At 41.2% G+C, this 111,440-nt stretch overlaps 3 protein-coding genes and 1 long non-coding RNA gene across 4 annotated transcripts; 3 read left to right on the forward strand and 1 right to left on the reverse strand.

Moving 5' to 3' along the window:
- The first annotated feature begins 8,916 nt into the window (after positions 1-8,916).
- st8sia2 (ST8 alpha-N-acetyl-neuraminide alpha-2,8-sialyltransferase 2) lies at positions 8,917-21,954 on the forward strand. The gene is made up of 6 exons (XM_080841604.1): positions 8,917-9,213; positions 11,880-11,936; positions 12,740-12,880; positions 13,003-13,260; positions 18,860-19,153; positions 21,137-21,954. Exons 1-6 carry the CDS (start codon positions 9,116-9,118, stop codon positions 21,423-21,425), a joined length of 1,137 nt encoding a protein of 378 aa, XP_080697730.1. The 5' UTR covers positions 8,917-9,115; the 3' UTR covers positions 21,426-21,954.
- A 13,096-nt stretch (positions 21,955-35,050) lies between these two features.
- Positions 35,051-42,774, forward strand: LOC308368371. Its single transcript, XR_013968728.1, has 5 exons — positions 35,051-35,213; positions 36,714-36,773; positions 36,925-36,976; positions 40,392-40,450; positions 42,453-42,774. It is a non-coding gene; the product is annotated as an uncharacterized lncRNA (long non-coding RNA).
- A 1,345-nt stretch (positions 42,775-44,119) lies between these two features.
- Positions 44,120-79,871, forward strand: chd2 (chromodomain helicase DNA binding protein 2). Its single transcript, XM_080842389.1, has 39 exons — positions 44,120-44,192; positions 44,544-44,652; positions 49,513-49,783; positions 50,455-50,541; positions 50,970-51,025; positions 53,734-53,856; positions 54,344-54,517; positions 54,781-54,920; positions 56,767-56,992; positions 57,202-57,302; positions 57,444-57,485; positions 58,764-58,933; positions 59,275-59,399; positions 59,693-59,909; positions 60,101-60,190; positions 60,327-60,517; positions 60,855-61,043; positions 63,113-63,272; positions 63,699-63,851; positions 64,694-64,765; positions 65,920-66,069; positions 66,254-66,411; positions 66,543-66,639; positions 66,778-66,870; positions 67,023-67,193; positions 69,004-69,173; positions 69,371-69,412; positions 69,906-70,045; positions 70,326-70,464; positions 70,779-70,929; positions 71,308-71,430; positions 71,751-71,873; positions 73,990-74,130; positions 74,608-74,724; positions 75,240-75,418; positions 75,984-76,083; positions 76,426-76,597; positions 76,863-77,145; positions 77,537-79,871. Exons 2-39 carry the CDS (start codon positions 44,591-44,593, stop codon positions 77,892-77,894), a joined length of 5,556 nt encoding a protein of 1,851 aa, XP_080698515.1. The 5' UTR covers positions 44,120-44,192; positions 44,544-44,590; the 3' UTR covers positions 77,895-79,871.
- A 333-nt stretch (positions 79,872-80,204) lies between these two features.
- Positions 80,205-91,450, reverse strand: rgma (repulsive guidance molecule BMP co-receptor a). The gene is made up of 3 exons (XM_080841493.1): positions 91,163-91,450; positions 87,349-87,872; positions 80,205-84,361 (listed from the first exon to the last, which is right to left on the reverse strand). The coding sequence occupies exons 1-3, from the start codon at positions 91,242-91,244 to the stop codon at positions 83,654-83,656; spliced, it is 1,314 nt and encodes a 437-aa protein (XP_080697619.1). The 5' UTR covers positions 91,245-91,450; the 3' UTR covers positions 80,205-83,653.
- Between the last annotated feature and the right edge of the window lie 19,990 nt (positions 91,451-111,440).

Below are 111,440 nucleotides of genomic sequence, written 5' to 3' on the forward strand. Positions count from 1 at the left end.
TCTGTTTATTAGAGGCTATTTTGGCAGTGACACTTATTGTCAAGAGAATAATTGGGAGTAGAAGTATGTATATATTTTTTTATCCTTCAGAGAAGAACGGTCAGAGAATATTGTTTTTCCAGCAGATAATGTGTCCAGCAGAATAGAAATGTATTTGAGTATAATTTGAATGAAATGAAACATGTCATTTTAATGACGTCACAGTTCTATGTATACATACAATATGTTTAGCCCTTTTCAGGTAAAAGGAAATTCTGACAATTTTGAAACATAAATTACATACACTCTCTGTGACATAGTGAGAAAGGATCTTTTCTCGTTAAGTCTTTCAAGTACAGTTGAGATACAGATATAGGTCAGTCTGCAGCAGCAGTATTAAAGGTACACAACTGTCTTTGGGATATAAAAGTAGTAATCATGCAGTCACTGTATTCATAATGATTGTTTTGAATACATCTTTAAGGCTTGATAGCGCACTCATTTTGTTTTACAAACTAAAAGTTTCTCTGCAGTAAAATGGTAGACAGTATCCTTTTTCTTATACTTTTTGTATGGCAAATATCTTTTTATTTTATTCTGCAAATAAATTATTTTTCAGAAAATTATACCTCAAGATTGACATTGTGTAGTATCATGCTTCATGTGTGTATGTGCATCCATGAGGGGTCGCGCTTGTGTATTTGTGGGTGAATATGTGTTTGTGTGTGTTTGTGTGTGTGTGTGCATCAATTTGTGTGTGTGCGTGTGTGTTTGTGTGTGTTCGTGTGTGTGTGTGCATCAATTTGTGTGTGTGCGTGTGTGTGTGTGTGTGTGTGTGTGTGTTGAGTGTGTGAGTGTGTGTGTGAGTGAGTGATGGAAAGGGTATGAAGCACTCTTAGACCCTATCTCCGCTTGCCATGAAACCATTGACCATTTCCAGTGGAACCTCAAAAATGTCAGGGCCATTGTTTATTGCAGATGAAAATACCATATGACTTTTCCTTGCAGTGCATCACCACTGTGATCAGTTATTAAATGTGGATAGCGTCATTATCTTTTGCACACAAGATGTTACGCTGTCTGATTTTTATCTTATGTGCACAAGTTGTTACTTCATAGTCGCTAGGAAATAAAGGAATTACCTTTAGGGTGCACCTCGTGAGAGCAAGTTCTAACTGTGTGTTATATTGTTGAATTAACATACAGTATGTTGTATTGCATTGAGCACTCCAGTTAATTATCTTGTGCGCACTTTATATTAGGTTTTGCACAAAGGACTAGTTTTTTATGCACTACAAAAACAAATTGCATGGAGATTTGGTGGCTGTGTATTAAAACGTGGTTGGTTGCTTTAATAAGTAACTGTTCATCACTTGACTTTGCATGTAGGAGAGTTGACTTTGCTTCGTCTCTAGGGTCGACTGTTGGTCTGTGTAAAGACCTGTTTGAAGTGTCAATCTCATTTGTATTTTAATTGCACTCACACAATTTATATCCAGATTATATTCAGATGCATAAAAAGGCATGTCTAAGCCACCGTACCATTGAACAAATTCAATTATTTAAGAGCTTTTCCCTTAACTGGACATGTGGGAATGGTTTCTTCCACATCTGACCCAACTAAAGATAACCTTGGAAATCACTGTTGCCCAGTAATGACACAGGGGACGGTGTTTCATCTATGCCGCAAACATGAACGCATGACTGGAGTGGACATCCATTTATGAAACGCAGGAAACGAGACAGAGATGGGCACTGTGCTGGAATAGGGCTCAGATCACTTTGAGATAAGATTCTAGACGTTGCCCTTTGCAGGAAAGATAATTTTTTTAAAGAATTTAGAGAATTCTTGAACACACAGCAGTTGAACTGATTCTATTAAGACCCAGAATGCCTCTTTCTTGTCTTGATTCCTCATCCTTTCAAAGCACGGCAAGGAATTGTCAAGTCATTGTTATTCAAGACATTTGTCGGTCTCTGAACGAATCAAAGTATGCCTCAGATGGGAGAGTCTAATCCTTTTCTAATACAATTTTTTTTTTTTTTCATTTTTAAGTGACCCACAAAGAGATGGTTCTCATTCTTTAATGACACATTATCCAGCAATCATCCACAATGAATGAGCTTGTATGGGAAGGTACATTCATCTTCAGTTTTAATGACCAATTATAATGCCATTTCTTACAACCTTAAGTATCGGTCTGAGATTGCCATTCAATTTCAGTATAATACACATTCAGTGCTTAAAACAGTGCATGTGATCGAAAATGTCCACAGGAGTGATTAATATGAGCAGTTGATGTGTCAAACAGAAGTGAGGCCCTTTACAGTGCTAGAGTGACAACCACCTCACACATTAATCTAGAATGGTTATAAGTAGATTATGTTCTTCTTTGAGTTCAGTGACGGATAAGCTGAGCTTTTTGGCCCTTTTTAGAGGAGAGACCATAGGCCTTGGGTCTAGAAGGGAAGTCTTTGGGTGATTCAGGTGGGAGAAGCACAGGTTTAAAGGAGAACCAGCAGATGCAACCAAAACACTGGAGGCTTATTCTGACAAGTTCTGACAATGTGAGTTTTTTCAGGAAAACAGTGTGTTGAATCTACCAGGGAAGCAGGTGTTCATTTATTTACAATAGCTATTCTCTCTCCTCCCCAACCTCCTCTTTTCTCTCCTATCCTTTCTGTCCCTCATTGATTCACTTTATTGTAGAGAGTGCACAGCCACCCTGAGCCAGCAGACATCTCAGCACCAAATGTCTTTCATATAAAGTCTGCACACAATGTACAATGTATTGTGATGATACTGAATATCTTGAGGAATCTCAATTGCATAGCAAACAAACAAACAAAAAAACAGTGAAAAATTGGGGACAGTGATAAAAGCAGTGTTATTTGTGTACCACAAATGTGAAAAGTTTTCTCTCCAGACCTTTTATTCTCAGTACAAGCCATATATCAATGCAGCAATTTTCTGGGCACGTGAATCTTGAGTACAAAATCCAAAATTAAAGCCAGCAGCCCTTCGCCATCTATTTACATCTGAAATATCACAAAATATCTGTCAACAACACAAAGAGGCTATTTCCCCACCTCACCACAGACAAAGGAAGCCTTACCCCTCTGCAACAGCAATTTCAAACTTGATTAAAATCAATGACAAATGATTACCATGGGCGGAGCAGCAGGCTCGGCTTCTGAAAGTAATAACTTAGCAGCGTAATGTGCATCTGTGTCCTACTGGCCTGTGGTCTCTATAGTTTCTCTTGTGTTGTGTGTGTTGAGGAGATAAGGGTAGGGAACTGGTTTGAATTAGGAGAGAATCTCTTGCAATCAAGTATGCTCCAGATGTTTGTTGTGTTGACATGGTTGATGTTGTAAGTCTAAGACATTTTGATAATGATTTTAAGAAAAAACATCAAGGTAGAGTTAACTTCAGTATTTACAGTAATATTACTCCATGTTGAAGTTTGTGGTTTGATCTAACTAATTAAACGAGATTCTGGATGGAAAAAGTGTTTTAGTAGTTCACATAAATACATACTTTAGAATGTAATGTTGCTTATAGTTTATTCATATAATAGCTTGTTTATGTTGAATGTATTATCAAATGTTAATGACGGGAGCCCTCTTGTAAAGCCTTAATATGATATTTTAATGCAAACTGTCGCAAGGTTTAGAGCACTAACTTTATGAGAGTCAGACAAGCTTTTGGACACTCTGTGAGCCTGCCCTTCATAACCCTTCAGTTAATGATTATGATAATGTATTCACTATACGCATCCAAGTCATTAACGCCTTTTGTGCTGCTCAGGCCGTCCAGGTGTAACTTCATTCAGCATTACCTGTACCGCTATTGTGTGATGTCAAGACTAAGACTCTATCAATTCAGCAGCCATGTCTTACACTGTCTGCCACTATGATAATGACTAAAAGTGCCAATCCTGACAGTCTAGTGTGATGGAGGGTCCCATGAGAGAATATCCACTTGCTCTCTAAATGCCCTTGAGGGACCGTATACTAAGTTCATCATTTGACATGTGCAGTGTGTGTCATAGTATGCATAAGTGATGTATGATCACGGCCATAATCAAGTCCATCACAGCTCATATTCCAGTGTATTAAGTCATGTAAGTCATTCAAATGACTGCAAAGAAATATGCATGACCACCAAAGAGAAGGCAATCATTCTGCTGGTAATTGTTTACCTAAGACAAAATGCAGGGAAATGAAAACTCACAACCTAAACAATGTAAGATTGAGAAGAATTTAGATGTTGGTGTTCATCTAGTAGATGTTATTTTTTGACTTTGTGTGCATACTTTGTGTGCATACTATGTATCTGTGTGTGTGCATTTGCGCATACTTGTGTGTATATGTGTGTGTGCATGTGTGCATACATGTGTGTTTATGTGTGCATGCTTTTCAGTTGCATCTGTTTTCCTTTGTGTCCCATGGTGATTGCTCTGCCATGAGGCTATTGTATAATACCGAACATAATTAATTTGAGGATTAATTGTGGAGTCTAATCACTTCTGGGAATAGTGACACTGGCTTTAGGACTACTATAGCTTATTTTTATCCAAACAAACCATCGAGGCTGTGGATTTCCATTTCTGGTCCATTGAGACACATTGCCAGATCCTTCATCGTTTAAAACAACCCAGCCAGCATCTTACATGAAGGCACCTGTTTGTTTAAGGATTCTCCGTATTCTCAGAAACATCAACCCAATTATCAAACACATTTCCTTACTGAATATTCAGTGATTTTTGTTTCACTGCATAAGCAATGTCATTTTCTTTCATCCATTTTAATCAGATTGCTAAAGGTCACATTAATTCTGCTTTAAACAACATTGCATAACAATGGTACTTTTATGACTGCTTGCCTTGTAGTGAGTACCTTTGATTTGCATCCAGAAAAGGTTCAGCATGTGTTACTTTAGTTTGGTGCAGAACAAATGTGGTTATAATCCTGTCATTCACACCTCTGTAATGCACACAGATATTGCTGCAAAGGTGTATGCAGAGATGTTTTTCAAGATCTCTAAGATAAGACCTCTCATCCATGTGTTTTGTCTTCAAAGAGCTACTGTGAGGCATCTTTGAGACCTGATGGGAAATACATGTCCTCTGCTGAATCCTTGGCAGCATCTCTGCAGAAGACATGTCAACAAAAGACAGAATTAAACATGGCAATATCACTGGTAACTGTATCAGTGGCACTTCAATTAGAGAGGCGGATTTCTACAAGATGCATGTCTGGGATACTAATCAGATAAACACAATTAGCATTCCACTAAGAAAGACACCCTACGGATGCAGATCAAATGTCATTTCTACAAACTCGACGAGGGAGCTTGAAGCTAAATCAGTCTTAGCTTTACTCTATCTTCATTTTCTTTGTTCATCTAATAAATGTGTCTGTCAGCCTGATGCACAATTCAGATCAAAACTCATTGGGTTTAACTGCTGTCAAACAGACAGAGAAGAACACTGACAAGGTCGCATAGTGGTTGTGTAGTGATTGTCAAAGTCATTTTTGTAAGGTTTCTCAGTCTTCTGATATTGTTTCTTATCTGAAAAACATGTTAGATAGTAGTGGCAGTGCAGTGTTTTGCATTGTATTAGTTGTAGTAGTAGTTTTTCAGTCTGTTTGCTCCTAAGCATACAATTAAGTTAATATCAGATCAGCCCAATTTTTCGGTGGATTTGTGCCTGGTTTGTAAAGAGATGGATGAATCTAAGATAATAACTGTCTGTTTCGTTTCACTTATACTGATCTCAGCAAAATACTTTTTTAATTTGCTGGGCATAATTAAATTGCTTTTGAGGATTGTGTGGTTGAGTTGACATGCAAATTCAAGCAATTAGACTCATGACTGAATGCTCCAGAGCTTCTCATTACATTTCTGGTAAAATTGGTGCAACATGGAGATTTCGACCCTGCATTCTGTAGCCTGCTCTCAGACTCTCTTAACAGCACTATACTGTCACATCGCAGAGTCTCTGATACCCCTCTCAGATGCGCGATTCATGGGAGGTGTGTTTGTACAAGATAGTACAGACAAGCATACAGAGAGGGTGATGTGCTTGCTTTAGAATCACATGAAGCCAGTTGGCTTCTGGGACCTAGCCTTGCTGTTTCCTTTAAAGATGAATATTCAAACACGTTTCTTAGCCAAATGTATAAACCTATGAAACACACTTGACATTAACAAAGAGGCGGGAGAGTGTCATGGGACCTGAAATATATTTGAATCGAAAACAGAATATGTAGATTTTCCTTATCAGATTTTGTACAAGCCGTGATGGAGTCTGAATATCATGAAGTTTAGGGGCAGTTTGCACAAGTGTGATTGCTTACCTCTTGTATATAGTGAGTCTATAGTCAGCAGTGTTACTGCTATGATTGTATGCAAAAAAACAACACTGACTATAGTGACACCGAGAAGATCATTGAAATCAGCATACAAGCACCACAGAATACACAGTATGTGCTGTATATGTATTCTCTGAGAGTATTTCCTCTTTATCCTTTTTGATATCACCTGCTATGTTCTGCTTTAAAAGCTACACTTCATACGAGGTACTTTCTTTTGGAGAGAGGATTGAAAAGCAAGTCAATAACAGGGAAATATCACACATATACACACCTGCTGGTGAATGATAACAAAACATTGCAAATTGACATAAAACAATGCAAATTGGCACTGTGATTCCAGATTTTAGGATTAAACACTGCTTATAAAGCTGTGCTTCAATACAAGATTATTTTGACTCAAAGCATAAAAAAATGTGTTATAGAAGTAAGATACACTTGATTGTTATGCATTGAAAACACTTATCTAGGTCACATTTCTTCACTTATTCAAATTGTTGTATGTGTGAGCTAAATGTCTTTTGCTCGTTTCACACATCAAGAAAAGCTATAGTCTCCTCTTACATTGACATTAATCCACAATCCCCAAGGAAACCAAAAGCCTGTTCTTCCAGCAGACCATAGCCCAGAAGGCTACCGCAGTGCATCTCTGTGGTGCACAGAATCCCAGTAAGAGAAGAGATATAGAGGATTTTAAATGTGGAATGTATTTTTGTTTCAAGCGAAGCGCATCTTCCTCTGTTACACAGTGCAGTAATACATCAACATCAAACTCTATCTATTCATCCATCTATCCATCCATCTATTTTTCCATCTATCTATCCATCTATTTATCTATCTATCTGTCTATCCATTTATCTTTAAACTATCTTTCTACTAAATTCCTATCTTTAAAATGCTTTTCCCGACATCAGACAACCGAATCCTCAGTTATCCTCACCTTCACTCTATAACTTAGCATCAGCGTCAAAAAAAAAAAAACTGAGCAGAATATTTTTGAAAAGTGTGTTCTGGGTGGTATTGAACCTGCCCAAATCTTCCTTTTTCATCACAGTACTTTTTGCCTCCGTATTTCAATCAGTGCAATAGATTAGTGTGAAGGCATTTGTTTGAAAGGGGCCTTTGATGAAAAGCTGTTGACATATTATTTTTCAGACTCATCCTTCCTCTTTTGTCATATTTTGTCTTGTCTGAAACATTATGATTGCTATCGCTTCCTATTGTTTTTCAGCTCCATAGGAATATAAACATGAACAGACTGAGTTCCTGGGTGGTTCTGTGGGTAAACGGGATACAGTAAAGAAAGGCTTTATGGTATGCTGGAGAGTGCCCTCTTCCATCTCAGGAGAGCTGATCACCCTTTTCTTAACAAGCAGACAGAGCAAATGTCAGCATGTTTTGAAAAGCATACCCTTTGCCGCGGCTGTCAGAAGTCCCCCTGTATCATGAGCGATTCACAGTGACCTTGCTTATTTTATGAACTTCTGTAAGATGTGCAAAAGGCTGGAAGGCGTATTTGAAATAACATCCCTATGCACAAACTGGTATGTCCTGTTCTCCTCCCATAATCAATAATGCTGTTTTTTTAGTCAAATCCTTCAAAAAGCATTAAACTCATAAGCTAAGCCCTCTTAACTGTAGGCCTATACTTGTGATTGTGTTCCAGCAAAAATAATGCAAAAATTGCATCCAGAGACCGGTCTTTCAGTGTGGAAAAAAACATTGCTTACAAATTATTTCCATGAATTGTAGCTTTGAACAAGAACAGATTTCAAACCACAGCTGCAAGCTCTCACTAGCTGGACAAACACAGATAATAGCTGACAATGGAACAGATCTTGCCCTGATTCCTGCCACGCAGGATCAGTGCCAACATATGCTGCTACCTGAGAGAAATGGCAGACTCACTCAACGAATGGAACCATGGCTGTAATGAAGTAAAACAATGTTTGACTGACAAAGTGAAGTGTGTTTTCCAATTTAGCAACACACTGAATTAACATCATTAATTAGTGGCACGGATTGACCTATAAAATGCAAACTAAGCTTGAGTGACAGGGATTTGTTACAAAAAACGCAAGAGAAGCCTACAGTATATACATAGCTAATCGGATTCTTATCACTTTATTCATAAAACTGCTTCCAATTAAAGAATACCAGCCTTGTCTGCTGTCCTCAAATAATGCCTAGCTTTTAGTAATTAAGGTGATTAGTCGTATTAAAAAATGTCGGTTGTAATTCTTTTCATTGCCAGGGCAGGTTGTAGCAGTGAATCTGATAATTACCGACCTAACACACGTGATGAGTTTATCAACGTGATTATCACGGAATACATTAGACAAGGCATGTGCCTTTAAGGTGAGGGGACAGTGTCATAGTATCGGTAAACCCTTGTGAGACTGATGTAGTTGTCTCAAAAGTTTAACTAGGGAACAGTGCTGTGGATGAAAGCAGTCCAACCCTGAGAGATAACCAGGCGAGAAGAAGGCAGCCGAAGAGGGGGACAAGAGACTGGCAATTGTTCCATCAGACTGATGCGGTCCGTTGAAGGGAACATTATCAGACATAATAATCTGAATCAACTAACGAACAGACCGCAACCACCCAAACTCAAGTCGATTGATACCAAAAACAATCGGAATGAGATATATGCGACTGACTTGCGCCCTGGAGATGAGAGAACACCGTGCGCTGTTAACGAAACGATAGTTGGTTTCTTTCTTCAAGGGGACTAGGAACCTTTGTTGATCTAACCATGCCTTTTGAATTTCGAGCGCTGCTTTTCGGAATTGTCACTATGTTGGTGATATTTTTAATTATTGCTGACATTTCTGAAGTGGAAGAAGAAATAGCGTAAGTATGTTATAATTAACCTTAAAATAAATCGTTAAACACGTTTAACGCCACGTGCAGACAAAACATTAATGGGATTTTAGTGTTATGTTTCATTGACTGCGTTGATGTGCTTTTAATGAATAAGAAATGTGATTAGCTGATGTATATTGAGTACTACTAAGTAATTAGACTGTTGCTTGTGGTTCCTCTAAGCATTAACAACTTCAGTGTATTATCATAAATGCCCTGCACCGTTAGAATCAACAGTGCAGGCGCCTTATTGCTGTGTGTGTCTGTGTGTGCGTGAGGTCTTGAACAGCTGCTTGAAGTTGACGTCTAACAGGAGCCCTGGGGTTAAACATGAACATGAAATTCACAAAGTATTTCTGTTAAATGAACAAAAAGAGTGAGCCTACATTTTTCAGAGCTTGTCAGCCACAGAATAACAAAACAAAGCATTGCTAGAGTGAAATTATGTATGCTAAGGACCTTGAAGATTCTCTATATCTAAATCAGGTAGGAACAGGTATGACAGGCTACTGCACACCTTGAGCCACCGTGACCTGTTCAAACTGCCTCCAACGCTGAATCAATAGCATCATGCAAGCCACAGTAACAGAGAAACCCTCTGGCACAGTGACAAATGGCAAAGGCAGTGTGTGGTGGTGTGGTTCAACACTTCAGTATTCTGTTTGCTCTTAGCTCCATTCAGTACATGCTGGGTTTGTTAGCTGAGAGCAGAGAGGGGATTACTGTTTGATTTGTTAGCAAGAGGGAGAGCAACAGCCTGAGGACAAAAATAAATAAAACTGTCAGCCTTTCACCAAAAATAATTGAGGCACTTCAGCTGATACACCCTATCTTGTGAAAAACAAGACGTCCTGCTGAATGAGAGATGCAACACAAACACTTGAAAAATCAGACTTCTGAGGTTTAGGAGAACAGTTCTGGAGAGAAAAAAAAGAAGAGTAACCACCTCAGGCTGTTTGCTGAATGCAGATTTAAGCAGCAGCTGGCTGCCAATATGATCCAAGGACAGTTGCTTGTTTATTTATGATAAAATAGTCAGACTCTGCATTGTTGTATTTGATGCCTGTGGTAATTGACCGGTTTTGTCTTATTTTTGCACAGATAATTGAGGAATGGCATGTTCCCGTGGTCTGTCACGAGGGACATCGAACAAAAGGCTTCAGACTGCATGTTTGCTTGCCAGAATGATTTGTAGGGCTAGATGCAATTGTACATTTCCTAATTAGGATTTTTACCCTCCATTGGGAACTGATTGGTGGATAAATTTGGAGCTAGCGTCATTATTCCCAAACAATCTTTTTTTTAATCATGCTGCTCGGTCATTCCAGGGCTTCAGTGTGAAAATATCAGGTGTGTTTGTAACTTTCCCCCTGGCAGTGCACAGCATGTTTTGTCATGAGGAAGTAAACGCATAATTTCCCTAGAAGATTCCATTTCGAAGGGATGCCTTGAACCCTGATTTCAGACAATCAAGACTGTCTTAAGAGAGAACAGACCATCTCAGCTTTGAGAGGGGAATGAATGGATAATCAGTTAGGTGGTAGTAGGTGATGTTATGGAGTTTTTCTGTGGCCATTTGTCTTGATCGCTCCAATCCGTGTGTCCAGTGTATAAATAATAGCCGTTTTGTTGCCCTGTGAGTATCAGACATGTTTAGCTGGGAGAAAATAGCCACCTGTGCCATATATTTCACATATATCAATGTCACTCAAAATATCCAATACCCAACTACCCAGCTTAAGTATAATTGATTGATTTGTCCTGGCTGTTCACCAGCTGCATGACGTGCAAGTGTACCAGGTCCTCCTTTATCTGTAGAAGGGGTACATCATGTGGTCTTTGGTGCTCGACCTGCCACTGGACTTCAACCAACAGACTTGGGCTACTCCTCAACAAGGGGTGCTCAGTGTACTTTTTCATCCAGACATAGTGTCCTCTATCCACATATACAAACCTGAAGAGCTTTCCACTCATCCCCTGAACTGGCCGTACCCACATTTATCCCATTTATTGTAGTCAAAAGCACATGCCAAAGACTAAAGCCAGCGGTCTGTCTATGAGTCATCCCCTCCCCTACTCTAGGTGTTAGTTTCTTAGTTCTTTTGTAGCTTAGCTGGGTACGTCTTCCTGGCTGTATTTGCCATAGATGCTGCTGGTACGGGTTGCCTGCCCAAAGTACAAAATGTTCTGTTCTTCTGTCTTATTCCTGTTTGTAGGTTGGGGTGATCTGCAACTGACTGTAGGTAAATGCAACCATCCACAGGTTAAACCATCTCCACCTCTCAAGGGAAGCCTGCTGCTGATTGCAGAGGCTGCACCTGTCCAGCACGCCTTTCAAATGATAATTCTGTCCTCCATCTTGTTCTGAAGTCTTACATCAATGGTATGGCTGCTCTGTTTTGTGGCGCCATCTCTGTGATGTAAGACAGTCAGTTCATATCTCTCATATCAGTCTTATGAGTGCATTTCTCATTTAAATACATATTGGGGGATACACAAGCCTCCGACAACCTCAGTCACTTTTGACACCTAGAATCAAACTTGGTTGAAAATCGGCCTTCACCCATGCCACTTTCTGTGATTGCTTTCCCAAGGCTCATAGCACAGTGTAGGAATTTTTCATTACCCTGACTGTGTGTATTCATTTTCCACAGGAACATTGGAGAATCTCAGAAGTACTATTTGCACAGTTCTGCTCCAAAACTCAACAGGTCTGTAGAGAATATTTCGTCCATTGTCCCAGCAGACTGGGGCACAAAACAATTGTTCATTTCTAAACGATGTAATTATATTTTGGAGATTTGTTAGGGTTTTTTATATTTAGCAGTAGATGGTCTGGAAGAATTTTCATAAAAGTAACTTTAAGTTTCTAGTTTCCATAGAAACATGTCAAATGTGCTTGCTATTGGGAATGCTTGGAGATTGTCACAATCCATTCAAGTCACCATTTGACCATCACACTGTCTTTATTGTAATCACCTTGATACGGTTAATACGGTTGCATGTAATTGTGATCCATATAATAACCTAAAGTATAATATCGTTCACTTGGTTAACAGTATGATTTGTCTTTTTTGTTGTCAAAATAATGTTTCTAGAACTAGAACAGTTATGTCATTCTGAAAGGACTAAAGCGTGTTTAGTAGCATTTCAAGTACACGTTGTACAGTTGATTACTATGCATTTGGATACATATTTCAAAACAGGAGTAATATGAACAGACAATATCAGGTCAGATTGGCGTACAATGCAATAGGCAAACAAACAGTCTGGAAAGCTAGAAATATTGGTGAAAATGTATGTTTTGTTGTTTTTACAACAAAACAACACATCGCACCATTATTTTACCTGTACATGCTTCAGATGTTCTTCTCCCTTTGTTAGGCGCTACTAAAGCAACACCTCCGCTCCGCAGCTTAGTGCAAGACTTCAAATTCCACACCATTGCTTGGCAGAGACCATAGTGTACTGCTAATGCTCGTTGACTTTTTCTCTCCTGTTATCTTGCCCTCAGAAGTACGGTGTTGGTGCCTAGCTCCGCTCCTGTCGTGAAATCCAAGGGAGACAACAGCTCCTCAGCTCAGCTTGCCAGAAATGCAACCTCTGCATCCCCTCCAGAATGGACGTTCAATAGGACACTCTCCAACATGATCAGGTACTCAAACTCTATCTCACAATTCACTTACAAATAGTAAACAGACTTGAATAAGCTGTAGTATTGTATGGATTCGTCCAGCCTCAAGAGATAAACTCTAAGAGCATATCTTTCTCATTCAGGAAGAATATCCTGAAGTTTTTGGATCCTGAGAGAGACATTTCTATACTGAAGGGAACTCTGAAGCCTGGAGACATCATCCATTATGTTTTCGATCGCCAGAGCACGATGAACGTCTCTGAGAACCTGTACCGTCTCCTGCCCACGGCCTCTCCTATGAAGAATCAGCACCACAAACGCTGTGCCATCGTTGGGAACTCGGGAATACTGCTCAACAGTAGCTGTGGGCCTGAAATTGATGCGCATGACTTTGTCATCCGGTAGGTTTTTAACACAATGCACAGTGATTTCAACCTCCCTACACTGTTAGGACCGTTAACCATCCTCTCTTTGATCACTGAACAGTTTTCGTTTTTTAAATCTGTCCTTTTTTCAAAAATGGTTCTCCAGAGATGTTGAGTGCAGTTTAAATACCTGCTAGGCGTATTTGGCATTTTCTCAAGCTTCTACAATCCTTTGAAAGTGTAATGAGTTGCCGATGGCAGTGGCACTTTTACTGGCACAATCCGTGTCAGTCACACACACTCAGCCTGGACTTGAAGTGTATGAAAAGACAGATGTTAAATGAATGTCGTGCCCATTGACAACCCTCTTCTCGTGTGCATTCTAATTAAAACAACCCTAGAAAAGCAGCCATCTTGGAGGTCATGCTGACTCGATAATTGTCCCTGTCTTTGAACAGCATATGAATGACAAGCCTGGCTGTTTTTCCTTCTTCTTTTGTACTGTAAAGCCTCACTGTCGCCAACCCATTCACATCCACCCTGTCAACCACCCCACCCCACCTCCCTCGCTCCCCCCCTCGCCTCTGCCTCCAGGGCACTGAGGTCGGTTCACCCAGGTCTCTCAGGGGTCTAAATCCAGCCACTGCTGCTTCAGTGTCTATCCCAGTGGAGCCGAGGGCAAGGAGTGGTCTAGTGGGCTGGTCGGAGCTCGAGCACGTGGTTTAGTCTGAGCAGCCAGTGGGGAGAAAGCGCATTGAGCTAATGGGGCTGTGGGGATTTGTAGGGGTACTCAGGCAATGAGATAAGGCCTGTGCCTGCGCGTTCTTCCACAGCAGACCAGCCCCATTCTCATTTTTACCCCCCCTTTTTTCATTTTCTTTTTTTTCTTCTCCACTCCATCCTCACATCGCCCTGCTTTGTTATATGCAGGCGCAGCTGCTGGTTCATCATCTCCTTTCTCAGCAGATGGTCATCTGTGTGAGATGAGAGGTAGGGGTGAGGAAAGGAGGAGGGTGATCGGGCGGTGTTATGGGAATCCTATTAACAGAGCTAGTAAGATACATGCTCAGTATAGTTTGTTGGTTAGTGTGTGTGTCTGTGTGTGTATGTGTATGTGTGTGTGTATGTGTGTGTGTACATGTGTCCTGTGTGTCGGTGTGTGCGTGTATGCGTGCTTGTGTGCGTGCGTGCGTGCGTGCGTGCGTGCGTGCGTGCGTGCGTGCGTGCGTGTGTGCATGCGTGCGGTAGGGGTTAGGGAAAAGAAATCAGGAGGTGTATGTGAATGAGGGTATTATTAGTAGAGTGAGTCTGACTGATTCCATGAAGCTGTCATGGTATGCATGCTCTGCTCAGTGTGACCCCACATGGTGTCAGTGATGGAGAAAGACAACTCATGTGACCAAGAGTGCTTTTGTGAGTTTGGATTCTGGTGTGTTCAATGATAAAGGTCAGCAGGGCCCTGGAGCACCTTGCCCATCCCTATGGCAATGGGTTCCTAGACAACAGCAGTGTCAGATCAAGGACAAAATTGATTCCAGGGTTTTGCATTCCGTCCCAGTGTGTGTGTGCTCAGCCCCACACTACATATGGTGTGTGTAACATGGATGACAGAGGTGATGGGTACAGCTTCAGTAGGAAGGTTGCTGTTGAAGAGTGTGGGGTGATGAGTTGCTGAACGTTTGCTTTGTTGTTGAGAAGCGTTGCAGGATATGCACCTGCTGTGAAACATACACAATACTTTTACCTCTTTGATATTCTTCACCCAACAGCTTTTTCTGTTCTTTTTCTCAGTCTCTCTTATCGCCTCCTCTTTCCTCTCTTCCCCCTTTTTAGTCTTCTCCCTTTCTCCTCACAGTACTCCTCTCCTTCTCTCCTCCTCCAGTTTTCCTCCCTCTGCCCCTTCCACCTCCAGGACTGCCCAAGGATCTTTCATGTTAAAAAGAGGAGTTTTTCCCATAGTGGACCACTGGCTGTTTTTTTGGAACAGATTTTTTTGGAATTGATTTCTAAACACCTCCATCTTGTAAACTCTCATTGTGAAAGGAACAATATGAACAAATTTGAATTGGGAATAAGCATTCAAGTAATTGTTTTGTTGCTTAATCAGTTGTATCTTCTCAGTTTCCCTGGACAAACAGTTTGTGCATGTTCCTCCACTTGATAGTATGATGATTGTATGTTCACATTGTTACCAGTGAGAAAGATTGTAATCACTATTACAGTTGGTAAACAAACAGAGAACAATGCAGTTGTACCAGATATTGAGAGGCTTTAGTTTGATCATTTTCATTGGTGAGGCACTGTAGAATTCTCATAGTTTTAATGAAAAAAAAAAAGAATAGATGAGGATCTCCCTCTGGATGCAATCTTCACATTGAAAAGGGCAAGTGTGACACTGACCTGACAATAAATGGATCTAAGTGATCTGCTTTAATGCCAAATGAAAATAGGACCTTTGATTTACAAATCTGTGTAAACAAACAATGTAAAAAAAAAACAGAGTTTAAAGAGTGAAGAATTTTTTAAGTTTGTCTTTTTTCAGGTTTGTAGCAAAGCAGTGGCTCACATCTGGTCTGGCCTTGTGACGTACAATGTATTCATAACAATATTAGCTACTTTTGTCCCTGCACTCATAGCACATTAGCCTGCGCCTGTGAGAAGGTGAAATCCCCCCCTTATCACCGTGACTCAAAACGAGTGTGACCCTAGTGTGGGGTGGACTCCCACGCCGCAATGGTTGGGTCCGGGCTGCCCCACAATAGTGGTCGGACCCGGTAGAACTAATTGGTTTCAATAAACCCAACCTGCTGCCCTATTTAAAGGGTGCTTCTATTTCAGGGAGAACTTGAGAGAGGCCTGAAGGTTAAGCGCTGACCTGCTGTGAGGTTTAGTGTTTCTGTGTCTAGCTGTGTGGACACTGTTTGCCATGTTTTGTGCCGTTAGTTTATGTACTAAGTTTCATGCTTAGTTTCTGGGCCTAGTTTGGTGCCAAGCAGGTGCCTAGGGTGCCTAATGAGTTACTGTGAGTACTGTCAGTATTGCGAAACATGTTGTTTATTTTGTGTGCACTGGTTTGGGGTTGATGTAGAGAATCCCCCATGTACGTAAATAAATAAGAGATATATTTTTATATGAAGTCACCGTCTCCTGCACTGTGTTCTTTGTGGGGTGGCCTCGGTCCCTCACAGCCTTACATTAGATTTAAAATAGATTTTGAGCTTCATATCATATTCATCAAATTTGCTTGTTATGCAAACATACATATTGACACCTACCTTCAATATAAGAATCCTCATGCGGGGGAGCACAGCCTGAGACACTTCAGCTGTTAAAGAACCCATTTCCAGGCGTTCATGAATGAGGCCCATTGTTCATATATTTTCTACAAAAGTTATCAAGGTTCTGAAGAAACGTAGACACTTTGCGACCCATTCAAAACGACTCTGCTACTCACTTTTGGCATACAACTCACCATTTGAGAAATCAGAATCAGAATCAGATTTTATTGGCCAAGTTAGTTTGAACAAACAAGGAATTTGACCTGGTGAACTGACTCTCATTGTGCTTACACATAATATACATTACAACACAATACAAAAACAAACACAACACAATACAATACAAAAAACTAAAACACAATACAATACAATACAAAAACAAACAGTGCAATGGTCTATGAAAGTTTGAGAAAGTATATACAGGAGCTGGGAATGTACAATAGTGCAAAGAAGAAGTGGAGAGTGCAAGAAGTGCAGGGATAAAAAATATATGCTACATGGATAAATATATATGTTACTATGAGTTGTTCAACAGTGAGACGGCGAGGGGGAAGAAACTGTTTTTGTGTCTGGAGGTTAGAGATCTGAGAGATCTGTAGCGCCTACCAGAGGGGAGGTGTCAAGCTAAAAAGGCACCGGATGCCAAAAAGAGCCCGGGTGACGTAATGTTGACTTTCGAACGCCTCTTGAGTGACAGTTTCTATGCCAACGTTAGCATTACGTAATCCGGTCACCACGTAGGCCGGGCGCTTATTAGCTTTAAGTCTCAGAGTCGTTCGAAAGCCATCAGCTACTTTTTAGTCGCTTAATATTGTGCCTTAACGGACACTACGCACCCGGACACTTTTTAGCTATCAGTCAGAGAGTCTCAAGAGTTGTTCGAAAGCCATCAGGTACTTTTTACACGCTTAATATTGGCTGCCGGTCTTTTGTAAGTAAGCACACATCAACAGGTTTCGCGCGCTAGCATCTATATTGCTAATGGCAATTCCTCCTTTTGTGCGACAATATTAAGCGACTAAAACGTAGCTGATGGCTTTCGAACTACTCTTGAGACTCTCTGACTGATAGCCAAAAAGTGTCGGGGTACATAGTATCCGTTTAGGCACAATATTAAGCGAATAAAAAGTTTTAGCTACACCTGCCTGCTGGTAACCTGTAAGTTAGCAATGTCCGCTAGCATGTCAAAGCTAGCAAGCCCCCGTTGTTCTTTAGTAAAATGTTGTGCAAACAATGCCCTGTTTTGTTCAAATTTAATTGTGGGTGCCGTCAGATATGTCTTAAAATCACAACACATTAAGGACTTAATTTCTTAATTTAAGCACAACAACAGATGAATAGCTTCAAGCTAACAAGATAGCTCGTTACACTAGCACGAGCTAGCTAATGAAATGTGCTTACTTTGATACTATAACCAACTAGCGAATCAACCACTTTCCTACCAAAGTCAAACATCAAGCACATGGTTGTTTTGGTTGGTTTATTGTAGGTCAAATACAAGCAAGCTGGTCTCAGGTAGCAAAGTACAATGCAAGATGCTCTGAGGTAAATCGCGTTAGGGTGACGTATTGGCGTTGGCATAGCAACTGTCACTCAAGAGTCGTTCGAAAGTCAACATTACATCATCCGGGCTCTTTTAGGCATCCGGTGCCTTTTTAGCTTGACAGAGGCGTTTGAAAAGTTTGTTTCCGGGGTGTGAGGGGTCTGCAGTGATTTTTCCTGCCCGTTTCCTGACTCTGGCGGTGTACAGGTCTTGGATGGTGGGCAGGTTGGCACCGATTATCTTTTCGGTAGACCTGACTGTCCGTTGGAGTCTGTTCTTGTCTAGTTTGGTGGCTGAACCAAACCAGACAGTTACTGAAGTGCACATAACAGACTCTATAACTGCAGTGTAGAACATGATCAGAAGCTCCTGAGGCGCAGGAAGTACATCCTCTGCTGGGCCTTCTTGATGATGGTGTTCATGTTGGGTTCCCACTTCAGGTTCCTGGAGATAGTGGATCCTTGAAACTCCCAGAAAAAAGGATTCAACAGCCAACACAGTACTGCTGAGTATGGTGAGGGGGGGAAGTGCTGGGGGGCATGCATGAGAAATGCTGCATTAGAAAACTCAAGCCAGGATCTCGCTCATAAAAGTATGATCTATCCTTGTCAGCAAGAGGTAAAATGGGAGATCACTACCTGGGTTTTTTAGTTTTGCCTGTAGGCCTGTCTTGCCACACGCCCTAGGCAATATGAATCAATTGCTAGGCTGTGCATATATCAGTTTATATTGTCTCTGGAAGTCACACACAGGTAATGCGGTTCTGCAGAGGTGCTGGATGTGACTGGTGTCTGTTCTGTGCTGGGTCTCTCAGGTGTAACCTGGCCCCCGTCAATGAGTTCGCTGCGGATGTGGGCCACCGCACCAACTTGGTGACCATGAACCCGTCAGTGGTGCAGCGCGCCTTCCAGGACCTGTCCAGCGAGGAGTGGCGTCAGCGGTTCGTGCAGCGGCTTCAGGACCTGAGCGGCAGTGTGCTCTGGATCCCTGCCTTCATGGCCAAGGGGGGAGAGGAGAGGGTGGAGTGGGCCATCCGGCTCATTATCATGCACACAGTGAATGTGCGCACGGCCTTCCCCTCGCTCAGGCTGCTGCACGCTGTCAGAGGGTAAGGAGACTCTGTGTCTGTGTCTGTGTGTGTGTGTGTGTGTGTGTGTGTCTCTGGACTCAGCCATCCGTCTCATTCTCATGCATACGCTTAATGTGAGCGCCACCTTCCCCCGTCACTGTGGAAGAAGCATGCTGTTAGAGTGTGAAGATAAAGAGAGTGACACTGTGTGTGTGTGTGTGTGTGTGTGTGTGTGTGTGTGTGTGTGTGTGTGTGTGTGTGTGTGTGTGTGTGTGTGTGTGTGTGAGTGTGAGAGTGTGAGAACCTTGATGATTACACACACCCTGGAGGGACATTTATCCCACAGCTTTAGAAGCTCTCAGCAGGCTATTTTTACCTGAGCTTAATGCTACCAGCCACCTGCATTCACCACAGGTTGCTACTGCCTAGAGTAGACCAACAAGTGAAACTTGCAGCTGCACACGAGTGCCAGACTTCAAAACATCAGAGGAGCCGAAAATAACAAACTGTCTCATAATGTTGGCGGTTCATTTTAATGAGACACATTGAGTTTTAGCTCTCCTAATCATTAAAGTCTGACCTCCCTTTTGGTTTATAAAGAATTAAACATCTCTGTATACCCCATGCTGATTGATATCTCTCTAACACACTTTAAGGCTTTAATGCTGTCCTCACTCACCTTTTGTCTGTGGTCTACACAAGAAGAGGAGGTTATTTGTTGCTGGATATCTTGCCTAATGCACAAGTATGGTTTAACACAGAGACAAAGTGGTATACATTTAACTAACACTTGCTTGATTCTGCCATAAAACCAGAGGAAGCCATTTCAGAGTCCTTTTCTTTCAGACATTTTGTTGCTCCCGTAATGGGGACCTGAGCCCCACTGAGCCGCACAGGGCCAGGACGAGCCTCATTTATATAGAATGACCTACAGTGAAAAATTCATATTTGTTCTCGGTCTGTGGCTATTCTTTGTTCACCTCATTATCTTGGTGTTATCCAGCAGGCAGTGCCCATAGAAGCCATTTATCAGTGATTGGAGGTGAAACGGAGGTCTTTCTTGAAAATGCAGACCTTACGTCTGACTGAAGCGAGTGTGGTAAAGGTCAGGCGTCTTATGCCACACATTACCCCAGGCGGTTCAGGTTTTTTTTTGAGTCGTCTGAATGCAAAGGTGCTCTTTAAATAGCTCAACCTTTGCCCCGTTCGGAGCAGTGAGATACCCCTTGTGCAGTGGTGGCATGGCTGCTGGATTGCTAACAACCACAGCCAGCTCTCCTCAGGGCCAGCCGCTGTTGTCATTATTGTGTGGGGGGCCCTATAGTTCAGGCTGTGAGTGAGAGCACCAGATGGGGGCTGTGGTGATCTATGCCCCTCTCACCAAAGGATTCTATTACCCCCACATGGAAGCTCTTCTCTCACCTCCCCCACCTCACACACTGCAAAAGACACTCTCAAAGACACTCACATTCTGGTGAGTGAAAGGCACCACATGGGGATAGGGACCAGGGTGTATTGTAGGGGTTTATTTAAGGATGAGTGGAACGCCATTGTGAATATAAGGCCAGTGAGGGTTCAGTGCCTTATAATGGATATTGTTGAATGATCATGGGCTTCTCTTTTTAAGTGGTCTGGCCACAGATGTTTAACTATGAGGCTTTGTCTGAATGTGTGTGTAAGCAAATAATTGGCGAAGTTATCAAAACAGGATGTCATCACATTTTGAGGAAAATATGCTTTGTACCCATAGGCTTTATTGTTCTTCTTAATAAGCTGTTGAGGAAGTCTGCCATCAGTTGTAAAGCAGTGTTTAATTTTTGCCGTAAGTGTAAATGTAAATTTGCGTAAAGTTTGAAGAGTTAAATTAGTTAAGTTATAGTGATTGGCTGACCAGTCAGTCTGAGACAGCCTGTGCCGACCCACCTATTCACCAACCTTCTCTCTAAAGCCACCAGTTGGCCAGTCGGGTCTGAGGCAGTCTATAGATTCCCTTACTTAACAACCAATCCCTTTTCTCCACAGCTATTGGCTGACCAATCAGGTGCAGATCAAGCGTCCCACCACTGGCCTCTTGATGTACACCATGGCCACGCGCTTCTGTGACGAGATCCACCTATACGGCTTCTGGCCATTCCACCGCGACCATCAGGGGAACGTGGTGAAGTACCACTACTACGACACGCTTACGTACCAGTTCACGTCTCGCGCCAGCCCCCACACCATGCCGCTGGAGTTCCGGACACTGAGCACACTCCACAAACAGGGGGCGCTCAGGCTTCATACCAGTTCGTGTAGCAGCCCTGCAGCTTGAACCCCCCCACCCCAAAAAAAACATGCATTGCCGTACCCAGAACTGCTGCAAGTTAAAAAAAAACATCACATTGGGGCAGTCGGCGGTGTTTTTTTTTTTATTGGGATGAGAGAGTGTTTTTTAAGGAGGAGCACCTGTTTGTATGCCAGCTCAGACCCACGTTAGTCGGATTTGGGAAGACTGTTTAGAATAGAGTAAATGCCAGCTTATTGTTCTGTCCTGAAATGAGCATTTTGGCTTAATATTGTGAAATGACTTTGGCCCTCATGCCAGGATATTGGTTTACATTTTGAGTGTACCGACTACCAAAAAAGGGATTTGCTTTGTTTTTTGTTTGTTTGTTTGTTTGTTTGCTTGTTTGTTTTTAAGCATTCCATCTTTACTGAACGTTTTAGGATGCCAGTTTGGTGCTGAAATTCTGTACAGGGTACACAAATTATATCAGCAAGGTTATGTTGTCTGACTGAAAATGTAGCCGTGGAAGTAAATGTGTCTGTTTGTAGGTACAACTAGGTTGTATCGGACACCCAGACAGGAGACACTTAACCCATCAGACGCCTGAAGTGTATCTGCTGAATATACACAATGTTTACTATTTCTTCAGTGTCGAACACAAAACAATGACAGAACTTACTTACATGAAGCAACATGAGCACACTTTGAAGGTTTGCTAGCCTCACAAAATGTATTATTTCAATATCAGTCATTTCACTGTTTGTTTTGTAAGCCACTGAGAAAGCTGTGCCTGCAAAGTTTACGTTTTCCCACTAGAGGGAGCTGTGTTAATGAAACACAAACATGTTGATGGTCCATTTGCCAGCAATGCTTTTAAGATGTGAAGAGTCGTTTTACAAGTGCCAGTTTTATTCATCTTTGAGGTCTCTCTTAAATGACACGGCACAGCAATGTATTGACAAAAGAGAATGTAACTGTATGTTCGAGAGCTTATTTCTAAATATGCCACTCCTACAATGCATCCTCATTGCTCACAGTGAACACAAACAGAGGTGCTCACATACCCACACGTACACACACACATTTTAATGCACACACACAAGCACAGAGACACTGACACCAGTCTTTTTTTGGAATGCAGTGTGGCGTGAGATGAAAGTCTGTGTTGCTATGTGACACCACTGAGTTAATTTCCTTCTTCCAGATTCCAGATTAAGATGGAAAAGCTAGACACGTCTGGTTGAACAGGTTAGACAGTTGGCATAAGGAAGTATACCACATCCAAACCAATAAGACCTATTGTAGCTCTGTGACTGGGCACCTTCGGAATATAATATGTGTGCTAACTGTGGGGCCATGCTCTGGAGAGCCCGTTTGTGGCATGCAAAGTCTGGGAGATTCAGGAGTCACTGGGAACACACCCAGCTGTTCACACAATGATATTTACACAGTCCTTCAGCTTTTCTCCAAGCTTCCTGCCACTGTTCTCTTAGGCACTTATTTATCTTTCAAAATATGGGTTAAGTTCAGTTTACTCTTACGCCATCGTCTTTCAAGAGTTTTTTCCCAGCAATTTTATTGTCTGCCACTGTGAAAATCTGTGACTTTTAATTTTTGAGCGTTTGTCATCTTATATTAAAAAAAAAAAAACAGATTGTCCTTAGATTGTCATGTTTATTTGTTATGTATCTGGCTTGGTGTCTGTAATGTCGGCTCTTGGAGACAATTCACTAGGCAAAACTGCATCAACAAGTCCCCACATTAAATGTTTTCAGTGAATTTTATTTCCCCCGGAGGCTGGCAACATGTTGCACATTCTGGAGTTTTCCTATAACTGGTGGTTTGTGTGTTTGCCTCTAAGGAATAAGAAAGGAACTGAGCTTCATAGAAATTACAACCAAATATCTGAAATATTTCAAGTGCTCACCAGGAACCCTAGCAACCTCTCATGTGCCCCCTACCATGCAATCTGTCCACATAAGAGGGAGGGGAAAAAAACTTGTTGTTTGGACATGAAACATCTGAAGCGTTCCATGTTGCTCTTATGATGCCTCCAGTTAAGCTAAAAATAGATAATAGACTTGCCATAGACGTCAGCAGACCATTCGGAGTAATGAACACATTTGTCCATAAAAAGCGCGTTTGTTTTTCTCAAAAATAGAAGCAGCCTGTGACCAATAGTACTAAACTAAATTAGAAGAAGAGCGCCAGCCGTCGAGGTCATAGCTCGGGAGGATGTACTGGAGAGATGTTCACATTTCCTGGTGTCAAAAAATGTTAGTCGTTACTTGAATGTCGTCTTTCAGAGAAAGCCCCCCCTTGTATCTTTGCCTTAAGAAAGTGCTTTGTGTGTTGGAAAGCACACACATAAACCTTTCAGATGGAAAATCAGCCCTAGTGAAGACTCCTTCATGGAGGTCTCAACAGCCCCTTTTGCGTTAATGCATCATTAAACTTCTACATGTGTAGATCTTTTTTGTATATTCTACTTGCTGGGGCATTTTTGGTTAATAATTTGCCAGTCTGCACACCTGAATGAACGAGACTAAGTAGACACTTGTTGGAAGATTTCTGATGTAATTTCTTGGCTCTGTAAGAAAATATGTGTTGATCATGAACTCTGCTAAAATAGTTGGGAGTAAAGTAATTTGAGACATAATGTCACAAATTACTCAGAATCTTGACTTAGTTTTGTAAAATAATTTATTTTCAGTCCACTTGTAGACACATTTCAAGCGATGTTTTCAAGGAGGGACTCAAAGGGCTCTCTTTTTTGAAATGCAGAGATAAAACGTTTTCCCCTAGACTTGTTTGCTACTTGGCACCAACATCGTCACACTGAATTTCACAAATGCCAACATCTCTGTCCTGTGGTCAGTCTTAAATTAAAAACCAGTATCAAATGCAACTGTACGGGGATGCAAAAACAGCCTAGTCAATTCTGTGGTGAATATGCCACTGCTACCTTATTCCCAGTACAAAGGAAGGGTGTTCTACAGGTGAAACTGTGTCACTGTGTCACTGTGAGAGTGTACGAACAGTTTTAAAACAATAGACATGTACAGGAAAATTACCTGTATCTTGCACATAATAACACAACAATACGAATGTTAGTTTATTACAATCTTTATGAAAATAAAATATTTAAATAAATGAAATATACAATTTTGAAGATTCCAGTTTTTAATAGCTATGGAGCACAATGATTTAATCATCTGACCTAGGTCAAAAATCATCTAAACGTAACTATATATATGTTTTATTTGTATCTGAATATCAAAATAAACACACAAATTGAAAGCTAGGGTGGATGCACAAATAAACAGACCAGGATTTTACAATGTGATATTCACTACCATTTAAAAAATCAAACATAAACAATATTCATTTAAAGAGTAATGCAATAGAAAAAACATAATGAAACGGCAATGGTAACTTGCATGTATGATCTTTACAACACCATTGCATTAACACAGGGTCCATATAACCATGACGCACCCTGGCCTAAAGTGCAGGAGGATGAAGATGAAATAAGATAGATTTGGTCTGAAAAAAAGAAGAAAAGAACACTAGGTTGGAAGTAAAACAACCTTTGAAGACTGTATTACCAGTCTGGGTCCAAATTTCCAGTTACTATGAAAGAATTCTGATAATTCTGAAGCCCACCACCATTAAACTCCACCATTAAAGACCCATACACCGAAAGAAAACACGTTTTTCCAACCCCTCTGATAATGCACTTGTACACACTTCCATTCTAAATTGACGCAGAATTGCTATGCACATGACTGCATGAATAACACAGATATGTCACTGAAAACATTTGTCATGATATATATATATATATATCTTTTTTAACAATACAACCCAAATACAAAACACAACAGAACATCTTGCTTCTTTAATTCATCCATCTACTCATCACTGCCCAAAGTATGTTATTCCCAAAAAATTAAAACAAATTCAAATAAATCCCTATAAACTGTGCCTGAGGTCTGGTAGGCTGATTGAGTCTGTGATATGCCATGGCCAGTTACTTACTAATGGTCAATCATTAACTGCAGGAGTTCACAGATTAGGGCTCTGTTTTATCAGTCAAATAGGTGTCCTTCATAATCACCTTGTAGATATAAAGGTATATAGAGACATTATATGATAACGCGACCTCAGTTAAGTAGGCTGTATACTAGTACATCTGGAGCATAACTGGACAGGATCTCACAAGGTCAGAACATAAACAACTCCAAAAAGTTTGGCATAACGCCGAAGTAGATTTTCTTCTGAAACCATCAGGTCAGAACTTGATAAGATGAGTTTTCTGTAGAAAACATGTCAGTTTTTTAAACATACGCAAAGATTTTGCTGTTTAAAAAGACAGGAAGTTATATAATTCATGCCTTTTTTTATTTTGCTCTAAAGAGCAGGCTCGTCAACACCTTGTGGTTGACACCTTACTGATATGCCCAAACAGAAGAACCGAAGCCATTGTAGGCAGTGAAAGCCAACAGAGACATTCATAACAAGGACATGAACCAAAAGTCATATACAGTATGCACGCACTAATAGTGGTTTTGGCATTTATAATATTGTAAAATATCTTCATCAGAAATAAACCATTTCAGATGTTTTAACAGTAAACTAAATTAAGTTAAGGCAAAGTACAGAGATGAAATGAAAGCTTTGACACAGCTTTAAGCTTTAAATGAAAGCTTTGAATCATAGCTTCTGTATATAATGGGGGAGTTACAACTCTGTTTATTGTTTGGGGCCAATTTCTTCAAATGATTGATGTGAAAAATGTCAAATTAGAAATACATATTAGCACAAGTATTAGGAATAAACTGCGTAATGATTTGTTGGGAATACAGGATTGTATATAAACCCAAAAAATACAAAGTCAACATATACGGCATGGGAAATGAGAGTGTCAGTAGCAACAATGATTGAATACTAGCAGTCTTTCACATGAGCTCCAGGTATGATCAGATTTCATCAGTGCATTTTAAGAGGTACTAATCATATAGGACTTCCCCAAACCAAAATCTTGGTATTGGTTTTTAGATGATGTGCAACACTGAAGACATTTCATTAAGACAAGTAACTTTCCTTACTTGTCTTCGTCAAACTATAGCTTAAAGTTGTAACTTGGTAATTATTTAATTCACCTTCCCTCCTGATATGCAGGCATCATTTAACTCTAATCAAAGGAGTTCCAACACGAACATTTATTGGATTGTTAACAGGCAAATACAAAGTGGGCAAGGGACAGAATGTGGACTCCCCCAAACCACTCTTGTTGGAACCATGAAATGGAAAACATGCCCAGATGATTTGACCTTCCTCCAATGTCCTGCTTACACGACTGAAGACTGGAAAATATCAGCAGAGAAGAAGTGTGTGGGGACACAGTGGGTAAAGTCCTCATTTGGTGTATCCAGTGGAATTCAATATGTGTGTAACATCAAACAGATTTCATGATGATATTCACCTGGTAAAAAAAAAGTTTACAGCATTAGTTTAAAGCACTTAATTTGATTTGCCTACAGTCCTGGACTTTCAGCTGGGACAGCCAAACATGTTATTTTTAGTTTCCTCTTAGAATGATGGCCACTTGACAAACATTCTTTTTGAAAACCAGCAATGGCAAAATAACTGTGGTTCAAAACAACTGCTTTTGAAGTCACATGGGATAGTCAAATAATTTAGTAAGGGTGGAAGAATATGCACTGCTGTTACGCCCTATATTAACATTCTTTTGGGAGGCAAGAACCATACAAAGTTGGATTCTTGGACATAAGAGGACATGTCCGATAAACAGGAGGCAAGAAACCCCTAACAAGGAAACAGGGACTGTGTCAAAGAACAATTGAATGGGCGGAAGGGAGAAGTCGAATACCGACATTCTCCAACAGACTTTTTCCACAATGGAAGCGTTTCAATGTGCGACTCAACAAGGAAACTGAACCCAGCCTTGGACTTAGTATAATTTGAGTGTCTGAAAAAGTGGTTTAGTAACAACTTTTTACTTAACTTCACTTCGAAACCTAATTAGAGAAATCACTGTTGACACAAACATGAATTACGAATTAGGATAGGGAAGATGAACAACATGCTACTTCCACTGTTTATCATTGATTATTATTTTCATACATTCAACACTCAGATACTGTAGTGGTGTTGTCACTACTCAGACCAATTTTAGTGGACTCTTTCAGTCTCAAACAGCTCACCTATACTTGACATCAAAAAGAGTTGAGTCGTCTTCATCCTCATTTTCTTCATTTAAAGGAGCCATCTCGACTCTTTCTGCAGGCGTAGTCATTATATCATATTTTCGAGTCTTCCTGATCTTCTTTCCAGATCTGAATCAGAGAACATGTTACTGATCACTGATAGCGCAGGTAAAATTGGTTACATTGACAGACACACCCATCATTTCCCTGATTTCTGTTGAAGAAGCAGCTGGTCCTTGACATCCTCGCTCTAGCCTACCATATGGAAAGGATTAAGCGAGTGCATCGGTGGCCTTGATGCTTTTCCATCTGTGCCAAAGTGGTTTACTAAACTCAGTCGCTCAAAATACGCTTCGAGGCAAAAAATATTGAAATATATAAACCAAAACGTCTTCTATTACGCACATCGAGAGTGCTATGTTTACATAAAATTACAAGAGCATGGCAAACAGGAGCTTCAGTAAGACATCAGTGAGATGCATCTTCGACAAACCGCATTAGCCTAGAACCCAAACCGAGTGGGTAATAGTGACACACAACTTGCAATTAAGCGGAGCACCTCGTAGACGAGATAATTTCAAGTTAAGCTTAATATAACTTACCTGTACACTTTCACGACGAGACACGTGATCAGCAAAGTAGTCATTACGCATATAAATATGACAATATTCTTGAGAGTTGGAAGATCTTTCAATATTGATGAAATGCGTGATCCGACTGTGACAGTCTCTGTGCCATTATGTAATGTAGTATTGTCATCAAGAAACGTTGAATTCAGCTGCGTTCCTGGTGATAGAGTCTGCGGTTCTATATTGACTCCCCAAGCGACCGCAAATAGTAGAGTGATGGCAACGCCGTATGACAACATCGTTTTTCGTTTCTCAGGGGTAGCCTACTCTTTGGTCCGTTTAGAGAAAATTATGCTGGCTTCGTGATAATTTCACTGACAATACTTGACAAATCAAACGTATAATTGTTTTCCCATAATGCGACACAATGAATGGTTAATTGTGCATTTCGAAATATCCTTCCAAGTGGTCCGCCATAATAACAAATTCCATCTTCATCTATCCCAGTATTAGAAATTGTGATAATGGAATATGGTTCCCTAGCTTTCAATGGTGTGTCCTCCAGACAGCCAATGCACTAGTCCGTCTGCTTACCCTTCCTGGTTTTCATGGAATGCGTAGCTAGAGGAAAAGTGGATTATCTACACCCGGAACCGGAAGAACTCTAAAGCGATGTATTGGGGCACTATTGCATTTAGGTGGGAGGGGCTTTTTCTGGGGATTTGTAAATATAGCAATCAAGAAAAAAAAACGAACATCCAGGAATCATCACTTTGCTACAATTTGTATTTTGTATGTACTACTACTTTTATTGATACCATTTTTTTGTGTTTAAGCAGACAGTAATATGATGTAAATATGGGTTAGTGAATTTAAGTTTACCTGTCTGTACAGATAATGCAATAAATGGAGTGATTTTCAAAAAAGGCTATACATAAACTAATTTGATCAACTAGGCTATGCGGTACAGTACACGAATGAGATATAAAAGGTATTTTTCGAAGTTCATTCCATCTAGGTGATAATTGACAGTAAATGTGTTATCATCATGTCTTCATTTACTATAAGCATATGTTCGCTGAAAAGTTGAATAGATACAACACCTTGTCACCACCGTGGGATGCCCTGCAGGTGATGACTTGGGGGGAACCTATTCATCAAGCAGGTGTCACAACTCAGTGCCTCACCTATTAATACTATTCCTCACATTGAATCAAATAATTGATTGGTTATATTAATTTGAACAAATAGATTTGATTCTTATCCATTAAGTCAAGCTATCCTTCAAGATACCCTATGCATTTCTTTACTTGTTTGAAATGTGCTCACATGCAGATCTGTCTATAGAGCTGTATCTGTGAGCTAACGTCACTGACCCACAGTATAACTATCGCCCAGTTTCTCAGTGAATCCCTTGTTTAAACCGCCTGGAAAGTAAGTGACATTCAAAGTCAGTCAAAAGTAAGACCACCACTTATGGTCTGGACAGACAGGAGATGAAACATCTGAGTATAACAGTTTCGTTTTTCACATTACTGGCAAGCACTTATTGTTGCACATTGTAGTTTTTAAGATTCATAGTTAACACTTTGACCAAGTTGTGACCTCCTGTTTGTATTCTGTTCATTCTGCTTCCCCTTCAGAACATCATAGTTTTGACAATTTGTTTTAGGTCTTCCACCCTTCTTAATTCCATATACGGTATATACTCATATAGAATATAGTCTTGTATCCAAAATGGCAATATCTTTTTCTCTGTGAGTTGAGATATTAAATACCAAAAACAAAATAGTATACAGTATTATGTTGACATTTGATACAGCTTACCATCAACAAAATGCATTAGTGCAAGACATACACAGACACCGAATTTAGTATTTAATTGTATATTTCTTTCACCTAAAATAATAGTGCTTATTGTTTTTGTGTGTGGTGTAATGGTTACATCATCAACCTCACCTCTGGAATCAAAAACATGAATGTTTCAGGGTCAAAATGTTACATTTGCATTTATACAATGGTTTCATCTTTTGGTGCAATACAAAAAGCTTTTTAAATATCAATAATAAAAAAGAGAAGACGTATAAAATCATGATTCTTCATTAAAGTCTGATTATGGAGTGCACTTCAAGATATCAGTGTAAGACCTAGGTTACATAGGGACATAAAGGTCTTCATTGACATGGGTTTAAAAAGATGAAACCTTCAAATTATCAGATAGAAAGAAGGATCAGGTCAAATTAATATAGAGCAAATTCTTTGACTGACTTGTGTCATACTGTGAGCGCAACTACATGTTTTAGCGCACGTGTCTCACCATGAATTCACTATGAAGTGACCATCCTTATAGTGATTACATGAAATGTCTTCTGATATCGAATGTAATCCAATATATTACGATTATCACTACATATAATCATCATACAAGATCTGAAGATGTTCAACTAAGTCAGTTCCACCCCACCTGCTCTAGAATCTACGGGTGCGAGACCAAATAGGCTACTTCGGTAGCGCCTGCCAGAAAGCAATGGGGAAAAAAGTCTAAAGGCTGGAAGGTAGCAGTCTTTAAGGATCTTGCCAGCTTTTCTGATGCATCGTGTGTGGAAGATGTCCTGCAGGGCTGGGAGCTCCCTGCCCATGATGAACTCTGCAGACCTGACCACACTGCGTAGGACCTTTCAATCCTTGGCTGTGCAGCTCTCGTACCACACTGTGATGCAACCAGTCAGGATGCTCTGTAAAAGTTAGCGAGGAGGACTGATTCCTAACCAAACTTCTTCAGTCTCCTCAGGAAGAAGAGGCGTTTTCGTGTGAGTAGACCAGGTGAGATCACTGCTGATGTTCAACCCGAGGAACCTGAAGCAGCTGACCTTTTCCACTTCAGATCTGTTGATATGTAGGGGTGCATGCTTTTCCTCCTGCCGTCTCCTATAGTCCACCATCATCTCTTTAGACTTGCTGATGTTGACAGAGAGGTTATTATCCTGACACCCTGTTGTCAGGGTATCAACCTCCTCTCTGTAGGCTGACTCGTCATTGTCAGTGATGAGGCCAACAATGGTTGTGTCATCAGCAAACTTCACGATGAGATTTGAACTGTGCGTAGCAGCACAGTCATGCATGAACAAGGAGATCAGGAGGGGGCTGAGCACAGAGCCGCTTTGCAAACTGCATAGGGTCTAGGGTGGGAGACAGCAAGGAGCAGAAGAATGATTTAACTAGCTGTTCAAAGCACTTCATTATGACAGAGGTCAGTGCTACCGGGCGATATTCATTAATGCAGATGGCCTTTATGTTCTTGGGCACTGGGACGATGGCGGTCCTTTTGAAGCAGGGGGGAGTACAGACAGGCTAAGGGAGAGGTTGAAGATGTTTCTGAAGACCCCTGCTAGCTGGTGAGCGCAACCCCTGAGGGCCCTTCCTGATATGCCATCTGGGCCAGGTGCCTTGAGTGGGATGATCTTTTTGGAGCAGTGCCTCACCTCAGCTACAGTTAATGAAGGCACACCACTGGCTAGGACTTCAGGTAACTCCACTGCAGGGGGGTCACTGTCCCTCTCAAAGCTGGTATAAAAGGAATTCAGCTTGTAAGACAGAGGACTGTGTTTTACTGTAACTCCTCCCTTTATGGTATATAGTCTTTTTTATCAACTTCATTATCATCATTATTCAGCTTGAACCGCTTAATGTTGAAACTTCATTCAAACTTTGTCATGTAGGTCTTATGAAGGACACCTGTGCTATGTATTTTTATCCAAACGTTATTCTTTTTAAGATATTAAAGATAAAACGTATTCAAATTATCCCATAGACTTACATTGAGCAATTGTGACAACATAAAAGGGTCAATAAACTGTCTTGCACCTGTGCTTCACTGACACCTGCGCCAAGGTTTCAAGCCTCCTCTTCTCTCTGTTCCTCCTAATCCAACTGTATAAATAGGAATATTAAGAGCCACCTTCCATACTTATTTTTTCTCCATCTTTCTCTCTATCCCTCTCAGTCTACTTTCTCTCACACTCCATCTCTCTGCTTCACTCCATTTTCTCTCCTTCTTTCAATATTTCCCCTTTCACTCTCTCTTTATATCTCATTATCCATAGCCACTCCTGTTCACTCTTCTTTCGTTTCTTCCTTCAATTACTCTGTCCATCAAATCTTTTTTCAACTGTTTTGTCAGCCTTCTTTGTCTTAACAGTCCTCTATCCTCCCTTCCATTTCCTTTACTTCCTCCATGCCAAACCTATATCTTCCACTTTATCCATCGATCATTCTAACATTTCCTTCCTCTTTCCTATTTTCACTTATTCCCTTTCTCTGTAGAACCTCCATCCACTTGTTTTTTTTTCTATCCCTCTCAAACTCCTCTTTTTTCACACTACATCACTCTGCTTCATTCCATTTTCTCTCCTTCTTTCAGTATTTCCCCTCTTCACTCTCTCTTTACTCTCTTTAACCTATTGTTCACTCTTCTTTCCTTTCTGCTTTAAATCTTCTTTCCTTTCTTCTTCCTTTCTTAACTTTTGCATTTCATGCACTGGTATTTCCTTCATTTTCTTCTTCTAGTTAATGTTTATTTTGAGCATTTTTACAGTAAGCCTAAAAGACCCTTGACTTGTATACTTAAGTGCTACTATGAACTTTGGTGCCAGCCTGAGCCACATGATGGCGTACTCTCCTTATCCAACAAATAGACTGTAATGAACAATCCTCTGGTGGTGATGGACCTCTGGTGGTGTGTCTGTCTGCACTAATGACTGTTAAGAAATGTAGGATGCTTTTCAAATTACCTTATTATAAGTAACTAATATAAAAATACATCAGAATGGTATTGTAAAGAGATCTCGAGGAATTAACCAGAACCATAACACCATACTCTAATAGAATAGAATAGAATAGACTTTATTTGTCATTGTGCATTAGATACACGATATTAGCTTGTGCAACCACTAAAAAAAACAATGCTTACATCCACATACACCCTTCAACCACATTAAAGCATGCTTGCAACCCCACGCACTCACACATAAATATATATATTTTTTAAATAGAGATCATCAAGACATCATGGCACAGAGTGAAAGTGCAGTTGTGCTGGGTGGAGGGTAGGAGGGTTGTGTGGTTATTTAGTTATACGATGGCCCTGGGGATGAAACTGTTCTGCAGAGTGGAGATGCGGGCTTCAGTGGCCCGGTAGTGCCTGCCAGAGGGACGCAGGGTGAAGAGATGGTTTGCGGGGTGAGTCTCATCCTGCAAAATGCCACATGCCCGGCGGAGGCAGCGTGTCCTAAAGATGTCGTCCAGGGGAGGCAGTAGAAGTCTAATCTCAGCAGACCTTATGACCCGACTGAGGGATTTTCTGTCTTTGTCTGTGCAGTTGACGTACCATGCAGTGATACAGTATGTGATGACACTTTCAATGCAACAGTGGTAAAAAGACTTAGGCAGCTCGAGAGACAGGTTGTTTCTCTTTTTTTCCCCGCAAGAAGTAGAACTGCTGCTGTGCTTTGTTTACTCAGTTGTGTTCATCTCCCATTCACTATCCACTGAGAGCAAAACCCCCAGGAACTTAAAGGAGGAGGTCCTCTTCACTTCCGCACCATTGGTTATGAGGGGTTGAGGGTTCGCCTTTTGCCGTCTGAAGTCGACTATGATCTCTTTTGTCTTCTTGACACTCAGGGTCAGGTTGTTTTCTTTTTATTGACAAAATATAACCACAACAACAATATCATTATTATTATTACTACTAATAATAATAACACTAATAATATTAATAAGTGACAACTGGACAAATTCACTTGAAAATGGGTTCAGTTACTTAATGATATTTTTCAATGGTCATTTCTGTCTGCGCAGTTGCCAGCGTGGCAGAGGAGGGCTGTGGGGGAGGGGGCAGGATTGATCTAGTTACAGTTGCTAGGCTACCAGCTATGGTATGCAAGACAAGCCATGACGAGTTGCTGGCCATTGTGTATACTCACACTTAAAGCTTGGGCTCAGAAAGCACATGAAGCCTCTTGTGGCGTGTTGAGGTAAAAGGCAGATTTGCTGGGCTTCTGTCAAAAGTATTTTCATTGAGTAATGATGGGTAATATATAGGCTATATGTGGCTGAATTACAATACCCATCTGAAGTGTGACTGTTCAGGACGTCAATATAGGCCTAATGTAAATGAATGCAATGTCTTCACCGAACGGAATCTAATGAAAATGTTGTATTTGTACATTTCAATGTCATGTCTCTTTTTGTTATCTCATTCTCCCATTCTGTCATGTTGGTCTAAAATGGTCAGCTGTAGGGATGAATTGAGACAATGTGACCTAGTTTTGTCTACTTTTAAACTGAAAGCTATGCAAATTGTTATAATTTGCAGATCTATTGCAATCATACACCATAGCCATGGTGTGTTAACACTGAGGCAAACGTCACCCTCTCAATAATTTCTCAAAGATTAACCACATAAGACTGGAAATGTGTGAAACACAGTAAGCTAGAACAAAACTATTAATGATAAGTACATAGACCTACTAAATGTTGTTAGTTGGTAATTGATCGAGAAATGAAGAAAGAAAGAATCGCAGGCAAACTATTTTAACTAAGTATACGGAAAGCTACAGTGCTGCAATACGACAAAATGGAAGACACTAAATAAGGATGCAAAGGTACAATGATTGTAACGGTATCGCTTATCATAATAGAAGTCCGCTTTTTAACGAGTTTAAGACTATTGTAACGTATGTGAAAATCTGCTAGATTTCATTTTTCTCTTTTTTACCCAGAATGCTTTCTTGCTGAGAGAGAGGAAGTGGAGCGCGCTGACGCTAAAACACAGGGGCAGTCCGCTAAACCTGGATAACAGCGCGAGCGCTTGAGGAGAGCAAACAGAAGAGGAGCTGCAGCGACACCAGTGCAACATGGAGGGAAGACGAACACTGAGAAGGAACAAGATCCTCTCAAAACGAGCTAAATTTGCTAGAAAGATGGCGACACCGCGAACAGATCTACTTACAGAATATTGGAGACCAGCAAGGGTAAGATTTAAAAAATACCATAACGTCCCTTAGCTGAGTCGAGGTATCGCTTAACGTTGACGTCCGTTCCAATATGGAGGCAAAGAGAGGGTTGAACTGCCTGTTGTAAAAATGGCCATGGTGGATTCCAAGCCTCCATGGAAAGACAAACAAGTACCTCAAAATCGCAATTGTAAATGAAAATTCGATAGAAAACGTCCCAATAGTTCGTAAGTATTACGGATGCTGTGTTAAAATCTTAGTACGAGTGGCTATTTCTTTTTAAAAGTCGTGTAAAACCGAATGGTGGCTTACTACGCATTAAAAATGTGCTTTGTCCTTGAAAGGGCAAATGTCCTTGTTATGGCTCTCTCTTAAAAATCGTTTTAATCAAAAAGCTATTCAAAACAGTGTTTGCAAATTAAACTTGGATACATATCATGTTTAGGGTCGACATTCTAAAGGTTTCTAAAAACATTTCAGCACAATCTTTTGCATCTATTTATTTTTTAAAAGAGGTAAAAATTGAAATAAGAAATTGAGGTAGTGTCTTATTCGAATAATTGGCCCCTGTCTAGCAACAATGTAGCAAAAACAATGATGAGACAAAATACTTCAAATTTAGTTTAGACTTAAATAGAGTTATTTTTGTGCTGTTATGCAAGTCCTGTTATTGAATAAAAAAAATAACAAGATACATTTTCAAAATGTTCATCTCCTTTTAAGGTTGTTGAAAGATTGTTATTGGTGTAGAATGTACAATGTTTTGAGGGACATTTCTACAGTATTCGTCGAAGTTTATGAATAGGGTGTTGGCTTTTAACTCTTTGTGGTAAGGGTTGGAAAAAATATAGAAATTAAAAGAATATAACTTTTCAGCATAAGGTCTTGTACAGGGAGACATTAACATTTTAAATCTAGTTTGTGAAGCTCATGCACGTTGTCAGGTATATCAAAATGAGTATTTATGTATGAAATTACACATTTAGCCCTATGACACAAAATATATTTACAATTCAAGGACATTTAATGCCACTGGTATACAATATATGTTTTCTTAGTTCTTAAGGAAGCACTACATTGATTCCACTGGGTTTTCATAAACTATGACCAGTTTTATTCATTGGTTCTGTGTTGATTTTTAAATCCTTACATTAAGCTCCTGTAGAAGACGACATTTTGTGGGTTTTCAGTGTCCTCCATTCGACGTTCTCTGAACCTGAATCATAAAACATTTTATAATAAAAACAAAGCATACTCTTCATGTTCTGTGTCATTTTTTTCTGAGTCTTTACATTATTGGTTTATTTTGAAAAATTGTGAAATGCCACACATTAGATTATCTAAAGACCCTGGAATATGAAGTGTGCAACTAGAATGTAACATGACGGTGGAAAGATGTACTTGCACAAAGGACAAGTTAAAGTTTAATTTAAAAGGGCTTTTTTCATTTAGATGTAATCATAAACAATGTTAGGTGTAATACAGTTATTTTAATTAAGCTTTAAATTCTCTTTTCAGGGTCCATCATGAAGGAGTGCGTTAAAGGAGTGGAAACTGGATTAAAAACAGGAAATCAAGGTAATGCGAAAATAATTTCGCAATCCTGTAGAGCGTTTACTAATTATTGGTAGCTATCCTTTCCACAACCAGTAGGGTGTGCTGTTCTCCAACTTATAAATTGTATATGCAATGATGATTTCAGTCATTAATATTCATGTTTACTTTAAAGGGGTTGCTGCCTGGGCGAATGCAGTATCCGGTGTTGGACCGTACTTACCATCGTAAGTATTGTAGAGGTGGTCTTAAACACATTGACAAACAAAGAATGAAATAAGTTGTGTATGCATTCATTATATGGTTTCACTTCATTAATTGTATCCATTTCTCAATCTAACTTTCCTTTAAATGTGTAGAACAACTCTTAACATGTATTAGTTCTGTGTTATGGAACTGGACAGGATAGAATTGCAATGTTGGAAGTGACCCCAAGGGGTTTGGATTGGACAGTTTTACCCTTTCCTCTGTGGTTGTGTATTGATTGATACTTAAGATTTATTTTTCTTTGGATGGGTACATTATTATACAACACTATTATTAACTGTTATGCAAAAGCTTGTGTTAACACTTCAAAATCGAATTTCCATAAACTACAGCGACACTTCTTACACCAAGTCGATTATACATTAGGATTGGATGTATGGTTTGTTCCGCATCACAGAATGTGAAGTACTATGCTAGCACCACTCAGTTACAGACTAACACGTGTTTGTGATGTAAACACATCTAAATAAGATGTGAACTGCCCACTCTTGCAGGGAATATTATCAATGACCAGTCCATCAAAAACGTAGCTAGCTATTCTTTATTAAATCGATTGTCACTTCAATAGTATCTGCTGTCCAGAGATTACGGAACATGGAATTTAATATATATGGTATATATATATATATATATGTTACTACAGACATGCTACACTATCTATCATGAACTGTATTCTACACTACACAAATGTAAAAACCTCTTACTGAAACATTGATCATTTGAAGTAGGTGTCCACTTACTGATTAGGATACTTAAGCTCCACCCACAGCAGTAAAGGATATACCCTGTTGCTTTTTTTAACCCAAATGCTGAGCTGAATTTGGCATTAGAATAGTATCACAAAATGTGTTACAAATCCCAAAGAGATATAACAGAGGTTCAATAATGACTGGTTCCACCCTCAGTACTAAAAAATTATAATAATTCCCTATGTTGTAGGGATATCATATGTAGTGTGATGAACTTTGATTGGCAATGAAGCTTGCAATTAAAGTCTAGGGTGTTCCCAGTTGCCTAAATGTGTTTGTTAGACGCGTTAGTCAGTATGTAAAAAGTGAAGTGGATGAATGACCAAGGGGACACCATCTTACTATTGGGGCCCTGACCCAAGCCCAGCAGTGTCTCCAGCAGATGAAAAGCTTAAGTGTAGAGCAGAAGCCTCCAAGCTCCCCGAAAGTTCAGGAATACATAAAATCAAGAAATAAACAAAACGTGTCAAACACAGAATAAACTGGGAAAAGGGGGAATCCAATCAAAGGGATCAAAACCGCAGTGATGACTAACTTCTCACTCTCTCGGGTTATAGTAACAACTGGCCTTGAGTTATCGCCACACTGATTGCATGCTGCAATTGGTGCAGTGCCTTACCATTTTATAACTAGCTAGAAGCAGCTCTAGAAGCAGGCCAATGCCCCCTTGTGGTTGAGGTGTGTAATTGCTCTGTGTTATTTACAGTGAGGCAGTTTTAGGCCACACACTGTAACAGAAGTCAAATTAAGTCTTAATTCAAATTTCCCGCCTCCCTACTTAACCTATATATGAAAGTTATCTGGTCCATCCAATTGGCCAAAATATGAATGATTGAAAAGTATAGTTTATTTATTATCATTATTTTAAAACTAATAACAATTCAGCGTCAATTAATACAATTATACTGATTGATGAACAGAATGGGGAAAGTAGATTGGGTGGGTTTCGTGGATGGTCTTGTTTGTATGGTAGACACAACAGGTTAATCCTTGCCTATGCAAATTTTCTCTGGCAATAGAATGTCATGGCAAAGAGTTGCATGTGGTATCTAATTTCTAAAAAGGGCTGGAGGTTCAAAATGACATCAAGGCCATTGGCAACTACACTTTTGAAATTCATATTAAGTTGGCAACCAGCCAGAACTCTTAAGCTCAATTAATAGCTGTCCGTTTTCAGAAACACGCAAGCGCAAGAGCCCCTGGTGTTCTTTCGTACCCCTTCTCGTGTGCTGGTGTGCGTCTCCCACTTTTTGTAACTATCAGTCAAGGCTGTGAAGCCTTCGACTTCCACGACCACATAGGACAGTAGGCTTCTCTAAGGTCGTCTTCGGAAACCCAGTTGCTCCACGTATTATTCTGGTGGCAAATTGCTTTGCAACACGCACAATCCTTGGAGAACCATAAATTAAAACGAGTCAATCGTGGCCAGCCGCAGTCGCAGAACCTTATTTTGGCCTTTACTTTGGCTGTGTTCACACTTAGTCCACTTCGCAAATCTGAACTCAAGCACGATTATTCCCCACTCCGCCTGCCCCTGCTACATTATTTGGGTGCAAACCATGGTCTGTTTGTTATCTACAGAGAAGCAAAGTGCAGCTTTTATTTACAGAGGTCACTAGGCAAAAATGCAAACTAAGAGAGGAAAAATGAAAAGCAACACTTTATTCATCTTTAAGTTAATTTGGTCTTTTCCGACCAATAAATGCCATAAATGAGTTCCGAAAACAGCCTTCAAGTCAATGAAACAAACTGAACTAACGGCTCAAGCCCCTAGTGGGCCCTATTGTTTCATCTTTGTTACATCAGTTACAGACTAGTCACAGCATAACTTATGTGGGCGGAGCCAAACTATCAATAGATAAGCTAACTATTTTAGGACTGGTATTTCTTTCAATATAGTTGCAAGGATTGGATTTTCAAATTTGTTAAATTGTTTTGCCAAATGAACTGAACAAGTCTCAATTTAGGCTTATTAAGGTCGAACTACTTTGCTAAGGGATAATTCTGGTGACCAGGCCCCAGACTACGCTACAGTTTTTGGGATTCTGTTTACTTTCGTCACTTGAATAACTGAACAGAATCTCATATTTAGCGGTTATCTTATTAAAGGTTTAATTGATCCTTCGCACATTACGCTGTTCTGCCCTGTATTCAGTTGTGAGATTGTAAATAATATTTGAATGTGACGAAATCAGTGTAATGTATCTTTGTATTATTATTTTGTTTTATCTTTAAGTAAGTGCTGTCTGGTTTACTATAGCTCTGTGTAACCTTACACATAATGGCAATAAATATAGACAAAGGTAAAGGTGTGGTATTTAGTAAATGCTTTTATCCAAAGTGTCTTGCATAGGCAAATTGCAAGGGAAACTAATACAGGTCAGCGCTTACAAGTCAGCAACGCTAACCACTCTGCTCTGGTATTGTTATTGATCGATAAACCCTTTCAGAATTTAATCGGAACTGAAGAAAAGTGAATCGGTTCATCTTAAGTATGCATCCAAATGATGTTTCTCCTCAGTCGAAAAATTGGATAAGTTAATTAGGGGTATGGTCACAGTGATTAACTCAAATGACTTGTTGAAACGTGGACATACACATTTCTAATGTTTTATCCTCTTTACAGAGCCAAAAGGTGGACTGTGTGGCTTTGGCCGAAAACCAGAAAAACCTGAAGACTACTCTGTAAGTCTTTTCTCTTCTTAATAAACTGAACAGTTACTTCAAATGTCTGTCATTTTACACCGTTCCCTTAAGTACACTTAGTTTCATATCGTTCATTGTTTTTATAAATGCAAAGGTTTTTCTTTGGACATTACATTAACTGCCATGAGATTTGTTATATGACCGCCCCTTCCCACGCTGACCAGTAAATTGTACATGCAATAAAAAAGACTTTGAATACAAAGCATCTGCATATTTGTCATGGTGGGGTATGAATAGCTAGCACTTAGTGTGAATGCATTTTACCACAGGAGTGAGATTGATGATTAGAATTCTAGTCTCACTTTTGAATTATATTTTTGTCTGCACCCTCGAGACACCACACACATACAATAGTACAAATACACAGTAGCCTACAGATACTATTATTTTAAATATTCTCCTTGGATAAAGGGCCTTTACGTAGGGAAGATATGACAATCTACCAAAACCAGACAATTAAGGGATATCTAAGACTACGTAGTATTTTCTCTCATTACAGTTGGGCCCCTATTGATCATTGACCGTTAATGTGAAACAATTTGTCTTTTAATCAAGTCATCCCTTTTTACTTGCCACTGAGGATCTTGGAAAAGCTTTTTTTTTATGTTGCCAGTTGGCATTTATTAATGCATAATCAAAAAAGATGTCTTTAGTTTGACCTTGAATTTTACAATTGAATGCATTATTATGTGTTGACAACTCAATTAAACTGGCCAGTTTTTTTAACGTTACCTGATGCCGGCATATTACTTATATCATGTATGTGGCGGTAACAAGCATCTAGTAGTTATCAATTAGGATAGGTGTTTGAGGGGTGACAGACATTTTTTATTTTTTTATTTTATTTATTCTTCCCAGTTACATCTATGGGAATATTCTTCACTGACCTGCAATCATATCTCATGCCTTTTAAAATAATAAATCCCTCAGAATTTCACTTGCATACATTTTAGAAAATCATCGTTTTGGGAATGACGGACATTTGTTGTAACATTTGTTGTCACTTATGTTTGCTGATTGTTTGGTTGAGGTAATGGTCTGTTGCATGTCCACGTTGTCCTTTGTGAAGTCTTGCCTAGTGGGGCTTGCTGACTCAGTATCACAACTTAGTAGCCTCATGAGCTCATGTGAGTCTTACACTACATGATTAGAGTACACGAAATGTGAGAACTTGCTGAAATATTGGTCTGAAATTCCAAAAGCTGCCTCAAATGACATTGGTTTCCAACCAACCCTGCCTACAGCTTGTGCTTTTTCTTTTGGAATTGGTGGAAAAAATGTGGATGGTAATAAACTTGTTGAATGTTCCCACCCACATTTAGATTAAATTCCATCATACTTGTCCCCAGGTACGTTGTGCAGTATACATCTGGCCCTGCATAACGACCCAGCTGCTAATAAGAGACTTAAAATGTACTTACAGATAAAAATTAACATTCAGATGGGCCTATTTTCAAATCTTAGACTGAATTGAAGGAATGAACATTTTAAGCTGATTTTGGAGCGCATTTGTAACTGCAGAAGAATTGCTGTAAAATATTGTGACTAGGACTGTTTATTAGAATTACTGGTTGTGTTTGCGGAAATAGCTAGCTATTTGCCTTGGCAGTTCCTACTGGTAGTTACGACTGGTTAATTTTTTCACTTTTCACAAACCGATTTGGTTGCTGCTTGGAAAGTAACAGATTTGATACGCTGAGTTTCTAATAATCAGCAGTCGTTGTGTAATGGTGGTTTGGATTATATATGATTATATTGTAACCTCATCGTGGTTAGCTTATTCAATATTTGTGACCAAGTAGTTGTTTTTCATGGCTCCATTTTTCCCCCTTAAGTTTGTAGTGGGCTAAGACTTAATTAGCCTTTTGGCGAAAACAACTTGTTAGGCTGTTGCAGACAAGTTAGCATGAACTGTTTATATTTGCTTTCAAATGCATTTTGGGGTTTACATCTTTTTCCCTTTCTTTTTAATTCCATTAAGACCCCATGCAACTGGAGATTCACGAGGAGACATCTGCTTTGTCAAGAAGGCGGCAATTTTTTAAATTTTTTGGTGCGGATTGGACTGGAATGTCCGATATTTTGCTTTTGCTTAAAATTGTTGATGTGGGTGCATCAGTTATGTGTTTTTGAAATGGATTTGAACTGTCTTCATGCTGTGAAATTGAGCATTACGTTTTTTTTTATATATATATATATTATTTTTATTTTATGCCTTTTCTTTCAAAGAAAGTAAATGATTTGTCTCATTTTAGATTTGAATGTGGTTTTGATGATAAATAAAATTATTGTCTTTTTTAAAAGAAACATGACTTTGTCCTTGGTTAGTTAAATAAAACAAAACTTTTCAAGTTGGGTAACCTGGTCTTTAGTTCGGTGTAGAAGTCAACAGCTCGGTTATTTCCTGTAAAGTCAATATAGCTACGATTTTCTCTTCATCCACTTACTAATGTAGGACCTTCATGGATACTGGACCTTCATGACTATTATTCAAAGTTATTTCGATCTTTATCTAGCCGTAAAGGGTTTCTGGACCAATCAATTTCAATTGCCGTACATTTAGCAATTTTTAAGGTAAAACAATTACTTTGTTTGAAAAAATAGCTGGTTAAAAAAAATAGCTGGTTAGGCAATAGCTATCTCTTCATTACATTTTGCTGTATGAACAATGCCTTTAAGACGACATTGTCATTTTTCACTTATTCGACATATTCTGTAGCAACGATTATCTGTTTAAACTATATTTATTTTAGTCTTTAGTTGTAGGTTACAACATAAAATGACCATCAGTTATTCAAAGCGCACAACCACAGCACAAAAGCCTACACTATTCGTACTTAAAGCTCAATTATTTATTACTTGCATGTAATTCTCACACCATTACTTTAACATGAGTCAAGTCTGATGTAATTTTACTTTATGAAATGGTGTCCAAGGCACCCCTAACACCATAAAATGGCTCCTGTTGTCTCATTTCCTGTCTGAACAGGAAGTGATGGCTTAGAAAATAAAATATTCTTTGCAGTTTTTCCACTAAAAGACTGCAATCTGATTTAGGAAATTGTTCTAACTTAAAGTCTATTCAGCAGGCTGAATGTGTACAAAATTTCTTATAAAAAAACAATCTTTTAATTGCATATTTTTGTTCAAAATAAAAAGGGGTGGGTCTTTAGTATATCACCTGAGTGCTGGGTAAATGGAAAGAACGTCAATCAAAGGCTAAGCTTTCAGAGCTGGGAAGGAGCTCTAGATGGCGGATGAGCCTTGGGAAGTGAAACACGTCGAGAGTCTCTAGGCTTTTGGCTGGCTCTCCTTCAACTTTAATTGACTGCGCTTGTCGCATTTTTGACATTTAATATTATATACAAACGCGATTTGTATGAAGATATTCGTATTTTCCGTGTAAAATCCGCGTATATCGTCGAGAGGATCAGCGCTGTAGTGTGAATGCGCGAGTCGTTGTTTTCCCTGCCTTGCTCTGGCAGCCATGGCGCTCCTCCATTTTTAGTGCGCTTCGCTAGTTACCTCAGACTCTCAACCCCGCTTTACTGGAGCCTTGTCCGGACAGTATTAATATAATTCATCTAAGAAATAGTGTAGAATGTTTTAAACGGCGACTTTTTGCTTTTTGGACACAAATAATAAAACGTCGATTTCTGCTGGCACGAATGTAACTTATAACAGTGCAACGTTTCCACTCGGTGTCTTTGAATGGAAATAGGTATGTTAACTTTGTATCTGTTTCATTTTTAACAGAGTTTCACTTTTAAAACCAGCTTTTAACAGCCCTTTGTGTGGTGACGCAGTTCGAATTTATGTATGTGGCCCAGTACATGGATCACTTTGAAATGGAATCAACACATGGTTATTCTGTATCGATTAGTATTGAGCAGGTGTCATACATTTATTGATACACGATGCTCTATTTTTGATTGTTGTATTTCATTTTTTAATGCCGGGTTGTGTACAGTCACACTTCTCGGTCGCAACTGCGAGGCATTTGCTGTCCTTTTAGCAAAAGCAGGCTGATGGGGCATGTGTGATAGTTCATCCTTCTTTCAACTTTTGACAGTAAATACCTGGACATAACATCATAACAAAACTTTCCAAAACACAACGATGATGAAGAATAAGTCTAAAAAGCAGGAGGATGAAGGCTCAACACAAAGCAATGCATCCAGGTACGAACTCATGTATTTTATCCATTTTTTGGCATCTGTTGTGATTTGTATAACCTGACAAGCATGGTTGATCACTTGCCCATGTATATTAATAACAGTTTCGATGATTTCTATTTGGTACGGATCATTGACCTTGACGTTGCAAAATAGCCACACCCTAATTTTGCCAGCATTTGAAAAACTTAAGACTTAACCATTGGGGCCTATGTAAGACATCAGAACTCAAATGCATAGCAATCGGATGTGTTCGATTTAGTTTTGGATTTGTAGTGGCATGGTTCAGTAATGTTTTTTTGTTACTTCGTGACAGTGTAAAATGACCTTGTCTGATTAGTCTGCTGCATTGCACCATTTTACATGCAACGTTTATGCCCTTTTTTGATCATTTCATACTTTTTTATCAACACGTGTTCTAGATATAAATAATTGTTATCGTTACAATCCATCATTGGACGTGTTCGCCACAGAAATGCCACGTAGTAAGCAATGTTTTGTGAGAAGGCTGGACATAATCTTATCTACATTTTGGTTAACAAAATAATCATAATTTAAGTATACTATGTTATTTGACTCATTAATGGCATCACTCTATCCATATGTATTATGTTTTAAGTCCTGTCAGTGTTTAAATTCTACAATTTAAATTGTAATGTTAGTAATTGTAGTGTATATTACGAACTTAGTTTAAGGCCTAAATGCATTGCTAAAACAGAAAGGTTTTGAGTATTTGTAAACATTGTTTTTTTTAACTTCATGATGTCTCTAACAAAACCATTTACCCCATCCCTCACATTAGACATGACATGATTAATGTTTATTAATGTGCTAATCTCAAAGTTACCCTGCTGTTTCTGAGTTGTATGTTGATCATATTTCACATGCCCTTAGTTGACATCATTAAAGGTCCCAGAGGAAAATGATTTTCTTATTTGACATTATACATAACAAATCACTAACTTTTTTGACATTATACATTCTAAATTACTTTTAGTGCTCTGGTTAACATCTTTACCTGAAACTAATATTATGTGAAACGCAAGCTTAAAAACCAAAGCCACCTTTTACTATTTGCATTCCCAAACAAGAAAACATTCTGAATTGAGTGTTTTATGTTGCCCTAATGCTTTCTTCTTTTAACACTGATTTTACATTCCACAGGTTGACATTTAAATATTGACAAGGCACACATACTGATGCACTGATTAAGCCAACTAATTAAAAATAAAATCAATTTGTGCAAGCTGTTTACTGTTCAAGTGCAAATTGAAAGAATATCAGATCTCTTGGTGCAATTCATCAATGATGTTGCATGTGAAATATTAATATGATGGTAGAGCAGACTTATTAGTGTGAAAATAATTATCCCTGTGTTATTACCCCGCTTCTACATGTGTTGCCTTAATGGACATTTTATGAACAAGATGCCTCTTATTAGGAACAGCAGTTATATGGTCACAATGTGTTTATTCTCTTTCCAGGTTAGTGTTAGCATTATTTATTTTTATTTAGCAGTGCATAGGGCTGTTTTTCTTTGCAGGTAATAGTTGGCCAAATTTGACAGTAGATTAGGCCAAAGCTATCAGTATCTGTGATCATGGGTCGTTCTGGTTAAAACCCTAATAAGCATTATCAACAATCCTGTGGGACACAGTAACTTTGTTATGGAATCTAGAAACATGGTAAGTTGTACACATAACCACTCTGGTAACCACAGTTACCTCCTAGGATGCTTTGCATTGTGTCGAGTTCTCCTCAATAAACAGTCAAACATGGTCATTGTTCTGAAACTAGGACTTTTATTTTGAAATGTTGATAAATTCTCATCGGCAGGTAAATGCAATGCCACATACAGTTGGGCTAAAGACATGCAGTGGTCTACTCAGTGTTCAGTTAAACCTCTTGTTCATCTTAATGGTGTGTTGAAGCATTAACATGTATTATCAACATACCAGTCACCCTGTTTTTATCAGGATGAACAAACTCTGAAATGATAACAATCTGCCACTGCCGCTGATAATATGAAATGTGAAATGGTATAGTCCTTCATAATGGGCTATACCACTTAGCAATTAGACTGATATTTGGCCAATTTACCAAACATCATATACAAGGTGTAACGCAGGCCCCTTCAGGACTTCAGTCTCAAGTTGTGATAAATCAAAGCTGTCCATTGCAAGTCTACATGTTAACTGACTCTGGAAATGCTTTATTCAGTATTTCCATTTCAAAGCTGGACAACATACCGTCACATATTTAAGTGACTGAACTGGGTCTCCAGTGTTTGTTTGAGAGGCTTTGTCTAGCTGTTGAATATGATGTGTAATGTGTAGCATCTTTACCGATGGGTGATGTCAAGAGCAGGATGCTGGATAACTTCAGTTATGCCTAATATCGGCAAGCCTGTATGACAGCCAGATCAGGATTGTAATGAAAGTGTTAAACTTGATTCCCAAGTTATAAAAATCAATTAGAGACCTTATTTTTCTATTACGGTTATGTATCCCACAAATGTTATGAATCTAAACACACGGAAGCAGTCTGAGAACTGAGAACTACATGCCTATTAATGGTGTACTGGATCACTCAATGAACTCTGCTTGAGATGCATTGGTATTTGAACTTTAATGCACAAGCAGGATTTCCTGCATTTCTTTTGAGCTTGCATGTCAGTTTGTCAATTTTAAGTGTACATTGCGTTTAAGTTTACCCCATTATAAGGGGCATTTGATGATTCCACTCATAATTTTGAATTGGTCATTGATGAACATGCTCGCCACTGTTGTTTTGGGTCTTGAAAACTTGCACGTTCTGTAAACATGCTGCAGCCTAATTAAGAACACCTTTTTTTGAATGCTTAACAAAGGGTTAATATTTCTGATTATTTTTCACTTAATACTGGTGTGCTCTTATTAATAAGGCCTTATTCACAGTGACCACCAATCTACAAGCTAGTTTCTACTCCTGGTGTTTTGTTTATGCTGAGTTTGTGGCAGCCATTTTCTAAGCACATTTATCTGGAATTGGATCAGATATGTTTAAGGCATGTAGGACATGTTAACTCTGGACCAGCTGTACACGTTCAGACAGCCATCAGCTTTCTACCAGATCTCCCTACATATCCTCATGATTTAGTACTTTCCCTCAGATGTGTGATTTGCTTCATTAAATGGCTGAAAGTCCACCTCAGAGTCACAAAATGGCTCTTGCTTTGTGCTGCATAGCCTGTGTGACTTGGTGCAATACAAAAAGAGCCCCTGGAACTACAGGAAGGGAAAGCCGGAAGTGTTTCAGAGGTCAGAAATGGTGGAGAATTTTGATTGGTCCTTTTCTGCATAGCAACCCAGTGGCCTATAAGAATTCAGCAGAGGGTTGAGTTCCGCCCTTGTCTGTAGCCATCAAGACGGAAGGGGGAAGCAGTCCTCCCCGCTTGCTTTGTCAGCAGCAGTCAGACACCCAGGCACAGGAGACGATTCTGTTTTGCTTTGTGGTTTGCACAAAGATCAGAGTGTTTTACACCGTGGTTGTTAACATATTAAGGATTCACTTTTAACTATTAGACGGATTAAAAAAAGATTTTAGCCTTTTTTCCATGACCTCCCTTTCACTTCTGTTTGATTTAAATGTCAATTTGAGATAAGCTCGACACCTCTGAAAATGGGTATGTTAAAATGTATATTTATAACAGTAGAGGGTGCATTCTTCTCACCGTGTAAGGTAACCTAGGAGGGATCTATTTTAAGACACGGGGGTGAGGAAGGAAGGAAATGAGAGTTCTTTCACCCTGTGGCTCTGTTAGGTGCTGTGCCGTCCCTCGACCAGCTGAGATGAGTGCCAGACTAAATATGGCACAGACTCATTAAGTCGTTCCTTTGTTCTCCTACTACCAATAGAATTGCCCAGTATATCACCGGCCATCCCCATAGCGTAAAGACTAGTAACACTGAATGAGGTTTTGCTCAAAAACTAATTAAGTCTCTAATCAATCAAGCATGAATTTAGTAGGTTCATCAGGGTCAGTGTGTGCAGATGAATCAAAATGGGGAATGATCATGGGAACAGAAAATGCATTCTGAAACAATACTTTCTCAATTCCGGGGCACAAATATACTGTTAAAATGCTTCTGTAGTATAAACCTATAATTATTATATATGTATTGCTCTCATACTAACAGAAAAAAAATGTTTTTATGTTTACCATTAACATATTCCATTTTTGCTTGTGACCATTCAGCCATGTGTGACCCTAAAGCAAAAACAAAAGCTTTGCACCTGATAGAAGTCTCATGCAACAAATATTTGCACATAAATGTCTGTATTAGAAATGAAAACTTCACATTCACACGAGTGGTTACTCTGGCCAAAAGATCAGTTACACAATTGTGTCATTGAGTGTTCTGGTGTCGGGTGACGTACATTCTCGAGACGTATGTTCTCTCTATATTCCTGTGGTGTGCGCACGGTCCCAGCAGGGGCTGATGGCAGGGGTGTATATTTAAAGCTGAGTTAAAGAGGATTGAGTGTCCTTGACCAACAGTTAGACCTAACCATGGATGATTATTATGCAACAAGGCTTCTGTCACGGGCCAATAGAGTCTTCTGACCATCCCCTGAGTTTTGAAGGGTTTTAGAGTGTCAGTTACCATGCTGGTTCAGATTATATTATTGGACAATTTTAGGAGGGCATTTTTTTTTTATCTAAATGTTTGGAAAAGAAACCAGCTGACATGTTTTACTTAAATGAACCACACTAACTGGCAATTAAGGAAAAACACAGTGAAACTCCTCTCAGTGCACCAGCTGTGGAAAATGTGAAGTAAGCATTCCCCTCCCCCCATCCTCCTCTCTCTTTTGATGTTGTAGTAACTCAGCCTCTGAGGAATCCAACCACTCGGCCTCGGAGTCAGGCAGCCAGTCGGAGAGCGAGCAGGGCAGTGAGCATGGAAGCCAGCATGGAAGCCAGCATGGCAGCGACCGGCCCCGCTCGCGACGCTCTGAGTCCAACAGCACCTCCGACTCGGAGAGCCACTCGGCCTCTGGGAGCGAGTCCACCGGGTCCAAGTCACAGCATCCCTCAGGGGATGCCAAAAACAAGCCTGTACGGAAGAAAGACAAGCTGGCCGATGTGAAGAAGGTATAAAATAGAGACCGTGAGAGAGAGAGAGCGCCCCTTCCCATCATTGATTTCTGTTATGAAAGCATGCGTCACCCATCACAGTCGTTGACCTATTTTGAACTGAATTTCATGTAATGGCGAGGGAATATTGGCATTTTGACAGTCCTGTTGTTGGGTCGGTCTCAGAAGTTGAAATACTAGCAGGGTGTTCAGTAAAACTTGTTTTGCTCAACATTTATTGGGTGAAAATTCATCTTTTATGTTTCCATCCATGTATTATTCTAAGATCTACTTGTATCAAGGATAGCCATTCAGTACTTCTAGACTGAAAAATAGGCTAAGTGGTGGTGAGTGTGGTAAAATCACTCTTATCTCGTTTCCGCACCACAGGCTTGAAAAGGCCACTTGTACATCACCCTACTCTTCCCTCCTAAAAAGGGGTGGTTGTATAAGACCTTCACCGAATATGTATCAGGCAGGGGGGAAGTTTTAACCATCAGTATGGCCTTAAATTGTTCACAGATGCTGTGCTTTCCTGCTGACGAATAGAGTTTTTAAAATATAACAATATTAAGCAAAATAAGCATAAATAGTGAAAGTGAATATATATCACCTTTGTCAGTTAATCAGATCTGTCTGAAGGTTGTTCTGACGGTGATCCTCATTTTCCCCTCGACGTATGGTTTCAGATGTGGGAGGAGCATCCAGATGTGTATGGGGTTCGGAGATCTAATCGCAGTAGACAGGAGCCCTCACGTTTGAACATAGGGGCAGAGGTGAGGCGTTCTTTTAATATTCCTTTCTTTTCTTCATCTCTTCTAATTACTCACTGTGAACTACAATTGAGCTTCATTTAGATTGTTTCGTTTATTAAGATTTATTAAGTTAATAAATTATAACATTGGTGTTGGTCGTCACTTGGAAATCTGAATACTCAGCAGTGCGGATCAATGAAGCACAAAGCAGATATTGCAAAAACCAGAATTAGAAAATGTGCCATGATGCTGTTCTGTTTGTGTTTGTGACTGGAACGCCACCTGGTGGTAGAAAAAGCAAATCTTCTAAACCCACTTGCACACTATTGCCACTCCTGTGGTCATTTATTATAAAATAAGTGTAACCATCACTCACCTGCGCTCACTGAGACTTCGGAGGAACTGACTTTGAAGTTGTATTATAATTAGGTTGTTTTTATTAATTTCAGGGTAGCAGTGGTTCAGAGAGTGAAGGTGGCAAAAGGAAAGGACCGAATAAGAAAAAGTAAGTGGATTGATGACTGGGTGTCACATAAAATTACTGTTGTTTGTTTAGATTAATTACCTTGTACGCTTTTTGTTATGTCTGTATTATTTTTGTAATAATTGCAGTTGCATTGAATTTAATGACATGCCCATTCAAGTTAGTATACCGTAAATCCTCTAATAAAGACCGGGACTCAATTAGAGGCCGGCTTCAAATAGTAGCCGGGGGCGTGGTTGATACGGACAAATGAAGGCCGGGACAAATACAGGCCGGGGGGACAATAGGGTAGCCTATTTTACGGTAGCCTACTAGCATCAGCACAAAGCAGACATCACAATTTAATTTAACGCATTTCATAAATACATGTTCTCCTCATGTTAAATGTTGTTGGCTAATTTCAGGGGCTGTTTGCAGTAAAAAAAAAAAAAATACATTTTCCCACGTAGGCCTACCAGGCGAATTTGTTATTGTTCATGAAGGCGCGTCTAGCAATTTGTTATTGTTTAGCCTTAATGCACGTACCGTAGCCTACTGTGGTTTATCTTTAACGTTTGAGTTGGCTAGGATACTTTTTCCAGAAGGGATCTTAAAGCAGTAGACTATGGCACCAAGGTGAACATTTGATATTAAATTCAAAGAGAAGGTTTTAAAGTATGTGTAAGAAAATTCGGGAGAAAAAGCAGCAGAGCAGTTTGACATTGATCCGAGACGAATTCCATACTTGAAAAAGCAAAAGAATGAACTGAATGCAGCCAAAAAGACCAGAGCACGATTAGCAGGTGGAGGTAGAAAGAAAGTTAGCCTGGATTTGGTGGAAACCAGTCTTGTCGAATAGATTTTTTTTCAGTCTGAGATAAGCATAATAGAGTGTCTAGAAAAATGATTAAAAACAAAGCTTTTGGAAACCTTTTCCTCCGTGACTGACAGTGAACACCATAACTTCGTTGTTACGTTGACACTAAATATGAAGCGCTACGCAATACACTTTTTATTTGGCATTGGAAAAGATCTGTAACAAGACCAATCCGAGATTTCTGACCTCCAGCAAGGGTTGACTTTGATAGTAAAGCAAGATCTATCCGGATCATCTATCTGGATAATGGGGATGTCCCAGGACCAAGATCCACCTCTTGTGAAAATTTCAGAAAGATCTGCCCAGTAGTTTCTGGGAAATCTTGTCCACAGACAGACAGACAAACAGACGGACAAATAAATTAACGGAGCCGATCGCATAACCTCCTTGCTGGAGGTAATAAATTATGTCTCAAGACTGACACTATGGTTTTTGTACTGATTCATTTATGAATGGTTAGCCTACAGAAAGTTGATTAGCCAATAGGCTTACTGGTTTAATTCTACCGGTAGCCTACCGGTAAATGGCTGCACATATGCAATAAATGATATTAGGCTTCTGTAATTATGCCTATTATTTGATTTAAATAATAAAATTCTAAAACAGAAGATAAGTAAGAAATAAAGGCCTGCCCCTAATACAAGCCTGCCCCAAATAAAGGCCTGTGCGCTGTGCAGCCTAAGTTAATAACATACCTCGGCCACAATTTGAGGATTAACGGTAAACATATCCTCAAACCCAACAAAGGGTATGCCAACTTTTTTTTTTTTTTTTACAACCCCAAAATGCCAGATTTAAGAGTTCTGTGTAATGACAATGTTATAACTAGTTACCTTCATTAGCAGTGGTGTGTTTCAGCAATACTTAAGTTTAGATTATATGATAAAATGTTCTTTTTAGTATCTTAATAAAATGACATTCAGACCTTCATTCAGCAATTCCTTTTTGTTATTTACACTTTATTATAAGGCTTTTCAGAATGTTGCTAAATGTTCTGTTGAATTAAATAGGCTATCCAAGCGTTCGAGGGGTATGATATTTCTTGACTGCTGCAAAACATTAAAGACTTTAAAAGATCTTTCATACCATTCCGCGAGTTGTCCGTTCAGTGTAATTTGGAGTCAGCAAGTAATATGTTGCTACGCAATACCTGAAACTTTGAAGTTCTATTTGCGTGAAGAACAATTTTTTCTCAGCGGAAGCCACAGAACATCAACAAAATGGGATAATGTATAAACTACCGGTCAGTTTTGGAAAATGTATCCCTTAAGGATGTCCTGTTCGTCCTGTCAAGATGTATTTTCCAATACGGACAGGTGGACTGTACGATTATCCCTAATTAGTCTAATTAGACTCTCCCTTCCTTATGATGGAAGTGCATGAAATTGTGTTTAATGATCAGAATGGTTGGAACGCTTTGTTTGACCTTCTGTAGTGCTTATTAGCCGTGATGCAGACTTTAAGGCTGATCCTGCTTTTAAAATCTGTATGGAATTGATCCCAACTCCTAATCACTGCTCTGATACTGAACTTTTATTAATGAGAGACAATTTTTTCTTTCTGAGTCTAGTCTAGCACTGATCCTTCTTACTTGAGACCGAGGGTGACTGACGTTATCCACAAAGGGCTGCTGTGGACGTAGTTGAGCACGAGCAAAGCTGAGACAGACTGACCAATCACAAGGAGCTTGCAGTCATGTGATCAGTGAGAGGCGTCTAGTGCTACTGCTCTGTCAGAATGAAAGTCTCAGTCACAATAGCTCTTTGTGGATAAGACTGGTCACTCCTACTCACCAAAGAGCCATGTAATGGGGAAGAAAGTTGAGCCATTATAGGCCCCGGAAGGTGAACCTGTGGTATTTCTGTGTTGAAAGAAATGCCAGGAATGATGATGATGATGATGCAGAAGATTATGAGGATGAGGAGGAGGAAGCCAGCAGTTCAGAAAGTGAGCAGGAAGAGAATAAAGTTAGATCCAGACGACTTGCTGCCCGAAGGTAAGAGTGTAGCGAAGTGTGGCCCTCAGACAGCTCCTGCCTGCTTTAAGCAAGGGGTCAAATTGGGAAGGGATGGAGTGGTGTGCCACCAACAATGGTGGTCATTTGAAAGTGGAAAGAACACAAGGGAAAAAAACACCAGAGCAAATCAGCCAATTTGAATAGATCTGAAACCTCCAAATTCCCACTCTAACCCCTGCCTCTAACATTTAGCCATTTCCAAATATTGTGTGGTTTTCTATCTTGTGCTCTAACATCCAATATTTACAAGGAATGATTGGTTACTAAAATCGGACTGTTAAAGTCTAATTGATTGAAATTGTTATTTTTGAAATGATCATGTCAATTATTGGAAGCTGTCCTAAGGCCATTGGCACATGTCCGTTCGCTACACGTGGGTAGATCGAGGCAGCAGAGCGAGATGGTGTCAATGTGTGCACAATCCAATAGGACATGCATTTGTGTGTGTGTGCTCCACGTGTTGCAGACCTCAGACCAAAACAAGCGGGGCAAAGAAACAGCAGACTCAAAAGGGACGCAAGCAAAGGAAGCAAGACACATCAGATGAAGACGACGATGACGATGATGATGATGACGATGATGATGATGAAGATGACACCCCAAAGAGACAAACCCGCCGAAGTGCAGCTGCTAAAGTCAGGTACCGGTGTTGCTGCTTTTATTCAAGATGGCACAATTTGTTCCCTGATCAGATAGTGCCCCCAAAAGTGCAAGTAGAGCTTGTTTCTTTAATAAAACTGTAATTGTTTTCTGTGTAACCTTTAAATGCCACACATAATAGTTTTTTGTGGTCCTGAATATGTGGAGCTCCTGGAACTCCTCATGTTGGGCGGGGGAGGGTCCATTCTAGGGCAGTTACAGTCGTACAAGCTGACTTGGGATGTCTGTCCTCTGTACTCTCAGTTATAAGGAAGACCAAAACGATTTTGAGACCGACTCAGATGACCTAATCGAGATGGTAGGAGAAGGGGCCGAGGAGACAGAGGATGACGACAGCGAGACCATTGAGAAGGTCATGGACACTAGAACTGGGAAGAAAGGAGGTTAGTCAGTTATTTAATTAGTTAAATACAGGCATGCAAACTTGTCGCTTTTCGGCGAGATTCGCCGTTTCCCCACCGAAATATGCCATTTACGTGAATCGTGTAGATCCGAGGAGTTTTTTTTTTGGGGGGGGGGGGGGCAATTCAGAGGAAGATGAAGAACAGCTGCATTACTTTCTCGTGAACAGGGATTAAAGTATTCCGGCACCGTGCCGGATTTCCGGCGTGCAGCGTTTGGCTGCGGGAAAAAAGTCTAATATAATTTTTTTTTATATTGAAAACTCGTTATCATCACCATCACTTTCGAGTTTATGAGTTCGTCTGCCAATGATATGAAAAAAGCACAACTCTCAGGCTGTCAAAAGAACATAATTAGCCAATCAGAAGTAGATTAGGGCGGGTCTTGGGAAAATGTGCTTTCACCACCGACTTTTCTGTATCGCTCTGCCTACGTAGATGCTAAAGTAGAGCTACTGTCAGACCGAAGCAGAGTAAGTTCAAGAATCCTTGGGAAGATGCCCTCCTAGTTGATGAAGGATTGAAAAAGAAATGGCGCTGGGCATGAATAGAAGAGATAGGGAAGGACGGTAAGACTTTTGGTAGCCGGTGTAAGAAGTTAAGAGAAGCAGGTGCTCTCTTGTTGTGCTCAAGAAAGCTTCTGTATGCAACTAGCGGGAAAAAGGTGCTTCCAGTGCTTCCACTTATTCGTAGAGCAGCTGTTCGTGCTATCCAACACACAACGCTTTTACCGGGAGCAACAACCACATCTGATGTTCCGGCATCAATAACTGACCGTTAATGTGCCCTGAAAATATGCGTGTGTACGTTCATCGCAGAACACAATCCAGGCTAGCTCGCCCAACCCCTGGTGAATTTATGCCAAAAAATAGCTGAATACAAAATTGCTTTGACTAAACTGTCAATATCCAATCAGCATGCCAGCTATTTTAACACACACGGCATAACACCAGAGTTTAAAAGACGTATTTCGGAAAAGCTAAAGCTTTCCTTAAATGTCGACGAAGCCACCAACAAGAACCTGGGCAATGTCCTCGTTCGTTTTTTTTGTTGAAGATACAACGCAGTAAAAACGCAACACTTGCCAGGCAGGAACATGAATATAGCCAATGCCTCAGCAATTAGGCTACTGTATGCTAGAATAAAAGATGTATATTTTATTATACGATTATTTCTTCTGAACGAAGTAATTATGGAAATGTTGCAATATAAAACTACTCTTTAACGGTTTAAAAAGTGAATCACTGTCCTTTTTCATATATCCTCAATGAAATGGTTGCAAATCCAATCTTTCACTGACTGAATTTCACATACCCTTATAACATGTCACCTTGTGGTTGTAGGTCATCTTGAAATCTTCCAAGGACAAAGCTTAGCAGCAAAACTTGATATCAAAAGAAATCGTAAATGCGACATGTGTTAGTACCACCATAATCTGCCATCATTCATTTCTAAATGTTTTTTTTGTTTGATTGTTTGTTTTCTGACCCTGTAAATGTGTCCTCGCCACAGGACGCCCCCCACTCCCCCCCACCCCCCCCCCCCTCGCACTCACCCACATAGGCCTAGAAAAAAAAGTTCAGGCTCAGGATTTTTTTTTTGCTTTAACCCCTGCGTGAAGAAGCGGCAATTTTTCCTGTCACGCAACCTTCTCACCTTTTTCACCCCTGACCAGTTTGCATGCCTGAAATAAATTGAATTAGTTTATGATTTCAACATTTCGACCAGCATGTACAGAATAATTCATGTAAAGTGTCTTGTCTTCTCTACGGTTTGAATGGTTGGTGTGAACATAAGTAATCCTAATGAAGATCTGCTGTGTGTTTAGCCACTGGGGCGTCCACAACTCAGTATGCTGTAGTGGAGAATGGGGACCCAGGGGCAGACTTTGACCCAGAGAAGGATGAGGGGGAGACGCAGTACTTAATCAAGTGGAAAGGCTGGTCCTACATCCACAACACCTGGGAGAGTATGGACTCCCTCATCCAGCAGAAGATCAAAGGCGTGAAGAAGGTGGACAACTTCAAGAAGAAGAATGACGAACTTCAGTATTGGTGAGGAACAGAAACATTCTATGAAAGGAATATAAATACAAAAATAAAATTCACTCAAACTATTTAGGTAATTATCAGCATTGAAGGGGAATAAGCATTAACTGAATTTGAACTGTAAAGTTATTAGGAGGATGTCCTTAAGATGTCTCTGTGGCATTTTCTATTTCTTGTTGCTCTAAGATGTGTTAACTAACTGATATTTCATCCAGGTTGAACAAAGCTTCTCCAGAGGATTTGGAATTCTACAACTGTCAGCAAGAGCTCACCACGGACCTAAACAAGCAGTTCCAATTTGTGGAAAGAATGATTGGTAATTGTTTTGCGATTTTAATAGTCTCAAGAAAGAGACGACACAAGCTGTACCATTATACTTTCATCTGATACGTCTCTGGACTTTGAAGTGCGTGGATGTTTTTGTTGAAATAGCTGTGTGTTGTTCTTTCCTGAACAGCTGTGAAAACAGGAAAATCACAGGGACCTTCCGACTTTCCCTGTAAGTCCAATTTCACATATCTACATTGTACTCTGCCTCGAACCCAACTTAATATAATTAGAACACCACTATAACATATGGTTATACAATTATGATCTATGTATACAGTTGTATGCAAAAGTTTGAAATCTATGATTTGCTCAAAGTGAAACCAGGCATTTTAACCCCTACATCAAAGAAACAAAGAATGTGGACCCAGGCATTAAGCAATTAAAACATTAAGCAATTAGCTTTTCTTCAAATGTTTCTAGCAGATTTCTTTTATTTATGAACTTTCTCACACTCTTCCTTGTAGCTTACTTCAAGTTCTGTGAGAAACTTAGGGTGTCTAGTAGCCCAGAACAGACAAACAAAAACACTGAAGCTCCAGATAGGGTTTTTTGCGTAGTTATGGTATTTGATAGCCGCTGTAGAAACACCCTTGAAAAGGAAAGGGTATTCAGCTGGTTGCAATTCAGCAACTTTACCACTAGATGGCACTAAAAACTACACACTGGACCTTGAAGTTCAGTAGCTGCAGAAAATTCCAAAAGCTACTGTTTACATTTCTTGTTGTACTTCATGGTGTATTTTGAGGCACACTTTGAATCTTTGTCATGTTATAGAGATCAACATCTTGTAGGCTTCAGTTTCTTGACTGACTGCATGACACATTCATTCTGAATTTGCTGATATCTAGAGGAATCCATTCTTCCCTTCTATCGTATGATGTTTCTGGGTGCTGCTAGAACATCCCAAAACAAAATAGATCAACCCACATGCCTAACGGTTGTTAAGGGGTTCAGATAATTAAAAACTGCTCCTTTTTTCTCAAAAATACCTTTGGTGAGTGTGGCCAACTAATACAATTTTAACTTCATCTTATTATGGCACTTATCTCCAAAATGACCCTGGGTTATTGCATTACATTGCATACTTCAGACATTTACATTTATGATTAGGTCATTGGTAATGTTTCCCTTTGATGATGGCCCTTCTGGGCAGACAGTGTTTGTGCAAGCAGCACTGCACAGTGGAGTGGTGCAGCACCACACCTGTGTCGGATAGATCTTCCTGCAGGTATTTTGAGTCATATGAGAGGTTTGGTTGGCCATTTTTTTTAAATATATTTCTTTGCTACAGGGGTTGTATTTACTTATTATTACTTAAAATCTCAGGGGTGCCCATGCCCAACCTTTGCATACAACTGTGTACAGTATGTACATTATCAACTCATGCATATCGATTTGCAGTGGTATTTTGAGTAAACATATTTTCTGTATCTCGATTGCATATTAGCACACAAGACCACATCCAATGAACCAGAGTACTTGTGCAAGTGGATGGGTCTCCCTTACTCTGAGTGCAGCTGGGAGGATGGAGCCCTGATGGGCAGGAAATTCCAGCACTGTATCGACAGCTTCAACAGCAGGAACACCAGCAAAACCACCCCCTCCAAAGACTGCAAGGTATGTTAGGAGGGCGCTGGGAGATAATATGCTGAAGCAGTGGGCGATCAAAAACATGGCAGATAAATTCATACACTTATCACGATGAGCATACATGTGGTAAATGTACTCAAAACATACAAATATAACATGATATACACATCATACATACAAACATTTATAGTGGATAATGTTGGAATAGAGCATTTAAGTTTTGTAGAACAGCTTAATGGGTATACAGTGGGCTCATAAGGTTACTATTACTGCGTATAGGAAATATGGTGGTTATTTTCGGTGTGATTTCATTATGTTTCTACTACCAGTCAATCATATGTCAATTTTTTCCCTCGTCTCATTCATAGGTATTGAAACAAAGGCCACGGTTTGCTCCACTGAAGAAGCAGCCTTCTTACATTGGGAGCGAGACCCTGGACTTAAGAGACTACCAGCTCGATGGTGTCAACTGGTTGGCACACTCCTGGTGCAGGTACCAGAACCTACTCACATTTATATATCTCAGTATTTGCAGTGTAAACACGTTTATACCTCAGTATTTACAGTGTACATTTTGTGTAGTGGAGCAGCTTTATATCACAAGCTTCTTAACCACATGGAGGCTGTGTGCTTTACACGAGGATTAGTGGATGTCAAGCTGGCCAGGCTTTTGATGTGCCTTCAACATGTAGATCGTAACAAAATAACCTCAAGAAGTATTAACAAAGTGGCTGTCTGTCCCCCCTCTTCTTCTTCTTCTTCTGTTCTCCCTCCCTGTTCTTGAAGGTGTAACAGTGTTATATTAGCAGATGAGATGGGCCTGGGGAAGACCATACAGACCATCTCCTTCCTCTCGTACCTGTTCCACCAGCACCAGCTCTACGGGCCTTTCCTCCTGGTCGTGCCCCTGTCCACACTCACCTCCTGGCAGAGGGAGTTTGAGACCTGGGCCCCGGACATGAACGTGGTGGTGTACCTGGGTGACGTCATGAGCAGGAAATCGGTACGGCTGGCCGTGTAGCGAAGTGTACTGTCAAAGTTTATTCCATCCATGAAAGTGGATATTACAGTGCTTACTCACCCCTTATTGCAAAAAAAACAGTATGTTGACTGAGTATGAAATGTTTCCACATATTCATGCTGTTTTATGGCATCTCATTGTGACTATTTTGTAAAATCCTTCCTTTTTTGTAGATCCGTGACTATGAGTGGATTCACCAGCAGACAAAAAGAATCAAGTTTAATGCACTTTTGACCACGTATGAAATTGTACTGAAAGACAAGGTAAGTGGCAAAATATAAATATAAACTGTAGAGACAGATCCAGATTTACTGAATACAGTTAAAAGACTACTTGAATACTTAACCTCAAGATCACAAATCATGTCATGTCTTGGTTTTGCTTCATGTGCACATAAAGGCCATTTTGGGGAACATAAACTGGGCCTTCCTGGGTGTGGATGAGGCCCACCGTCTGAAAAACGATGACTCCCTGCTTTACAAATCACTGATCGAATTCCGCTCCAACCACCGGCTGCTGATCACGGGCACCCCGCTCCAGAACTCCCTCAAAGAGCTGTGGTCCCTGCTGCACTTCCTCATGCCAGAAAAGTATGCACTGCATCTCACTCTCAACCTGCTTAGAAATCAGCTGGGGAGGTCTGTAGAGACAGTAACACCTCTCTGATAAATAGATTCACTGTCCAGTTGCTCATTGTCTGCTGAATAGGCAAGAAGTAGATGTGAATATAACCTCAGACTTGCTCAGATGGTGATGGCTCAGGTAGAATAGGCTAGTTGTGTGGAACATAAATAAACCTGACTCCACAAAGGACTGAGGATTTGAGAGGATGGTCAGAGGGTAGGGTGATTTAAGATAGCCTGTTTTTTGTTTTGTTTATCCTGTGTATGATGTGTGGTAATCCCTCGGGTCTTTCCCCCCTGGCAGGTTTGAATCCTGGGAGGATTTTGAGGATGAGCATGGGAAAGGGAGAGATAACGGCTACCAGAGCCTGCACAAAGTCCTGGAGCCCTTCCTGCTCAGGCGCGTCAAAAAGGATGTGGAAAAATCGCTCCCCGCCAAGGTGGAGCAGATCCTCCGTGTGGACATGTCCGCCCAGCAGAAGCAGTACTACAAGTGCGTTATACAGTGTGTGTGTGTGTGTGTGTGTGTGTGTGTGTGTGTGTGTGTGTGTGTGTGTGTGTGTGTGTGTGTGTGTGTTTGTGTGTTTGTGTATACGTATACATATACGCGCCGCAAGGCTCGGTGCTGGGTCCTATCCTCTTTTTCATTTATATGCTCCCTCTGAGCTTGCCATATTACACATAGATAAAAAAGCAGGTTTACATTTGTATACAGACTCAGATCTACCTAAACTTTGAACCTGCAAACAACTATTGGAACAGTGTCCAAACTGCCTTCAGATGTCACAAAATGTCCTGCAATGCTGATAAGACAGATATTGATCATGGGTCAAAATAGTGCAAATACCCAGATATTTAACAGTCTCGGTTCTCTGTCCCATTCAGTAACTCAAGAAATGTCATTTTTTTAGCTTAGACAAACAGGTTAAATCAGTGGTTAAATTCTGCTTACATCAAATCATCGCACATCCTGGCTTCCTGACAATGGATACATGTTGCCCTTATAGTTGATATTTAAGATATTATTGCTTACTATCAGAGCCCTGAGAGGCCTTGCCCAATGTATTAATCAGGGGCCGTATTCACAAAGAATCTTAGGGCTAAAAGTAGCTCATGAGTGGCGAATTTAGGAGAAACTCCTAAAAATAATGGGCGTGGCAGTCTTAAATGTAGGACTCCTAATTTTTTTTACTAAGAGCAATTCACAAAATATTTTATCCCTAAAAGTAGCACCTAAGTCTAGGACAGCTTAAAACTCCTCATGAGGACTCCTAAATCACTAAGACCTATTCACAAAATATCGTAAGATGGCTGCAGCCGACTTGGAATTGATAAAAGACATTGCTTAAACCGTGAAGGTATTAATATTGTCGTAGAATTAGCGCGGGATGCAATGACGCCTTTAAACAACGATGTGTCCCGAAGTAAAATGTTTGGAAACATAAAGATAACCTATTTGGCTTCGGGAAAACGCAAATGACGACACTGGGAATCATAAGTCAGCCGTTTAATTCATCAAACTATCAACGCACTGTAGACCCCACATCATCCAACAGTTTATCCAGTTGCCTTTGGACAATCGCCAATTACACAAGATCAAAGTAAATTCCATGGCGATCGGAGGAATGTCCAGTGACGGGACGGGTGCTTAAATTATTACTGCCTTGATTACATGCAATTGCCATATTTTATATTGATCGCTTTATATTTCTCTTAACGTGCTAAGTGTCATTCAAGTTGGATGCACAAACTTGTCATCATGCGTGTGCATTCTGCTAACTGCACTGTCCATAACTATTTAATATGACTTAATTTGAAGCCTAGGTTATTCTCTTATTTTCAGTCGATATAGTGGGATTGTTAGAGAGACGTCACGAATGAGTTTTTAATGAGAGAGCCTGTCAACAACCAATCACCGTCCTCACCCCTTCTAAACTCGTGCATGAGAAGCGACGTCATCCATAGCAACGGAGTTTTTATCTTAAGCTTAGGAGTTGGTATTATCCTTAGTATGAGTAGGTCTCAGAGCCGTTGTGAATCACTTTTAAGAAATTACTCCTACGTAAAAGGTTTTAGCGCGAGTTAGGAGCACTCCTAGTGGTAAGATAAAAGGCTTTGTGAATACGGCCCCAGATCTCTAAATGGTCCTCTCTGCTCCCTGAGATCCTCAGATGTGTCTCTTCTGGTTGTTCCGAGGTCCAGATTGATACACAAATGTGACAGAGCCTTTGCAGTCATGGCTCCTAGACTCAAGAATGAGGAGTTTAATAGTTCGGCAGAAAGTAGAAATCGGGCTGCTTGAGGCAAACCTACATTTAGCAGTAATATGGCTACGGACCCTGGTATGGCAATGGCACGGAGGCGATTCTCCATATTAAAAGTCATTGTAGCGCCCCAATTTCAAGCTGTTATTTTAAAGTAAAACTGCTTATCCTAACCCTAGTCCTGAAGTACAATTGTTGCATAATGGTACTTGAAGGTAGAAAATAGAGGTATTTGTGTATTCACTACAAGGACTTAATCTAAAGTGCTTGATTTATATCTTCGTTTTTCTTCAACCAGATGGATTCTTACCAGGAACTACAGGGCCCTATCCAAAGGCAACAGAGGCAGCTCCTCTGGCTTCCTGAACATCGTCATGGAGCTGAAGAAGTGCTGTAACCATGGTTTCCTCATCAAACACCCTGAAGAGGTGGAGGAGGATTCAAAGGAGCATTTGAAGGTACATTGATGTGGACTGATGGACAGCAGCAGCTGAAACCTCCCCAATGTTATGAAAAACAACAGTGGGGTAGCTGTTCTACGTAATGCATAGATCACAAACACCTCGCTGGCTGGCTTAGGAACATGAATGTTTTATATGAATATTTGAATAACTATAGAAAATTCTACCAACACCAGATGCTAAATAATTTCAAATTAAATAACAATAATGTGTATACTTCTATCACACTGTGTATGTGTGTGTTCTTGGAAAGGTTCTTATAGATAGATAGATAGCTGGATTAATAGATAGATAGATGGATACTTAATTAATCCTGAGGGAAATTTTAGAGTATGCATGTATAGAAGTGTGTTTTGAAGGCAGTGTGTTGTTACGAGGTGTTGACAAGTGTGTTCTGATGGCCGTGTGTTGTTTGCGGTGCAGAGCTTGGTGCGGGGCAGTGGGAAGCTGGTGCTGCTGGACAAGCTGCTGACGCGGCTGAGGGAGAGGGGGAACCGTGTGCTCATCTTCTCCCAGATGGTCCGCATGCTGGACATCCTGGCCGACTACCTGGCTTACAAGCACTACCCATTCCAGGTAAGACTAGGGGCTATGTGACCACAGAGAGAGGGAAGTTGCTTGCTAAACTAGCAGGTAGACTTTCTATTATAGGGATATCTATTTATTTTCATCCCTGAATAAAGTACTGTGTATAGTACTGTGTTCCAGGTCTATTGTCCTGTGGTTTATTGGACTATATAAGTTGGCTATTTGTAACTGCAGGCTCGGATAGTATTTCTGTTCATATGTTGTTCTTAAACTCCATCAGTTCCAGATTATAGCAACCACTTACTGGCCAGAGTGATAGAAGTTTGCATTTGCAGTTTATTTTCACGCCCATTACTGTACCTCTGTATCTGGTTGTGGACAGAATCAGTCAGCTGTAATGTTTTAGTGATGCTGCACATAATGAGGCTTGTGGCCCAATTGTGTGTACAACCTCACACTGAGGAAAGGTTCTGAGTGTGTGTGTGTGTTTGTGTTTGTGTGTGAGAGTGTGAGAAGCTCAGGCTGACTGCAGTAGATTCAGGTGATAACGGGATCATGTGTCAGGCCAGCAGTTTACATGCTTGCCCAGCCAGGACCCATCTCCTCGCGCCTGCGGTTATTTTTATCCGGCAGTTATTTTTTGATCAGGCACAGCTCGCGTCTCTGTGCTGTTTTGGTGCCACTTCTCCATCCTTCACAGAACTTTCACCAGATGCAGGTCGCTACTGCCTCAAAGCAAAACTAAGGACCCTGTCCTGGAGAACCATGTAGCAGCCGTATGATTGTGGCGTAGCTATAGGGGAGAGGGGATCTCAGGGAGGGTTCCTGAAGCTTCAGGCGAGGAGCCAGATATCTGACCGTGTTTGTTTACCCTTCCCCTGTCTTCACAGCGTCTGGATGGTTCCATAAAGGGCGAGATTCGCAAGCAAGCACTGGACCACTTTAACGCAGAGGGTTCGGAGGTATGTGCCCACTTTGTTTACTTATTTGCGCGTTTATTTGTTTGCCTTTCTACGTGACTGGCAGAAGGAGGTTTGGGTAATTGCCCCATGATTTGCCCCCTCCCCCCTCATCTGCGTCAGAGGGCATTTGACTTGGCCTTGCCTTGACTTGAGGAATGTTTTTCATGCAACGTGGGAAAAGCAGCCTTCTGTCCACCCACAGGTCCAAAAGCAAGGCATTCTTAACCTTTCTGTTCAGCTCAGTCTTTTGCGTTCTATAGCCTTCATTTGTGTAATTGCCCTGAAAGTGAATAACTGGAATGTTTACTTTTAATTAAAAATAAAAGCAAGTGACATTTCCAAATTGCAGTAAGCTGTTATGATATGCCAGTTTTGACTTAGTAAAAATGCTGTGTAATAATAAAATAAAAAATACAAACTTGTATCTCCACATTACAAGGTGATGCACACACACACACACACACACACACACACACACACACACACACACACACACACACACACACACACACACTAGGGATGGGTATGAATAAATGGTAAATGAATCCCTGTTCAATAGGAACTAACTGAAAAGCCTTTAAATAACCAATACAACTGACGTTTAACATGACTTATTATTACTACTTGTTGTGTGCCTACCAGTGATGTGCAGTTCCACTCACAAGCGACTCAAAGTTAGCAGTTTACAGTGGTAAGCCTGCACTGCATTTTCTTGCGATTGGATTCATTCAGCCAATGATGTTTAAGTCAATTATAACTACTTAAATATTGATACTACTATTTGGACGATATTTGTCTAATCTCCCAAAATGTCATTTTAAATGACCCACCCAAAATGTACCCAAATATCATAACACATTTCTTTGATTGATTCAGGGGGTCAGCTGGCACCCACTAATTTTGGATCAGTGCACGTGTCACTGATGCCTACTGACGCAATCATTTTTAAATAATGTTAAGCCATGCACAGTTAACCACATGTAACTGTGTAAACAGTGACCGAAATCTGCCAAAATGCCCATCCCTAACACATATATGCCAACATTTTTCTCATGCCCCCAGCTCAGATTGTTCAGACATCGTACCTTATCCATAGTTGGACTTGATCTCATTGGTTTACCGTCTGTCTTCCTCTTCTCTCCCCTGGCGAACAGGACTTCTGCTTCCTGCTGTCCACACGGGCCGGAGGCCTGGGCATTAACCTGGCCTCTGCCGACACCGTGGTCATCTTCGACTCTGACTGGAACCCTCAGAACGACCTGCAGGCTCAGGCCAGGGCTCACAGGATTGGACAGAAGAAGCAGGTGAGCTAAACCTCCTCCAAACACACAACCTGTGCCACAGCTGTCCAGCTGAGTGAGATTCTTCACCACTGTGGGCTAAGACCAAGTGCCTTGAAAGTGGTGAAAAGCTAAATCTGGTTTGTCCATTTATTTGCTAGATTCTCAAACTGATCAGTTTGTTTTCTACTGATTTTTGTCCACTTAGGTGAATATTTATCGATTGGTCACCAAGGCAACCGTGGAGGAGGAGATCATTGAGAGGGCCAAGAAGAAGATGGTTCTGGACCATCTGGTCATTCAGAGAATGGACACCACTGGGCGCACTGTGCTGGACAACAACAACACCCCGTCTGGAAATTCAAAGTAAGAAACAGACTTTGTTCTGCAATGTTTCAACTTAAAGCTTATGATGTATTTTTAACCCCTAACAAATAGGTTGTATTTTACTTCCTTGAATGTGATTTAATCGGCATGATATTTTGATTTTATTTTAGCTCGAACCCTTTCAATAAAGACGAACTAACTGCCATCTTGAAGTTTGGTGCTGAGGAACTTTTCAAGGAGCTAGAAGGGGAAGAGTCAGAGCCACAGGTTCCTATCCTTAATTGATTGTTCCTGATATTTAATTTTGAATATATTCATTAGGCTTTCATATTTAGCCTTTTGTATTACAAGGGAAAAACAATGATGGGTAAACTATGAGTTTTGGTACTTTGGTTTGTTTGGCAGGAAATGGACATTGATGAGATCCTGCGCTTGGCAGAGACCCGCGAGAGTGACCAGGGATCCAGTGCCACTGACGAGCTGCTCTCGCAGTTCAAGGTCCGTGCCCCTAAATATCCCCACCACACACACACACACACACACACACACACACGCACACAGCCACATACTTTTGCTTTTTTTTACTGGTCATGCATTCATCCTTCCAGTCCCCAGTCTCACGGCTTTCCCCTCGTGTCGTCCACTGACAGGTGGCAAACTTCACCATGGACGAGAACGTGCCCGAGCTGGAGGAGAGGCCGCACCGTGAATGGGACGACATCATCCCCGAAGACCTGCGGCGAAAGGTGGAGGAGGAGGCGAAGCAGAAGGAGATGGCCGACATCTACATGCTGCCTCGCAGCCGCAGCTCCAACAAGAGGGTAAGTCAAAGCCCCACAGCATAGGGTTTTTAAAGCGGCACTTAGCAAAAGGCATCAGGGACTAGTCGTGCATAATATTTGTGCATAATTAGAAGGATCTTCGAAAGCACGTCTTTTTTTCTATTCAACAGCATGTACTCTCAGAGCGTGCTGTTCACTACTCACGCATACTGCTCACAGCGTTTAAGCCTGAAGGGTTGTGCTCTGAAACCACAGATTTGACCCACAATGTTTTCTCCTCCGTGACACGGAAGGCAGTTCATTTGCAGTCAGACAATTTCAGAGTCCTCGCATGGTCAGGGCCATTTCTCAGTTGTTTTGATTTACGAACGAAAACAACTGCAGCTTTTGGTGCAACCTCCCCGAGTGTCTAAAACCCCAAACACCCCAGCATGTCAGCATGACCTCCTCCCACACTTCAACAAAAACATGCTCATATAATCTCCCTGGCATCTTACCAGCAAAGACCTTTGTTGACACATCCCTGACTTTCTCTAAGTGATGCCTCCTGACCGAACACATCCAGAGGAACACAACCTCCTTATTGTCACTACAACCTCCCCAGTTCTACACAAACAGAACAACAGGCCATCCCAGACACAATCGCCTCCTACCATTTCAACATTATGTTGTGGCCGTCTTACAAACCTTAGGAACAAAGCCTTGTGGAGCACAATCAACACAAATCCTCTAGCTTCCAGCCTCCAATCTCAACATGCATGCAGTTCATCTGGTTCCCCCACTGCCTACCCAAGCTGAGTCCCTCCCTCCTCTTCCTCCTCCTCCTCCTCCTCCCCCCCCACTGGTTCCCCACACTCCCACAGTGTGAGTGGTTTATTCAACCCAGACGTGGGCTGCACACGCTCCAGATGGTTCCCTGTGAAGTGTTCCCCGAGGCAGAACGAAGCCTTTCCCATCCACTCTAAACGTGCGATGTCGCTGGCACTCGTAATGACTCATTAGATTTTATAGCCCTGCACTGTATCCCCCAGTGTCTTATTGAGAGTGTGTGTGTGTGTGTGTGTGTGTGTGTGTGTGTGTGTGTGTGTGTGTGAGAGTGTGTGCCTTCAGCGTGCCTGCGTTTGCTTTCTATGTGTGTGTGTATGTCTTTGCACTGTGTATCTGGCGTGCATGTTGAGATTGAATGCTTGTGTACCTCATAATATTTGATAAATGTGTGTGTGTGAAAGTGTGTGTGTGTGTGTGTGTGTGCGCGAGCGATAATCGTGTGTGTGTGTGTGAGAGCAAGGGCGTGTGTGTGTGAATATTGCATCTTCACTGTCTGTAATGAGTCATTAGGTTTAACTGCAGGCTGTGCTTCCCTGTGATGCCAGCACACTTGTCTTCACCACAGCCTCATTAGTCCCCCTGCCGCCTGAGATCATACAAAACACACACACACACACACACACACACACACACACACACAGAGACCAGGAGCGACCACCAGGCTTTACAGCTCAGAGTGTAGTTTGTTTAAAACATACTTCCATACACACGGGCAATGTCAAGCTCAATAATTCTAAGTAAGTCTTTTGTTAAATCATGCCTTGGTAAAGATCTCTTTTTTTACTTGTTTCCTTCAAGCAGTTTTATTGAAAATGTTGCTTTAGTGCAGTTCTTGTGTTTTCTCCAATCCCTGTCTGAATCTTTTCCTGGTTCTCTTCAGGAACCTCATCCTTTATAGGGCTCATTCTGATTCAAGCCCTGCCTAGTTTGATTTAGTATTATAGCGTCGTCTGAATAGTCACAAATGCAAAAAAAGAAGCGTGGGTCTGAGTTTGACATGTGAATATCTTTGTGTTTGTAGGCACGGGCCAACGACAGTGACAGCGACGTCGGCTCCAAACTCAAGAACCACTCATCTGGGTCGGAGAGTGAGACGGACGACAGCGAGGACGACAAGAAGCCCAAGAGGCGTGGAAGGCCACGGGCACGCAAGAACAACGTGGAGGGCTTCACCGACCCCGAGATCCGCAGGTGACGCAACCACCACCAGCTGTCTTTACAATACCAGAGACATTTGATAATTTAGTTTTGTTCAATGCAATCAGAAGCTCAATCCTGATCATTTGCTAACTAGAGCCATGGGCTTAATGTTGTGAGGACTACACCCTTAATGTTCTTTTTAACTGTAGGGGCTTCTCACTGAACATTTCTACTCTTTTTGTATTCAGGTTCATTAAGGCATACAAGAAGTTTGGAGCACCTTTGGAGAGGTAAAGCATTATTATTATTATCATCATTATTAGTATTAGTTGTAGCAGTAGTTGTAGTTGTGTATGGCTAGAATTGAGTTGTGTCCCATGTTTTTAACTGGGTTTGGTGAAATCCAACCTTCTGATCTGATAATACAAAGTTGGGATTATGGAGGCTGAATTTGGATCATGTCATCCCTGGCCTCTGTTGCCATTGTGCTTGCTCTAAGGGGTTCAGACTCTGGGCTCTGTGAAGCGCCTTGAGACAATTGTATTGTTCTGGCGCTTTATAAATACAGTCAAAATGTATTTAACTTGTGGGTTCTTTACAAAATATGAACCCAATTATATGATCTGATTTTCTTGGCTTTTATGCACCACAGACTATTTAGTTTTTCAAATGTGGCTAAAACGTCCCCCTTCTGAACCCCTCGGTCTAGTCTGGCTGTGTTTTGATGTGTTTGTTGTAGCCATGTTTGGTGGTGTGTGGTCACCTCTGTTGTGTTCCTCTCAGGCTGGAGGCTGTCGCACGGGACTCAGAGCTGGTGGACAAGTCCATTGCAGACCTGAAGCGTCTGGGAGAGCTGATACACAACAGCTGTGTGGTAGCCATACAAGAGCACGAGGAACACCTCAAAGAAAACCCTGCAGAAGGTACAGTTGTTGTTTGTGTGTGTGTGTGTCTGTCTGTCTGTCTGTCTGTCTGTCTGTCTGTCTGTCAGGGTGTGTGTGCTTATGATGCCTATTACTTGCTGTTTGCCTTTTATTTAGCTGTGCATTTGCAGATCTATGGACATAACAGTTGTGTGAGTGTGTGAGTGTGTGTGTGCGTGTGTGCGTGTGTGCGTGTGTGCGTGTGTGCGTGCGTGCGTGCGTGTTCACATTGACTGAGTCTTTACCTTTCCTTTATCTCCTCCTTGTTGTGCTGGTGCAGCTAAGGGTCCTGGGAAGAGGCGAGGGATCAACATCAAGATCTCCGGTGTTCAGGTCAACGCCAAGTCCATCATCCAGCACGAGGAGGAGTTTGAGCCTCTGCACAAAGTTATCCCCTCCAACCCAGCCGAGAGGAACAAGTCAGTCTTTGCTGAAGACACAGACACAGACGACCTTCACTCTAATAAGAAAACATCTAAATAACTCCCTCTTTCTATTGAAGCATTTCAGCTTTTCCATTCCATTTCTATTGAGAATTTCAAGCATTTAAACTCTTAGAACTCAGACACACCCTTAATACCATTCATCTCCCTTGCCCTTCAATGTCACTCTATGGCACAAAAACTACTTTTCTAATTCTCTCTATTTACAAAGGTTGACAAAAAAGGTGCCAGACAGAAATAAACATGAAGAAATCTGCGGTGGCTCACTGTGGCCTTCTCTTTTTCTCAAGGTTTCAGTTGACATGCCGAGTGAAGATTCCTCACTTCGATGTGGACTGGGACAACCAGGATGACACTCAGCTTCTGCTTGGCATTTACGAGCACGGCTACGGCAACTGGGATCTGCTCAAGACTGACCCAGAACTTAAACTGGCTGACAAGGTACACCTACCTCAGGCAGTGGATGTAGTTTATTTGTACAAGAAAAAGTAAAAGGACTCATTCATGGACTTTAGTTAAAGTAGGCCTAGTACTACTAGTACCACTCTGTGTAATAAAAAAGCACATCGTAAACAACAGACAGTTGTTTCAGAAGTGACTATTAACTATTAACTACTAGTATGATTGGAATTGTATCGTATTTAAAAAAGAGCAGAATCAGTTCTCTTCCATGAATAACTACAAACAGAGAGGATGAGCGACAACGAAGAAGAGAAATAAACAAAAGACATATCGGAGAGTCTAGCTTTATGCATGAAAATTGCCATGTACTCTATGTCATGAATTCTTCGCTTCGCTTACCCGTTTCCTTCTGTGCAGATCCTCCCTGACGACCCAGACAAGAAGCCTCAGGCCAAGCAGCTGCAGCTGCGGTCGGACTACCTGCTGAAGATGCTCAAGAAGGAGCAGGACAGCAAGGAGCTCTCCAAGGCTGGTGAAGAGGTATGAACCTACCCCCACAATTCAGTCCAGGGCCAGTGATGGTCAAGGCAATATTCTTGGCAATAGACACGTGCCATATCTCTATTTGTTGGCATTGGAAGACCAAAAGACGAGAGTGAAAGGAAAGCTAGTATAGAACATAGAGTTAGGTGTAAGAAAAGTAAAATACTACAAGGTGTAGGATAAGATGTAAAAGAAGAACCATTTTGACATTGACCGTTGTTGCACAAAAAGCTTTCAGATGGAATTAATGTGTCCCGGTGTGCCTGTTGTGGAAGCAGAAAAAGTCTTGCAGATTAATGATCAGTCTCTCCTCTCAGGTTGTAGTGAAGAAGCGAAAGCCTCGTGTGAAGAAAGAGAACAAAATCCCCAAAGACGAGCTGTCCAACGACGTCTCCTCCCCACGCGTCTCTGACAACCCCTCTGAGGAGGGAGAGGTCAAGGTGGGTCCTCTTTCTGAAATGCTCAGAGTAGGGCAACAGTGGACAGCTTATTGGTTACTCTGCACCATACCAGTACCATTGCCAAACTATTAAATATTAATTTGATATATTGTACTGACTTTACCCTGTTCTGTGCATTTCTAATTGGTCAGCCAAGGCATTGTCTGGACAGGCAGTTGAACTGTATATCAGAACTATGCTTGGGATCGATGTAAAGCATAAAATGGGTCAGTTAACCTCTCATGGTTATGTTACTGATCTCAACCTTTTCAGACTGATGGGGTCTGCTCCACATAAACATGGTCTCACAAAGCATAGCCTATATTGCGCTAATGCTTTTTTATCAGTATTTAAATCAATTAGATGAAAAGTATTCTGCTCCGTGTCCATCTATCACCTTCTGCGCTCAAGGAGATTTTTTTATAACTTTTTCTTTAACGGATATAATATAAAAATGTTATGTTTATGAAAATAATGAGAAGAACACTTTGATAGTTGCTAGTAATGACAGTCTCATGTTTAATATTGATGCTGCTGCACTAACATTATTTCAATATTTGAAATGGTAGTTGAATAATGTCATTATTGCAGAATACACATGGTTGTAGTCAGTGGTGGAAGAAGTACTGAAGTTTAGTACTTAAGTAAAAGTACAAGTACCCAGGAAAATTAAAGTAAAAGTAAAAGTACTACATCAACAATCCTACTTAAGTAAAAAGTACTCACTTTTAAATTTACTTTAAAAGTAAAAGTAAAAGTACTCACGCAATGGGTTGTCTCTCAATGTCTAGGCGGTGCCATTTTGATAAAGAAATAGCGACTGGTAATAAATGCCTCTACAGATGTCACTACTTGTAATAATTATAAGCAACAACATTTGTAAATTGGAAAGGTTGGTGTACTTATTGGGCCTATTGTCTGTAATACTGTTCACACTCTACTCTTCATTATCTTACAATTCTGCGGATGACAAGTTATCTACCAGGGATTGTTTGTAAAGTTAATACCATTAAGCCAAACCAATAAAGACACAATTTTATATCTTTTAATCTTTTATTTAATTGTAAACGTGTAAAAAATGGAAATATGAAACATGAAAAACAAATGGAGTTGTTAAACTAGTCAATGCAGAGTTTTATGCTCTATTGATTGCAGAAAAGAAAAAAACAAAACATATTGAGTAACCCAAGACTAGGCATTAAGTTTGCATGCCAGGCAATAACCAGTCAATAAAAAAGGCAAATCTTCACGTTAGCTTGGCATTGCTAAACTACCAGTTTTATCTTACCACTACGTCAAATTAATAATCAAGGTACAATCGTGTTATTTTGATGCTATTGCGGTATGTCAACATGTATTTTGCTAGATAACAGTATAAAATCATGTCAGTAACTGCATACGATATGCAAAAGTCATAGACATTAACTTAGCAAAGCAAGAACTCTGCATAACTCGACGGGTTCTCCAAATTTGAAGGCGAATTTTGAAGGCTAGTAACTCCTTTTTTGAGGTAGACAGGAAACGCACTGAAACCTCCACGAGTTATTCTTGGGGCCTCTGAACTTGAACATGTCTTCAGATGAGGCTGACTCTGAATCCATGCTGAAAAGTTGTTTGTTAGTCAGGCTGTTTGTCGAATGTTTAAGCCAAACAGGCAAGGCTACCGTAGTGCCGCTGCCAAAGACACACTCTGCTGTCATTGAAGCTCATAGAGCCACCTGATTGGTTGAAACGTCCTAAAGCAACGCAATCCATATTTTTGTGTAGGCAACAGTTTGGCGAAACTGTGTTCATAAAATGTAACGAATAACGACACATATTGTAGAAATGTAGCGGAGTAAAAGTATAGATAATAGCTGCAAAATGTAACGAAGTAAAAGTAAAAAGTATGCACTATTATTTTTACTTAAGTAAAGTACAGATACGTAAAAATGTAACGAAGTACAGTAACGAAGTAAAAATACTTTGTTACATTCCACCACTGGTTGTAGTCAATCCACTCTTTGCTTCCCCATTAGGGTTTTGACAGTCTGGCAGAAGCTATTTGAAATGCCAACACGTACATTATGAGGGTGTGTTCACGGAGCGCTGAGCAGCATGTTGTGTTTTTCTTTAGGATGACGTGGCTGATAAATCACCTGCCAAAAAGAGACCGAAGAAGAAGGATAACAAAGAGAACAAAGAGAAGCAGGGAACTCCTAAAAAAGACAAAGGCGCTGACAAAGACAAGAAGCGATCCAAGGCGAAAAAAGAAAAGGTGTGTGTTTCTTTTAATACGTTGGAAGATGTTCACCTTATCAATCAATCTCTAGCAGACAAGACAATGATGATTATGTGATTCTAAAAGGTCATTTAAAAATTCTTAAGCCGCATTCCTACGAAATCCATTAAATCTGTTACAGCCACAGTTGCTATAGGGAAACAAACATGTACCCAACTGCTAATGTGAGGGTAATTATCCTTTTGGATCAGCATGTCATTTTGCTGGCTTGAATCACTGTATTTATCATACATTTACCATCTCAAAATGACCTCTTAATGCAAGTCTAGAAGCCGCACCTCTCTGTTGTTAAACCTGTATCCGACATTACAAAGGTCTGTTGATTTAGACGTATTATCAGTTAGCATATGCCGTGTATTCGTGTCAGTGTTTAGATTATTGCACCAAGGGCATATTTAGGTTGAATGCGGCCTTTAGCATTGTATGGCGGTGCTGAGTTGCCTCTCCTTTCAGATGAAGGCAGGAGCCAAAGGAAAGAAACCCCAGGGGCCCGTACACATCACAGCGGGCAGTGATCCTGTACCCATCGGGGAGGAGGATGATGAGCTGGACCAGGAGACCTTCAGCATCGTAAGTCATCTTCATTAACGCTCGCTCTCTCTATCTCTCCCTCACACTCTTTTTACGCACAAGCATGTGCACATTCTCACACACACACACACACACACACACACACATGCACACCTATACCATTTACACACAGAAAGATGAAAATATTTTCCTCCCGTGTGTATTGGAGTGTTTCATCCCATAATAATTTATTATAATATATTCTGAGTGTGCTCACTCTTTTTCTCGTGAGAATGAATCAGAGCATAATGCATTGGGGAAAGTGTGATATGGTCTTCTTGACAGGCTACCAGAAGGTGTTTAGTTACCCCAGATGGTCGCTAATGGATATTTTAGTCTGTTTACGCATGTGTGTGTGTGTGTGTGTGTGTGTGTGTGTGTGTGTGTGTGTGTGTGTGTATGAGGGTGTATGCATACACAGTGCGTTTGTATGCGTTTTTCACACTAGAATTTTGGATCTATGCATACTTTAGTGTTTGTATATGCTAAATGGCTTTGTGTGTGTGTGTTTGCAGTGTAAAGAGCGTATGCGCCCGGTGAAGAAGGCTCTGAAGCAGCTGGATAAGCCAGACGAGGGGATGAGCGTGCAGGACCAGTTGCAGCACACACGCACCTGCCTGCTGAAGATCGGAGACCGCATCACAGAGTGCCTTAAAGCTTACAACGACCCAGAGCACGTCAAAACATGGCGCAGGTGAAGCCAACTGCTAAACACGTGACAGACCTCCTTGAGCAGTCTATTTATATGTGTGCAAATTATATTACATGTTCCAAATCAGGGATCAACAAATGTTTGAGAACTATGTCTTGATTGACTTTTTTTTTGCTTTTTCTTATAAAGAGTGTACACAAAAATTATGTGTGGTCCTTAAAGAGACAGTATGCCACAATTTGCCACTTTTGAAACATGTGGGTTTTTTTTTTTTTAAATAGGCAACTAGTACTGGTATCTTCAAATATATGTTTCATTATGTATAGTGATGTAAAGGATAGATAAAGCACCTGCCGGTCCAACTAGCCGCCTATGCTATGCGCTGTGAAGTTCTTTGGTCCTGGTCGGACTACCCTGCCAAAATGTGGGGAGAAAAAAGCTTTCCCCATCACAAACTATATCGCCAAAAGACATGAGTTGGCATGCAAGCAAGCCTTTAATCAGCAGCAACTGTGCTGTTGTTGGTGTTTTGTGAGGATCTCCTCTCCTTTCTGCTGCTTTAGTTCTCACAACTAGATGTGTCCGTGTGTGTTTTTGTGTACTTCAGAAACCTGTGGATTTTTGTGTCCAAATTCACGGAGTTTGGGGCCAGGAAGCTGCACAAGCTGTATAAGATGGCCCAGAAAAAACGCTCACAGGAGGAGGAGGTGAGTGTCCTTCCCAGCAGCTCCTCTAATGGTTGTAGCTTTCAAAGACCACAATGGTTACTGGGCGAGGTCACAGTGTAGGGATAGATCCACGATGGTTACTGGGCGAGGTCACAGTGTAGGGATAGATCCACGATGGTTACTGGGTGAGGTCACAGTGTAGGGATAGATCCACTATGGTTACTGGGTGAGGTCACAGTAACTCAAATGTCACGACATCTCAGATGGTGATTACTCAGAGAATATTTAGGAAGCTTTGCTAAGAATCAGCAGATCCAAGTTTGGTGTTTATGGAACAGAACTTTTCTAGTGCCTAATTGTTGTGTTGTTTGTTTTCTCTAGAAGGAGCATCGTAAGAAGGAGGACTCGGGCAAGAAGAAGCCCTTCAGGCCTGAGCCCTCTGGATCTAGTCGGGACTCCGCGGGCACCCAGCCCTCCCAGAAAGGCCACCCCTCTCAGCCTGGCCACGGCCACCACAGAGAGCCCTACGGTCAGAGACACTTCCCCGGAGACGGTGAGATGCTAGTATCATAAGGGGGAAAGGGCCTAGTTGGGAAATTAACAAAAATTGAAATCTGTAAGAAGGATCTTTAAGTAAATACCATACAATATGTGAGCCATTTCTTATATTACCATACAATATGTAAGCCATTTCTTATATTCATCTATTTGTAGAGTATTTTTGGTTGTTGATTGGTATTCTTTTGTGAAAAGCAGAATTTGCTTATCATGAGTTGTTGATGCTGACCATCATTTTGGTGCTTTTCATATTGGAACAGAACGAGGGGACTGGAAGAGGGATCGGGGCTATGGTTATCCTGGCAACAGCAACCAGTCATGGCAGGGTGACCGGCACCACCCCTACGACCGCTACAAGGACCATCACTATGGCGATCGGCGTCCCCATGGTGACTCCTACCGAAGCTCAGGGAGCTACCGCAACAGTGGCTCCCCACGGAAGAGGCCCTACGAGCAGTACGGCAACGACCGTGAAGACCGTGATGACCGCGATGACCGCGATGACCGCGACCACAGAGGCCACCGAGACAACTACTATGACAGGTGAGCAGAGAGAGAGAGTAAAAGAGATGAGGCTGTGCAGCTTGGTATTTAGTTGCAAAAAATCCTTGGAAGATGTTTAATGACCTGTGATTTCTAGCTGTTTTCCAAAGAAGTCCTTGGATTCCTTTTGTCTCCCCTTAGAATTATTTGAAAATATTGATTGCATGTAATGCTATGTGTCTGAAGCCTCAAGAATGTAATTCAATACCAAATCCGTATTTTAGTTATGCAATCCATTCATCTGGGCCAATTTCTATCCGAATGGATGTAGTCATTTTTTACAGGTTATACTGACGAGAGAGGGGCAATGCTCCACCTGTGGGTGGATTTGTTAAGACAGTCAGATTGACGCACTGCAGCCATTAATGTAAGCCGAATTCCTCTTCCTCAGACATATGGACCCCAAGAGGAGGCGATCAGATGACTTCCGCTCCCAGAGCTATGGCAGCAGTGGAGGAGGCAGCGGAGGAGGAGGTGGTGGTGGTGGTGGTGGAGGTGGAGGAGGAGGCAGCAGCGGAGGCCATGGATCAGACTTTCGGCGGATGCCCGATCACAGAGGAGCCTCAGGTAACCATGGCCCCGGCACAGGGCCCGACCACCACCGGCCCTTTCACCCCGACAAACCCCCTCCTCTGCTAGATCCACGCTCCCCGCAGGCCCAGAAGTCTCCCCATGATTCACACACGCCTCCCGAGCGGACCTCCGTCGAGCCCAAACCCGCGGGGGACTTCAACTGGAACAGCAGGTAGACGGGCTCCGGGCCTCCAGAGACCTCAGGCCTTGTGGCCAGACATGGTGCCCAGTGAAGGCTGCCCTTGCTGGGGGGGGAAGGGAGAATGGCTTGCTGATGCTGCTGCCACCGCCACCACCACCTCTGGCCTTGGCCTAGTGCAGACAGTGGGTGCTCCCCTTCTCAATACACAAACAACCTGCTCAACAGAAGGGGATCAAGAAGAGCAAGCACCACTCCCGCTCCAGACCCCCCTTCCCCCCCTCTTCACTACCTGAGACCGGTCACAGCTTGACCCAGAGGAGCAGACTGAAGACGCTGTCTAACTGTTAGCTGGCGATTTATGGACTCCTTGAATTGAACAGTGAGAAATGTTAAGTCCTATGGACTGTTACAGGAGCAATCTCGATGCCTTTTTTGAAAAGTATGATTGAATGACACACATTTTGAAGTGCCTGATGCATTTGGCCTTTTGAACGTAAGCAGAGAAGGGATCGACCCCTCCACAAGAGTAAAACGTTTATTTTTGATGTTTGTCGCTTTTGATTGTTTTGTAGTTGTCATTGTATTTCTTTTCCCCCAAAAAATGTGGATCTGTATTCTTAGAAAAGAGTAGTCTGTGTTACAAAAACTGATCATGGCTGCTGCACCTTCATGCCATAGAAGCTTTACATTGAGGAAGCTCTGGTGAAGCCATCATGTGTGTTTTAATTGGCTCCTCCCCTCAGCACCTTTCTCAAAGGCTCACACCCTCTAGAAGGACGGTCAGTGAATTACACTGAAACAGCTTCCTTTTAAACAATAATAATGTCACTTTAAATGTTAATGATAATGAATCATTAGTAACCACTTCTGGTTTTTTTCCATCACTGAATTGACCAGTCTGCTAAAAGAAGAAAAAATACCATTGGTATGGTTGTAGATTTTGTATCTATCCCTTAGCTGTGCTACAAGCACATAACTGTTGATGGTCGCCCAGCTTAATGGTAAGAATGAGGCTTTTATGCACCAGTATTCAAGGTCTGTGTATGTCTTTAACGGATGACTCTGAACACTATGATATGTAAGCTACTCTCCTCTTCATTGTATTTGTTGTCCAAAGGATGTACACATTGAGCCATTTCAATGCCTGTTGGAGCCTCATTGGCCAGTATAGGCAGTAGGAATCATTCTTCTGCATCTGATATTGCACTAAAAGTTCAGTACTCTACAACTCCTCTGTTTTTCTACTTTGTTCATATTGAGTGATGTACTCAAGAAAGAAAATAGTGTAACTTGCTCTTTATTTTTCCCCTTCTTTCTTTCTTTTTATCTTTTGTGTGTATGCTTCACATCTACCTTAGAAAGTCTATAAGAATAAAATAAACAGGAAATGATCCAAGGAGACAGGAGTCTCCAGCACAGAGAACAGCCGACTCCGCCTTGGTTCCCGCCCACATCTGGTTTGCCACTGTCTGAGTAGAGGGGCAGTGCTCTGCAGCCACGACCATGAATCACATATTTACATGAATCACATGGAAATGTTTGTTGTGGTTTTTTTTTGTTTTTGTTGTCCCCCCCCCCCTTACATTCTCTCCATGTGCCTTAATTCGTATGTACATTCACATGACTATGGATGCCAGGACGTTCTGTGATTTGAACACCGTGATGTCTCAGTATTAGGTGGTCGTGATTTCATAATCAAAGAACGCAGGAAGACTGCTTGAGTCCACTCTGGGAAAGGGGGTGGGAACAAACTTTCAGGTTGTGTGGTTACAAAGTGTGATTTTAATGTCTTTGAATCAGTGTTTGTGTGCGCATATACACTGGTTGAGGGTGACTGTTGCATCTGTTGCAAGAGACCCCCTGCCAACCAGACACTACCCAACAGCCCTCAGAGGTGGACAGATCCTGACAGATATGCCAACCAGAATAATTTATAGACGAGATAAAACTAAAACGCCACTGGTCACACAAGCTATTCTGTACATATGTTTATAGACCTATATGTATTAAACTTTCCTACATCAAAATGTTATATCTGGTGTTTTCCATTTTGTCTCAGAATTGAGATGTCTGTGTTTAAATGTTGCCTCAAACTAACGATAAATCACAAAATATGTCTGCCTATGGTTTAACTCCATGACGTGAAGAAGGCTCAAGGGACTGAGACATTTTATTCAACAGCAAAGTGTACACCAGGTGGCAGTGTAAGCCATGTAGACTTGAGGCCGTGCTGAAAGAGTTTTTAAACTGCAAGTCACTTCAATTCTAGCAGCTAGATGGGAAATCAAGATACACACAAGACACATTTTCCAAAACAAATCGACAAGACAATTTATTTTCGCTCAATAAATAATTTACAGTATATACATGTGGCATGAGGCACCGTCTTATTCCTACATACAAGCCCAAGTTTGATCTCTGGCAAACCCATTCTGTAATACATTTAGTTTTTGTTTTGTTTAGTTTTTGTGTTTTTATTATTTCCTAGCTTTACAACTTTGATGAGCTCTATTCACAATCAAGTCCATGACACTTAAGAGCTAAACATGAACAAAAACATAAAGTGCTTCTTCCATTATGGAAACAACAACAAAAACACCATTAAATTCCCTATTTTTGGATATGGTTCAGTTCCGTTCTGCTTTAGATCTGTTCCGTTGGTTAACATTTGATGTGTTGTTTCACATACATAGAACCTTTTCTCTTTTTAAATAAAAGGTCACATTCACTGTACTCATATATAAAATGTCAAGATTTACAAAAATTTGAACACAACAAATAAACACTATTCTTTTCCAAATGTAACAACTTTTACAAACCTATGTACAGACTCACATTACACATGAAGAACCATCCAACAATAAAAGTTGACTACGCAACTATCAACACAGAAAGTCCACATTACAATCATCTTGTGGTTTGATAACCGGTATTTTGTTAGATTCTGTCTGAAACCCAAATGAAGTCTGCACTGGCACATGCTAGCGTTAGCAGTAGTACGCCCTGCCTGATGTTTCAGTGTAAGCGTCCCCTTGGAGGTGTTCAGCTCTGAGGACAGATCTAGCATAAATGTATTGGCAAAGGCTGGATCCACTCGTGCAGTAGGGAGAAGTACCACAGCACCGAGGTGAATCTTTTGGGAGCAATATTCAGACAGATGTTCAATGTGGTCTTTAAAGAAACACGAAATCCACACTGCAAGACTGAATAAACACCACAGTCCAATTTCCATCAGCAAATCTTCTTGCAAATCAGGGAGCGACATGCACTTTCAACCTGCCTGGGGTGTTGATCTAAGCATCTACTGCATTACAATGACCTGATAATGTAGTTGAACATGGGAGTGGGCATGTTGTTCTAACATTAGCATTGATATTACGAGGCACCCAGAAGGTATTTTTTCTTAGTACAGCAGGCATTTTTAGTGCTATAAACATTTAACTAAACCCCCCAATCCTTATCCCACTTTATTTATTTTTTATTTGACTTCATATTTTTCCAAAAATGGTGCTGGAGGATTCTGTAACAGAGAAGAAAAAAAAACAACAACAGCGATGCCTCCTTTGCAATGGAAGTAGTGGTGAAGACGATCTGTGGATAATCAGAGCATGGCTGACACTGCACTCTGTTAGATCTCCTCTCGTGCATACCGCTCACAAACTCAAGTCCATCCACTGATTTCGTTTAGCAGCACCTTCCAGTATTATACACAATCAGGACGTCTGGTTGGAGTCCAAATACTTAGGTGAACCACAAAGGTTCCCAAAGAAGAGAGAGAAAGAGAGAGAGAGAGAGATGCAAGGATAAAGAGAGAGGAGGGGATAAAGAGAGAGGGAGGGAGAGGGTAAAAGAGACAGAGTGGGTGAGTGAGTGCAGAAAGACTCAGCGAGAGAGAGAGCGAGTGGGAGAGAGTGAGCAAGAAACAACTCAGATGTTTGGGGAACGTTGTTGGCACCAGGGCTGGTTCTTTGGCAAAGGGCCTCAGCCATAAATTCACAGATCTGCAGAGTTGTGAGTCAAGAGAGGCCTACAGCACAGCCACGTCGACACCCTCTTTTTTGAAAACGGAGAGAGCCTTTTATTCTTCGAGGAGCAGTCAGAAAGACGGATGAGTCTGCCTGTGGGGTCATGCACCCCATATAACCCGGCCCAGCTAGTCTTTGTGCTTGGCCAGTTCCCCCAGCTCAACTGGGCACCTTCCACAGCGCCGTGATTGTAAACCGACCCAACAACGTTGAGTCTGACAACAAAACAAAAAGCTCTGGCAGCTCTGTGCTGCCTGGTCCCCTTCCATGTTGGGATTTAAGTAATGGAGGCTCTCTCTGTTCAGTTGATCGATGTTAATTTTGAGTTTTGAAAAAATCTGTAAACATATTGTTCGCATGGCGACCTGCCCTTTCTATGTGCCCCAAATTAGCTTGCTCTGGGCTTGGTTTTTGTTAGCGGTCGAATGAAGTCCGCACGAGCTCCAATCAAAGAGAGCAATAAATATTTTCGAGATTGAAGCACCAAAGTAATGTGGGTGTATTTTCTTTGACGAAAAAAATTCTCTTTGACACTGTTATTGACACATGGAAACGGTGAAGTAGGAGGTTTTTTTCCAATCTGTCTGCCAATTCACTTTGGCAAATGTTTTTGGCAGACGAAGGCCATTCTGAGTGACCTTAGACCACCAGGCCAGCGCTATATTGAAACCCTGGGTGCAGTATAAAGACATTAGCAAATATGTCTCCCAACTACAATTCTACAGTTCTAAGGAACACACACACACTCACAGGATATCCAAAGCAACACACACTAACAGACATGCACAGAGTACACACGCACACACACACACACACACACACACACACACACACACACACACACACACACACACACACACACACACACACACAAGCTGTACAAAAGGACCTGGCGTTACGGCCAATTAATCTCCACTGCAGACAACCAGGCTCGTTGCTCTGACGTCCCTTTGGCTAAGGGCTCCCTCTCAGTGAGCTCTGGCCTCTCCCAGCTCTGGAGGCTCATCAAACAGGAAGCTCAGGGAAGGCCTCATACTCAGCAGAGGTTACTAACAGCTCCTGTCATGGCCACCCCTGGTACCCCCACCCTCCACACACACACACACACCAGGGGCCACATACAACCACTCCACTCGCTTGGCACCAGTCAAGGAGGAGATCCGTAAAGTGTAAGTTAAGAGGAGGGGATGAAGAAGGAGACGAGGAAAAACATATCCTTCTTTCCACAGATCATCCCCAGTCCCATCATCTCCCGTGGACCATTCACCCTCCCTGGGAATGAGGGATTAAATCCGAAAGCTGGACATCCAAGCTCTTGAAAGACTGAGGTGGGGAGGGATGGATCGAGTGTGTGTGTGTGTGTATGTGTTGTGTCTGTGTGAGTGTGTCCTGGGGGGGTGGGGTGGGGGTCTCTCACTGCAGCTTCTCCTCCATCACAACCAGACAAATGAACGTGATGACAGACAACCAGAGGGATCTCACTCCATCTTGACAGATTACAATGATGCTGTTCCCCTCAGCCCCAACGACCAAACACAAATGAGTCCATGGCTGGAATGAGTGCGATGACCTGGCTCAGAGCCCCTTTGGATCTCCCCCTTCCTCCCTGGAGTTGGGAGTGAGGGGGTGGACCAGTGCAGGAGCTCAGCCTCTGACAGACTGGACGTGACACGGTGAGACCAGTGTTTCGCAATGCACACATCTCTCTCACAGCCATCACACGATGATGAAGATGACAACAATGACAATAGTGATCGCGGTTGGAGGACTATAGATGCGCCGAGCAACCTTCAGTCCAAAGCACCAGAACCAACAGGTTGAGGAGAAGCAAGAGGACAGAGCAGGACCCCTTGTGGCTCGTGTTGCCTAAACGCATGTCCCTCTCGAAAATGTGGTGCTTGTCCTTGTTGGAGTGGAGCACTTTCACGTCCTCCAAGGCGTAGAAAGCCGCCAGGGTGAAGTTGATGTCCCCTGACGACAGCAGGTCGAAGACGCAGGAGTGGAAGTACATGTCCTCCACCGGGAGGTGCTCTTTGCACTTAGCCGTAGCCGTTTTGTAGGTAAAGCCATGGAGTGCGCCGCCGCCAGGCCTTCCCCGGCCCTGGGCCTGACTCTCAACGGTGTGGGCCCTGAATGTCCTGAAGTCGATGCGCTGGTTGGCGGGGCAGCCGTGTAGGCACAGGTACAGGTCCTGACTGTCCTGGTCCTCCACAGAGTTCACCACCTCATCAGGCATCCGCACGGCGAATGTCAAGTAGCGGCCCACCTGCCGGACCACGATGGTGGTGCCGATGTAGCGTGCCCGGATCTCAACGTGCTGACCCGGAACCTTTTCGATGATTTGCAAGGTATTTGCACCGTGGCGATCGCCGCCGTTCTTCGAGCCGTCAGCGAATGCTGCTGGGAGTTCGTCGGTCTCTGCGTGGTACATCTTCTGATCGACGCACTCCTGGAAGTTCTTGAAAATGATTGTCAGCTGAAAATCAAAAACAAAATAAAAAGGTCAGTGAGAAGCCACCAATGCCACACCGACACCTGAAATATGGTAGTTCATGCACAGTCAGACAAAAATGTCTCACATAAGTCTTCATGGTACTCTCAGTTCTCTCACAAAAATTAGTTTGCGTCTTCAACATTACAGTTACTTTCTCATGTGCACTACATACATGTACATTGAATGTTATACGCCAACAATCAAATAAATGTCTTTAAAGCCAAGGCTGATACTAAATCAAGTATTATTATGTTAAAGCAATTCAATGGAGCTCTTTAGTGTTGCAGAGAAGGGGAAAAAGAACCAGCACTAATGCAGCCTCACTCTCCCTAAGCAAGTCTGTCTTAAGTGTCACATTTCAGCTGCAGCTCGAACGTGCAGGAGGCCAAAGTAAACGCTTGCAGAGGAACACAGGTCTAGTCTCTGTTAAATCAGGCCTCAGTTCGCAGACACAAAGGCAATCCATTCATGCTTCTCAGAGTGGCCTGTGAACCCCAGAACCTTGCTCCAGGGAGTGGCCTTGCGCCAGTCGGCCAGGGCCTGTGCGTGTGGCGGGGGCTAATTAACCAAGACTGGCGCTGCCGTACCAGGGTGGAGTGGGGGGGGGGGCTGTCGGGGGGCTGTCACACTGGTGACCCTGAGATGACAGAGTGAGTGTGCTGTCTGAGGTGACGGGGTATGGGAGTAGAACATAACCTCAGTGTACCTCAGTGTGAAGAACATTTTGAACAGATATGCACATTACGAATTGGGTGGTTTTAAGTAATCAGACACTCACAGTGCTCAACTCCACAAACTTCGCTGGTTGTCTGATGTGGCATGTGGGTATGTATTACTGATCTAAAGGTCTACAGGAAAGGTCAGAAGTTTCCTGATCTATGCACTAGGAACCAAAGCCTACACTGAGTTGCCCACAGGTTTCAGATCACCTCTCACCACCTAAATATGTCTCACGCCAAGCACAAACTCTGTATGCCAGGTCATGTAGCTACATGCCTATGTCTAGCCAACAGTTTACCTTTCACTCCGAAAATCCCTGAAACTAGCAACACTGTTATAACCAAGACAAGGCCGATATGATAAAGTCTGAAACGAGATTTTTTTTAAAGATTATGATTCTGTCCCAGGCATGTTTTTGTGTGTGTGTGTTTGTGTGTGTGTGTTTGTATGTGTGTGTGTGTGTGTCCGGTTATACCACTGTCAACTCTTTAACAAGTTCTCTTAATACATTTTACATCGACATTTCATTAAACTATACAAAAGCCTTTAGTAAAAGGGGAGAGGGCAGCAGGGGGTAGGAACAGAAAGACCGAAAAGTAATCAGTCCAGTCATGTTAGACTAAGAGCCTGTACAAAGTAGGCCTTATTAGGGCTGGGCGATATGACAACTTTATATAGTAACCATTAAAATCTTTACACGTTTTTCCTGTTCAAAGATGTGTCATGGAAACACTGTGAACATAACTCAAAGTGCGCTTTTATCAGTGCTTATTAATTTTTTGGTCCATTCAATTATCCGTCTCTTTCTCTCATTCTTTCTCTTTTTCTCTTGGTCTTTCTGTCTCTCTGCCATCTTTGTGTGCAACAACTTTTTCCCGAAATCGTCTTTGTACAAAATGGTATATATATCTAGCTTTTTATTTTACATCTTTCATGACCGAAAAGAGCATATTTGCTAACAGACTTATTTCCTTGAGGGGTATATTCTTAGAAATGGAGCACAAAGCTATTTTATAACAGTTCCATATTGTATCCTAAAAGCAACATGGACAAGATATGACACACTCTGTATCATGACACAGACAAAACTTCCCCCTATATCGTGCACCCCTAGGCCCTGCCCAATAAGGGAGGTGAAGGAGTTGGGGGAGGAAAGGAGAGTGGAGGACAGGAAAGAGAGGACTGTTTGCACAGGTGGCATCATCTGCTGCGTTGTTTTCCCTTTGTCTACCCTAGTAAAAAGTCTCAGAGCCTCTGTCATTTGTTTCCAAACACAACTCCACACCGAATTACCGCTATCAAAAGGATAAAAGAGCCCAAAAGTTCAGCATGCTTAATAGCACGTTATTACTGGATCCTGATGACGGAAAATTAGCCCTGTTCCTTAATGTGACTGAGGACAAAGTTCTATTATGTTCCTTATGCCTTCCCCCTCTTCGTCCTCCTTTCATTCACATAGAACCAAGACTGCACAAGGAGGGCTGTGATTAAAACATGGCCTGTGGTCACTTAATTACCAGTTGGCAAAGGCAAACCAAAAAGTGAACCCAGTACAACATAAATGGATTAGTGGTCTGCAAGTGCACAACTACCAGGTCTTGACTTTCACCTTCGCCTCTGCAGCTGGGTACATTTTCTGGCAGTCCTCCAGCCTGTCCAGTGTACCGTTAAGCAAAACAATGATAATTTATGAGTTATGAAGGCCAGCTAATGTGGAGAAAATATCAGCCGTTTCCTGTATGGACTGAGCACTTAGTTAAAACAACAGGCCCTTAATTCACATACAAACAATGGCAAGGACTGTCATAGATATAGTAACATTAGTCTTGGCAGTCTGGTAAAAAAAAAACAGAGAAGCTTGGAGCCTGGTAACATTCTGACTTATTACTGCTGTTTTGATACTGGCATTCCCACAGCTGAAAAAAAAGCTAGGCTTATCGCAGCCTCATCAATTGCTCTGTTTATCACGTCTTCATCTGCCATGGAGGCCATCCAAATATTAACCACAGTCCAAACTCACAGTCCTCCCTCCCCTCCTCCACTACATGCTCGAGCTGCTGAGCCTTCATTAACCCAATACCTGCCAAAAATCCCAATACAATGCTAAGTGCAACACCAGCCTTTAGATCTCTACACACTCTGGCTCCAGGGAAAATGTACACTATTCTTTATTATATGTTCTTAACCAGCGACACAAAGCGCAAGAGCTGAAAAGGGAGGAGAGAGGAACAAAAGGGACTCATTCTCACCTTACTGGTGGCGGTGGCGGAGGAGCCGGGAATGACAGGTGTGTTGGTCACCTGCACCGACAGGTACTTGTTGTGGATGAGCGGCCAGGCGCCCTCCACCTTACACGTCTGGAAGTCGTCTCTGAACGTCCGCAGGTGCGGGTCCCCAAAGAAGCCACAGTGGGTGTAGTTTGGGGGTGATGAGCCACGCGGCAGGCTGCGCTCGTAGTGGCACACCTCCGGCCCGTCCGAGTTTACGTCTGGCTGGGGCTGAGGCTGCGGCTGGTGAGGGGGCGCCGGGACTGGGGCGCGGGGGGAGGATGTGGGGCCCTCCTTGGAACAGTTGTGCTGGCTCATCAGGTCTTCGATGCCATGCTGGGCCAGGTGGAAGGCCAGGTCACCGCGGCAGGTCCGGGCGGTCCGACGGACGCAGCTGCTGTAAGCCCGCAGCGCAGTGCAGAACTCCACATCCGCCTCAGGCTCCGAACCGGTCGTAGCAGCCCAGAATTCCGAGTTGCACTTGAGGATCTTACACTGCAGGCTCACTGCCGGGGGAAAGGGGAAACAGACCGAAACATGAGCCACAGAGAAACTCTAGAAGAGAACTTTACAACTGTGCATTATTTATGGCAGAAACATGAATTTAAGGGGTCCCTTGTTGAGACCAAAGATTGAAAATATTATTGGGTATCAATTAAATAAAAAGAAATACAAACTGCAGACCATTTTTCAGGCCCAGGTGCAGTCGTCAGTTTGAAGGTTTTATCAACCATCTTAAAAACACAGATTTTGAGTGCCCTTCCCTCCCTTTTCAGAGTAAAGAATAATAGTGCTTACTTAAAATAAAAACATTCCATGATTCGTGTAATGGCCTGTGTTTTCATTGAATATGTGTACTGTTTCATATGTGAATACTGTCACTGTAAACATAAATCTCGACAGCTGCTCATGAACATGTGCATGAGCTTTCAGAAACTGTTTTTAAATCATGCCACATCTCCTTTACTCTGTCTTTCCCCAAAGGGTCTCTTGGCAAATTGAGTATTTATTTCCACTGAGCAACTGCATGGTCACATGTAATGAAACCAACATTCCTCCAAATAAATGTGGCTCCAAGAGGCTGAGACTTGCCAGCTTCCATCATGTGTGAGTGCACTTCATTAAAAATCAATCCTGCTCAGAAATTTCATGCAACTCTATCAACTCCAAAAGGGAGTCGTATAACTCCACCCAACACACACACACACACACACACACACACACACACACACACACACACACACACACACACACACACACACACAGCCAAAAAATACATACAACGCTTTTTTTTTACAAAAGCATCTCCAACATGACGCCTTGGTTCATTATCTGTTGACCACTTTTGTGAAACTCTTCATAAACCAGCATATCCCAAAACGTATTATACACAATAAGAAAATGAATACTCTATTTCAAGACCTAAAACCCAATAAGAAAATGAACTCTATATCAACACTTGAAAGCTGCTGAGCTAACCTAATAAGAATCTGAACTGGCACCATTACAGAGTGATGATGCTCCAGCAGGCTTTTTAAACCTGATTACCTCACGGCAAGGCTATAAAAACAGAGAAACCGTGGCCTCTGTAGCAGGCCCACAGGATATGATCAACGTAGAGATTGTTGTGAATCAGGGTATCGTTTATCATGGAGGCTAATACTCTACACAAACAAACAAGCTAATTTTAGAGATTGACACAGGGACAAACGGAAAGGGAACATGCAAATGGCCCCCATTGCAAAGGGACAAATGCTAGTTAAGCATTGAGTGCGAACTAACACATTTTCACACCAAGAGAGTTGTGGTATTGGCAGTCTAAGCAGCCTTTTGAGAACAACTCAGCAAGAGCCATCACCCCCCACCCCTGAGATTGGGCAAAAAGGCACCCACTGAGGAGTTCACTTCTTAGTGAAACAGAAGGGGGCATGAATTTGAGTTTGCATTAGTGAAGGTGTTTGTGTGTATGCATGCGTGTGTGTTGTGGATGTGGGGGAGAGGGGAGGTCTTAAAGCTCTGAATGAAGACAATGTAATTTGCCATTGAGAGGAGACCAGCAGAGTCATAAATTAGGCCTGTGTAAAAGGATTAGGTTGAGTTTCATCGCCCATGCAGGAGGGAGAGTGGGTTCATGTGTGTGTGTGTGTGTGTGTGTGTGTATGTGTGAAGAGTGTTCTCTTAAAGAAACAGGATCTCCAAGGAGAAACTGGCTCTCCGTCCAGAGGGCGGAACAGAAGGTAGCTCCTGGTATTCCACAGGTCAGACTGGGTATAAGATATCCACCTGTCTACTGCGAATAGGCCACTAATCAAAGGCTAAATTAGATTTTAAACAGGCATTCCACAGGGCTTAGATTACATGAGCTGAAATTAAAATCTTTCTTGTTTGGCACAAGCTAAAGGCTAAGGTATGAGACAAAACTCATGAAGGAGTAATTCAAGTATTATAGAACGTTTGTACAATAGTCTGTCTATTTTGTTGGTTGCGTGTGTGTGCATGCACGTGTATATGTGTGAGCAAGGTAAGCATGCTTACAATGTTGTAATAAAGACAAGTGGCCATGTGGTAGTATTGTTATAAAAAATATAACCAACATATCTTAGTCCTGTATTACACAGAACAAGATGACTTGCTTTCAAACTGTTTCAAAATGTGGTTGTATCGTATGACTAGTCAAATAGGCCAATTTGTGACACCAAAAATCCCACTATCAGCTGACACCATCACCGTCCCCCTCCCCGCGCGCCTCAGTATGCAACCCCCATCCACACCTCTCCCGCCTCCCCACAACAAAAGGCATTTATCACCAATCTGATAAAATCCAATAAACTAATCTCAATCTGAAATGGACTGTCAGCCACTCTATCACTTTCATGATATCTTTTTGTTTGACGTTAAATGACTTGAAAGAAAAAAAGATAAGCTTCGTCGAGGTGTTAAATGGTCTTGGAGGCGGTATCATGGCCATAGTGGCTTTATCGTTCATAGCTTAAAATGATCTGGCACGATTGAGTGTATTTGTATACGTGTATGACGGGTAAAGAATATTGATGTAGGTAAGGTTAAGGCATTGTTAAGCAGGCCTAGCCAAAACTCCGAGACAATCTATGAAACAATTTACAACGCGTCTGTTTGTCTATTAATTCAAGTTTTATTCTCACAGTCAAGGCACAAGGTAAGGCCATTACGTTAAATCTAGGGAAACCAAGTTGGGGATCTGGATAGAACCCCCTCCCCCAAACTAAACAGTACCTGGGGGCTTGAGAGGAATGTATACGGCTGAGGCGAGCCATGGGAGAATGTGCGTGACTGGGAAACGCGAAAACAAATACATTTTGGAGTGGGTTTAAGTGGACGAAAAATAAATCACGACTATGCCCGTACACAAGACAAGAGATTCAACAGCTAACATTTTATATACGCCAAAATCCACGCAGGTTTCAGTCACTGGCTCCCCGGAAACGAGCACATCATATTCAGATAAACAATCGCTGCAGGTTTTCAATAGATATTTTACTCTGATTTTGCCAAACATCAGAACGCAGTATCGATGCAAAAGTAGAATTGGGATGATATTTTTGCAATTGCAAGCAGGTTACAAAAAGTTAACTTTGCGCAGCCGTTTTTTTTTCGCCTAGCTGACGAATTTGTTGTTACATGTAGTTAATTTGTTACAGCCTGTTCTCCATCTCGCTCAATCCATTCAAAGGAGATACGTTTGGGTAAATATAATCTCAAGTAGGCCTAATCTAAACATGTCTGTTGTGTGATAATAAGTTAAAGTTTAAAAACTCACCTGCAGGAAAGAGATAAAGAAATACAGCGAGGATCTTGCCGACTTGTAGCGCCGAAGGTCCTGCTCCTTTCCCCATAACCATCCATCCAGCACGGGACAGCGCTCCTCTCCTCTCCCTGGTCAAGTCAGCACGGCGAGGAGAAAAGAAAGAGCGAGTTACTTATGACGTAGAATTCCTTTAAGATCGCTAGAAAACTAATTCGGGTTGAAATCATTCCGTTGATAGTTTGCAAAAGACTTTTCAAGCAAGCGCCAAACACCCGTTGAGGTTCATACAACTCTCCGAGTCTTGGAATTCCTCAACAAACACTAAAGAAAAAAAACATCGATCTTCTTTCAGGGGTGTCAAGAAAGGGCAGCCTACTCCAGGAACTGCACCAATAAGAAGACTTAGATCCACCCCTCAACCCCCTTCAGCCTCAAATTACACCCCTGCCTCGCAAACTTGCAAAATTGTTCACCATAGCCCACATTGGGTCACGTTGAATCCCTACTAGAGAGTGTTATCGGATAACTTTTTTAGCCTGGTAGGCTTCACAGCAAACATACACTCTCACAGGAAATAGACGATGAATATGTTGCCAGCTAGTAATGAGAAGTACGTTTGAGTAACGTTTCTTTTATTTCTTTCTAGTCAATAGAAAATGTAACAGTGTTGTTTGGAAATCATTTAAAAAGGGAAACAGAGGACAGTTTGACATTTATGGATCATCAAGAAGTTTGGGGGAATGACAAGAAAAGCGTTTTCAGGACACAGAATGAGCTCTGTATGACACATTCAGACACTGGTTTAATGTCCAAGAGGTTTGACACATAAAACTCAGGCCTTTGACCAGGTAGACATTTCTCAGTCATGGCGTAGACCTAGGTGGGTTGGTGTCAGCAACAGTAACTTTCTTATTTTATATTAACCTAATAAGAAACATATTAAGAATCAGGCTGATATGAAGCCTTACCCCTTTCTTGACATGTTTGCTGTTAAAGGAGGGGTTAAACAACATATGTAATATGGCTCAACTGTAAAGGGTCGCAATTTCCACACTCTATGAGTTAACTTAAACTCAAGGGGTATTCTGATTTCAATATCACTGTTAAAGGTAGTTCTGTGAATCTTATCCAAATTGTTTTTGTTATTCAGCAAATTGCTCTGTACAGTCCTCTGCTGTCCGTTTGTGCAATCAAAAAAGCAGTCCACAGACCTGGCCCAAAAAGTTGCCCCGAACCCAAGCCATATGTACCAGCCAATCAACATGTTGCTTCAGGAGCACAGAAGGAATGAGTGTAATTTGATTGGTTCTTTATCTAAAATATCAACAGCCTTCCACACTAATCGTGGAAATAGATCATAATGATTTCTGTGAAACCATGACAAGTTATGTGTTGCTGTGTGAAATAGAGGTTTGAGCGAACATAGTTGAATAGTTTGTGGGTGCATGACTTGGGCATCGTCAGGACAGTTAATCCAAAGTATTTGATAACTTAAGATGTATTAAGTGAATGAAAATAAACATGGTGCTGTATATACCACTTCAACATCTGATCTTTTAAAAGTGTTGCACATTGTGGGATTTTTTAAACTAAAAGGACAAAAGGCATTTCTCGCAGGGCCTAAATAGGCAACTTTGCGGCATAAACAGCGCATCTTTGTGTCAGTTATGAAAATGTAAGGTAATGTCCATACATACAGACCAATCCAACCAATGATAACTTGAGAGCGGACATCTTTTGTACTTCCGCACCTACTCCCAATAGATGGCGCTTGCACTACCGCTGTAGCTGAAACCAGCAGCACTGTACGCATCCCTGCCTAATAACTGACCCTCACAGCTGAGACACAGTGTAAGTTTCACATTCACCCCCTTCAGAAAGGCAGATAGTATACTATCAAGTACAGACAGCTTTAGATAGGCTATTGCGTATGTTTTATTCACTATATGGTCACAATAAGTAGCCAATGTTCAATGTTGGCCAACAGTGTTATTTTGACATTTTACTGGTATGGGGTCTACAGCATGCCCCATTAAAAATGACCGGTGAGAAGTATAGGCCTATCTGTAATATGACCGGCATATGACAACATGCCATTTGTCTAGATACAAAAAAATACGTGGTTAAAAGCACCTTGGCTATTTTTCTTAGTCATGCGCCTCCCAAACACTCAAATATTGGTCTTGGAAGACGAATAAGTAGGCTATTTGTCTGTAACTGGCTAGGATAGCATATGAGTTGTTTGGAAATGAAAATATTACATTTTTGGCTTATTTGTAATGAATGGAGACTAATGATGCATGTTACAAAAATGATGCATGTTACAAACAAAAAATTAAAGAAAGGAACGAAGAAGAAATAAATGACGTTTCAGAAACCGCACAAAACAGAAATTGTCACATAGCCCAGAAATAAATGAACAATTTACATTATAGACGGTTAACTCCAAGAACCATATCATATCGTTACACCTAAAGTTACTTCAATCAATGTGCAATGCAACTACTGAATCACTAGGTAGGCCTACAGGTTCGCTTATCCGAAATTGTTTAAATTTGTGTTGGGACTCCACATCAAATCAAGCGGCTATTCGTCGACAATTAAAAAAAAAAAAAAAAAAAAACACCATAGGGCTATATCAAACAACCAACACTGGTGGCTACTAACCTTAGAGACGGCATGGATCCCCTCACCATCGACCGAGACTGAATCTGGCCACGGGACCGAGGTAAAGCTTACGGTGAGAGGAACCCCGTATCCTATGTTCGCCCAAAAGAGTATCGCCAATAATCCAGATTTGAGTGTCAACCCCGTTGCTTAACTTGGCAGATAATACCGCTGCTTCCAATGCATTTTCTCCCGTATTGTTATTCCAGATAAAGCGCATACAATGAAAGAGATTTTTTACAGGATAAGTTGTCGGTAGTTGTGATGCACAACAGCCCTCGTCAAGTCTGATATTTCCCGATGTTGTGTGGTGTGGAGGTATTTCACTTCTCCCGCCTCGTTGAATCAAATTTGTCCGTTTCACGCGTGAACAAGCCTAATTATTTTTGGGAAAAAACACAATGCGCCGGAGCAATAGTTTCTGGAAAGAGCCAGGTTTCTTCATGTTTGTGCTTGTATTCCTTCGTTTTGCCTCAGACTTCTGAAGGAAGAGTGTTCGGAACGCAGCCACTTCACATGTGCTGCTGCTGATAGCGCTGGCTGTTTTCCTCTCCTCAGTGTTGTGAAATGGCTCGTTAGAAAGTGAGAGAGACACAATGATCAGCACTGCGGGACGCCTCTGCTCTCCCAGAACGCCACACGTCGCATCGAAGAATCGACCCAACATTTGTAGGGGGTATCATTCTCAAGCCCCGGACACAGCAATTATAATGCATCTGTAATTAAAGTAATGCTTTTTGGTGAAACAATTGGGTGTTAATGTTAACGATGGCAGTTTAAATCGTACCTTAAAGATGCTCCCTGCATCTCTTGTATAGGCTATTTATGATGAAATGGTATTTTATACGGACTTGAAGGTTTAGATATTGATCTCCGTTCTTGAAAAATTAATTGAGCGTAGGCCAAATTGCAGATCATATGTACAGGTCATCGCCATACACAGAGTGCAAGTAGCATAGTTAATTGAAACTAGCTGACAGTTGGAACGAATTGATATGAAATCCAGAAGGCTACTCCTATAATATGCCTAATAATACGGAACTGATGCAGTGTTGAAATATCAAACCAACGCCTTGTGCAGATGGTGTGTGTGTTCCCAGCAATTCAGTTAAATTCAGGATGACCCCATCTTCTGTTAGAAAGAAGACAGTGTGTGTGTGTGTGTGTGTGTGTGTGTGTGTGTATAGGTTAAACTAAATAGGTATTCAATGTCCCATTTATCTGAATATACTGCTCCCATAGGCTGTTAGATATCACTGGCATACAGTATGTTCATTATTTTACATTATCCACAGGTTTGCCATAGTCACATCCATATACTTCACTTCACTAAACGCTGAACATGTAAGTTAATGTTGAGCACAGCTTGGTAATGTTACTGCTCTAAGCAAACAACAGTATGGACAGGGCAGAAGAACTAACATTTTTATTGTCACTCAAGTGTGAAGACAATGCCGGATGGGTGTGTGTGTGTTCCCAGCAATTCAGTTAAATTCAGGATGACCCCATCTTCTGTTAGAAAGAAGACAGTGTGTGTGTGTGTGTGTGTGTGTGTGTGTGTGTGTGTGTGTGTGTGTGTGTGTGTGTGTGTGTGTGTGTGTGTGTGTGTGTGTGTGTGTGTGTGAGTGTGTGTGTGAGTTAGTGATTTTGACTTTTTGCTGCAGGTTCCAAATGAGTAGCCTATATGAAGAACACAATGCTTTTAAGACACTTAAATATATACAAAACAGATACAACCAGGCAATCAGCCATGTAATAACTATGACTACAAAGTGAGCAAAATCAATAAAAGCCACATTTCATTTCCCTGTGATTTTCTATAATTTGCCCCTACCACTGATCACTGACAGTTAGAATCTCATTATGTTTCATTTTGCACGTCTTGTAAGGTCTTATCCTGTACAAAAGCCCTAACCTATAGGGTAATAGAGGTAGATGGTTCAAATTGGATTTGTGGAGGCTGAAACACTGTCACAAAACAGTAATTCCAATTTGGTTCCAGTAAAGGCTCGGGTCTTCGGTGGCCCCGTGTCGACAGGTGAACTCCTGAATGATGTTTATTTTATGAATGTGTATGGCAGGGCCAGACTACGGCGAGACACAAATGACTTTCTGAGGAAACACACGGGTCAATGGTGCATGAGTGATCAAAGGAAGCTTTATCTCATTTTTTTTGCGTTAAGTGTAATTGGGTAGATAAGCCAAGTGGCTAAGTCGGCCGTTTCCCCATTGAGAGAGATTTGGCATTATCAGCATTACTGAGTGTGTCTATCAGTATGTCCATTGTATACTCTTGAACCAGCGGCTCAGATAATTAAATAATGCCGTCGCCATCTTATCTTCGTTATATCTCTATGAAGCTATTATAAGCTTCATGTATGACATTTAAAAAAGGTACAGTATCTCAGCTTTCACCTTGTTAGTGGAAGTTATTTTAATCAAAGGGTCACAAAGTGAATGACAAGAATTGAATAAAGCTACCAAAGTCCATTCAGTTCTTCCAGAGGTAGTTATATCTGAACCGTTTGCCATTCAGACAGCCCTCGTTGTGCTTATTGACTGGCTAATGAGAAGATTTGGAGGATGGAGAACTTTCTGTGCCAACTTAGCAGATGACCTCAAGAAAAAGGTACACATAAAACACTTTCCTCTGTACATCTCTGTTTTTCCTGTTGATCTTCATCAACACATCAATTCCCACCTTCCTATTACACATCAGCATATTACAGACACAGAATATGATTAAAGCTCTTAGAGAATATTGAGTACTTGTAGGAGAGGGGACGATCAGTTTCATGACATTTTCAAACCTATGTGTATACTAATAACCAGTTATCATCTCTCTTCCTCTTGTATGTGTTTTATATTTGTAGAGAGAGCCTGTCACTCATCTGGATCTGGAGACACAAATCACAGTTACTTGAAAAGTCTGAAATCATGAATTAATTGATAGTGTCAAGAGATAGAGCAGGATATTTGTATGAGTGATAGTAAGCCTTTGTGAGTTGGTTTCATCTGTCCATTGCCCTCTATATAGACAAGGACAGAGAGAGCTTTTGGCAACAGAAAAAAGGGTCTCACTCTGTAACCATGACAACTTGACCAAAGCCCCATTCTAATCAAGTCCTTAAAAGACAAAAGCGAGGCAGATTCTCATGAGCTGCCAGAATGATTGAAAACTGTCACTGAGTAGAATTTAAAAGATATTCGCCACACAAAGCAAAGTCATGAAATCAATTTATGACCAAAAACATCTGCAGGCAGCTATGATAAAATGGAATTCTTCTGTCTCATTTTCTGAACTACCGAATAAATTCAAAGCCTCTAAAGAGAATTTTTTTTTTTTCAATCAATAATTTATAAATGTAAAATTGCTTCCATCAAAAGCGTGTGGAGCACAAATTGATTAAGTGAAATTTTTAAAGAGATACAGAATGAACCACCAAGAGGAAAATAAACACTTTTTCAATAGGTCATGAGGATCTGCAGATTCCGATGAATTTACTTGTTTGGTGTTAAAACCCACAAACAGATGAGAACAAGTACACTGTGAACGCTGGTTCTTAGTTTGAACACAATGAGTCCACCATCAAAATGTCACTGAATGCAAAAAAACATGTTTATTGCCATAAACATGGTCTCTCACACACAATATCCTTTTCATCTGTCAGCTGTTATTACTTTGCATTAATCTTATCCTGACAGAAACCAGTGAATTCAGGTTTGTTTATTCGCAAAGCCTGCTTTGAATTGTTTTTGTTTTCTTAGTGTGCTTTAGGGGTATTCCAGGACATGATTTGTGTATAAAATACTTTGTGCCCAATAGATTCCCAACACTCGTTGGTCTCTCTGTGTTGAATCGCTGTGGCTTTAAGGCTAGTACACCATCATTTTCTATTTCCCTGCATGTACAGAAACATACGGTTATGAGACCTTTGCTGTCATACGGATACCAGTAGGAGAGAAAAAACATCACAGGCAGGGAATACTTTATTGCCTGTGATGCCAATGTCACATATTAACACTGCGACAACATAACCCTTATGACGACTATAACCTTGAGAGTCCGGAATTTCCTGCAACCTGGAATAACAGGTATCAATGTGATTCAGCAAGTTAACACACACTAACTATATAGGAATAAACCCAAGGCGGTTTCTTTCCGCCCTCAAGTCAGACTCCAGACGTTTATTGTCCACACCATCTAAGAGGGACTCCCCCACCTGTGACTGGGACGCCAGCTGGGAGAGCCTTGGTTATCAGCCGCTTTCCAACACTGTTCTCCTCAACGCAAACTCCTCTCCACTGGGCCCAGATGAATTATGCATCACTATAATCCACTAAACAGAAGACAAGTGATTGCAGTTAAACAGAAACACAACAGCATGCAAATAAGAAAAAGATGAAGAGAATTAGAGAGAGAGAGAGAGAGAGAAAAAATACTGGCAATCACAATGTTGTCATTTTTTGATAACTACCCACAAACGTAATTCAACATAAACTTAATACAAATCTGCACTTTTTAATAATTATTATCCCAAAAACATAATAACATCTGACAATAATAATAGTTTCCTACCACAAATGTAGTAACTAATTTCCCATGTCATTATTACATTTGCCAGAAGTTATTACGTACATTTGTGGGGTGGTACATTTTGCATGTTTGTTTATTTTCCCACACATATGCAGATCTGGGGTACAGTAGTAAGGGTGTAGTGAGTTATTCCCACACTAGACCTTAACTTGTAACCTTACCCCAACCTCTGCCTCTTCTGCTACTGGAAATACAGGACAGAGGATGGTTGTGTCTAATTAAGGTTGAAGGATGTGTCTAATCATTTATACCTGTTTTACTTAGTTCTAATATTGTATATCACCGTGAATCGTGTTGTGAACTTGGTGCACAGGTGAATTTTTAGTTGGATGTATTTCTTTCAATGTTTACTGCAGATTGGTAGTTTCCCACGCAGCAGTATGCTTGAGCGTCTGCTGGTGTAATAAGGCTAATTAGCTAGTGTAATGGTGTACCTTGTTGTAGCTTAATGTGGTCGCAAGTGATTTATTCAATTCAATTCAATTTTATTTATATAGCGCCAATATTTTTTTAATTGTCTCAAGCCGTTTTACAGGGCCCAGGGCCTGAGACCCCTTAGAGCAAGCACAATGCCAACACAGGCAAAGAAAAACTCCCTGTTAACAGGAAGAAACCTTAAGCAGAACCTCCGCACATAAGGGGGGGGCCATCTGCTTGGAGCTGGTCAGGTAGAGATAGAAAAAGAAGGGGAAGCTTGTGGCAGGAGGGGAGGGCAGAGAAGGAGAGGGGATTAGCTCTATTATCGTCGGTATCACAGATGTATTTTTTTGTATTATTAGTTTAAAATGTAGTTGGCCTGGTTTGTTTGGCAGGATCTGTGGTGCCTTTGTCACTCCCTGGCTGATGTGTTTTTTTCTTCTTAAAATGAGGTATGCTACAAATGTAATGTGTCTGAATTCTCTTTTCTGACTGTTTATTTATTTATTACCTCCAGCAAGGAGGTTATGCGATCGGGTCCGTTAATTAATTAATTTATTTGTCCGTCTGTTTGTCTGTCTGTGGACAAGATTTCTCAGAAACTACTGGGCGTATCTTTCTGAAATTTTTACAAGAGGTGCATCTTGGTCCTGGGACATCCCCATTAAAATTTCAGGATGATCTGGATCTTTGTTTTCACACCTAAAGTGACATTTCTCGAAAACCAATGACCGGATTTTAATGAAATTTGTGTACCTCCTTGCTGGAGTTCAGAAATCACGGATTGCTCTTGTTTTATTATGTCTTCCTAATTACAGACAGCCACAGTTTTTGTAGGTAGCAGCCCTGCCTTGATCCTGCTACAGTTTGTGGGTCATGTTGTTAGCTCTACTTTCTTGCTCCTGTGCCGTGACAGAGGAGCTGTGCGTGCGTGTGGCCTTTCCCTACATATGTGTTTGTTTTCTGTTTTTGAAATCAAAGATCATATAATAAAAGTGTCAAGACCCAGACTGGTTGTGGCGTTACATCTAGGCTATCTATTTCAACTAGTGCTGTCAGTTAAATGTGTTATTAACGGTGTTAATGCAAACCCATTTTAACACCGTCAATTTTTAATCACGAGATTAACATTTTTTTTTTTTTGGTTAATGTTCGCAAACTGTGTAGTAGGCTAACGTTACCGTTTCAGTGAATTAAATATTTTTTTTTAGATTAACGTTCGCAAACTGTGTAGTAGGCTAACGTTACGGTTTGAGTGAATGGTGAGCGTGATACGGCGAAATGGATGATAAAAAGCTTTGAATGGAAATTTTACTTTTAAAACTTTTAAAAGTTGTGTTGTGCAAAAGAAGCGAGCTTCTCTGTCTGAAAATCTCAACAAGCAGCTGGCTGAAAGCCAAAAAGTAGTAGGCTTACCATTTATTGGTAACCTAACTGTTACAGTTCATTGTTTCTGAAATAAGAGGCCTGAAAAAATTAAGCCATGGTTTAACTGCATGGGCTATGGGCTGACTCCTTGTTTACCTGAAATGTGCACTTTATAATTTGATTTTGTACCGCCCTGTTTGGCAATGTTGTTTTTCAATTAAATAAAACATTTGCATAAAGCAAGCCAATCCACTTTTCCATGTTGATAAGAGCATTAAAATTCAAATAAAATGATGGAAAAAAATTAGAATAGATAAATTGTTCACGATTCATTTTGAGTTAGCTACGACGTAAATGCGATTAATCACGATTCAATATTTTAATCGTTTGACAGCACTAATTTCAACCCAACAAAAGCCAGAGAGTGAGAGGGAGAGCAACCACTCCTGTACACTGGCAGGCCTGAGCACTCTGTGTCTTTTTTTTTGTCAAACTAAATAGTAAATAACACCTTTGCCTCTGACTGCAGTCTTTAAAAGGTCAACGTTAAGTGCCATCTCTGATCTCATCCCCCTTTTTGGTTTGAAAATACATTTTCAATAGTGATAATAGTTTTAATAGTGAATAGTGTAAAACTTGACAGCAGGAAATCTAGGCCCTCTGAAATGGGGTAAAATAGATCCTGTAGCACACTGAACATTGGCGGTTGTTATATTGTTCTACTGATTGTGAAAATGCTCCAAAGAGCTCCAAACACAGATGCACCAACCGAACTGATGCATTTCTCTCAATGGAGTGAGACAATAGTACAGTAGTGAAGAGGATCTCATGCCTGTATACACATGTCCACACATGTATACACATGTACACATGTACACATGTACAGACATACACACACACACACACACACAAACACACACACACACACACACACACACACACACCTACACACACACACACACACACACACACACACACACACACACACACCTTCTCAGTTTTTCTGCTGCATAGACTGATAGACACAACACTAAATCAAACTCAAAATTAAAGTGTCTAAAGAAAGGGATTATACGGTCAGGACATATCATTAGATGGTGATTATTTTTTGACAGACATACTCTTTCATCTGATATACAGTAACAGGTAGAGTTTCACTATATTAGTGATTTCCCTCAACATAAAACCTTCCTATAGACATAATAATTATATTCAACTGTTTGTGGTAGGCAACAGTTATCACATTGGTGGCGATATTATGTTTTAAAAGTGCAGGTCTATATATTTGTAGTCTATTACATTTGTGGGTATAACAAGTTATTACGCTTGTGGGTATAACATACCAACTTTTGGCAAAGTTCTATGGCATCTATGATATCTTCACCAGTGCATGCCTTGAGACCAGGCGAGAGGGAACAGCTGCACAGATGATTAAACAGACAGTCAGCCACATGAGATCTCTTGCATGAGAGAAGACTTGGATTTGGACCAGTTTTTAAACACAGCCACCTTGGTCAAGTTGTACCAAAGTAAGGGAATTCGGTCACAGTTTTAGACTACAATGTACACCAATGAACACCAAGTACAACATATTCACAATGAGTAACAGAGAGTATTTACTTTTATATTAGTTTGGTGCCAATTGAGGATGTGCAGAATCTTATGGGTTTTAGAATTTACTCTAAACTTGGTGTAGCCAGAGCATATTTACACACAACCTGCCATATGGAAATGCTCTTAGGTTGTATTACACAAACAAATGATAAACACTAACAGGTAAATACAAAAATATGTGCAGTCATAAACTATTTCAACACAGAGACCCTTAGATAATTATAGTGCATGCACTGGATGCACGCAGGATTTGTTGGTGTTTTAAGGAACAGCCAAATAGCAATTAAATATGATATCATTAGCCTCAAGACAGACTTGAATGGCACTGAGGTATGCACACACACGCATACTGAAATAGGCCCACAAACACACATACACTCACTCACGCACAAACATAGTACAGACACACACACACACACACACACACACACACACACACACACACACACACACACACACACACACACACACACACACACAAACACAGACAATTTATTAGGTCAGCAACAACTCAAACCTATGTTTGATTAGATTACGTATCCTCTCTGAACTTTTATTGCCTTTCAGTTTCACAGTGTGCTAATACCACCCAAGCTGATTTGCACCACCATGAAATTTCCCCTCTCACTTACAGCCCCCTGAGCACACATAAAACACCAACAAAACATAGATTGAGATAGCTCAGTGTCCTTTAAGGCAAACGCAAGCAAAACAGAAGGACACATGCTAAAAGCGGATTTGTCTTGAACATGTAATGTTGGATTCAGCTCTGTCTGCTGATCGTGAGGAGGAATAGGGTTGCTCTACTGGTAGCTAACAAAACAAAGCAATCATGGTTAATGCTTAGGGGCAACATTAACATCAGACCCTATCAGACATCTGCAGCAACTAAGTGTATCAAGGGACGCATGTGAATGTGGAAAGCCTTATAGGTGGAGAAACTCTAATGATATCAACACAGAGTCTTTCTCTCTCTCAAACTCATGGTGTTAGATAATCTCAGTGCGTGCCCTTTTGTCCACTGAGAATCTTATGCACGGCTTTATTCTTCACAGTCAGCCGCACCAGGGAAAATACAGTGCAGGGCTGCATTTATAATTTGTTCTTCCATTTAAAGATGGTCTGAACAAAACACTTGAATATAAGTAACTGGTAACAACATCCACAGTGGGTTGTATTCTCTGGAGATGAAAAAACTGAACTGTTTGTAGTCTGTACATGTAAAACTCAAATTCAAGAGTGTTTAAACTGCTCACCTGTCTGATCATTTGAATTAGAATACTTTGGTTTGTGAGATGTCATTTGCCAATTAGTCTTACATTTATAAGGATACAACAGCATAGTGATAAAACAATGAAGGTAGGGGTCCTTGGGAGCAAGAGATGACAAAAAGAAAGCATAGCTGTCAGGTTAAACACAATGGACACACACAAGTCACTGAAATCTCGTCTGACATAAAAGTGTAAAACTATGACCAGCTTTTTTTAATTGCCACACATTGTGAATGGGTCTCCACAGATATATCTCCATGACAATTAACTGGGCTTTTTTAGAAAGCTTTTACAGGTCGAATAATATGTGAAACCAAGTAATGCATCATTCATTTTTATTTAACAAACAAAAAATAAACAAGTCAATCTTAGTGCGTGATCACATTATGCATAGGGACAGGAAATTAATATTCACATTTGCCAGCAGAGCCTTTTCAAAAGGAGACAGTGTCTGAAAAAAAATCTTATTTTCACTCTGACAGCAAAGTTATTAGGTCTCACAACAACTGAGATGGCTATCCATTCATATCAGTTCGATCCTATCACAGAATAGCATCTTTGAAATAAGAGGAGAGAGGGAGGCATTTTTTGATGGAGGCATCAGTTACTAAACTTCAGTGCCATCTGATTCAATTCGTATCAGTAAGTGAAGACACAATTAAAGCAGAAATGGGATGAGACAAGTCATGGTGCACCTATTCAGCTGAGTTACCATAGAAACAGCCTGCTAGGCAAACGCAAGCAGCAAACAAACAGTGCATACTGCATGCTGCAACAAACATAGACAAGCAGTCAGGTGTAAGTGGATGAGATTTGACTCAAAATAGACTTTTGCCAATACTGATAATGACTTTTGCTCCAGTAAGCCAAAACAGATCAACAATAATCCGGTTTCTGCTGGAAGATGGTGTTGAAAGCCAAAAGTTGTGTACGACCATTTATCTTCAGACTGAAAATCTTTCCAAACTCTGAAACAGACCACACATACATCTTGTGAAATATATTTAGCATTGATTGAGTATCTACATAGATTTAGATAGATTTAGCCATTCTATGTATATATCTGCGGGGCAAAAATAGCAAAATCTAATGGTGATGTTGGTGCATGTGAGGGTGTGTCTGACTCAAAGTGTTTTGCACATACTGATGTAGATAGAGTAGATGGTGCAAATTCAATGATCACTTCTGGAGATGAGAGAAAATTATATTCAGCCTATTCAGGTTAATTTGGGAACCTAATGCATAAATTAGTGTGAAAGACCACTTCACCACCAGTGATTAGTGATTATTTAGCTTGCGCTCAAATATTTTGTGGATTTTCATTGTGTCTCTTTTTAATGTAAAGTATGTCTCTCACACAGTGAGACAAACAACATCCTAATGAAATGGATATTTGTATCCCTCTATGCTTGTTATCATATGCTTTTCTCACTGTTCACCTCCTTTTCCCTGGACCCCTTCCACTTTGTATTCCACAGCCATTGCAAAAAAAAAAAAAAAAGGCTATTCACCGGAAGCCGTTTCCCTCTTTTTGTTTTTACCAAGCCGCTGTCGGGTTCGTCCGGACCTCTGTGCGGGGGCCCTGTGTGTGTGCACAGCTGCAGGGGTCGGAATCTTCCCCGCCGCCGCCTTCTTGCTGTCTTCTCACAAAAGCCAAGAGCCAGAGCTGAAGTTCCTCCAGCTGCAAGCCAATTATCAGACCCAAACAATCACCTCGCGGCTCCTCTGGTCTGCAGGATGGCAGACAGCTGAGCTTCGAATTAAGAAAAAAAGCACGCCTGCCCTAATTATGAGTAGGCCTGCACTCGTCCACCACCCCACAGAGAAAGAAGGCAGTAGTGTCTGATATGTAGACACAAAGATACTCAGAAATTCATGGCTTACCACTTCTGTTCAATTCACTAATTCATACTGACTGAATGTGTGGTCTGTTGGACTTCAGTGTTCTCCCACTATTAGAAGCAAAATTAGACTCAATACAGGGTCGAAGAAAGACTAAGCTTGGCCTTGCACTCGGACAACAGAGAATGACATCGAATATTTCTGAGCAGCCAATTGGCATAAAGGCTAGAGTGGCTCTGAGCGATGCCATTTTATTGATGACAAAATGTTTTCAACAGAGCAAGGCCTGTCTTTATCTCTCAATGTCGTTTCGGGTATGATATAAGCTGGCCTGGGAAATCCCTGAGGAGAGATCGTATGTGCTCTGCAGATGCCAGAAGACAAATGCATCTCAGAGGAATGCTCTGAAATACTGCCTGGGCGTGCTACTCATAACTAGCCTTCGATTGTGCCGACAGATATCATAACGGGGTGACTTCGATATTCATATGCGCAGTGGATACCAAACCATTTAGCTGTGCTCCGTAAGCTAATATCATGGGTCGATTGCTAGACGTGAGTCTAAAGCGTAATTGTATCCTAAGTCAGTGGGGGAAATTAATTTGCAACTCTGCGGTGTGCGATCATTACCACACTGAAATATTTATAGTCTTCTTGGACTTACAAGAGTTGAGAGGGTTTGCACTGACTGGGCAGGAAGATTCATTTAAGACCAATTACAACATGCACCAATGGACTTGTATGTCTGTGGAGAGGGAACATCACTCACACCAGGTCCCAGAACACTCAGGGGCCAGATAGGCCACGTTAGTTTCCAGGACAAGACATGTCATTGTGCCCTCTGTCATACGTGTGGCCGCTCCACTGTTGGGTGTCTCGCCCCTTCTTGGATCCCATTAAACCAGCTGTGGCTTCTTAACGAGCCAGAGAAATGTCAGCACCAAGGTCCACATTAATTAAAGAGCCCTCTGACAGATGATTACAGGAAAATGACTTGCAGATATTGCCCCCGCCAAGCTTCCATGATGGAAAGACCTCTCCTCGGGCGAAATTACACTCTTATTGATCACTTCCAGTAAAATTATACTGTAATTGCTTCAGTTCGGCCGTTACAAAGGCGGCCCTTTAATTAAATGGGATCCTGTGAATTAACACAAACGATTTGTGCCGAACAACATGTGTGTAACAGTCATTTGTCTCTCCGCTGGGGACTTTGTCGATCCATCAATAGCCTCCAGTCCAGTGCTGTTAGACTCCAATTACCGCTAACCACCAAACCCATGATTTCTGATGGAAAGAAGACCTTCTGTATAAGTTCTGGAAAAGTACTTGTTCATGAGTTAAAGGGGAACTCCAGTCCGCAAAATCAGTTATACAACTTAATCCTATGTGGCAAGCAGTTTCTACAGTCACTAGGTCTTCTGGAATGGACCTGAGGAAGAGAAAGGTAAACTAATGATTGTCGAAACAGCCATTTTCTTTACAATTATTAAGGTAAACAGACACAGGTCTATCTTTGTAGGAATCCTAACCATGTTGTCAGACACTTATAATAACATAATGAGCTTGTCTTTGGCGAAAAAAATAGCCATTTACCTTGATAAGGATGCTTGCCCTGCAGGACTACATTGTATAGCAGTTGCCGGTTTAAACATTCTAACTCAACACTGGACCTATTTAGATTGTTTTTGTCGCTACTATAAATGTGGATCCAAAAGATGGGAAAATAGGGCCAATGTTATATATATATGTAAAATACCGGAGTTCTCCTTTAAGCCGTACTTCTTGGGATATGGGCATTTAGAGAATAGGAGTTCTTTATTCAAATGAGCTTTAAAGCTATTATTTTACAACATGGATATCATACGGTCACCATTTACAGTTCAAGATACACAACTGAATAAAAACATTCATGATCCCAACTCTTATTCTTTCCCTTTACAACAACCTGTACATATTTCACGTTGTCATGTGCAAATATTTGGCAACTGCAGTTGCGGGGAAAAAAACTGATTTCCGTCAAAATGTTGCTGAAGCACAGAGACCTCAACCCTAACACAAGTGCCTGCTACTGCCAAAATAATACCAATGACTCACTGTTACCTCTAGGCCACGCTGCCTTTCTCTACCCTGTCTGAACATGCAGTCTGGCCTTCTCACCATGAACTTCATTAAAATATGTTATATATAGTCACCAGATTACCTGCTTTCCTTTTGCTCCCAAAGCGGAGAGCTGATAACACCCTTTTTCCCTGATAGAGTTTCTTTTTTGCAGCATTCTTAAAAAATGGAGTTTGTGTGTGTGCATGTGTGTGTGCGTGTGTGTGTGTGTGTGTGTGTGTGTGTGTAGTTTTCCTCCCAAGTTAGGTGAAAACATACTGCACACAATTGCTGAACGAAAGTCAAGACATCCGTGGTAAACTGGGAATGGGAATGTTCTTTGCAGATGTGAGCATGCTTTTGTTTTTCCCTAGAGACCGATAGCAGCACTTTTAGATGTGCAACGTGTGAAAGCAAATTACGGAACTCAGCCACAGCGTTCCTGAACGCCATTCAATGACAGCGCTTCACAGTCATGTCTTCTTAAATAAGTGCATTGGACGATGTGTGCAGAGTGTGGAAGAGACGACCCCATCGGCCAATACAAATTCTCCACTGAGACAGGCCCTGTTTCGGGACCTTTTAAAACAAGTGTTTAGGCAGTGTAGAGCCAGAACTGGCCATCAAGTGTTTCACGAAAGCCAAAAACAGAGTGCCAGTTAAAACATTGTGATGGAACAGTAATATTCTCAGCTCGTGTAGCACTTAGGCCTTATAAAGCGACACAGAACCAGGCGTATACTATTATGTAACAAAATGTATTTCTCAGTCGGTTCACGTCAAAGCCCCAAAAGTCAAACTGCAGCTTTGGACGCAATGAGCGTCGGAGAACAGTAAAGTAAGTGAAGAGATGGCAGCGAGGGGAGGAAAAATGAATCCTTTGTTTGAGCATATGGGGATGCGCTGTTTTTCAGTGAGTTCTCCAGATGGCTCACACATGTTCGCTGGCTTTCCTGCCGCTATCAGTCTCCTCAGTACAGAAAGGTGATCTGCACCAGCAATCCCAGCTGTATCTGCACACAGAACAGTATTATTCCACCACTGGCCTGCCTAAAACCCCCGCGTCTTTGGGTTTAGACCCACCTTTATTCCATTTGGCAAGGTGCTCGCTCCTGCCCCACACCCACAGCTCTTGCACCTCCTCTACCACACACACACACACACACACACACACACACACACACACACATACACACACACACACACACACATCACCCACAAGAGCAAGAACTCTCTGACGCATCTCTTATTAGGGGTGTGTGTAGAACATGTAGAATATGTGAGAGGACAGAGCATATGTACAGGAGAGAAAGAGTGCACTGAATGCACAATACAGGAAATGGAGAGAGCGAGAGAGAGAGGAAGAGAAGTTGAGGAGAGTAGGGGAGAAAGCTGAAACAGGCTGTATGTGTTGACACGTGTTTGTGTGTATGTGTTACGTCTGAATGTGTGTGTGTTTGTGTGCATGTGTGTATTGTATGTGTGTGTGTGTGTGTGTGTGTGTGTGTGTGTGTGTGTGTGTGCGTGTGTGCCCTTGTGTGTGCACAGCTGCATTTGTAACACATTGGCATTGCTGCCAATAACAGTCAGTGTGGAGCAATGAAAATAAACCCGGGGCTTTGGGCTGTCTCTGCCCTCACAGAGGAAATTTGAAATCACACAGCAGTTTTAGATAAGGGGAGTCCGACTCAGAGGCCCTTCCAGATCCTTCCGTCAGATCGCGCGGCCAAGGTGTCAGCAGCCTGAGCCCCTGCCCCTGCATGCCCCTCTGCATCTATATCAATATTGAAGAAAGGTGTGGTGCTGTTTTTCTTGTATCACTGTAGAAAAGACACTTGGCTTGACTGAGCTGTGAGCAGGAGAGAGCCATCTTTTCTTTCAGCGCCATTGTCTGCTCCAGCACCCTCTGCTCAGCGAGGCCCGTGTCTCAGGCTCATGCAGTGACTTGTTGACATTTTTTTTTATGCCTCCGCCAGACGTTGAATGCCAGCTCTTTCCCAATGTGCACTTAATGAGAAAATATTAGCTGCTGAAAGCATTTGTGCTGTAGAAAGGCCTTTTATTCTCGCATCAAACAGCAAATATTTCCAATGATGCTTGCTCAGACTTGCGTGACTGTTTTGGGATTGTCTCTTGGCTTGGAGCGTGGTTGTTTATTTAGAAACACACGTATTCGCGTACAAACACACACATGCTCACACACACACACACACACACACACACACACACACACACACACACACACACACACACACATACACACACACACACACACACGCAAACACACACAGAGTCACACATCCCCCACCCTACTTTTCCATTCATTTACAAAATCCTCCTTTTTGCACCTGCAAATCCTTTGTCACATTACAACAGACTGACAAAGAAGCTAAGTCCTCACAGTTTCAATGAGGCAACGTTCAACCAGTGAGGAGTTTGCACAAAAGAGAACAAATTCTTTGAGAGCATCTGATGGAGCCATAGAAGCACACAGCTCAACAGAAGAGAGAAAAGTAGAGAGAGAGAAAGAGACTTCTGCATATTTCACCTCACGTATTGGTTACCTGAATGTAGCTTTTAGCGATAGAATTATAAAAGCACCACACAAAAACACTGGAGCTCATTTGGTTCTAGAACGGTGCCAAGTTCCTTTAAATTGTGGTCATGTGGTTCAGCAAAGATAACACTTCTCATTTGATTTGCAAGCCATGGTGTCACGCCATGATTAAACCCAGCAGATTAAATCTACCTCACAGTTAAGTGTGTTCTTACTGAACTGTAAGATAATGACGAGAAGAGAGGTGAAGGGGGAAAAAAATGTTTTCTTCAAGAAATCCATGAGAAAATATCAGAGTTCATTAGCTTCTCTGTGAAAATGTGTGATGACTTGCCAGACAGGCTTTGAGGGGAAGCAGGGGCAACTGCCTACTGCCTAACTGTCAGAACATTTCTAATCAGGGCTGGTGCAACACAGGTGTCTGGAGTAGCTAACAAAATCTATAATTTAAGATGACAGCAGCTGACTTCCACTCCAAGCCGCTACTCTATGCTTCATGACACGTACCTGAGTCCTCACTGCATCACTTCCTGTTCCCCAAAGAAAATCAAGCAAACCCATAATGATGAGGGGGTGTCATGTCAAAGACGGGGGCGCAACCCCGGGGGCTCCCTTGGGGCAGACTTTAACTCCTTGAGATAAAACCATAGATGGTGGCAGCTTCACCCAGATAGACGCCTGTGGAATAAAAGGAACAAGCTTACCAATTGGTTCCAGAGGTGTGTTGTGACGATCACAGGACAGGAGAGCTCAGGCCTGACGCAAAGGGGAAGTTCTTGTGGTCTGAAGAGGTTCTATTGAGGTATGAACACCACCATGGCAAACCAGATAGACGGAAATCTTGCTTTTCCAACCTTTCACTGGATCGACCCTCATCGAGGAGAGGAGAAGAGCAGTCTTGGCTGAGCCATTCTGTTTCTGTCTTACTGCACTAGAAAGATTTAGGAAATCTTAGTTTTTATTTGGCCAAGAAACAGTAGTGTGTATTCTAATTTACGGAGTATGTTTTTTAGAGAGTTGTGATTTCATTTTGTACAGGGATTTGCCAAAGTAGCTACAACACAAACCCTAGCAAGAAAGTATGTACGCTCTTTAATAAGCATTTATCAGAAAGCTGATGCAAAATTTGTTAATGATTTTTAATTATTTCTAGCTGCTTTATATAATTACATTACATAAACCAATTCATTAATTACATGGATTAAATCTAGATTGCTGTTTTATACAAAGTGTCCAAATGACACAGCAATTGACGAAATAGTCCTACAAGAGAAAACATTCTTTACCCTGTACACGAAGATAAAATATCAGCCTTATTATTCTCTGAGGAGCTATCCCAGCAACTGTATATTTTCACACAAAATATGCATACGCTGTGCAGCAGAGAGGAAATTCTCAACAAACATGAAATAGGATGATTCCAGCGCTTCAAGCTCAGCCTGGCTAATGAAAGACACATGTCTCCAGAACACTGAATGGCCTGAACTCTGAGGGTAGGGTAATATATTTCTCACTGCCCAGCCATCACAAACCATGGGACACATCAGATCCTATAAATGTCAGATCCCCTTGAGGCGAGGGTCTGGAGGTCTATGGGTGTGATGAAACACCAGCTGAAACAATTAGCGTGGGACAGTTCAAAGCAGAGCAAAAGGGTGTTGACTTTTCCCATAAGGCGCATGAGGACTTGCACAGAGATGCTCTTGCTAAAAAATTGATGAAATCACTGCTTGAGCCTCCACTATTGTTGTCAGTGGGAAAGTCTGTGTGTGTTTGTGTGTAAATGTGTAAATGTGCATCTGTGTGTGTGTGTCATAACACAAGACAACAAATTCCAGTTTTGCGCCTGAGGATGCA

Source organism: Sprattus sprattus (assembly GCF_963457725.1).
Source record: "Sprattus sprattus genome assembly, chromosome: 7".
NCBI classification, from domain to species: Eukaryota; Metazoa; Chordata; class Actinopteri; order Clupeiformes; family Clupeidae; genus Sprattus; species Sprattus sprattus.

Coding starts and splice junctions, on each gene's coding strand:
- st8sia2 (XM_080841604.1), top strand. CDS start 9,116: ATGCCTTTTGAATTTCGAGCGCTGCTTTTCGGAATTGTCACTATGTTG. Junction 13,261..18,859: donor GCGCATGACTTTGTCATCCG/GTAGGTTTTTAA, acceptor TGGGTCTCTCAG/GTGTAACCTGGCCCCCGTCA. Junction 19,154..21,136: donor CTGCTGCACGCTGTCAGAGG/GTAAGGAGACTC, acceptor TTTTCTCCACAG/CTATTGGCTGACCAATCAGG.
- chd2 (XM_080842389.1), top strand. CDS start 44,591: ATGATGAAGAATAAGTCTAAAAAGCAGGAGGATGAAGGCTCAACACAA. Junction 60,191..60,326: donor AAATTGTACTGAAAGACAAG/GTAAGTGGCAAA, acceptor GTGCACATAAAG/GCCATTTTGGGGAACATAAA. Junction 70,930..71,307: donor AACTTAAACTGGCTGACAAG/GTACACCTACCT, acceptor CCTTCTGTGCAG/ATCCTCCCTGACGACCCAGA.
- rgma (XM_080841493.1), bottom strand. CDS start 91,244: ATGGTTATGGGGAAAGGAGCAGGACCTTCGGCGCTACAAGTCGGCAAG. Junction 87,873..91,162: donor TCTTTATCTCTTTCCTGCAG/GTGAGTTTTTAA, acceptor TTCCCCCGGCAG/TGAGCCTGCAGTGTAAGATC. Junction 84,362..87,348: donor CCGCCACCGCCACCAGTAAG/GTGAGAATGAGT, acceptor TTTGATTTTCAG/CTGACAATCATTTTCAAGAA.